Genomic DNA, 144179 nt, shown 5'->3' with positions numbered 1-144179 from the left:
ATTATATTTTGCGATAGTCAAAGTGCTATAGATTTGGATACAAATCCATCTCATCATAGAAATTCTAAACATATTGAAATAAAATACCATTTTTTAGGAAAATTTGTTGATGGAGGTGGAGTAGATCTAAAAATGTCCAAAATCAAGAAAATTGTGCAAACACATTTACAAAACTAGTGCTGATAGAGAATTTTTGGTGGTGTCTAAATTATCTTGGTTTACAAAAAAAGTGATGAAAATAATTTGACAAAGTTAAGGTAACAAGAAATTGTTTCTAATGTGTAGATTCTTAAATGTGGTAAGATTTAATTTAAATGAAATGTAAAATTGGATTCACTTAAGTAAAATTTTTGTTACGGTTACCTTAACGGTGTTGGTTTTCATAACTAAATGATAGTTACCAAAAATATTTTAATGATTCCTACTTCATTTATGAAGTTTTAGATATTTGATGTAGGTTTTGTCACCTGATCATAATTTTTTTCTGATAATATAAACCCTTTCTTTTCCTATGGATGCTTCCTTGGCAAATTGTCAGGGTTTTAACATTTAAAATATCGTGTCATTATTCTTGTTATTAAATTCTTGTACATACTCTAAAATACCAATTGGAGCTTATTTGGAGCCATTTTCATAAATGAAAGTATCATCGATGATATGTTTGTATTTAATTATCATGACTTTAGTTTTGTTGGTATTAATCAGGGAAAATTTTAGGGGCTATTATTCGCAAGTGGGCTAATTTTCCATGTTTCTTCCAAAAAAATATTTGCCAATTTCCATTTTTTCAAAAATGATTCGCCTGCATTTTATAATATAAAATTATTTTACCTTAAAAATCACCAAAATTTTATATATACTAATATAAAATCATTATAAATATAAATATGTTTACAAAAATATTGCCAAACATTTTACAATTTTCATATTAGGGACTAATAAGATTTGCCAAGGTTTCTAAACTTTAAGATAAACTTCCATCCTTAAAATTTTCCTTGGTATTAATAGTCATGCCCATCTTGGAGTACAAATCTTGGAGGATTCTGAGTTTCTTTCCAAGATCATAATGGATCCTTTCCAAAAGGAAAATCATCAACATAAAGGAGAAGAGTTATGACCATACTAGTGAGAGGGGGGCCAACACAATTTGCATCTTCCAAAGACTCATCTAGCTTATCAATGTATATTACAAAAAGGGTAGTGGATAAGGGGCACCCTTTCATGACTTCGATATTACATTTAATTTCTTCTAACCCACCATCAGCGGCACTAATCCTATAAATAATAATCTCATATAGTATTTTCATAACAAACCTTAATTCGATAGGAAGCATTATCTCTTCTATCCTCTTCCATAGCTTTGTTCTAGGAATGGTGTCAAAATATTTTCTAAAGTCAACAAAACAATACAAGATATCATTTTAATTATTTCAACATCCATCTACAATTATCCTAAGAATATAAAATATGTTTTGTTTGAATGATATCCCTTAAACCCAACTTTTCATTTGGCTCTTTTACCATGGATTTCAACCCAAAGGATAATCTTCTTTTCCAAAATAAACTCATACAGCTTGGCTAAAATATGGCTAATCATAATGATCCTATAATTAGAGGGAATTATTTATACCACTCTTAAATATAAGAATAATAATTCTATGCATCCAAGACTTAGGGAAGCCTTGCTTCACTACCAAATTAAAGAGCTTGTGTATGTGTGGGATGAGGATAGGTTCTCCCATTTTAAAAATTCATCTTTGTAGCCTTCAATGTCCTTATATTTCCCATTAGTGAGCTAATTAACTCCAAACTCAATGTCTTCCTAAGAAAATATATCATCCTCTATAAGGGCATTCAAAATGGTATCCATGGCATTACGAGATTCGTAAAGGCTTTTAAGGTAAATTTTCTAGTTCTTCAGGGGGATCAAATCATTTTCTTTAGTCTTACAAATCTGAATATCCTCCAAAACATTGTAGTTTACAACATAGAGAGGTTCAATAATTGATCTTTATTTCTACTTATATAGTATATTTTATTTCTTTTATTAAGATATTTCTACATATTTATTTTATCAAATTTTAAGCTTTCATTAGGACAAACCCTAATCTCTTTTCTAACAATTTTACAATCAGTGTCATACCAAGGTGTTGAAGCCTCGAAAATCATTGCTTACAACATTGGGGGAAAACCACCCAGTCTGGACCTTGGTTGGCAGCTCCTTTTCCATTTGGTGTAGTGGCTCCAACTGGGGGTAATGGGGCTAGTTTCCCAATATAAACTATGATAGTGCTGATGGGGTGATATATGATAGTTCAGCAGAATGTTTAAGCTAAAATTAATCTAATCTAAACTAATAATCATATGCATATATTCTAATTTAAACACTATCTAACTATGACTTACCCGGGAATAAAATTGAAACGTGCGATCTACAATAATGTCCTAAAGCAATTGGTAATAAAGATCATTCAACTACGATTGGAAGTGAAATCATTTTAACAATAATCATTTCGAATAAATAGTTAGCCGAAACTATTGTGAAAGATATATCGCATAAGAAATTATTCATATATTCAGCATAAAATTTAGGTCATCACCATACAAAAGTGCAATAATGCTAACCAAGCTTTAAACTTTCATACATAAACAATTTGAAGAAAAATTACTGCTTAATACATAAACAAAACAAAATCACGAGATAAAAGTACCATTTGTAATAAGTTCTGCTCATGTGTTTCAGCAATATCGACCTACTTCCAATCAATCTAACACCATCTAAGAGTACACAAGTGCAATTTCAATAGAAGATGCCATATAAGATAAAAATAAATCTTGTTCGACTAATTTCACCAGAAATTCCTCAAAGGGACAAAAATGCATGTTTTGAAGATTGTTTCTGATAAAATTTCTTTACCCCTCTCTAGATGCATAAGAGGGGTTTAAATACTAAACTATAAATATTGATAATAGATTATTACAAAAATAGTTGAGGAGGTTTAAATGACCTTCCTCAAATTGTGCAAAACAAAACAAAAATAGAAATTAAAACATGGTGACTAACTCCTTTGCATTTGATCTTTAAGATTGCAGATGTCCATCATGAGTTTGAGCTGTGTCAGTCGGTCGATCGTAGATTTCAACTATGCAGTGAACATGACATCGGTTAGTGATGGCACCATTTTCTATGTGGAAGAGGTTAGGCATCGCAGGGTCATCCACTAGCTGTAAGGTTTAACTAAATATTACCAGTATGCTTCCTAGTTTAACCTAGTTATTGGCCTAATTGCTTACTCTTTTTCTCCTATTGCCTGCCTCCATTGTTGTTTGAGCTGTTTGAGATTCGAAAGAAAACCTGGAACAGAATTTGCCACCAGGTTTGCGCTGTGTATATTTTCCTTGATGTTTTCAATAACACAGTTCGCTAATGCTGTTGCGACCGTCATTTCCTTTTCTTCTTGCCTAATTTGAGAATCCCAGTCTGCAAATAAAATTTCTTTGTGTGACTCCTCCAGTATAGGAAAATCGGCCTTCCTCCCATCCTCTAAATTCTGCCAGGTGATGAATTCAGAAACTCTTTTCAAGACTTCATCATATTCGAGTCTCATGTCAACAACTTGACTCATTAACTTGTCACTAGTCTCGCAATAAGGACTCAACTGCGAGACCTTCTGGCATAGAATTTATTTTTGATGCATTAGCTGGGAGTTTAGGCTGAGCGCTTCGATTATAAACTGATCAATATTTGGGTTGTCCTTATACTTATTTGTTAATGCTTGTATCTACGCTTCCTTTTCTATTAAACTGGCTTGATGTTTTATATGCATCTACTCGAATTATTGTTGGAGCTTGGCTATTCGCGATTCTGCTTGTTGGTTAGATTTTTCTTGCTCTAACTATTGTTCCAACAGTAGAATTTTATTTTCCTTTTATCTGAGCAACATTTGTACTTTAGTTTCTTTGTCAATAGTCGTTGTAGTGTAGGCTCCTGCAAACTGAGACAGTCTAGTAAGGTTGTCAAATGGGTCGATGGGTGAGTATTTCCAGACAATATCCATTGGTTCATTATCAGGAGTAGTAGCAGTTGTAGCATCCAACTTCCTCTTTTTTCTCTGCCTTTTGACAATAGATTTGTGGGTTGGGGTATAGAACACATCTAAAGGAGGAATCTCCTCAATTCTCAAAACAATTTCAGAGGTAGGAGTGGCACGAATGTGCTCTACCTCTTGAGTACTTCCAATTTTCTCTACTGTAATTTCTTGAGTTGTTTGTGTTGCAGAGTTTGTGGATCGGGTGCTTATTTCTCTGTATGGAGCTTTGTATTAAAATTCTCCCATTCTTTCTCTAAATCAATCACTGGGGGTTTTGTTGACTGGGTGGAGGTGGAATGAATTTCAGCCTGTTTTCTAGCTGAGGTTTGCTCAGCTATCTTTTCTATAGATTGGGTTGTATCCTTTTCTGACTCCTTGCTTTTGCTTCCCCCATTCTATGACTGTTGCTCTGATTTCTCTGACTCCCTAGTAGACTTCTCTTGGGACTCTGCTTGGGAATCATCTTTAGAATTTTCTCTGGAACTTCCTTCTAGGCTTACGCTGGGAGTTGGCTCCCTTATTGGTTCAATCAATAATTGGTCCAATGGGACCTTTAACAATCTCCTTTCTCTATATTGATGAAAGGCTTCAAGATCTTCTTGGTCAAAAAGTAGTGATGACATGTGCTTCACTTCTGTGAATGTTTCTTTCTGTAGGAAGATGTCATCAAATGCATCTTCCTCATGAATGAATACCTTCACTTTTACCATGGTAGTGAGGTCTTTGGCAGTGCCATTTGGTTCATACTGGCGACCCGGGAATTTAGGTAATTTTAGAGACTACATGATCTCTACTTCTTTGAATGCATGGCCTATATCATGCAGTGCAAATGCTCCACACTGTAATGGAAATGTAGGCCAAATGGCCCTTTTCACTTCCTTTAATCCTTTTCTTAGCCCACCCTCACTAATTATTTGATAGGCTATCTCTCTAGCCATCAATTTGTCTAGAACATAGTATGGGAGGACTTGAGGTGAGGTGATGCTCCCAAAAACCCTAATATATGTGAATGTTTCCTCCCCAAACCATCTGGCCACTGGGAGGATATCTACCTTGGCTTCCTTAGAAAATCTAGGGGCATCTCGGTTGTAAACCTATTTGTGGATAGGCAGCATGACCCCATGACAAATTTTGTAAAAATGCGAGTGAAACTGAGACTCCCACATGTCCTTATGATATATATGAATTGGAAGTGGATCTTTCAGAGTCCACTTCCATCCCATGATAGGAAATTTTGAACCAAAGCAAATTGCATCCATCACATAGGCACTCATAAAAAATGGAGGGTAAACCCTCGTTTAGACACTCCTCTTCCTCCTATAATCGATTATTGCCTTTGCTAAATTATCAGACAAAATTTGGGCCCAATTCATTATGGTTTTGTTTACGACTGCATCTATTAATGGCAGCCATTCTGGGGAAAATTTAGTGCTATTGGGCTTTCCAAACATCCTACATAGCATGGCTGCTGCAAAACTATGGGGAGGAGAAATAGATGCAGTAGAGTACATACCTGCTTTGTCCTTTTTGATCTTTCCCTCATTATTCGACCAGGTTTAGGTGACATCTGTTGGGTCCTCATTCTCTTTGGAAAACTTCTCAAGGAACTGTTTGTTGTAGATGGCTTGTGGCTCTGGTAGGTGGTACATAAGTCATAGGTTGTCTGGCGAAAAAGATCCCATAAACTTTTGGCTTCTATTCTTAAATTCTATGTCTGAGATATTGACCTGATCAATAATCCACTTGACCATATCTGTGTAAGGGATTATCTTTGGGCGCGCGGCTATGCGATGCAGAAATGAGCATGCCATCTCAAAAATGGTGGCATCTGAGGAAGTATGACCATTAGCTATGACCTTTGTTTCCAGAGGTCTTGGTTGCTCTTCTTCTAATAAATCATACATGTTTTCCCACGTAGATGTCCCTCCTTTTCAACTGCATGTAGTATCTATGAATAAAGGAGTCATTTCTAATTTCTCAGATGCCACTGCCTTGCCCTTCTTTGCCATCGCTCCCAAAGACTCCTTATGTGGATTTTCCCTCAAAATGGAGAAAAACAATAGCTATCGAATATACAGAGATAAAAATGAACGTAAGCTGGGATAATATAGATAACTTGAAAAGGTGATAAGAAAGGAGTTTTATTTGAACGCAAGTGAGAAGATATCATATCATCTTGGATGGCTTTTCACACATAAATGCCATTAACTTTTACTAAATTCCTACTAATGTTTCGTTATCTGTTAGCTTTAATGCTCATTAATGTCTGCATCGTAAGTCAGGAAGAAAGCTTCTAGGGTGACGAGCCTTTAAATTGCGAAAATGGCGATTTTGCGATTTGTGAGATGCAGGCCACTTACTACTATTTCTAGGACATAACCCATTTGTCAGGTTTTCTTGTGTAAAGTGCTTTTTATTGAGCAATGAACCCAAATACTTGTCTGTGACGTATCAGGGAGTGGGTACAGGTTTCAATAACATTTCGCAACCTCGACGGATGGTAAGTGTAAGGTGTCCCTTTAAATGTCTGAAATGCGATGTGGTAAGGTAAATGTTGTTATCGCAATTTCGCATCTCGCACATTTTTAAGGTAACTCATTAAGGTGTGCCTTCTAAGAACAGAGATATGCGATGTGGGCCTTAGTTTTAATAAAATGCCTGAAGACTTAATTTATATAAGAAACGTACTAGTTTCAAAGTATTAAAGCGCAGAGTCCTTATTTAATCGCTTTTCACTAGATTTGGTGGATTAACAAGGCTTTCAATCATGCTTGATCATGCGATATGCGGGAAAGGGAGACATTTAATAGTTTTTTGAAAAGTTGTTTGATTGATATCTTGTTTTATTCCAAAAATTAATAAATAAAATGCCTAAATGCTAAACTTATTTTTGGAAATATTTTTTAAAGGGTCCCCATTTATTAATGTAATATTAACTACTACTATTAACAAATGGGGGGTTGTTGAATAGCACAACAATTGGCGATTCACTTGGAAGAACCAGTTATCTCTAAGAGTTTTTTTGAAATTTCTAAAAACTTCCAAAAATAAAGATGATTTAGAAAAATAAAATTTACATGAAATATAAGATAAGTCATACTGCTCTTTAAACATTTAAACATCATCCACTTAACTGTCATCCTTTTGATCATTTTCTCGTCATAAGAAAGTTACTTTGTCTACATCAGTCATTACTTGGTTTTAAAAATAAAAACAGGGAGGCTCCTCTCATATCAGTTTTAGTTATACTCAGTTGTCATAGGTAGAGCCTTTGCTGCCAGCAGGCGTTCATAGCCTCGACAGGGTTACCTTTTAACCAACAATGATTCAGTATCCCACCAAGGTCAGAATATAAATTTTAAAGATAAGCTTAGATTGTACACTTATTTCCATTTATTTTCTGAAATGATTCTTTTTTCTTCAAAATTTCATTTTTTATCCCTTAAAGGACAATGTCTTGGTTTGGTGACCAAAATTGACAATGCCATTCACTTGATTATAACTTTAATTGAATAAGCTGGCTCTTAATGAGACCCCTTGTCTTTTGATTAATACAATCTCAAGCCATTACCCTGTTTTGATATGCAGTATTGCTAATGTCAGCTAGTTACAACCTTATGATCATGGTAAGTCGGCTCTTGATCATACCTCTTATCCTTTAAGTTTTAAGTATATTTTAGAATTACACTCTAAAAAATGTAAACTAAATTTATGGGGAGAATCATTGGCTCGCTAAGAGTTTCTAGATGACAATTGTAGAGTTTTAAAGATGCTTTTCTGTAGAGAGACTCTATTTTGTTATTGATACTTTTCTTGACTGATGTAGAGGCAAGGTTCCTTTCCAAAGTTAAGTTGTATCAAAAGATCAAATAATTTTGACAGAGAACAAGCAATTTGAGATCAACATGACTTAACCTTATGTTTTATGTGTGAAAGTTATTTTCATAATAATCTTTACTTATACAAGCGAAAAGTAAAAAATAAAAAGAGACTATTATTTGTAAAGCCAAAAGTAAATGTTCTTCAACTTGTATTATTCTTTCTAGGAAAATAAAATAAAGGCAATAATACACAGTGATAGAAGAGATTATCTTCTATGGAAAATATTTCTTTAAGATCTGCCCATTAACAGGTAGAGATTCTCTCTTGCCTAATAAATCCTGCAATAAAAAGGTTGATGGGCCTATTTGTTCCACAATCTAAAATGGGCCAAGCCACATTTGTTGGAACTTGGTATGCTTACCATTTCCCTCGCGAGCTTTATCCCACTTCAATACTAGGTCTTCGAGTTGAAATGATTTTGAACTAACAGAATTTGAATCAAAGGAATCTTTGACTAACTGTTGATGGTGTGCGTGTGAGATTCTAGCTTTTTCCCTTTCCTCTTCGAGCTTAAGGATTTGTAACCATCTAACTTGCATAAAAGAGGAAGGAGTTTCTTCAATGACATGAACTAGGGCTGAAGAGGCCATAGCTACATTTGTAGGTAAGACGGATTCTTTCCCATAGAACAAATTAAAAGGAGAAGTGCCAATGGAGACCTTCTGAGTTATTCGATCTGCCCATAGAGAAAATATTAAATACTTATGCCAGTTCTTCTGATTTTGGTCGATAATTCATTTAATAATCCTTATGAGATTTTTGTTTGTAGATTCAACTAACCCATTTCCCTGTGGATAATAGTTAGCAGAGTATTTGAGCTTGAAACCTCTTTTAAGAGCAAATTCTATCATAGCATTGCTTGAAAAATAAGATGCATTATCAAACATCATGGCAGATGGTAGACCAAATCTGGTAATGATAAATTGATCGATGAATTCAATGATGTTTTCAGAATTGGCTACCTTGAGTGGAATTGCTTCCACCCATTTTGTGAAGTAATCAGTTGCTGTAAGAATATATCTATGCTGCTTAGAAGAATGAGGAACGATCTCACCTATTATGTCCAATCCCCATTGCTCAAATGGTTGTTCAATATTGACTGGCTGTAATGGTAATGCAGGTTTTCTCTGTCTCCCAGCAGCTGTCTAACAAACTTTACATCTCCTTACATAACTATGTGCATCCTTGAATAATGTTGGCCAGTAATAGCCAGCATGCAGGATTTTATGCGCAGTGGTATCTCCTCCAAAATGTCCACTAGCTGGTCCATCGTGGAGTTCTTGCAACACCTTTTCTGCCTCAAATTTTTCAAGACATCTAAGTAAAACATAATCATAATTTATTCTAAACAACACATCATCGACGATTTGATATTGTCTAGCTTTTAGCCTCAAGGCCCTTCTCTTCTTATAATTTAAGTGCATTGGGGCATATCCATTTCTTAAGTAAAATATGATATCAACATAACTTGACTTAGTGTCGTTAAGGCTTACCTCATAGACTTGTACATCATCACCTGAGTCTTGTAGTGTTGATAAATCAGATGCTCCTGCTAACATCCTGCAAAAACCTTGACCTTTTACAATTTTTGCTGGTTTGATTTCAATGTCATATTCTTGCAGAGCTGTCACCCAATTTGCTCTCTTCTCCCCTACATCCCTTTGTATCAACATATTTCTCACTGTTGAGAATGGCACTATTACTTTGGTGTGGGTTTTGAGGAGAAAAGGTTTGAAGTGTTTTATTGATTTGAAAACAACAAAAGCTTGTTTTTCAACATTTGAATAATTCAATTCAGCCCCTTGCAAATTGGAGCTAAAGAAAGAGATTGGGGCTTCAACTTTTTCTTCATTAGCTTGTGTCAATATGGCTGCATAGGATTTCTCAAAAGCAAAAGTATATAGAATGAAATGATTTGAAAAATTCGGAGTCGCTAAAGAGGGAGCATTAATGATTATTTGTTTAATCAAATCAAAAGCTTTGTGCTCTGTGTGTCCCCATTTAAAAAGAGAATTTTTTATTATCATAGATTGAAGAGGTAAAACAATCCGTGAGAAGTCAGGGACAAATCTTTTAACAAAATTAATTTGACCTAGGAAATATTGCATTGATTTTTTCTTATGAGGTAAAGGAATTTCAGAGATTTCTCTTATTCTATCAAGGTCAATGTCCTACTTTGGATACAATGAATCCAAGGAGTTTTCCTTCACTTAATGTGAAGAAAGATTTCTTAGGATTAAGAGAAATTCCATACCTTTGACAATGCTCAAAGTTTTGTTTTAAATCTCTTAGATGCTTACTACGCTTTTTTTAATATACAGTTATATCATCCAAGTAGATTACTACTGATTTATTTACTAGACCTTTGAAGGCTATGTCCATGGCTCTTTGGAAAGTAGCACCAGCATTAATTATTCCAAATGGTACCTTCTGATAAGCATAAGTGCCCCATTTTGTCTTGAATGTAGTTTTCAGCTGATCATCTGGATGTACTAGGATCTGATTATAACCTGAGAATCCATCCAGGAAAGACATTAGTTCTGAGCCTGCAACTGATTGCAATATCTGTTCCATAGGAGGCAATGGAAAGTTATTCTTTTGACATGATTTGTTTAGATTGCGGAAGTCTATGCATATCTGAATATCGTCACTCTTCTTTTTGACTGGGACAAGATTGGAGACCCACCTAGAATGTCTGATAGGGAAAATAATCTTGGCTTTCAGCAGTTTGTTTAATTCAGATTTAATATAATTTTATAAATTAGGATGGATTTTTCTTAATTTCTGCTAAACAGGTTTCTCATCAGACATCATGGGGATAGTATGTTGAATAATAGAAGTGTCATATGTTTTAAAATCTTCATAGTTCCATGCGAATACATTTTTATATTTTTTCAACAAACGTATAAATGATGATTTCTCAGCTGACGTAAGTCCGAGGCCTAGATTAATATTTTTAGGTTTCAAGTCAGTTCCAAGATTAATCAATTCAAACTTTAGAGTTGAACTCTGCAGTTTTGAATTGATGGGTTGTTTGAATCTGTCCTTAAGGTCATATAAATCTTCCAACTTAACCACAGACTTTGGTATAGCATTATTGGCCATTTCTTACTTAAGTTGGCTATCATGTTGGTCTTTGTCAACTATATGGTCATCATAAGAGCCTTATGATGTCAAAAAGCTTATGATATCAAATCGATATTAAATACTCTCCAGTTGGTGATATTGTCGGGAATAGAAGGTCTAAAAATCAGTTCAATAGAGAAGCAGTCAGGACTATAATCGCCTCGTGGAATAAGCTTGGAAGCCACATTAGCTAAGAGATCGGCACTTGCGTTTTGGAGTCTCGGAATAGGGGAAATATTAAACGCTTTAAAGTGGGAAGTCAGGTCTTGGACTAATGACTGATAGTTTTTCAAATGTCCTGACAAACAGTGTACAGTATTTCTTACCTATTTTATCACAATTTCTGAATCTCCAAACACTTGGAGGTGTTTGATATTAAGGCCAATGGCCTTATACAAACATTTGAACTAATGCTTCATATTCTGCAGTGTTATTTGTGCAATCAAATTCAAGTCGGCATGCTAACATAGTATTTTCCCCTTCTGGGCTAACTAATATGCATAATGCTCCTACTCCATCATTGGATTTAGGTCCATCAAAAAATAATTTCCAAAATAAAGAGCTAACTACAAGTTTATCTACAAAATTTATACATTTAGAAGTATCTGTTTGGGAAAAAATTTCAACTTGAGATACTACAGAGTTTTCCAAGAAAGGTGAAGTGTAAGCATTAAAATTTCCTAGAAATGATTCTAGTGAGTAGTTTCCAATGATATTGTTGCTATACGCCACTGGTTCATTTTCTCCTTCTAGCTCTGTGACTATATACTTTTGATGTTTTTTGCAATCAACCCTTATCTGATTTGGCTTGCCATTATAGGGAAGCCACATGTGAGACCAGTCAGTCACAAAATATCCATGAAGATTTTCTGACTAGTCTCTACTAAGGATTAAGCCATAGAACTCGAGAATATCAGCTACAAGAATGTCAATGACTTGACAGACTTTGGGTTTTGACAAAAGTTTGATGGTTACTTGATTAAGTTCCCCAACAACTTCAACTTGAGACCGATCTAGTTGCACAATGCGTACAACGAATTTTTGAGGCTGAACATTCAACTTTGCACAAACTGTTCTAGGTAAAATGTTAGATGAAGCTCCTGAAGCAACTAAACAGTTGTGTAAATTATTATTAAAAATTTCAAAATTAAGGAGGAATGGAGGAGTATGAGATTTAGATCTTCCTCCAATCAGTGCAATGTCGGTTGGATCAATTTTTGCTTAAAGAGGCACTAGAGGGTTTTCCCATTTCTTGGGAAGCTTGTGAGATCATAGCAGTAGGAAGAGGTGAAGTAGGTACTGCTTTGAGCTCCTTAAGGAGTAGTTTTTGTTGATGTTTTAACTTGCTAAGCTTATGAAAGCTGATGTTTGCCCTAGTCTTTTTCATATAATCAATAATATTATATTCCATTTCTTCAGATACTATTAGGGTTTTAGTTGAAGATAAAGAGTTCAACTGAGGATGAGTAGTTTGAGTGGATTTTAATGAATATTTCTTAACTGTTGTTTTGTCCTTGGGAGGTGGCATTTAAGCCTTCTGCTTTGAATTTTTTTGTGGCAAATCAACAGGGTTTTTACTTCATGTGGCAATAGGCAGTTCTTCTTGTGTTTCTTTGTTGGGAAGTATAAAATCCCACATTCCTTGTAACTCTGCCACTTCTTCGTCGTCTATTTTCTCTTCATTTGTTGAAGCTTAATCTTCCTCTCCATCTGATTCGATATTTGATATAGCATTTGGAGGTTTAGGATCAGCAAGGGAATTCCTTTTAAATGGTTTAAAATATTTCTTAGAGGAAGTCTCTGCCACTTTTTTTAATATCAACCATTTCGTTAGACATGATTTTGAGGACTTTCTGCAAACCTTCAAGATCAAATGGATCTTTTGGTGGTTTCTTCTTGGATTCATCCCTAAAAGTCACTTTCTTGGATTTTCATTCTTCTAATGCATTTTTCTTATCTACATCTAGAATACGTTTTTCTACAGCTATTGCCTCTTTCATATTTTCTGCCAAAGTTGGTTTGGCAGCTCTATCGATGAAAATAGCTATGTTTGAAGGGAAAGCAGAAATATGCCACTCATTTTGGACCTCATCACTGGGCTTAGATGTCGTTGATATCTTATTTAGTAATTTATTGAAGCGAGAGTTGAAGTCTTTTATTTTTTTTTTTAGGTTCAACTTTCAAATTGGAGAGATCATTTATTAGGGTAGTTGTGGATCTATCATCTCCAAATTTAGTTAAGAACTTCTCTTGAAAAGCATCCCAACTATTAATAGAACCTGATGGTAATGAGAAGTACCATGATCCTGTTGCTCCTTGCAAAGTATATGGGAATAATCTTACAACTGCATCTTCTTCTACTACTTCATTCAATTTAATGAACAACATAAAATTGTTTGTGTGTTCCTCAGCCAATAGGCCACTAGTAGGATTGAACCTTAGTAACCATTTCTCTGGTTGGGTTGGCAACAGAAGTAAAGGTGCAGCCATCCTAACAGCTCATGGATTTGTCCATGGCCTTTGAGGAGGTTGAGCCATTTTGGTATTGGAGGAGAGGAAGATGTGGTAGTGATTGAAGGTGATTGGGTAGAGGAAGGTGGAGTTCCAGTACCTATGTGAATCACGATCTAGAGTGGTGAGGTGGATGATTGGTCTTGTGATGATAAGGATGGAATGAATGAAGATGATTATTGTGTTGACCAAATAACGTCGCTATGAGATTCAGATGGTGTCTTCTTAGCTTTCTTACGACTTGGTAGAGGGAATTCAAATGGTGGGATTCCAAGCTTTTCTCTCTTTTCTCTAGTTAACCATTGAGATGGGGTAAACTAAGAGGTAACACTATCTTGGGATAACTCATATTCCACTTGAGATATTGAAATCCCCTATAATTTATGAATCAAAGATTGGACTTCAAGGGCTTTGGTAGAAGAAGAATGATCTGGGTTCTTTGGAATTTCAACAGTGGGCTCTGTTGTTGTTTTTACAACTTTTCTCTTAGGATTAGGATATTTGGAATGCGGGTGAGAAGTTAGAGGTGATGGTGAGGGACTTTTACTCTCAGAATGGCTTGTTAATTTGGATTTACTTGTCATTCACAGTCAGGCCCTTCTTCTAGCGACAAAAATGTTGAAGCCTCAGAAATCATTGCTTAGAACATTGGGGGAAAACCACCCGGTTCGGACTTTGGTTGGCAACTCCTTTTCCGTTTAGTGTAGTGGCTCCAACTGGGAGTAATGTGACCAGTTTCCAAATATAAATTATGATAGTGTTAATGGGGTGATATATGATAGTTTGGCGGAATGTTTAAGATAAAAGTAATCTAATCTAAACTAATAATCACATGCATATATCCTAATTTAAACATTATCTAGCTATGACTATACCCAGGAATAGAATTGAAATATGCGATCTACAATAATGTCCTAAAGAAATTGGTAATAAAGATAATTCAACTGCGATAGGAAGTGAAATCATTTTAACAATAATTGTTATGGATAAATAGTTAGTCGAAACGATTGTGAAAGATATATCGCATAAGAAATTATTCATATATTCAACATAAAATTTAGGTCATCACCATACAAAAGCGCAATAATTCTAACCAAGCTTTAAAATTTCATACATAAACAATTTGAAGAAAAATTACTACTTAATACATAAACAAAACAAAATCACGAGATAAAAGTACCATTTGTAATAAGTTTTGCTCATGTGTTTCAGCAATATCAACCTACTTCCAATCAATCCAACACCATCTAAGAGTACAAAAGTGCAATTTCAGTAGAAGATGCCAGATAAGATAAAAATAAATCTTGTTCCATTCATTTCACTAGAACTTCCTCAAAGGGACAGAAGTGCATGTTTTGAAGATTGTTTCTGATAAAATTTCTGGACCCCTCTCTAAATGCATGAGAGGGGTTTAAATACTAAACTATAAATCCTAATAATAGATTATTACAAAAATAGTTGAGGAGGTTTAAACGACCTTCCTCAAATTGTGCAAAACAAAACAAAAATAGAAATTAAAACATGGTGACTAACTCCTTTGCATTTGATCTTTAAGATCGCAGATGTCCGTCATGAGTTTGAGCTGTGTCGGTCGACTGATTGCAGATTTCAACTGCCCAATGAACATGGCATCGGTCAGTGTTGGCACCATTTTCTGCATGGAAGAGGTTAGGCATCACAGGGTCATCCACTGGTTGTAAGGTTTAACTAAATATTGCCAGTATGCTTCCCAGTTTAACCTGGTCATTTTCCTAATTGCTTCCTCTTTTTCTCTTGTTTCCTGCCTCCACTATTGTTCAAGCTGTTTGACATTCAGAAGAAAACTTGGTACAAACTCTGCCACCAGGTTTGCACTGTGTATATTTTCGTTGATGTTTTCAATAACACAGTTCGTTGTTGCTGCTGCGACCATCGTTGCCTTTTTTGCTTGCCTAATTCAAGAATCCCAGTCTGCAAATAAAATTTCTTTGTGTGACTCCTCCAGTATAGGTAAATCAACCTTCCTCCCATCCTCTGAATTCTGCCAGTGATGAAGTCAGAAACTCGTTTCAAGACTTCATCATATTCGAGTCTCATGTCAACGACTTGACTCATTAACTTATCACTAGTCTCTCAATAATGACTCACCTACGAGACCTTCTGGCATAGAATTTATTTTTGATGCATTAGCTGGGAGTTTAGGCTGAGTAATTCGATTATAAACTGATCAATATTTGAGTTGTCCTTATACTTATATGTTAATGCTTGTATCTGCGCTTCCTTTTCAACTAAACTGGCTTGATATTTTATTTGCATCTGCTCGAATTCTTGCTGGAGCTTAGCTATTTGCAATTCCGCTTGTTGGTTAGATTTTTCTTACTCTAACTGTTGTTCCAACAACAGAATTTTATTTTCCTTTTCTCTGAGCAACATTTGTAATTCCATTGCTTTTTCAATAGTCATTGTAGCGCAAACTCCTGCAAACTAAGACAGTCTAGTAAGGTTGTTAGATGGGTCGATGGGTGAGTCTTTCAGACAATATACATTGGTTCATTATCAAGAGTAGTAGCAGCTGTAGGATCCAACTTCCTATTTTTTCTCTACCTTTTGACAACAACTTTGTGGGTTTGGCTATAGAACACATCTAAAAGAAGAATCTCCTTAATTCTCAAAAAAATTTCAGATATAGGAGTGGCACGAATGTGCTCTACCTCTTGAGTACATACAGTTTTCTCTAACGTAATTTCTTGAGTTGTTTTGTGTTGCGGAATCTATGGCTCAGGTGATTTTTTCTCTATATGGAGCTTTGTATTAAAATGCTCCCATTCTTTCTCTAAATCAATCACCGGGGGTTTTTTTGACTAGGTGGAGGTGGAATGAATTTCAGCCTGTTTTCTAGTTGAGGTTTGCTCAACTGTCTTTTCTATAGATTTGGTTGTATCCTTTTCTAACTCCTTGCCTTTTCTTCCCCCATTTTGTGACTGTTGCTCTGATTTCTCTAACTCCCTGGTAGACTTCTCTTGGGACTCTACTTGGGAATCATCTTTAGAATTTTCTCTGGAACTTCCTTCTAGGCTTACACTGGGAGTTGGCTCCCTTATTGGTTCAATCAATAATTGGTCCAATGGGACCTTTAACAATCTCCTTTCTCTATATTGATGAAAGGCTTCAAGCTCTTCTTGGTCAAAAAGTAGTGATGACATGTGCTTCACTTTTGTGAATGTTTCTTTCTATAGGAAGATGTCATCAAATGAATCTTCCTCGTGACTGAATACCTCCTCTTTTACCATGGTAGTGAAGTCTTTGGCAGTGTCATTTGGGTCATACTGGTGACATGGGAATTTAGGTAATTTTAGAGATTGCATGATCTCTACTTCTTTGAATGCATGCCCCAGATTGTGCAGTGCAAATGTTGCACGCTATAACTAAAATGTAGGCCAAATGGCCTTTTTCACTTCCTTTAATCCTTTGCTTAGCCTACCCTCACTAGCTATTTGATAGGTTATCTCTCTAGCCATCAATTTGTCTGGAACATAGTATGGGAGGACATGAGGTGAGGTGATGCTCCCAAAAACCTTGATATATGTCAATGTTTCCTCCCCAAACCATCTGGCCACTGGGAGGATATCTACCTCGGCTTCCTTAGAAAATCTAGGGGCGTCTCTGTTGTAAACCTGTTTATGGATAGGTAACATGACCCCATGAAAAATTTTGTAAAAATGCAGGTGAAATTTATACTCCCACATGTCCTTATGATATATATGAATGGGAAGTGGATCTTTCAGAGTCCACTTCCATCCCATGATAGGAAATTTTGAACCAAAAAAAATTCATCCATCACATAGGCACTCATAAAAAATGGAGGGTAAACCCTCATTGAGACACTCCTTTTGCTCCTATAATCGATTATTGCCTTTGCTAAATTATCAGACAAAATTTGGGCCCAATTCATTATGGTTGTGTTTACGACTGCATTTATTAATGACAGCCATTCTAGGGAACATTTAGTGTTATCAGGCTTTCCAAACATCCTACATAGCATGGCTGCTGCAAAACTATGGGGAGGAGAAATAGATGCAGTAGAGTACATACCCGCTTTGTCTTTTTTGATCTTGCCCTCATTATTCAACTAGGTCTGGGTGACATCTGACGAAAAAGATCCCATAACCTCTTGGCTTCTATTCTTAAATTCTCTGTCTGAGATATTGGCCTAATCAATAATCCACTTGACCATATCTTTGTAAGAGATTATCTTTGGCCACGTGTCTATGCGATGCAGAAATGAGCATGTCGTCTCAAACATGGTGGCATCTGAGGAAGTACAATCGTCAGTTGTGACCTTTGTTTCCAGAGGTCTTAGTTGTTCTTATTCTAATAAATCATACATGGTTTCCCACGTAGAGGTCCCTCCTTCTCTACTGCATGTAGTATCTGTGAATAAAGGAGTCATTTCTGATTTCTCAGACGCAATTGCCTTGCCCTTCTTTTCCATCGCTCCCAAAGACTCCTTCTATGGATTTTCCCTAAAAATGGAGAAAAACAGTAGCTATCGGATATACAGAGATAAGAATGAATGTAAGCTGGGATAATACAGATAACTTGAAAAGGTGATAAGAAAGGAGTTTTATTTGAAGGCAAGTGAGAAGATATCATATCACCTTGGATGGTGTTTCACACATAAATGTCATTAACTTTTACTAAATGCCTACTAATGGTTCGTTATCCCTTAGCTTTAATTCTCATTAATGTTCGCATCGTAAATCGGGAAGAAAGCTTCTATGGTGATGAGCCTTTAAATTGCGAAAATGGAAATTTTTCGATTTGCGAAGTAATCTCGCAGATCGCATTATCGTGTTATGTATGTATGCTTTCCTTATTGTTTCTGCGATATGCGAGATGCAGACCGCTTACTACTATTTCCAGGACATAGCCCATTTGTCAGGTTTTCTTGTGTAAAACACTTTTTATTAAGCAGCGAACCCAAATACTTATCTGTGACGTATCCGGCAGTAGGTCCAGGTTTCAATCGCATTTTGCAATCTTGACGGATGGTAAGTTTACGGTGTCCCCTTAATGTCCAAAATGCAATGAGGTAAGGGAAATGTTGTTATCGCAATTTCGCATCTCGGACATTTTTAAGGTAACTCATTAAGGTGTGACTTCTAAGAATAGTGATATGTGATGCGGGCCTTAGTTTTAATAAAATGCCTTAGGACTTAGTTTATATAAGAAATGTACTAGTTTCAAAGTATTAAAGCATGGAGTCCTATTTTGATTGCTTTTCGCTAGATTTGGTGGATTAGCAAGGCTTTCAATCACGTTTGATCGTGCGATATGCGGGAATGGGAGACATTTAATAGTTTTTTCAAAAAGTGTTTGATTGATATCTTGTTTTATTTCAAAAATTAATAAAGAAAATGCATAAATGCTAAACTTATTTTTGGAAAGATTTTTTAAAGGGTCTCCATTTATTAATGTAATATTGACTACTACCATTAACAAATGGGGGGTTGTTGAATAACAAAACACAAGGGTTGGTATTTATATTATTCTTTTTATGTGAAACCTTAATAGGTAACTTGCTAATTGTATAAGATAAGGTTTTGGTAAAATTATGGTAGAGACTTTCAATGTTATCCCTATAAGCTAAGAGGTGATGTATTATTCACCTACTAATTAAGTGAGATGGGGCCTAATGTTATTTAGTGCTAGGAGAGATCTTAACACTTATCCATCTTGACATAATTTTTTATGTATATATTTGATCATGAGAGTTTTTTGAATTCAACAATCATTAGTTGATTATGAGGCCAACATGCCACTTACATAAATTGAAACTAGGTGGGGAAAAAGAAATAATGTTTTCAGTTTTAAATTACAATGGTTAAATATATAGCTTGATATTGAAGGAGAAGAACTTTAGAGTAATTTAATTTAGCTATATGAGTTATGAAAACATCTACTCATTAATGGCAATAGACACATTTTTATAAGAACATGATTTAATAGTAATATTATACATAGATATGGATGAGAGAATAGAAATAATCCTTTTCATTTTGTTGCATCAAAGAAGATTTAAGATGAGAATGAATAAAAATATATTGAATGGAAAAAATATTGTGAATGGCATGTTGTCAATGGAGGGGATAAATGATCCAGGTGGCTCTAGACACATGCAGAAGTCCAAAAAGACTCAGAAAGGGTCAAAATTCAAAGTGGTCAGATCGTTCCCAAACCAACATCAAATCAAAGTGCTCGTCGCCTTGATTCCAACGGTGTGAACGACACTCAAATCCGAGCTCGTATGGGAGAGATAGAGCTCTTCAAAGTTTCACATGACAAGGGAAAAAGAAGGGCCCACAATGTGCCACATGGCATCCCAGTGAGCAAGTGAGACCGACATGGAAGCCCATCAGCGATTGACACATGGCACCCTTTTATTGGCCTCTTTACTCCTGCAAAAAGACAAATAATATTATTAAAATACCATAAAACACAAAATCATATTAAATATGAAAACTGGTTATAAGTCATAAAAGACAAAAATAATATTATTAAAATGCCATAAAAGACAAAATCATATGAAGAAAGGTTTTAAGTCTTAATCTATGGTATGGTGATAAATCAACGTATATGTTAAAAGTTGGTATGGTTGTTAAAAATTGGTATGGTATGGTTACACCATAACCATATGCATTATATTTAAAACACCCCCAACCAACCCATTTAATTCAAGGACACCCATTCAATACAATCCAAACATGTGCACGATTACCAACGGCAAACCACTTAACACAAAAGTTTTTACATTGTTACAAACCGCGTTCATAAAAGGTTAATGCATCACACATATTTAACTTCTAATGGTTATGTCCAACAAAGAAATAATGCGTATGTTTGGTGAGGGCAGAATTTGATCCCCCATTGTCCAAGCCTCATCTCCTCTACCTTAACCAACATGGCAAGGGTGTCGCCTTTGAAAATTCTGCCCACGAACACTACATAAGCTTGCAAATTTATTCGCACGGAGGACCGAATGGAGAACGGAACACGGAACAGAAGATCGACGGAAAGGAGGCATGGCAGCGCAGAGGGGGTCCGCCTTGGGCACGGAAAATGAGGCAGATTCCTAGAATATTCCAAGAAATATTCTCATGCAGATTTTTTAAGGAATCTTAAGATTCCTTGTGAGGTAAAAATTCTTTTTATCAGAATGTAACCAAGTTTATGGTCAATTTTCTCAGATTTTTGCAGGGAATGCCATGGCGAGGTCAAATTCACCTTTTGAACAGTAGATTTGCAGATTCCTAGTGGAGGAGAATCTTCATGAACACTTAGGGAATCTTCTAGATTCCTTGGAGGCTGAAATTCGCCAGAGTCAAAATGCAACCAACTTCATACTCATTTTTCTCAGAATTTCGCCAGGAACCTAATGGTACAAACAAAATTTTGATTTCAGTAGTATATCTTCAGATGATCCGGAGGAGGGATTCTAGGGGAATCTAAAAGATTCCTGTAGCCCCATATTTTCACTTTGTCAGAAATTTGACAGTTGATGTTACATTATTTAACACCACAAATCTGATGGTGCAATCAAAATTTATTTTTTATCATTCCAATTTTGACTACATTTCGAAGTGGAGTGTAGGTGTCAACATTCATGTGTGAGCAATCATTTCCATGAGATTTGATGCCACGAGATTGATGGTACAGCCAGATCCAGTAGTTTATCATCCTCTTCTTCAAATAACTCCTTGATGTGAGGTATATGCAGTGTGATCATGTACTTCTTTATCTCTTTGCTTGAGATGCATTGTGTTGTATAAATCCCTGTTTGATGTTTGATGTGGGATCTTGTTTTGTTCTTGATGTGAGATGTACTTATCATCATGTTTTTATTGAGATCCCTTTTTCATCGTGTTGACGAGATACACATGTGTCGTCATGTATGTTTGAATTGAGATCCCTTTGATGCCATGCTGGCGGGATGCTCATTATTAACATACGTGAAATTATGTCATACTGGTAGGAGTCCTTTTTTTGAATCACAGTTCCTGTAGCGGAACATTTCTTGGAGCCACTCCTGCGTGAGGGCATATTCCTTGTATGGTAGAGAAACACATGCATGTACATCATCACTCTTTCCAACACTTAATGCAGTGGCCTACGCTATCTTGACACTGCCACTCAGCGACGTAGTGCCTCCTGGACGAACTTCGTTATCAACGTCTTGTGTTTTAAGTCGTTGATTCTTGTCATGTTCCTTCTTCATTACAACATGCATATATGTTCCTTTATGCTATTTTAAATGCAATTCTAATCACATTACTAAAGCAAAAGATCTTGGTTAAATCTGGAGTTGAGTCAACTCGGATTAAGTTTGGTATCAAAGCGGTCTTTGCGTGGATGTGAACTGCAAATGTGAACAATGGAACATGAAATGATGGAGGATGACAAAGCAATGTACGAGACCATGCTCAAAATTTCCCAAAAGGTGGAAATAATGTATGAAGCTCTACAAAAAGAGACAGAGGAAAATAAGCGAGTGCAGCTTCAGTTGCGAGCCACGAAAGAGGCCCTGGAAGAACTGAAGCACAACAACTAGAGTCTTCAAGCAGATAACGTTGAATTGAAGATGCTTCTACAAGGAGATAAAGAGCAGAAATAGAGTTTGCTACGATAGCTGCAAGCTAAGAACGAGGCCTTGAAAAAGCTGTAGAATGACCCATGTGAGGTAAAAAGTAATTCTCCAAATTCATGTATGTTTCCTGATGATGATTTCACTGTTTTTGAAAATAATTCCACAAGAATTGGCTCCAAACTGTTGAAGAGAATGGGGTATGAAGGAAAAGGCTTGGGCATTAAGGGCCAAGGCATTGTCAACACCATCAAAGTAGAAGAATTACCCCATCAGGCAGGACTTGGTTATGTTAGGAAAGAAGTTGGGGAATTCGCCAAAACAGCGAGCGAACCACCAACAAAAGATGATGAGAAGCCCTCGTCAGTTCTTTCCAAATCAACAGTGGAGGTATAAGATGTCGATTTTCTTTCACTTTCATCTTCACATAACATGATTTCTGTTGGAAATGTGGAGATACCAATTACAAGGACAAACATGAGCCTCCTTACTAGGATATGGTACAAGGGGGAAGAAGAAATTGGTGTTAATAACCAAGGCATAACTCAACCATTGGAGGTTATGCAGAGACCTCGATTTGTAGGCTCGGGACACACCAAAGGAGAATGCTCGAAGGTGTCAGACTCTTTCGAGACATTGTTGAAATCGTCGAGGAAAGATAATGATGGGAACACGTGACCCTTATCCCATGGCAGTGCCCATTGCAAGGAAAGAGCTAAGGCAAGCTCTCATTGCCATAATGACACCAGAGGCATATAACCAGTCTCGATATTAAAATGTTCATTTCAATTATAATCATGTTGTTAATGATGGACATAAATCAAGGCATTGAAAAACATGTACCTTTTGTGGATTACATAACCATACATTTGCTAAGTGTTGGAAAAGAATAGCATCACACAAAAAGATGAGGCATGAAAGGCCTTCTCCACCATAGAAGAAGAACGTAAAGCAGATCTGGAAGAAAAAGACCTATTGCAGTCATTGCGACAAAGGTGGCCATCAAAGAGCCACGCGCTGGAGGCTCCATCTAGAGCAGCGCCTTAAAGACAAAGTGTCGGTGCATGAACCAGGTGAAACAGTTGTTCGACAAGAAAAACCACCACAGGGGGATGACCCATTCACATCGATAAGTGAAAAATGGTTTCTAGATATGTTAGCTTGTCATGGTCATGCTTTTGTAAATCATTTGTTGCATTTTAAAATGTAAAAGTGATGATGTGTTTTCCATCACTTGTTAAGCAACAATGATGTCTAATTTTATTTTGTCTGCATGTTAAACTGTGAAAGTGATGTTGTGTTTCCATCACTTGTCAATCAACAATAGTGTTTGGCCTTATTTTTTTAAATCATGTGTTGCAGTGATGATGTGTTTTCCATCACTTGTTGAAGCAACAATGATATGTTGGCCTTGTTTTCATAGCTGGGGTATTGTTTCCATTTTGATGTAAACTTGACCACTGAGTATGTGTTATAAACTCGTGGCAAGTATGGGATGCTTGGGTCATTAGTTGGTCATGTGAATTAAGCATGTAATTTGCAAAACATTGTACTACAGGTCGCAGAGGTTGCAAGGGTTGGCTCATCGCTTATGGTATCGAAGGACAAAGGTGAAGGAGAAGGAAAGGTGACATATCAGATACTTGTAAGTGCAGACAGGGTAGAAAGAAGTTGCAGATTATTTTTCATTTTTTTGGAGGACTAAAAGCTCTTCAGTGGGGAGGACTGATCTAAGTGGGTCCAGACACATGCAAAAGTCCCAAAGGACTTAGAAAGGGTCAAAATTCAAAGTGGTCAGATCGCTCCCAAACCAGCATCAGATCAAAGTGCTCGTTGCCCTGATTCCAATGGTGCAAACGACAATCAAATCTGAGTTCATATGGGGGATATAGAGCTCTTCAAAGTTTTACATGACAAGGAAAAAATAGAAGCCCACAGTGTGCCACATGACATCCCAGTGAGGAAGTAGGACCCACATGGAAACCCATCAGTGATTGACACATGGCACCCTTTTATTGACCTCTTTACTCCTCCAAAAATACAAAAATAATATTATTCAAATACCATAAAACACAAAATCATATTAAATATGGAAAATGGTTATAAGTCATAAAAGACAAAAATAATATTATTAAAATACCATAAAAGACAAAATCATATGAAAAAAGGTTATAGTTCTTAACATATGGTATGGTGATAAATCAACGTATATATTAAAAGTTGGCATGGTCGTTAAATATTCGTATGGTATGGTTATACCATAACCATATGCATTATATTTAAAACACCCCCAACCAACCGATTTAATTCAACGACACCCATTCAATGCAACCCAAACATGCGCACGGTTACCAACGGCAAACCACTTAACACAAAAGTTCTTATGTCATTACAAACCGCGTTCATAAAAGGTTAATGCATCACCGATATTTAACTTCTAACGGTTATGTCCAACAAAGAAATAACGCATGTGGTTGGCGGCGAGGGATTTGATCCTCTGACCTCCAGGGCTTGTCACCTTCACCTTAACCAACATGGTAAAAGTGTCAACTTTGACAATTTTTTCCACAAACCTATGTAATCCTACAGATTTATTCGCACGGAAGACCGAAAGAAGAACAGAACAATGAACAGGAGAGCGACGGAATGGAGGCGTGGCAACACAGAGGGGATCTGCCCTGGGCATGGAAAACAAGGCAGATTTTCAGAATATTCCAGGGAATATTCTCATGCGAATTCTTTAAGGAATCTTAAGATTCTTTGTGAGGTAATTTTTTTTTAATCAGAACGTAACCAAGTTTACAGTGAATTTTTTCAGACTTTTTCAGGGAATGCCATGGTGAGGTCAGATTCACCTTTTGAGCAGCGGATTTGCAGGTTCCCAGTGAAGGAGAATCTTCAAGAATCTTGAGGGAATCGTCCAAATTCCTTGGAGGCTGAAATTTGCCAAAGTCAGAATGTAGCCAACTTCATACTCATTTTTCTTATAATTTCACCAGGAACCTTATGGCACAGACAGAATTTTGATTTCAGAATTAGATCTTCAGATGACCTAGAGGAGGGAATATTTGAGGAATATAGGGGGAATCTAAAAGATTCTTGTAGCCCTAGATTTTCACTTTGTCAGAATTCAGAAATTTGACAGTCGAGTTTACACTATTCGATGCCACAAATTTGATGGTGCAATCATATTTTCGATTTGATCATTCCATTTTTCGGCCACTTTTCGAAGTGGAGTGCAAGTGTCAGCATTCATGTGTGAGCAGTCATTTCCATGAGATTCGATGCCACGAGATTGATGGTACAACCAGATCCAACAATTTATCATCCTCTTATTCAGATAACTCCTTGATGTGAGGTATATGCGGTGTGATCATGTACTTCCTTATCTCTTTGCTTGAGATGCATTGTGTTGTATAGATCTCTATTTGATTTTTGATGTGGCATCTTGTTTTGTTCTTGATTTGAGATGTACTTATCGTCATGTTTTTATTGAGATCCCTTTGTTGTCATGTTGACGGGATACTCATGTGTCGTGTTGTATGTTTGAATTGAGATCCCTTTGATGCCATGTTGGCGGCATGCTCATTACTAACATATGTGAAATTATGTCATATTGATAGGAGTCCTTTTTTTGAATGAGAGTTCCTTCAGCGAAACATCTCTTGGAGCCACTCTTGCGTGAGGGCATATTCCTTGTATGATAGAGAAAACACATGCAAGTACATCATCACTCTTTCTAGCACTTAATGCAGTGGCCTACACTATCTTGACACCGGGGCCCGGAGACGTAGTCCCTCCTGGACGAACTCCGTTATCAACGTCTTGTGTTTTAAGTTGCTAATTCTTGTCATGTTCCTTCTTATTTACAGCATGCATATATGTTCCTTTATGGTATTTTAAATGCAATTCTAATCACATCACGAAAGAAAAAGATCTTGGTTAAATCCGGAGTTGAGTCAACTCGGATCAATAAAGCACACTTCACTTCCCTGAAATTTTTCTATCCATGTTATTCAATAGGTTATTTGAAGATTAGATAATAACTATAAAATATAGAGTTTAATATATCATGAATTTACCTATATTTGATACAGATTGGATCATTATATTGTTTATCATCCATCTCAATGCTTTTAGAGTGGAAAAAGTGGAGGAATCATCTCTTAGGACCATTTTTACCAATGGAACCCAGTTTGGAAAATTGGGGTTTTAAACCTTCTGGGACGATTTTGCAGAATCAAACAATGTATTTTGGGGGTAAACCTTTTTCACTTTAGTGCCACACCTTTTTCCCTATTCTAAACATATATACCTTTCCAATGGTGCAAGAATCACATCAATCAGAGTCCGTATGCAAAAGTTATGCCACTCAAAAGTTGACCTTCGTGTTTTCACCATGATAATTTGAGAGGATGCCATGTAAGACCCCATTATTTACGAAAAAGGGGCTAGACCCATGATTATGATGAATAAGACTATATAAAAGTTTCTATTGTAACTTTGGTTAAGCATTGAGGTAGTCAAACCTAACCACTAGTATGCTATTGGGTTGTGTTATGATTAGACCACTAGTTGGAAAAGGGGTTCCATTCTTTCAAGTGCATTTGTTCCATAGATAAGAAAAATTAGGTGAGAGATATAGGAGATAGAGCACACTGAGAGTATTTTTGCATTGTAGGAGCTAAAAAGTCACATTCCATACTTCTTTGTACTCGCATACATTTCTATTTAGAGAAAGAGAGCGGAGCGACCTCACCTTCCAGTTGAGTTTTTCTCCTAGAACTGTTTCATAGGTCATATCTTGTATGAAATGTGTGTGTGAGCTTTTATTTCATTGTTCTATATTTTCTGCATAATTTTATTTTTCATGTATATTCTACTAATAGTAAATCTATATATCTATAAATATATAGAGAAATAGAACTGTACTAGTGTAGATTTTGGATTTTTAAGTATATGTTAAAAGATTTGTTGTGACAAACTCCCTGGTGGAATATCCATGAAATTTTCTAAATCATATTGGTATCAAAGCAATTTTGGGTATATTGTGGAGATTTGTAGGGGATCTATATTATATGGGCCAAAATTCGTGAAACCCTAATCATGGCTGATGAAGCTATGAATAACCCTCGTGATCCTGTAGATGAGAGGTTTTTGTGGCTAGAACAACATGTCTTAGATATAAATCGTAATGTAAATATCCTCATGGTAGACTTGAGAAATAAGCTTGGGACATTCAAAGATGGTGGGGGTTCTAATGCATAGGAAAAATTAGAAGGTTGACTAGGAGATTGGGAAGAAATGGAGAACCAACCAAAGAAAGGACGTAAAAAATATCAACCCAGTTTGAGTGACATGAGTCAATCACAACCCCTATTCAAAATGGAAGTGAAGGTTGATATCAAGTTATAACATAGTGAGATCGACGCTCTAAAGCTAAATAATTGGTTCCAACAACTAGAAGTGTATTTTAGTATCCATAAAATTGAGGAAGAATAGATGATTTCATTTGTGAAACTAAAATCAGAGGGTCATGCCCTAACTTGGTGGCAAAGCCACACACATAGCCTAAGGTTGGAGGGAGAAACTCCAGTGACTAAGTGGGAGGACTTTAAAACCCTCATTAAGTCACAATTTTACCCTATTGGGTATGTAGAAGACTAGTGGGGTATGTAGAAGACTAGTGGACCCAGTGGCATTACTTTAGGGAAAAGTCAGGGTAGAGCATGCAAGAGTATACCACAAAGTCAGAAAGATGGCCATAATGTCGGGTACCTACCCAAAGAAACCATACGTACTCCTCAAGTATTTTGGGGTTCTACATTGCTATCTACGAGAGAAAGTGATGTTGTTTATGCCCAAATTGGTGCATGAGGCTTATGTACAAGAAAAATACCTGGAGAAAATAAGCCTAAAGAAAGTGAAATCAAGTGGATCAAAGTAGAAGGAGCAACATAACGATTCTAATAAGGGGAAGAAGAAGCAAAAAGGGAGAAAAGATAAAAATACAAAAACTGGAACACACCAATGCAAATATCCCATCAATCACTCCAACCACTGCAACATTGACCACCATATAGAGGAGAAGTGCTGGAAGTTGCATCCAGAGATTAACCCGAAGAACAAAAAGAAAGATAATAAGAATGAGAATCCCATGGACACTAATTCGAACAACAAAGTTGAAATTAGCTTGGATGTGGATGAGAAGATTGTATGTACATGAGCGTAGAAGGAGGTTAATCTAAGTACCCTTCAGTAACAGGAATAGAAAGAAATGACCAAACTCTTCCATATAAAGATATAGGTTAAGAAGATAAAGATTGATGGTCTGTTTGACTTTGGATCGTAGTCTAATCTCGTTGTACTAGAGTTGGTAAAGCATTAGAGGAAATTTTAGCCTAAAAGTGCCCATGAAATTTACACATAATTTCCATGTCGTAATATGTAAACCAATCAAAATACTTTAAATTTAAAAAGAGGTACATATAAATATTTTCGAGGGAAAATAACAAAAACAATTTTTTTTACTTGTATTTTTAGCTTATCTCCTCATAGGTTTACCCAAATTTCAAGTGTAGACACTCGTTAGATGAAAAATTAAATTCCACATCCAACGAGCACCCATTATGAATACTTTTGAGAAGACCCACATTGATAAAAATTGAAGATACATTAAAAACGCGTGGTGAACACACTTTATTAATGTATCTTCATTTTTTTATTAATGTGGGTCGTCACAAAAGTATGCATAATGGGTACGCATTGGATGTGGAATTTAATTTCGCATCCAATGAGTGTCTACACTTTAAATTTGGGTAAATTGATAATGAGATAAGCCAAAAATACAAGTAAAAATATAGTTTTGTTCTTTTCCCTCCAAAATTCATAATTCTTATTCTATTATTTTAACTATTATTTTATTATTTTTCCTTAGGAGACCACTTTTAGGCTGAAATTTCCTCTAATTAAATTTGAATTGGAATTTTGTGACCATCTAAGCCCATATCCACTGGGATGGGTAAATAATAATGCAAAGTTGATGAAGTAGAACTAGATGTGGTTTTGCTCTATGTATGTGGAGTCGTGTTTGGGAGTCCCTACATGTACATTATAGATGTAATATTCATGTAGAGAGCAAACAATATGATCTCATCAGGAATTGAAAATATTTTTTCATCAACACGCATAAAGGCAAGTCAAAAATTTTGTTGGTAAGTTCCAACCAAGCCAAGAAATTGATCTATTCCAATAAGAAGTATGTTTTACTATTTTTAAGAGAAAACCATTCTCTATAAGAGTCAATAAGAGAAAATGCATCTATGTAGGGGTGTACTAAGAAAGAGAAAGAACAAATGGAAGAGTTGCTATAAGCATACAAGGATTTGTTCCGAGAGCCTAAAGGGTTACCACCTAAGAGGGAAGTGGAGCATGAGATCCAACTATTGCCAGCCTCCCCATTCCCAAACATTGGGTTGTACAGGCAGTTTGTTATAGAAGTAAGTGAGATGAAGACACAGTTGCAACAACTATTGGAATAGGGTGTCATTCAATTGAGTACATAACCATGTGGGTCACCCATCATCATTGTGCCAAAGAAGGATGGTATTTGGCATATGTGTATCGATTACAGGGCATTAAAAAAAATCACGCTCAAGAATAGGTACCCCCTTCCCAGGATAGATTATTTTCTACATTAGTTGTAGCAAGAAAAATACTTTAACAAGTTGGACTTAAAGTTTATATATCATCAAGTTCGAGTCAGAGAAGAAGATACATGGGAGACCGCCTTCAAAACTGATCTAGTTTTGAGTGATTAATTTTTGTTGTGCTAATATCAGTTACAGATTTCTAAACATATGCTTGCTTGTGGCATCTTGTAATGTGGTTTCCTTAGTTGTTTGTGCATGTAAAAAAGTAAATTTCCTTAAGTTTAAAATCACATTCATGAGAAAAATAGCTTCAAAAACAAATACTGAACAACAAACATTCAAGTTATAGCAAACCATCAAAGAGACACTTTAACTTAGTGTTTTGATGAAGGAGTTCACCTCTCCTGGGCTACATCTCCTTGGTCCAACTTCCATGGCTTGGGCCTCTGTATTAGCTCAATGTGGCAAAAATGTTGTTTTACAAAGCTCTATGGCTCCTGATACCTACACTAATGTGTTAAGAATGTCCAAATTAGCCATGAACACCTCTTCCTGAACTCAATTTGGTCGAAAAAATTCCTTCTCTATGACTCAGTTAGTCTTTTCCTAGAAAAGTTCTACAAAATCTGGAATGACTCCAGTTAGCACGCTAAATTTGGAGGCAGGCCCGAATTTTGGGGCACTGCCAAAACCTCCGATAGATTAAACTGAGTGTTAATTAGCGTTAAACTGAGTTTAAGTTATGGTTTAGCACTAATCACATGGATTAGGCTATCCGTAACCTTAACTATTGCCAGAACTTGACACATGCTACGATTTTGTTGGAGTTTATCGAAACCATCAGACAAACTGTCTGACATTACAACTATCGTGTTCACATGTCATGCATTAACCGTCGCAGTAACGACCTATGTCGGAGCCACCAGGTAACAAAACTATAACCGCAGTTAACATTAAACGCGTTCACTTGTGGAGCACTAACCTTCGAAGTTGGTGGGTTGGATAGCTGTCGCACTAACCATTTGATGTAACACCCAATGCATTCACATGGGGGAGGGCTGGCCCTCCCCTAACCACCTAACTCCACACCGTTTAACTTTAAATAGTAATGAAGAAGATACATGGTAAGAACCACGGTGGTAGCAGAGGAAGTTAAGGTATGTGGACAATATGCCAGAGGTCGTCGGTTCAACCCCGAAATCCACCATAATATTCTTCTCCACTGTGTCAAGACTATCAAGGCCTTTGGGAGGTGCCATGTGGCAGCCTCTGGGCTTTCCATGTGGCATTCTTCCATTGGTCCAAAAATAAAACAATAAGATCACGCCAACACACCACCTATACAACCCAATGAAATGATGTCACTTGTCCATGTGATACATTGTTGACCATATTTGACCATGCCTAGTCACTTACCATGTCAGCAGTACAGACTACTGACTGTGCAGTGACTAGGCATTGTTTTTTGCAAATTTCGCCTATTTAGCAAAGCAATCAGAATAAAATAACTTTCTCATACGAACTCGGTTTTCGACGAAACGAGTTGCATTAGGATATTTTTTCCGAGACAGGCGCGATCATTTAGGTTTCAAGCCATTCTAAGAACTTTTATTTTTGAGCTAAATCTTGAGAACCTAATCATTCCTCCCCACTAGAAGCCTTTTGGACCCCAAAACATACTATCAATTGTTCAGTAGCTGAGGGTAAAACTCCCTCACCTTCTCGGTCTGCAACCATTTGGCTTGAGAAGGCTTTTGTCTCTTGAGTCCCACTCTAAGGTATTCGACATCCCCACTCTTTGAAGTTTTGATTCTTCTGTCAAGTATGAGATCTTGCTGAAGCTCATCTAGATATTTTGGCGATAAATCATCTATTGATGGCAACCTAACATGCGCTCCTTGATCATCAATCAAAGGAGGCTCAAACAATCTCAAATTCTCAACATTAACAATAGAGTATATTAGCATATAAGGAGGCAAATCTAGCTTAAAAGCATTATTACCAATCTTTTCAAGAATTTTAAAAGGACCATAGCAGATTGGTTTAAGCTTTTTACCTTCCCCTTGAATTCTCTCTTTGCTAATATATAACAAAACTTCATCGCCAACTTGAAATTTGTGATCAACCTGGTATTTGTCATGCCTTGCTTTGTAGCAGCTTTGACTTTTCTCAAGTTGTTCCTACATTGTATGATGTATCAACTAAATTTTCACTATGAACTTCCTTGCCTTATCAATGTCATTGTGACCATCGATGGCAACATCTTTTTCAAAGATGAAGTCTAATGGCGATCTTGGCAAGTACCCATAACATGCCTCAAATGGTGATGTGTTTGTGGAAGAATGCTTTGCCCTGTTGTATGCATGCTGTATGTAATGCAACTGTTCATCCCACAACTTGGGATGTTTGCTGCAATATCCTCTAAGAAGATGAGTAACTGTTTGATTGACCACCTAGGTTTTTCCATCTTTTTGTGGATGAAAGGTTGTAATATTCTTCAACTTTGTGTCCATTTGTCCCACAAATTCGACCAAAAATTTCCAACAAATCGAGAATCTCGATCACTTACAATAGAAGTAGGAACACCAAAATGAACCCAAATGTTTTGGAAGAAAAGATGAGCTATTTTTTCAGCTGTATTTTTCTTTTTACATGGTGTTAGTATGCACATCTTGCTGAACCTATCTACAAATACATACAAGTAATCATGACCTTTACTTTACAATGGAAGACCTCCTACAAAATCCATTGAGATACTCTCCCATGGACATGAAGGTATCGGAAGTGGAATGTATAAACCAAGTTTCCTATTACTAGGTTTACTTGTAGCACATAAAGAACATCCTCTTATGAAACGAGAAACATTATCCAACATGCGTGGCCAATAACAATACCTTTGAATATTTGCTACTGCCTTTTCTACACCAAAGTGTCCAGCAATCAATGAAGTGTGTGCCTCCCTTATGATACTGTTTCTTTCTCCCCGTGGAATACAAAACTTGCCCAAGTGATACAACAAACTGTTATGTACATGATAATCCAACTCTTCAATTTGATTTCCTTGACTCAAGATTGCATATACTTCTTGAAAGTCACTATCATTTTCATATTGTTCTATGTAACTTTCATGCAAAATAGAATTATGCTTGATTATAACAGATGAATTGGCAATAGGCCTTGAAAGCTTATCAGCTACCTTATTGTATATTCCCTTTTTATACCTGATAAACAAATGAAATTGTTGTAGAAAACCCATCCATCTGAAATGTCGTCACTGCTTCAACTTTGACTGTGACTATAAATACTGGAATGGTTGATGGTCGGTATGGATGATGGTCTCCTTCCCCATCAAATAATGCTTCCATTTCTTAACACTTTGTGCCAACGCCTAAAGTTCTTTGTCATATGTGGGATAGTTAGTTACAGCTCCATTAAAGACTTCACAATGAAATGAAATGGGCTTCCCATGCTGCAATAGAACTGCTCCCATGGCATAATCACTTGCATCCGTTTGAATCTTGAATGGTTGTCTAAGATCCGAAAGTGCCAATACTGGTGTTGAACTTATATTTTTCTTCAAAGCATCAAATTCTTTCTGTTTTACATCTCCCCAATGGAATAATTTCTTGACACTTGTCAATGCATGTAATGGAGCTGCAATGGAGGAAAAATTAGAAATAAACTTTCTCCAATATTGTGATTCCCCTAAAAAGCCTCTTACCTCTGTAACCGTATTGGGCTTGGGCCAATTCAAAATGACCTCCACCTTAGAAGGGTCGATCTTCAACTCACCTCCTCCAACAATGTGTCCCAAATGCACCAAAGAAGTCTTGCCAAATTCACACTTCGACATCTTTAAAAACAACTACTCTTTTATCAAGACATCTACTACTTTCCTTACATGAATGACATGCTCATCTTTGGATTTGTTGAATATGAGTATGTCATCTAAGTACACAATGACAAAGTCATCTAGAAATGGTCTCAATACATCATTCATTACTCTCATGAAAGTAGCTGGAGCATTTGTAAGACATAAAGACATAACAAGCCACTCAAACAATCCTTGTTTAGTTTTAAATGCGGTTTTCCAAATGTCTTCTTCAGCTATCCTAATTTGATGATAACCACTTCATAAATCTAACTTAGTGAAATACTTTTCATACCTCAACTGATCAAGAAAATCATCAATTCTTGGGAGTGGATAACGATTCTTTACCGTGATTTTGTTTAGTGCACGGAAATCCACACACATGCGCCAAGTTCCATCCTTCTTTGGCACCAAGACAATGGGAAAACCACATGGCAAAGTAGATGGGTGTATGATACCTTTGTTCAGCAATTCTTGAATTTTCTTTTTGATTTCCATGCTCTCCATAGTCGACATGCAATACATGCTTATTTTTGGAAGTGGAACATCCTGTTGCAACTGAATCTCATGTTGAATTCCCCTCTTGGGAGGTAACCCCTTTGGTTCTTGAAACATCTCGGCATGCTTTCTTACCACATCAAACAAATCAGATTTCAATTTATCATCATGACCTTCAAAAGATTCATAATCAATATCATTCTTTTTCTTGATCATGAGAAGCACAAAATTTTTACTTGCATTTGCTAGTCTCTTCATCTGCCTTGCATTAACTAAAGAGATGTTCAACTTTTTGCGATGGGCTCTCACAATGTACTCCACCCCATTCGTGATCAATATGTATTCATTTTCATGGCGATAAAATACTTCTTTTCTATCATACAAATAAGGACTACCCAAAATGATTCCTGCGATGTCAAGTGGAACTACATCTAACTCAACTTCATCAATGAAATTTTCAGTAATGGCGAACTTGAATAAACACTTCCTTATAACTTGTAAGTTTTCATTGTTAACTATCCAACCCAATGGATATGGCTTATGATGAGGTACAATTTCAAGGTTTAGTTTTTTAACCAAGTATTCCTAAATCAAGTTTGATTGTGACCCACTATAAAATAATGCATCAATCTTTGTATGAGTTGAACTCATTCTTACATGAAACAAATCTATTCTTGACTCTTCATTTGGAGTGTTGTTTTGACTGTGTGATGAACTAGTGCTTGCAATAATTTCTTTTCCTCTTGTGACCATGGATGAAATCTTGGTCTCATCACTAGAGTTTGAACCAAGGTCATGTTGTGTGGTAGCAATCGTCTTTTTTTTTCCCTTATTGTTTTGTTTCTTAGGCCTTAATTCAGGATGCAATTTCCAGCAGTGGGCTTCATCATGCCCCTCTTTGGAACAATGTTTGCATGTGATTTTCTCCCCTTCTTTCTTCACACTTGCATTTTTCTTTCCCTTCAATTTTCCACCCTTCTCCTTCTTCTTTCCCTTGAATGGCTTCCTCTTACTAACCTCTTCCTAAATGTTCTTTCCTCTAGATTCAAGGTGTGTGGCTTGCACACATACCTCATCTAAATTGTTTGGATTGAACATAAGAATAGTATGTTTCAAATAGGAATGTAAACCCCCAATATATTTCAGCAGTGTATCTTGGGAATTCAAATTTACTCCTAACAACAAAGCCCTTTTCCTAAATTCCTGTGTATAATCTTGGATTGTTTGGCCTTTAGTCTGCCTAAAATTATGCAAACTCATAATGGATTTTTGCATATAGGCTAAAGGATAAAACTGTCTTTTAATTACAAAAAACAATTCAACCCAAGTAATGGATATCTTACCATGGATTCTCATTTCCTCTTGATTCTTTACTTCCCACCAAAATAATGCAGCTCCTTCTAGCCTAAGTGAAGCCAACTGGATTTTTATGTCGTCTTCTTGAAGGTTCTGAATTCTACATTATACCTCCAACTGTCGAATCCAATTGTCAAACTTTTCTTCATTCACCTCTCCATTATGCATGGGAAGTTAAAATTTTATGTCCAATTTAAGTAAGGGAGTCTTTCCTTTTGGGGTTTTTGAATGAGTATGGGCAATTTTAGTGGTGGTAGTGGAAGATGATGCTATGTGAGATGATGAAGATGATGAGGATGGTGTAGATGGAAGTGGATTTCTACTATTCCCTTTGGAATACTTCTTCTCATCTTGTTTATCCTCTGAGCTTCCTTCTCCATGTGGAGGTTTAGAACTCTCTCCAACCATTCTAGTGTTCCTCTCTTAATAAAGGACTCTAACCATCTCAGTCAAAGTATAGAAAGATTTCTTGAATTCTTCCTCTTCTGAATAAGGACCTTCAGGTTCTATTTCTCCAAACATAATGGCTATGGATTTAGGCTCAGAAATTGGTACTGCTTGTACCTCTTCAATCTCAGTTGAAGGAAAAACTTGAGGAGTTTCAAGTGTAGCCGGAATTGGAACTTTGAGTGGTGGAGATTGTGGTCTTGTGGCTCTCCTTCTTCTGGTCATTACCTCAAGAGTTTATACCAATAGTTTCCCTTCTCCTTTCTGCAACTTTAACCTTGTAAGCATCACAATTTTGCAACCATTAAAACCCTAATTGCACAAACTCAAGCAATCAAGCAATTCAACCTTTTGTCTCATACCAACTTGATCTATTTTTGAATGATTAATTTTTTTTGTTCTAATATTAGTTATAGATTTCTAGACATATGCTTTCTTATTGCTTTTTGTACTGTGGTTTCCTTAGTTGTTTTTGCATTTAAACACGTAAATTTCCTTAAGTTTAAAATGACATTCATGAGAAAAATAGCTTCAAAAACAAATACTAAACAACAGAAATTTAGAGTACAGGAAACCATCAAAGAGACACTTTAACACAATGTTTTTATGAAGTAGTTCACCCCTCCTGGGCTACATCTCCTTGGTCTAGCTTCCATGGCTTGGGCCTCTGTATTAGATCAATGTGGAAAAAATGTTGTTTTACAAAGCTCTATGTCTCCTGATACTAGCACCAATGTGTTCATAATGTCCAAATTAGCCAAGAACACCTCTTCTTGAGCTCAATTTGGTCAAAAATTGTCTTCTCTATGACTCAATCAATCTTTTTCTAGAAAATTTTTGCTAAATTTGGAATGACTCCAGTTAGTGTGCTAAATTTGGAGGCATGCCCAAATTTGGGGGCACTGCCAAAACCTCCACCAGATTAAACTGAGGGTTAGTTAGCGTTAAACTAAGTTTAAGTTATGGTTTAGCATCAATCACGCGGATTAGGCTAACTGTAACCTTAACTACCACCGAAACTGGACACATGTTGTGGTTTTGTTGTATTTTATCAAAACCGTTGGACAAATTGTTTGACGTTACAACTATCGCGTTCACATGTCATGCATAAACCATCATGGTAATGGTCTATGTCAGCACTGCCATGTAACATAACTATAACCATAGTTAACATTAAACGTGTTCACATGTGGAGCACTAACCGTCGGAGTTGGTGGGTTAGATAGCCGCAACACTAACCATTTAATGTAACACCCAATTCATTCATATGGGGGAGTGCTAGCCTGCGGGCTGGCCGTCCCCTAACCGCCCAACTCCACACTGTTTAACTTTAAATAGTAATGGAGAACATACATGGTAAGAACCACAGTGGTAGCGAAGGCGGTTAAGGTATGTAGACAATATGCAGAAGGTTGCGGGTTTGACCCCGAACTCCACCATAATATTTTTCTCCACTGTGTCGAGACTATCACAGCCTTTGCGAAGAACCACGTGGCGGCCTCTGGGCTTGCCACATGGCACTCTTCCATTAGTCCAAAAATAAACCAATAAGATTGCGCCAATACACCACCTGTACAACCCAATGAAACGATGCCACTTGTCCATCTTTGATACGTTGTTGACCATATTTGACCATGCCTAGTCACTTTCCATGTCAACAGTACGAACTGCTAACTGTGTAGTGATTGGGCATTTTTTTTTCAAATTTCCCCTATTTAGCAAAGCGATCATAACACAATAACTTTATCATATGAACTCGGTTTTTGATGAAACAAGTTGCGTTAGGATTGTTTTTATAAGATGAATGCGGTCGTTTAGGTTTTGAGCCACTATGAGAACTTTGAGTTTTGAGTTAAATACTAAGCACTTGATAAAAAACTAGGCAAGGTTCATATGAGTGGTTAGTCATGCCATTTTGCCTATGCAATGCACCAGCTACATTTATGCAATTAATGAATTATATATTATACCCTTTTATAAATTCATTTTTTATTGTTTATTTGGATGATATACTAGTATACAATGCTACTCGGTAGGAGTAGATCTCACATTTGATGTAGGTGCTAGAGACATTAAAAAAGCACCAATTGTTAGAAAATCTCATTGAGAAGTGTGAGGTTTCACAATAGTATTTGGTGTATCTAGGACATGTGATAGGTGGAGGAGAGCTGAATATAGATCCTACCATGATGGAGGCCATCATGGAATGGTCAGTGCCTACTAATGTTTTTAAGGTTAGGAATTTCATTGGGGTAGCACAGTAGCCGAGGAAATTCATAGCCTCATTTTCAATGGCAGCAGTACTGCTCCACACCATAAAAACAAGTGGAAAGAGTTTCCAGTGGGAAAAGGGTCAATAGAGGGATTTCGAGGAGATAAAGAAGAATATTAGTCAAGAACCAGTTTCAACATTACCAAACTTACAATAGTCTATTGAAGTGGATACAAATGTGAGTGGGTATACTATGGGAGTATTCTTGATATAGGGAGGAAGGTGTGTATGATACCATTCTATAGTATTTCATGGGGAAGTTCTTAACTACCCTAACTATGATAAGGAGCTCTATGCCCTGGTGCAAGTTGTGAAGAGCTGGAAGCATTATCTTAATGGAAAGGGGATAATAATTCATATAAATCACCAACCACTATAGTACATGCATGCCCATAGTAAGTTACATCAGACTAGGCATTACAAGTGGATGAGGTTTGTATAATAGTTTCATTTGGTGATCAAGTACAAGAAGGGAAACACAAACAGATTAGTTGACATGCTCTCCATGCCACCCACATTAAAGATCACAACTTTGGGGACTCTTATGCACATGGATCCATTCATCCATGATGCATACAAAAAGACATATTTAGAGGATGAGGAATTCAAGGAGTTGTTTCAACGTTTGCAGAGTTGGAGCAGAGTTGGAGTCATGTGTACGATGGAAACAAAAACGTTGACTACCATCTTCAGGATGGCTTACCATTAGAAATACTTTGGGGGGGAGGTGAATCAATATTTCATTCCCAATTTAAATTTACTTAACTTATACTTTCATCTCATAGTTACGTTAAACCATTACTTCATTAGCAGCATATTGTGTTATAAACCATGAGAAATATTAAGTTTAACAACAAGTAAACCATAAGAACACATCAACACATATGGACACATGATTTTAGGTGGAAAACCAATGTGGGAGAAAACCACCATTTTTCTTGTTCTATATTCTTATTTTATTATAAAGAAATTCTTCTTACATTTTGTACTAGCACAAATTATTGCTAGCACGTAGGCTTATACCTGTAGGAGGCTACAACTTTACCAGTTCTTACTAGAAGGAATCTTCTACTCCGTCATTGAAGGCTATGACCCTCAGCACCTCTATGGACCATGTTTCAAAATTTTCATACTAGAACCACCCATCTCAATCAACCATTAAAACATGCAAGCCACCACCCACACTAACCATATACCAATACACCAAACACTGAATCACTAAATCACTGAATACTGAATATTGAATCGTTGAATAATGAAATATGAATCAATAAATAACTAAGTACCTATAAAACACTATCAATACCAAGTCATCAAGACAACAACATATTGTATCAAGGAAATTGTCATATACCCTTTTCAAATGCCACACCAAATCAAATAATCATCAAGTCATAATACCAATAGAAAAAATATTATCATAACCAAGCAGTGCCAATCTGTGCAGAACCAAGTCAATACTCATCATCAAAACCCTTTTCTCATTAATCACTATCAATACTAAGCCATATATTTACCAAGTCATAACCATATCAAATCTCATCCAAAAAATGTCAACTACCAAGTCACAAACTGTCAACCACAATGTCCAAAACTTTTTATACAACCAAGCCAATATCAAAGCCTTATATGAATATAGGACACGATAGTTTCTAACTATATGTAATATTATTGTCAAGAATAAAGTTCATCAAACTCCTTTACTAGATCACAAAGTCTCTAGAAATATCGAAAAAGCAAAATCAACAACATGTCCCAACAAGTCATTGTAGAAAAGAAATAAGCCCTGAATGGTACAACCATAGTTCCTAGCTAGATCAGTTTTTCAATCATAATATTCTCTCTCAATATAAAATTCCATCATTCATGCTTCAATCATAAAAACCCAATCACGTCATACATTATTAAATTTTCCGCTACAATGACGACTTAAGAAAACAAGACCTTACATCAAGGAGAAATCATATAGATCTCTACTTGTCAAAGAATATTCTAATCTCTACAAACATTGTCCAGGAAACACACAAATCTCTGGAAGATATGAAGAAGATAAGAAACAACATCATAGGATGTGTCCTTGCACATATACGTTCAGAGCTTTGTTATGTAGGAATTGATGTCCCATATTTCATTCTTGGCATACATTCCTTTTTCTCCAACACTAGTCAACACAAGCATAAACCAACCAAGAGTTGATATAAAGTATATCTCACTGTCACATCACATTCACTGCATATAAATGAGCAAAATCAAACATTGACCATCTTCAAATAGTATCAGTCCATAGGGCAGGCATACAAAATCTTTGTAAATTTAGACCTCTGCAACATTTAGTCATTCAAAGCACATATACTCTCTTCCATTATCTACTATATCCTATATCCCTGTGGAAAACAATAACCTTTGCATACAAAATCAAGGAGAAACATTTATTGTCAAAAGAAAAACCCAACGTGAAGATTAAAAAGTCTCCCTATCACATAAATAATATAATTCAAGTCATAGATCTTTGCCCTAGTTTATAGATCTCTCTATTAGTTAGTAAATCAAACATTAGGGAGAAGGCAAAATATGAAAATATATATCATATTGTGTCTCTGTCATTCAAAGTACACATTTTTCTGCATACAACACAATGATCTCGGGATAGAATATAAGCTTCATTATAAAATTACTAATTAATAAGTCAATCAAATCAGATTAGATTAGATCAATTTGATCCGATCAACTTAAAAAATGAATTCACATCAGATATATTATTTACTAGTTATATAAATCTCCTCCTATGCCTTTGTGTATTCCTATTAAAAAAAATCACAAGAACACAATTCATCTAATGCACACTCAATGATCCTCCTTGCTTCTATATTTATAACATTTAATCTCATCAATACCTCGGGCAAAAACCAATGTAATTTTTTTTGGGAATTTGGACCATGTCAATTCCTCTTTCATGCATAAATTCCATGGGAAAAAACTTAGTTTAGCTAGTTTTTTGTTTTTTGTTTGTTTGTTTGTTTGTTTGTTTGTTTTTGTTTTGTTTTGTTTTGTTTTTGTTTTTTTTGTTTTTTTGTTTTTGTTTTTGTTTTGTTTTGTTTTGTTTTGTTTTGTTTTGTTTTTTTTTTTTTTTTTTATGACGTACAGGAAATGTCCACACAAAAAAAACACTATCCCAATGGCTATAGCCACACTATCAAAATGGCCTTCCCAATGGATGAAACCTTCCAGCGACACTGCTGAGCCTTCCTCCCAATGATTGTGGCTTAATGTAGCCCAAAACCTTCTCTACTTTGTCTAAAACTTGGAGACATGCCACCTCATCACATGCAACACCTGTACATGCCCTTCGAGTTTCTATATTACCTTTCATTCAATCCTCTACAACCTCTTCCTACACTCTGCACTTACTTCCTGCACTAAAAAATCCAACAATCCATGTAGTCATGTAAAACATGAATAAGGTGACACAACCATCCTACACTCTCTTCCTACACTTTGCATTAAACAATCCATCAATCTTGAGATGAGACCATGTAGATAACCAAGTAGATATACTAAGATGGGATATTCTGTCAATCTTGCACTAGAAGTTGACACATCAATCCATGGACAAGTTGACACATTAATCAATCCAAGTAGTCATACTGATACATCAAAATCCAAATCAAACATCCAGGTTGACATCAAGGCCAACACATTAGCCATAATTCCAACAATCTCCCCCTCTGGACTTGATGGCAACCTCCTACAAAATACCAAGTCTTCTCTCCCCCTTTGACATCAAGGGAAAAGGGCAAAGCTAGGATGAGAGAAGTACTTCCCTTACATGTGTAACACTATAAGTCTGAGATTCTGATGTGAAACAAAGATCTCTAATTACCATTCTCCCCTTGAGCATATAATGGATCCTCTAGTGATATGCAATAAAAGTACAGGGCTTGTTGTAGCAGATACATGGTTGTTACTTCAACATGATTTTGACATTCAATGACCATGAATGAATACTAGAACAATGATGATACATATGTAGGATCAATTCATGGTGCCCATCAAACATAGTGGTTCTTTGAAGCATCATTAGAAACCAACCAATAACATGGCATATTACTAATCCTTGGAAGCAACTGAGATCTTTATAACCATGTGGTATAGTATCAATATGTCAACATTCCAACCAATAACAACAAAGATAGCAACAACCCAATTACCAATCATCATTAATAAATGCAAGAAGACCAATAAACAAAAACATTATAGATCAACGTCAACCATGACATAGTGACAACAACATTTATCTTTAGATAGTAGGAAATGTATCTAAAAATTAGTATTAGAAGAATGATCATAGCAACAATAATCATCAACTCATCATAGATCATAAAAATATTAGATAGATAGTGACCATATTAAATAATAATGCCAAAAATGAACTATTTGGAAGCATACAAGATGCTCCCCCTAGACCTGTGGTAATTCTTCATCACCAATACATCATAGATTAACATTCCTAAACATTAGATCAACAATCTGCAATAAACCATTTTCAAAGTAATGAGTTGTTGGAGCCATAAGAGATTCTCCCACTGAACCTATGCTAACTTTTCATCACGAATCCTGATCACAAAGGCATCATTAGTAGCATAAATCATCAAAAACACATGGAAGCATAATAACACATATAAATAGCTCCCCTTGAGGTTATTCACATCTTTCAAGAAACTTATCTTGTGGACCTGATAGTCATCAAGTTATCATCTATTCTTCATGAGGCTATGTACCTCACATTAATTCTACATTCCCTACAAGAAATATGCATTGAGTTTAGCAGACTGTAGTAGGGGTTGTCTTCCCACATTTATAGTTTTTGCTCCTTCTTCCTCAAAATTTGAGTTAATTGCTTACAATTGTGACACTTATACCATCTCATGTAACCAAAAGCTTGTTTTCTTCCATTCCATGTGCTTGACCTACAATTAGTGGCCTTATGCCCAAAGGAGATACAAGTAAAATAATATCCATAAAACCAATTTTTATACCTAGGGACTGATCTTGTTTTTGATCTTGATGGTTTCCTTTCTAATGAGTGACTTGATTTAGTTTTCTTTAGAAGAGTCTTGTGCTAGTCCTTATCATTATCTTGTGGATCTGAAACCTTGTGGCTGTATCCAATGTATGTCTTAATTAAAGGAGAGTGTTGTTCATTAATAATCTTCTCTACTGATTCAGGTGCCTTTACCCATTTGATTTTCTAATCTAATTGCGATTTTTTTCTCGTAACCTTCTTTTAGAGTCATAATCTTAGAGTTTTTTTTCTTGAATTTGTTTCATTAAGACTTCCTCTCTTCTATTAGGTACTTCTAAATGAGTCTTTAACAACTTTATTTCCTTGACAACACTTCTTTCTTTAGTTTCCGGTTCTTTGCTTGCATTCCCGAGTCTATCAACTTCTCTTAATCATTTCATTAAATCATCTTCTTCAGAATTATATGATTCACTAGTCAACTGATCTTCGAGAGCCATAAGTATTTTTTAACTAGTGTTAGAATTAGAGTCTAAGTCTACCTAATCTTCAGATGTGTCTTCATTGTCTTCATTATAATAAAGGCTTTTCTTTGTAGAGAATTTATTTTTGAAATTTTTTGTGGATACATCCTTTTCTTTTTCTTTCTTACCATGATTTTATTTATATGGACATGAGCTACATAGTGACCTAGTCTTCCATAAACAAAAATTTAAAGGGAAGTTTATCTTTGAATTTACCAATTCCTACTTGAAATTTCCTTACAATGTTCACCTCTTCTTCATCTGAGATGTAACTGACATCTTTAGGTTCATCCTTTTTTTTTCTTTCCACATAGATTTGAAAGAAACTTCTCTAATCTTCGATGTATTCCCCATTATTCTCATCTTGTAAGCAGTCAAAATTCCATGTAATCTTTCCAGAGTAAGCTGACTAAGGTCCTACATTTCCTCAATAGAAGAAACTTTGGCATCGAACTTTTGGGTTAGTTATCTCCAAATATTTTCAATAATAGTAGAATCCTATATCTTGTCCCCAAGCCCTTTCATTGTGTTAGTAATTTTGTCTACTCTAAGGAAAAATTTTGCAGTGCTTTCATCATCATGCATTCTAAAAGAATCATATTGAATTCTATATGATTGAAGTTTGGCACTTTTTACCCTACTATCACCTTCATAGCTCTAGACAAGCTTATCCTATAGTGCTTTTTCGGTATTTAGTTGCATGAATTTAACGAATTCATATTCTCCTAGAACTTTCAAGGTAACGTTTACCACCTCTGCATTTTTTTCATAGCACTTCTTTCCCGCTTCATCTATGGGAATGTATGTTGGATATTGGTACCACCTTCAAAAACTACCCATATATCAACTCTTAGTGACTGCAAATACAATCTGATTCTGACCTTCTGAAACATAAAGACAGTTCCATTAAACAAGGGTGTCTTGGTGGAAAATACTCCATCTTTATTGCTCATCCTGTTATATATTCCTTTTAAGTGATAAAAATTCTTTTGAGGAATCAATATTTCATTCCCAATTTAAATTTACTTAAATTATACTTTCATTTCACACTTATCATGAACCATTACTTCATTAGCATGATATTGTTTTATAAACCATGAGCAACATTAACTGTAAAAACATGTAAACCATAAGATAACATCAACACATATGGACACATGGATTTTAGGTGGAAACCCCATGTGGAATAAAACCACCATTGTTGTTGTTTTGTCTTGTTCTTTTATTATAAACAAAGTATTCCTACCTTTTTTACTGGAACAAACTCTTGTTAGCACGCAGGTTCCTACCTGCAAGAGGCTACAACCTCCACAAGTTTTCTAGCTCCTACTAGAAGGAAGATACCACTCCTTGATCAACTTTACCAGCTCCTACCAGAAGGAAGATCCTACTCCCACATTGAATGCTACAACCCTCAACACCTCTTTGGACCACATTTCAAAATTTTCATATTGGATCCACTTGTCTCAATCAACCATCAAAACATGCAGCCCACCACCCACACTAACCATATAACAAGAACCACTAAATCACAGAATACATGAATACTGAAACATTGAATATCTGAATCCTTGAATACCAATCATTGAATAACTGAGTACCTTTGCAACATTTTCAATACCAAGTCATCAAGACACTCAATAGGACATTGTATCAAGGAAACCTGTCATAAACCCCTGACAGATTCCAAACCAACTCAAATACTCATAAAGTCATAATACTAATAGCAACAAATACTATCATAACTAATCAGTGCCAATATATCTAGAACCAAGTCAATACTCATCATCAAAACCCTTTTCTCATTAATCACTATCAATGTTGAGTCATATACTAACCAAGTCACAACCCTATCAAATATCATCCATAAACTCTAAACTACCAAATCACAAACTGTCAAGCACAATATTTAAAACTTTGCATATAACCAAGTCAATATCAAAGCCCTATCTGAATATAGGAGACTACGAGTTCTCCCAATATGTAATATTATTTTCAAGCAACAATTTCATCAAACTCCCCAACTAGATTGTAAAGTCTAGCAATATGGGAAAAGCACAATCAACAACATGTCCTAACAAGTCACTGTAGCAAAGCAATAAGCCCTGAATGTGCAACCATAGTTCCTAGCTAGATCAAATTGTCAAGAATAATCTTCTCTCTCAATATAACATTCCAACATTCATGCTTCAATTATGAAAAACCAATCACTTCATACATTATTCAAGTTTTTGCTACAATGATGACTCAAGCAAACACGGCCCTACATCAAGGAGAAATCATACAGATATCTTCTCTTCAAGGCATATTTTGATCTCTACAAACATAGTCCAGGAAACACACAAGAGTCTTTGAAACACATGAAGAAGACAAGAAGAAACATCATAGGATGTTTCCCTACACATATTCTTTCATAAATTTGTTATGTAGGCATTGATATCGTATATTTCATTCTCTACATACATTCCTTTTTCTACAACACCAGTCAACACAATCATAGACCAACCAAGAGTTGATCTAAAATTTATCTCACCATCGCATCCCATTCACTACACATAAATGAGAAAAATCAAACATTCACCATCTTCAAATAGAGTCCACAGGGAAATCATACACCATCTCTTTAAATTTTGACCTCCGCAAAATTGAATCATTTAAAGCACATATACTCTCTGTCATTATTCATTGGATCATAAATACATGCAGGAAACAATAACATTCACATACACAATCAAGGAGCAACATTTATTGTCATAAATTAAACTAAACATGAAGATAAAAAAGTATCTTTGTCACTGCAATAAATCAAGTCATAGATCGCTGCCCTAGGTTATAGATTTCTTTATCAGTCATCAAATCAAACATTAGGGAGAAGGAAACATATGAAAATATCTATCATATTGTGTCTTTGTCATTCAAAGCACACATTTTTCTGCATACAACACAATGGTCTCAGGATATAATATAATCTTCATCATAAAACATCTCTCTCATAATATCTCTATATATAATTTCTGAAAGGAAAATCATAAAGCCCACCACTGAAGATCAACATGATATGACCCTAGCACCAATCAACAAATTAGGCTTTTCCCTGTAAAATCATGGAACAATATTAATGTATGTAGACTCAGAAAACCAGTGCGTACTATGTGTAGACCTTAGTAAAGAATCACTTCTACAAAAAAAACATGGTGTAGGAGGCTATAGTAACATTACCTTCACCAAATTCACATCATATTTATGATTTACTAATTAGTTTTGTCTCACTATCAAGATGACCTTCCCAATGGATGAAACCTTCCATCAACATTGTTAATCATTCCTCATAGTGGTTGTGGCTTAATGATGTTCAAAACCTTCTCTGCTTAGTCTAAAACTTGGAGACATGCTTCCTCATAATCTACAACACTTGTACATGCCTTTGGAGTCTCTATATTACCTTTCATTTAAGCCTCTGCAACCTCTTCCTACAATCTGCACTTACTTCCTGCATAACAAAATACAAAAATGCATGTAGTCATGTAAACATGCACAAGATGACACAACTATCATGCACTCGCTTCCTGCAATATGCACTAAACATTGAATTAGAGAAATTTTTAGGTCTAAAATGGGCCTAAAAAAAAATGTACAACCAAAATCAACTTTATAAGGAACAATAGGATTCAAGATAATGATGTCAACTATGGGGGATGATTCACCATTTTGGGAGTAAAAAAGTAAAAAGATAAAAAAAATAAAAAACTACTTTTTTAACTCATATTTTCAACTTATATCCCTATGGTTTTACTCAAATTTCAAGTGGGAGAACTTGTTGGATGTGGAATTTAATTACCCATCCAAGGAGTAGCCATGTTGCATACTTTCGATGGACCTTGCTACACAAAAAATGAAAAATACATGAAAAAACCGTAATTGCAATCACATTTTTTCATGTATTTCTCTTTTTTTGTGTAGTAGGGTCCATCGAAAGTATGCAACATGGGTACTCCTTGGATGAGTAATTAAATTCCACATCCAACGAGTTCTCTAGCTCGAAATTTGAGTAAAACCATAGGGAGATGAGTTGAAAAGTAGTTTTTTTCCCCACTAAAATTTGGTGATGTAATGTAATCTTATTTTACTATTTCCACTATTATTTTATAATATTCCTTAGGAAGCTCATTTTAGACCTCAAAATTTCTCTAATGTATCAATCCTTAAATGATATTGTTTAGATAACCTAGTAGACATACTAAGATGGGAAACTCCATCTATCCCACACTAGAAGTTAACACATTAACCCATGGACAAATTGACACATTAATCAATCCAAGTAGTCATATTGAGACATCAAAATCCAAATCAAACATCTAGGTTGACATCAAGGCCAACACATTATCCATAATGCCAATAGTTACTACACACGATGGATAAGCTATGTGTTTCTAAGTTTGATAAATTGTAGTTGATTAGAGAGGCTCACACCTCCAAGGTTGTAGGGAACTTTGGTGTAGGGAAGATCATGGTCAACTTGAAGAGGTATTTGTATTGGCCTAATATGTAAGAATAGGTAGCTAGATTCATATGAGGATGCATGCTTTGTTGTACCAACAAACCTAGAAATAGGAAATAGGGTTTATATCATCCCTTAAATGTACCCACTCGTCCTTGGGAAAGCATTTCCATGGAAGTTTTGGGAGGTTTACCAACAACCAGAAAGGTACATGACTAATTGTTTGTAATAGTTGACAGGTTCAACAAGATGGGTGTTCTATTGCCCTGTAAAAAGAGCATCAGTGGGAAAGAAGCAGCAAACTTGTTCTTTGGACAAGTCTAGATGGACTTTCGGATACCAAGGAGAAATGCTTTAGATAGCGACACAAGATTTATTATTGTATTTTTTTTTATAGTGTGGGAGAATATGAACATAAATTTGAATATATCTACAACATTCCATCCATAGGAAGATGGGAAGATAGAAGTAGTCAACAAGACTTTGGTGCAACTTCTAAGGGGATACAACCAGAAGCATCAACGAAGACCTAAGATGAATATTTGGGATATATACAACATTCTTTCAATAGAGAAATATACACTTCTACAAGAAAGTCCCCATTTGAAATTTGTTTTGTATAGTTGCCATCTTCACCTTTTGACATTGCATATGGGCAACAAGGAGAACTGAGGGAAGATATTACAAAAGGCATCTTGAGGGCTGAAAATTTTATAGAGAAGATTAGGAAAATACATCTACAAGTACAAGAGACAATACAAAAATCATAGGAGAAGTATAAGGCCAATATGATCAACATATAACAGGTAAATTGTTCAAGGTGGGAGACAAAGTATGGATAGAGTTGACCAAGGAGAGGCTGCAAGGGCTTGGTAAGAAAATGAAGGCTCTATGGTATGGTTTGTTTGAGATACTAGAAAATCTAGGTGATAATTGCTATCGAATCATCCTACTGCCATATATGTGCATTTACTCAGTTGCGAATGTAAAGAATCTAAAAACTCTATGATCCCTCCATGTTAGACTAGGAAGAGGAATAGGTCCTACCTTCTATGGAGGATTTGGCACTAGATGCTCAAAAAAGGTTGAAAAATGATACAATTTTGTAGAAGAGGTCCAAAACTACAACATAGGGGAAATATGACCTTTGGAAGATTGGGTTGAAAGGACAACTTCTAGGAAAAGCTAAATGGTACACCATAGAGAAGGTGGAGGAAAATTTTCCTCACCTCATTCAGTAGAAGCTATTAGAGACAAATGCCTCCTAAAATAGGGAGATTTCATCTGAATTGGATCATTATATTTCTTTTCATCCATCTTAATGCTTTCAAACTAGAAAAGTGGAGCAATCAATTCTCAAGACCATTTTTACTAGTGAGACCCAATTTGGAAAATTGGGGTCCGAAACCTTCCGGGATCATTTTGAGGCATCAAAAGACATTTTTTGGGGTAAAACTTTGATGCTTTAGAACCACACCTTTTTACACTATTCTACACATAGAGATATTTCCAACGACATGAGAATCACATCAATCAAAGTCCGCATGTGAAAGGTATGCCACTCAGAAGTTGACCTTCCTTTCACAATCATAATATGAGAGGATGCCACGTCGGACCCAATTATTCATGGAAAAGGGGCTAGCTTATCCAAATTTACAAAGGAAAAAAATAAAATACAAATTTAAACAAAAACACAAACAACTCGTGAAAATTGTTTACATGTAGAAAAGAAACAAACTGGCTCGTGCGATGGTAGCTTATCTCTGAGAAGAGATATGATGGCTACATGCCTTCTGGATTGTGTGACAGTGAGGCTTGTAGGCCCCTTTATCATCAAGAAACAATGGAAAGCCATAAACATCCAGAAACCTAACCCTAGGAGATGAAGCACCAAAATTTATGGGCCTCATTGGGGTTAGTTGGTACATCAACTTCCTAGGGTTGTAACTTTTGCATACGAAATCCATTTGATGTGTACAATACCTTGTTAGAAATATATATCCAAGGAAAACAAATTTTGACTACAAAAACCTACCACATACTGTGGATTTTCCTGTTTTCCAAAAAAAAGTAATTTAGGGCCTCAAAATGGCTTAGGGAGTTCACGACCTGAAAAAATGCCAAAAATAGTAAACAATGCTAGAAATTAGGGAATTGAAAGGAAATAGTGTTTGGGATTCAAGTGAAATAGGATGGTGGCCACCAATATCGGCCTATATTAGTCCTCCCCCTTTGTAATAAATGGTTCCCATTGCGTTGAGTGCCTCCATGAGATGGGGAAACTTTTGTTGAACTAGATTCCTGGTGAGACACTTGCCTTGATGTAGGAGCTAGACAACTTTAAAAACCTGATACAATTGGATCATCTGGTGACAAGTGTTATTAATATATTTGTCCATGATCTGATCATTTGTGGCTTGTTCAATGCAATTTGGGTTGAGCTCTGTTGGTGGCAGATTCTCAACAATCTTTGATATGTCCAGCAATGGTGGAAAGTATGGTCGAAGGTGGTTCACATTGAAAACTGGGTACAAGCGAAGGAATTGGGGAATTTTGAGCTTGAAATCATTGTCACCCACAACCTTGGTGATGGTTTAAGGCCCATATCAGAGTGGTTGAAGCTTTCAATGGGCTCTGGTAAGGCATTCCTTCTATAGATACAACCAAATTTTGTCAACCACTTGAAACTTATGTGGCACCCAATGTTGATCATGATGTTGTTTGTACTTAGCATTAGATTTATCCAGGATTTATTGAACATGCTAGGAGATGTGCTAGATGCATTCAATAAACTTAGTGCCTTTATCAGTTGCGGACTAAACATGTGCAATTTCTATCTGTGTAGTCACAAGAGGCATGGCAACATCAATGGGAGACAATGGTTGAAATTCCATGCCCACTTGCAAGGGGTTGTTGCTAGTTGAGTTATGGAGAGATCTACTATAGTTGTGTTGCACATATGGAAGACTCTTAGCCCATGTTTATGGATTCTTGGAGTTATACATGTGTAGTATGTGCACTATTATCCTGTTGATAACCTCTATCTAGCCTTTAGTATGATGATGGAATATTGTCGACTTTATGAGCTTATTGTCCAATAACAACTAGAGTCTTGACCATAATGCACTCATGAACCTGCTATCCTAATCTGCTATAATGGTATGTGGGATGCCAAAATGTACTACACTCATTCGAAAAAGAATTCGACAGTGTATTTTGTTATGATGTTCTTCTTGCAAGCCATCAATATAGTCATATTAGAAAATTTATCAACGAAAAAAAATACACAGTAGTCACCCTACTTGATAGAAGGAAGGCTAGAAATATAGTCCATGGAGATGGATTCCAAAGGTTTTCTAAGAGTAATAAGAGGAGTGTACATGACTTAATTCTTAATAGTTGGTTTGGCAATGGCATAGGTAATGTAGAATCTCATATATTTTCCAACATGATTCTTGTTGGAGATTTGGCCAATAAAAATACTTCTGCAGTACTGTCATTGTCTTCTCTATGCCAAATTGTCTTATAACCTGACTGTAGTGCGCCTCGCAAATAATCTTGGCACGCTGGCTTGAAGGAACACAAAGTTGTCCAAAGTGGCATAACAATGTGTCATAGAGGTGGAAGTCTAGAACTTGCTTGCCATCCATCAACATCTAGTATGTGGTGGAAAATTTTGGATCATTTTTGTAAATTTATGGCCATCCAGAAGTCTTGTGCCCACAAGAGTCAAGAAAAATGGTTAGCACCATAACCGATGGCCGACTAAGGTAATCTGCAACATTATTGGTGTTTCCCTTCTTGTACTTATTAAATTGTTGCGAGTATGTGGACCATTTCTGATGTAGTCATTATGGAACTTACCTTATGTCTTTATAAACTGAATATGTCGATGATATTTGTGGATGTCCATATCCTTCTAAAGAATGTAATGCTACCAATGTAGGTATGTATGGAAGATGGAATACATATCTTTATTGTAGGTGGGGTATTTCAAAATTTTATTGGGGAGTGTCTCATTGTCTTAGGCCACCATATGCCCTTATTGGTTGAGAACTGCATCAATGGCATAGTCAGAGACATCTATCTTAATTTCAAATGGTTGTTGTAGGTCTAGAAATGTGAGTATTGGTGCAGAGAAAGGGTGATACTTTAGCGTAATAAACGCTTTTTGTTGGGACTCAGACCAGAAAAACTTCGCTTTCACTTTTCCCTTAATAACTTAACTCAAAGGTCAAGTGATATGAGAGAATCCCAACATGAAACTTCGATAGAAATTGGCAAGGCCAAAAAAATTTTGATGCTCTATTAGAATGGTCAGGGTTGGTCAATCCCAAATGACTTGGATCTTACCTGGATCCACATGCACATCTTACTTATCAATGAGGATGTCATCTAGATATACAACCATGAATGATTTGGTGAAGGGCCACAAGATATCATCCATCAACCTCATAAAATTTGCAGGGACATTTGTCAATTTGAAGGGCATGATCAACCACTCAAAAAAGCCCTCAGATTTGAAAGCTTTGTTCCATACATCTATGGGTTTTATTGGAAATTCGTGATAGCCAGACTCCAAATCAATCTTGTTGAAGTAATTTCCCCCTTTAGATGCTTAAGAAGTTTATCAATCCATGGGATTGGATACTTGTTCCTGATAGTGTTTTAATTTAGTGCCTGATAATTAATGTAGAGTCTCCAGGTCCCATCCTTCTTCTATATGAGTACAATTGAGCTCCCACAAGGTGAGGAACTTGGTTGGATCTGCCCTTTTTTGTAACAAATCCTAGCTCTGTCACTTGTTTTCTTTGCTTTTTATAAGGGATCAGTAGTATATCGACCCATTGGGTAGAGTTTCTCCAAGAGTCAAATCAATCAAATGCTTGACCTGACAGTGAAAAGGTACCCTTGCGGGTGAGGAGAATATGTACCTGTATTCTTCCATGACCCTATCCAGCTACTTCTACTGCATGGAGGAACCCCTCCCAGAGGTCATGGATGTGACCACGATCATCCCCTTACTTTGAGTGCGAATCAGAAAGAATTTTTTTTTTCCAGTTTAGGAGATGATCTTTCTACATTTCTTGGCAGAGATCAAATACATGGTGGTAGGCAAGGCGACCTCAAATATCCTGTATAGCTTATTTCCTGAAGTAATAATAATAGTGTGAGGCCTAGACTCATACACAACATGGCACTTCCACAAGTATTGCTGGCCTAATAATACATCATAAACTTCAAGGGGAGCAACATCACACAATACCTCATTCGTGAAGGGCTTGATGTTGTAGGGTAGGTGGCACTATTAGCTGACGCAAAGATCTCACCTTTGGTGGAGCCATCCGATGGTATATGGTTACAGGTGTGGTGTTTTCTGTAGGCCCAAATACTTCACAACCTCAATTGAGATGAGTTTCTTTTGAACTCCATTGTCGACAATGAACTGTGAACCTTTCACCCACATCTATGAGTGGAAGAGATGCTCACCCTCCACTGCATCTTCTAGTTCAATTTTCCTGACCTTAGTGGTGGCAATGGTGGCACTAGGTTCTGCATCAATGCTCTATTCCCCTTGTCAAGTTTCAGCATTGATTTGGAACATGCATCTAATTTAGAATCTTTTAGCTCAACCACCAATGGTTTCTTTGCGTGACACTCATTTAAGTTGTGATTGGGGATCTTATGGAACTCACACCAATTTCCCGTGTCTTTCTTTTACTTTCTGCTACTTTTATTTGATTCTATATTTGATGGGTTGTCCTAGGTTGTTCCCTCTTGGCTTAGTCCTTTTTTCTGCGGCTTGGAGGTGCTTTTTTCCTACTTCAAATTCACAGATCCAAAGTCCTGCTTCTTCTATTTAAATTTCTACTTGATCTTGATAGCATATCAATACGATGTGCCAAGCGAGGATATGTCCAGGAACTCCATTTCTACATGGTTGTATTTGTGTAGATAACCACCGTACTTGAGTACTAAATGTTGCTCAAAGTCCTTGATACGTAGCTTCTTTCATAGGGTATGAAAAATATTTGTGAAATTTGGCATGTCTTGGTCCCTTTCCTTCCGTAGTGTGGTCCATTTTATTTACTTATCTTCATAACTCCTGAAAAGGTAATATTGTTCCTTGATGACATCTCCAAAATAATTGCATGTGGGTGCAGTTGAAAATAGTGAGCCTTCCATCTCATCCCTATACTTGCAATAGGTTTCCCACTAGTCCTTAATATGGGGAGTGGTTTTGAGGAGTGAAAAAGTAATATTTTCCCTATTGGAAAAATTATAAACCAAAAAATATCCTTCTAGCAGATTTAAACATTTATCTAGGGAATTTTTGTATAATTGGCCTTCAAATATAGAAATGTCTAAGTTAACTTGTACCATAAAGGGGGTGACACCTCTGAAGTGACTGTTGGATGAAGATGCTTTGCCCACTGATACCCATCGAAGGATATGTAAAAAAATTTCTATCATCTCGTTCCTTTTTCACTTGAGGGCCTCTTCGAGCAATATCTCCTACTCCATTCTCTTTATTTTCTTCTACCATGGGAATCCGTCAGGTTTGGCGAGGATGGTCTTGCAATGGTTTAACCATTTCAAGTCCTAATTCCTTTTACCCCCACCTCATTGGAGACATGCACAGAAAAATAGAGAAAGAGAATACCGCTATGATACCATTGTTCCAGAATTACGAAGGAATGAAATAAAATAAAAATTTAAACAAAAACATAGATATACAGTGAAAAAAAACTTCAGTTAATAAATTGAAACTGCTGAAAAGTGTTTACATGTAGAAAAGAAACAAACTAGCTCAGTTGATGGTAGCTTATCTCTAAGAAGAGATGTGACAACTACATGTATTTTGAATTGTGTTACAATGAGGCTCATAGGAATTTTTATCATCAAGAAATAATGGAAAATCCTAAACATCCAAAAACCTAACCCTAGGCGATGAAGCACCAAAAGTTTGTGGGCCCTGTTGGGGTTACTTGGTACATCAACTTTGAATCCTAGGGTCATAACTTTGGCATACGATTTCCGTTTGACGCATACGATACCTCATTAGAAATATTTATCCAAGGGAAAAAAATTTCAACTACAAACCCCTAGCATAAGATATGGCTTTGTTGTTTTTCCAAAAAAAAATTGTTTAGGGCCACAAAAGGGCTCCAGAAGTTTAGGACCCAAAAAAATACCAAAAATAGTAAATTGTGCTATAAATTAGGAAACTGAAAGGAAATAATCTTGGGCGTCCAAGTGGAACATGAGGGTGGCCACCAATATCCACCTGGATCACTAGCCACGTGATTCTGATGAAGAAGAATCTAAAATATTATATATTGTAGCTTGTTTAGCCAATTTAATGTTCTTAAATTGTTAGCATAAATTATCGACCAGGGCAAGTATACTGATGAAGCACAAGTGCACTATATGTGTTAGAAGTTATTTTATGCCATTAAGATATCTATGTTATTGTTAAGGCATAAATTTAGAATTAATATGGAGATGGTTTTACTGTCTATATTACAGTATTGTCCCTAAAATATGTTAGCTGGTTATTCTAAAATTAATCAAGTTTTGTGGATGGTTGGAGAGTGATCCTAAACTCTACTTTGTTAGACTCTTTTTGTTTTTATCTTGAATTTTATGCTGCAGCCAGACTAGACTAACAATGAAAGAATGTACAAAATAGATATATTCTATCGAATTGAAAATTAATAATGCTTGAATTCAGTTGCCAAGAAAAAGACTATCACTCTTTTACTATTGCAGCCTCACTCAAACAAGAACTCAAATTGATAAGCTAAGAGACAACCAAACTATGAAATGAGGCAACTGAATTATACCAGGTAGAAAGCAAATGATATGATCAAACTATAACAGGTAGAAAGCAAGTGAAATAACAGAATTATGCTAGGTAGAAAGAAAAGGAAATTGTTTATGCAGACAATAGTTTAATCACGAATTCCATTATACTGCATTTTAAAACAAAAAAGAGAGCATCCATAATTTAACTTTAAGAAATCAAAGGAAATCTATTTGCAATCGATCAAAGACCTATACTGGACATAGGGGCCCTCCACAAGACAGTCGACAATATTTAATCAACGCAACATGGGAAATATGAACCAAAGTCTATTACTCACAAACAATTTCAACAAGATGTTCTCCAAAATTTACATACAACGACGTGCACCAAAACACAAAGCGATCATTGCTCTTATAACATTTCTCCAAATAACAGTATGAGAGTTTTAAGCCTAACATATCTTTATTACGATCCCTATTAAACCAAACTATACCGCTAAATAATTGATTTTCTATTTTGAAAAGCAAATCAATAAGATTTCGAGAAATTCGAGCTTTGTTATAGCATATAATCTTGCAGTTGACTTTGAGGTTGACCATATTACAGTGAGATCTTATTGAAGGATTGGATCAAGAGAATAGAAAAGAATCCATGAGGGGATCATTCCTCATCCATCCATATCTTCTTTTGCTGAGCTGGTGCACTCGAACCCAGTAAATAATGGAGGTAGTTGAAAAAATGCGGATTAGCTGTAAAATCAGGGCAATTTCGTAGCTGAATGCAAAATTTAATAAAACAATAAGGTATATAGACAAAATATGAAAAAGTGGACATGTAAGTGCTTACTTTAACAAAACCTTATGTCTATTGCATTTATTTAGGTGATAGGAATAGGAAAAAGGAAGAAGTATAGGCCAAAAGGGTGTTAAGGTAAAGTAGTCCTTGGACTCTACATTCCCCCACATTAGAGGTTTTGTATGTCCTCATACAATTCATCATTGTCATTCTCTTATGCCTTCTGGTTATCACATTCAGGATTCAATTTCTTCTTCTTTCTTGCAACCATTGGAATTCTTGGTTTCTTCATAAGAATTTTATATTTTAGTTTGATGATTTCTCTTTGCATTGCGTTATTTTATTTCTTCAACCTCTTGTTCTTTTTGTACCATAAACTGAAGTGAAGAATAAGGTTGTCACTCTTTGCAATTTGAATCCCATTTTGTGCTTTCAATGTCTGATTTTCATTTTTGAGATATATGTTCAATGTCTCCAGCTCAAAGATCTCTTGCTTTAAAACATTAGATGCTGAAGGTTCTTGTGGCTCATTGAACTAATTGCTTCCTTCTCCTAGACTTTGGATTGATTATTCAGTTGTTGCTTCCTTCCTTTCTAATGATTCTATGTAGTCATAAATTTCCTGTTGAACAGGATCAACACCTGGAATGTGCACTGGACTTTGTGGAGGTGAAATGAAGGGGGGTGATGACACCCTTGGTGATAGTTTTGGTGATCCTTCTGGAGAGTCTTTAGGGTCTTCAGTCAGCTCCTTCTCCTCAATATCAATATATTTTGTAGCTCCTGAGACTTCTTGTTGCATCGTGTTCAATCTGGTACTTCTCCTTAGTCCTGAGGTCAGTAATCCTTGAGCTTTCCTCTTTTTAGCTTTTGGCTTCTCTTCCTAAGGAAGGATCTTGGTTTGTGGTAAATCCTCTGTTCTTTTGCTAGCTTTCTTTCTTCTAAGATTCCCTTTTTTCATTTTCTGCAAAATATCCACTATGGGTAGTTCATCCTCTGATAATTCCTGTTGAGACTAGGGTTCTTGTTCTTTTATTGTTTCCATTGTTCTCTTCCTTCCCCCGAGGATTCTACTACTGTCGGGCTGTTCAAGGGCTCTTTCTTCAAAATGATTTCTTACCAGAAAATTTTCTCAGTTGTCACCTATACTCTGAAGGTGAAACTCAATCAATATCTTTATCAATCCATGATGGTACATGGTATTTTCTATGAATTGAATTTTCTTTTGAACATTCATGGACATTTTCTTAAGACTATGCAAGAGGAAGTAAGGAAGATTCATTTGGTGTTCCTCAAGAAAATTCATCATTATCCTAATGTGGTAGAAATACATGTATCCAAACTGACCTTCACAAGTAATAAATTTTTGAAGTACAAGGAGAAAATTCCTCCATTTACTCTTAAGGGTTGTACTAGGAATACCTTTTTTGAAGATGGTGGTGTCCATGTTTGGATTTTTCAGGAAAACTTTCCAATCTTCCCCATTGATTCCTCTGTTTTTGAACCATTTTTCTCCACTTCTGGGTAATTCAGTAGCTTCTGCGATCAAGGACTCCATTATGGTGAACTTGATGTCTCCTATTTCAACCTCCATTCCATCAAAATAATGTGAAAAAGTCTTCGTCACCTCCTTGTGGAAACGTCGAATTTTTCTATGAATTTTAACCACTGTACTTTCTGCAACAACTCCGTTGTCTGAGGATATCCTTCTAAGAACTTATTTCCTGCTGATTTGGTTCAGAAAATAACACCCATTATGGAAGATGCTTCATCTCAAGGACTGTTCACTTGACAGGAAAAATGGTGTTGGTAGGGTTTTGTTCAGTGGCGGAGAGATGGAAAGGCTATGTGACTTTGGAGAAATGGGAGAAAATAACAAGTGAATTATAATGAAGGTTGTGGGGATGAACTAACCGTTAGAGCGCATTCAAAATAATGATTCAGCGATTACTTTGATAGATTCGGAATGGGGACAAGACAGGAGTTTAAGTGGTGGATTATGATGATTTTGACAAGTGACCATCACCCACGATTTGCAATGATTTCGTTTTATTTTGGCAGTGCTATGTCCTCTTAGTTCATATATGAAATATATTAATCCTCATTGTAAAATTAAAGTATCACATACCTTTGACTAATTTGCTAACCTTATTTGTCCTTTGATATCTTCTGTAGGTACTTTTCACTGTCAATTATTCTTCAATTTGAATCACCAAGTGTTCTTGTCAAGTTGGCTACAAAAATTTTATTAGAGCTGCAAAAACTTGTTCGAGCTGTAGAAAGTTACTGATTTTGTAGATGAGGAAAAAAAAACTTTAGGAAAGGGACTTTCTTTTTGGAAAAGAGAAAATTTAAGGTGCCAACAAGAGTTGGTTTTCACTTCAAATTTTCTGTATAAGCATGCCAACAACATGTTGGTTTTCATGTTTATACATTTTTTTTTTAATATTATATATATATATATATATATATATATATATATATATATATATATATATATATATATAGATATACATATATATATACATATATATATATATATACATATATATATATACATATATATATACATATATATATATAGAAAAGTAAAATTTCTAAGGTGGAAAAGAAGAAGAATTCTTCTCAACCATCTTCAATTTTGAATTATCTTGGAAAATTTTGACAAATTCTTCTTTTGTCAATGGCTTCTGATAAAGTCTAAGTCGATGTCCATTTACTAAAAGAGGAATTTTCTCTTCATCAATAGTCCTAATTCTAACTACACCATTGTCAAAGACATTTTCAACTTCATAAGGTCCAAGCCAGTGAGTTTGGAATTTTCCTTGGAAATTCTTGAACTTTGAATTGAAGAGTAACACCCAATCTCCTGGATGAAATTTCCTTTCATTAATGTACTTATCATGGCATCTGGATCTCGATTGTTGAACTAGGCTGGTCTTATGGAGGGATTCTTGTCTTATTTCATCAAGCTCATTAAGTTGTCTCATCCTTTGCTTTTGTGCTTCTGATAAGTCAAGATCTAACTGGATTGTTGTTTTATAGGTTTGGACCTAGAACTCTATTGGAATTAAGACCTGCTTCCCATAAACAAGTTCATACGGAGTATGTCCTGTAGTACTTCTACATGTAATTCTATAAGCCCACAAAGCTTCTGGAATCTTTTCTGCCCAGTCCTTCCTATGTAAGTGTACAACCTTGATAAGAATTGCTTCAATCACCTTATTTGTAGACTCAATTTGTCCATTGGCTTGTGGATGGTATGGAGTGGACTTTCAATGTTTGATTTTGTACTGCTTCACAAGATTTTGCACTAATCTGGATGTGAACTGTGTTCCTTGACCTGTTACAATTTCTCTTGGAACACCAAAACAAGTGAAAATATCCTAAAAAAGAAATGAAACTACAACATTTTTAGTAGCAAAAGGAAGTGTTTTAGCTTCTACCCATTTAGTGACATAATCAGTACATACCAGAATATACCTTTTTTGCTTTGAAGGTGGATTGATTGGACCAACAAAATCTAGTGCCCATTTTTCAAATGGTTTAATGAGTACCTGTGGTTGTAATGCCATTTCATTTGAAGGAGTGGGTTTGCCCATCCTCTGACAACTATCACATATTTTAACATATTCCTTGGTATCCTTGAAAATGGAAGGCCAATAATATCCTAAAAGTAAGACTTTATAAGAAGTTCTTTTATCAGAAAAATGTCCTCCACATGGTTTATCATGGCAGTCTTTAAGTATTTCTGGTATTTCATCTTCTGGAACACATCTTCTGATGATGAGATCTGGTCCTCTTTTGTATAATTCTTCATTTATCCATGAATAAGATGTGCTATTGTGAATTATCCTCCTCTTTTCTCTAGGAGACAAATGAAATGGCATTTTCCCTGTAGCTAAATAGTTAGCAATATCTACATACCAAGGTGATTTAGTAGATACTGCAAAAATATATATATTAGGAAATTTATCTTCTACAAGTTGATCATTATTATCATTCTGAATTCTAGATAAAAAGTCAGCAATTGTATTCTGTTTTCTAGGTCTATCTAGAATGGTGATGTTGAATTCTTGTAACAATAAGAGCCATCTGGTTATTCTTCCATTAGTGATTGGTTTATTCATTAGGTATCTAATGGCAGAATGGTCTGTGTGAATGAAAGTTTCATAGCCAGTTATATAATGTCTGAATTTGTTAATGGCATGAACTACGACTAAAAACTCCTTCTCAGTTACAGTATAATTTAGCTCTGTAGGAGTTAAATTTTTACTAGTATAATAGATTGCATAAGGAGTAAGATCTTTTTTCCCTAACACAACTCCCAAGGTTGTATCTAAAGCATCAGTTGATATATGGAAAGGAAATTTCCAATTAGGTCCTTTTAAGATAGGTGCTTCAGAAATTCTCTTTTTCAAAGTTTCAAAGGTAGCTTGACAATCAAAATTCCAATTGAATTCACAGTCCTTGGTAAGTAGTTTAAAGAGTGGAGATGCAATTTTTGTGAAGTTTTCTATAAATCTTCTATAATATCTAGTAAAACCAAGAAAACTCCTAACATCTCATTGATAGTTTAGCACTGATAATTTAGAAATGACCTCGACTTTAGATGAGTCTACCTTAATTCCTTCTCCTGAAATATGGTGACCTAAAACAATTCCTTCGTTAAACATCATGAAACATTTCTCATGACTTAATGAGATTTGTTTCTTTACATCTTATTAAAACTTTTTATAAATTTTCAAGTGCTTCATTAAACGAATCTCCATAAACTGTGAAATCATCCATGTACACTTCCACACAATCATGAATAAGATCAGATAAAATTCAGAGGACTGCTCTTTGGAATGTTGTGAGAGCATTGCATAATCCAAAGGGAAGTACTCAGTAAGAATAAGTTCCCAAGGATAGGTGAATGTGGTTTTATTTTGATCTTCAGGTGCTACCTGAATCTGGTTATATCCACTAAAACCGTCCAAAAATGAAAAATATTTTTTCCCTGCCAAAGTGTCTAATACTTTATCTATGAAAGGTAGTGGAAAGTGGTATTTTAATGTTGCTTTATTCAATTACCTGTAATCGATGCATACTATCCATCTTCCATTTTTGATCCGGACTTAAACAGGAATGCCACAAATTACAGAGATAACCACAAACACAGATATGCAACGGAAATAACACTTCATTTCATTAATGTAAAACACTGAAATATGCTTACAAACAGTAATGGAAATAAACCAACGAGGGCGATGGTAGCTTATCTCTGAGAAGAGATGTGGTGGCTACATGCCTCTGAACTGTGTTACAATGAGGCTCGAAGGCCTATTTATTGTTGAGAAACAATGGGAAACCCTTAACATTCCAAAACCTAACCCTAGAAGATGAAACACCAAATTGTGGGCCCTGTTTGGGTAAATTGGTACATCAATTTCCTAGGGTCGTAACTTTGGCATACGGTCTCCGTTTGACGCGTACAATAGCTCGTTAGAAAGATCTATCCGAGCACTACCACTTTGGGAGGTAACATTAATCCATGTTGCCCCAGATTTCCCAAAAAATGTCGTTTAGGGCCTCAAAACGGCTCCGGAAGTTCAGGACCCGAAAAACTGCTAAAAATAGTAAACTGTGCTGCAATTTGGGAAACTGAAAAGACTGAAAGAGACAATTGTGGGGGTCCAAATGGGATAGGTGGGTGGCCACCAACATCCACCTGGATCATTCCTCCCCCCTTTGGAAGCAATGGTCGCCATTGCGTTGAGTTCCTCCTTGAGATGAGGAAGCTTCTGCTGAGCTGGGTCTCTGGTGAGTTGTTCTGCAATCTCTGATGTGTCCAGAAATGGTGGAAAGCATGGTTGACGATGGTCCACATTGAACACTCGGTGCAAGCGAAGGAATGGAGGAATGATGTGCTTCAAAGCATTGTTGCCCGTAGCCTTGGTACTGGTGTAAGGACCATGTCGAAGTGGTATGAGTTTCTGATGGGTTCTGGTAAGGCGTTCTCTCTGTCGATGCAACCAGACTTTGTTGCCCACCTGAAACTTGTGTATTACCCCTGTGGGTGAGGAGAAGTTATTCCTGTGTTTTGTCATGACTGTATTCCTTTGCTGCTGCTGCTGCGTGGAGGAATCCTTCGCAGGAGTCATGGATGTGGTGACGATCTTCCCCTTACTTTGGGAGTGAACCAGACAAAAAATAAATTTCCTAGTTTGTGAGACGAGCTTGCTGCCTTTCTTGGTAGTGATCAAAGAGGTGGCAGTAGGTGGGGCTACCTCTGGTATCCTGTATAATGAATTATTCAAAGAAATAATGACAGCACGAGGCCTTGACTCATACACAGCATGTCGCCTCAACAAGTATGGTTGGCCTAGTAATACATCACAACATCCAGACATGTAACATCACACAATACCTCGTCTGTGAAGGGCTTGATGCTGTAGGGAAGGCGGCACTGCTGGCGAAGTTTGAGATCTCCTCCTTCATGAAGCCATCCGATACTGTACGGCTGGGGGTGTGGTGTAGTCAGTAGGCCCAAACGCTTCACGACCTCTGTTGAAATAAGTTTCCTTTGGCTACCACTATTGACAATGAATTGCAGCGGCGAACCCTTCACCCACATCTGTGAGTGGAAAATACGCTCCCCTTCCTCTGGATTTTCGGGCTCATTTTTGCGGATCTTAGCAGTGGCAACAGTGGCGCTAGGATCTGCATCAATGATTTGCTTCCCCTTTCCATTCCCCCTGTCGGTTTCTAGCTCAGGGTCGGAACATGCATCTAATTCAGAAGCCTTCAACTCGGCCACCAGCGACTGCTTGGTCTGACACTCACTTGTGTTATGAGTGGGACTCTTGTGGAACTCACACCACTTTCCTGTGTCCTTCTTCGGCTTCGTGGTGTTGTTCTTTTCTTGCGGCTTTGACGGGTTGTCTTGGGTCACCCCGCCTTGGCTTTGTCCTTTGGGCTTCGGATTTGCAGATCCAAAGTCTCGCTTCTTCTGTTTGAACTTTTGCTCGATTTTGACAGCATATCGGTATGCTGTGCCGAGTGAGGAGATGTTCAAGAACTCCATCTTTTCCTAGATGTATCTGTGTAGGCAGCCGCGGTATTTGAGTACCAGATGTAGCTCAGAATCTTTGATACCCAACTGTGTGCGAAGGGTATGAAAAATGTTTGTGATATCCGGCACATCTTGGTCTCGTCCTTGCCGCAGTGTGGTCCATTTGATGTATTTGTCCTCATAGCTTTTGACAGGGTAGTACTGCTCCTTGATGGCATTCCTGAAGTCATTCCAAGTGGGTGCGGCCGAAAATAGTGAGCCTGTACTTTCATCCTTCTGCTCGCAGTAGGTTTCCCACCAGTCCTTGACGTGGGGGGCTAGTTTGAGAAGAGCGAAAACAATCTTTTCCCAACTCGAAAATTCATGAACAGAAAAATAACCCTCTAGTAGATTTAACCATTTATCTACGGCATCTGCGTCTATCTGACCCTCGAATATGGGGATTTCAAAATTAACTTGTACCTTAAAGGGTGTGGCGTTTCCAGAGTAGCTGCTGGAAGCCGATGTGTCACTTTTGGGTAGCCGCTGAAGGATCTGGGCAAAGCTGTCCATCATCGCGTTCCGTTGTCGCTCGAGGGCTTCTTCAAGCAAGATTTTGATAGGATCTCCTCCTCCCTCGTCTTTCTTCTCATCCGCCATGGGAGGCCGTCGGGATTTGCGAGGCTGGTCTTGCAAAGGTTTGACCAGTTCAAGCCCTAACTCTTTATATCCCGACCTCATTTGGGACATGCAAAGAAAAACAGAGAAAAAGCAGACCACTCTGATACCATTGATCCGGACTTAAACAGGAACGCCACAAATTACAGAGATAACCATAAACATAGATATGCAACGGAAATAACACTTCATTTCATTAATGTAAAATACTGAAATATGCTTACAAATAGTAATGGAAATAAACCAACTAGGGCGATGGTAGCTTATCTCTGAGAAGAGATGTGGTGGCTACATGCCTCTGAACTGTGTTACAATGAGGCTCAAAGGCCTATTTATTGTTTAGAAACAATGGGAAACCCTTAACATTCCAAAACCTAACCCTAGAAGATGAAACGCCAAATTGTGGGCCCCGTTTGGGTAAATTAGTACATCAATTTCCCGGGGTCGTAACTTTGGCATACGATCTCCATTTGACGTGTACAATAGCTCGTTAGAAAGATCTATCCGAGCACTACCACTTTGGGAGGAAACATTGGTCCATGTTGCCCCATATTTCCCAAAAAATGTCGTTTAGGGCCTCAAAACGGCTCCGGAAGTTCAGGACCCGAAAAACTGCTAAAAATAGTAAAATGTGTTGCAATTTAGGAAACTGAAAAGACTGAAAGAGACAGTTGTGGGGGTCCAAATGGGATAGGTGGGTGGCCACCAACATCCACCTGGATCAATTTTTATTTGGAATGATTACTAGGTGTGAGACCCACTAACTGTCTGATATTGGATAGATGAAATTTACATTTAGCAGCTTTTATAATTCCTCCTTAACAATTTATTTTAGATTTGGGTTCATTTTTCAATGTGGCTGTCTAACTGGTCTTTCTCTTTGTTTGATGTAGATATGATGTATGCAAGTTTTAGGATTAATTCCTCTCATATCAGTGTATTCCCATGCATACACAGAAGAATGTTTCTGTAAGACCTCTACCAGTTGATTCTTTTGTAATTCTTCCAAGTTTTCATTAACATTCAAAGTTTTACCTAGAAAGATTTCTATTAAAGAATTCCCAAATTTCTCCATGGAGAGCAATGATACTTGTCTAGATGAGAGATATTCATTTTGACTACTGTCATAATGTGAGGAAGATTCATTATTTTCCAATAGATTTAAAAGTTTGTCTTCCTCTCTTACTTGTTTAGTAGTGAAAACAAGTTGTATATCATCTTCATCATCTATCCATTCCTCATTCTTTGTTTCTATTATTGTTCTTGAAGGAGGTTATAATGTAAATTTCTTTGTAGAATTTCCATCTGAGATAAACATGTCATCTAATCTACAACTGATGAAAGCATTAGCTGTAGCTAACCAAGGTCTTCCTAAGATTAATGGATGTCCTCCTAAATTATTCTAGGGTGTTATGACCATGAAATCAACAGGATATTCCCAAGAATCTAAGGATACACAAACATCTTCCAAAACACCATCCGTTTTAATCACAGACCTATCTGCTAATTGTAATAGTGTTGGTGTGTATTGAAGGTTAGGAAACCTAAGTGAATCCATAACTTGTTTACTCATTATGTTTTTGGTTGCTCCTAGATCAATCAGTGTGTTTGGTATTTCAATTCCATTGATGTGATTTTTTACAATGGGGCTTCCTAGATCTAGATAATTTTGGATTGTCATTTTCCCCCTCATGATGTCTGCAATTTTCCCGACTAATTGAATTCTTTTTATATCTTTTCTTTTTCTTCCAGATCTTTTATTACTTAATTCCTTAATTGTTTTTGCAAAGATTGGTATTTATTTTATGGCTTGTAATAAAGGAATTTTGATACAGACATTTCTTAATACATCCAACATATTATAATCAGTCAATGTGATTTGTTTTTCTACTCCTTCATCAATTTTCAACCCTTTAGGGAAAGGTGATCTAATTGATACCGAGGGTTGTTCTATAATATGAGTATTTATTGGAACATTTTTTGTTTGATTATTCTCTTTTAGAGGAAGAGAGGTCTCTCTTTCTTCAAATTGATTTTTATGTTTTTGAAGATTTGTTCTTACTTCCTGAATGAAAACAGGGGGTTTTCTTTGTAACACTCTTCCAGAACTTAATTGGACATTATTTATATCTAGTGGAGTTATTACATAAGTTTGAGAATTTTTCCCTTCCATGTTGTACATAGGTTGTTGTGGCATTTTATTATTAGGATTTAGAAGTGGTTGAGCGAGTAGTTGATTTGGTTTTTGTGTGAATGGTAGGGAGAGCTGTGGATTTTGACTCTGAACTTGGACTTGAGGTAATTGATTAGCTTGAGGAATTTGATTAGATTGGGGTAGGAATTGTGGTGGAAGATAGGATGGTGAATATTGTTGATATTGAGCATAAGCCCCATAAGGGTTTTGCCATCCTTGATTCCAAGATTGTGATTGTGGCTGAGCCCAAGGCTGCCAAGATGGATTCCAATTATTTTGTGAAGATTGAGAAAATTGTTGTGGTCTGAAGCCTTGTGGTTGATTTGGTTGGGAGTTTTTCCATGGTCTCTTAGCTATAAAGTAAAGAGGGTCTACTTGTTATGGTATCCCTTCATCATTAAACACAGCTTTGAGACCTAGTAAAGAAGGACATTCCTTAGTATCATGATTATCTGCACATATGGCACAAGTTTCTATAGCTTTTGAATCCAAGGGACACTCTCTTAGGGCATGCTTCTTTCGACATCTAGGACAAAAAATAGATAATGCAGCATTTTCAGATTTTTCTTATTCTGTATTTTAAGGGTGTCTATGTGTTCACTTAGGCTCCCTAAAATATCTGTCTTGAAGGTATCAAGAAAGCTTCCTGATTCTACCATGCTGATTGTCCTGACTACAGGTTTATTAATTCTTGATAAGAGAGGGTCTCTAGGATTCTTTCCAACTCATTCTTTACCCCTTGAGATACGTACACATAGATCACAAATATATGCAAATGGAAATTGAAAAATATCTCCTTTTCCTCTTAAGTTAAGGAGATAAATCCATTCATCTTTGATAGCTTTGAGCAGGAGGGCTTTCAAAGTTTCTGTTAGTGCCAGTATTTGCATACTTCCATCAGGGATCAAATTTTCTCTTTGCATTTTCATTTTAGGAGTCCCATACTGAAATTTTTTCATCATTTCATTAGGTAATGTTAAAGTGATCCACTAATGGTTGTCTTCTCTCCAGAAAAACTAATTTCTCGCTCATAAAGTATATTTGCTGACCCATCTTCAAGTTGTCTTCAGTCATGGTTTCATGGTAAAAATGCAATCATGTTCTCATTAGGTCATAGGGCATGTTTTCATTAGGTCTTAGGGTTTCATTTCCAAGTTCAAAGGCATGATTTAAAGGTGTAAATAAAAGGCAACAAGGGTATGAGGATGATAAATAAATCAAGAATGATGGCTAGTAAGTCATAGTCAATATATAATTATCTTTTTAATTAATGTAATTTTCACCTCAAAAAACATGTTTTTGAGGTGAAAACAGAGTATTTTGAGTTAATTTATATTTCTTACGTAATTTCAAGTCACTTTATGTAATAAATGATCCCGACTGTGCCAACGCATCTCTCCTTGCTACAAGACAAAGAAACACTGCAAAAATTAGTTCAAGTTGAGAATCATCGACCTGAAAAGGAAGAAAGAAGAAAAGGCATTAAAAACAGAGATTTGAAAAAGGTCATGAAACATTAGAAAGTGGGTTTTTCTAATGAAAAATCAAAATCTACTCCTATATAAGGTGTCACATTTCATTTTCAAGTTCATCATTCTCATTTGGCAAAGGAGTCAAAAAGTGAAGAAAAGAGGAGAAGTTGAGTGAGTTTTGGGCCAAGGAGAAGCGGTGCTGCGCTTCTGGAGTTTGGCGCTGCGTGTTTCAGGCATTGGAGGTGGCACTACACATTCAGGGGGTGGCGCTGCGCGTAGGGAATTTTTGGCAGTGAAAAATAACACTACGCTGCGTGCTCAAGAGGGCGCTGCGCGCCTGTAGCAGGCGCTGCTGTTGAGAAACAAGGACCAAAAAAGCCTCCAGCTTCACAAAAAATTCCAAAATCACCCTCTCATCCCTCAAACAAGTAAGTTCCCTTACTATACCTCATCATTGATTTGCAATTGAAGTGTTTAAAGGTAATTTACATTGGAAAATGTGATACCCTAGATTCTCCCTCAATTACACCCTAGAAACCCTAATCCCCATTATTTCTCCCACCATTTATTACTAAAACCGTGAAATTCTCCCCTATATCACTCCATAACATTCTATATCCATTTGTCCTTCATCCCACAAGCTATACTTTGAAAAAGGACCCAAGCCCCTCTCCCTCATTTTCATGATTCATACCCTCCCCTTCATTTTCTAGCCCACCAAATACCTCACAAGGTCATCTCCCATTCCCTTACTCCTAAATCACTCTTGCTCACTCCCTTCATCCCTTTTCTAGGAGTGCACAGCCTCAAAATTTGCAAACATGGACAGAGAAGACAAAGACTATGAGGAGGAGGAAAACAATGGTAGTGATAGTTCGATAAATAAACCTCGGCATCAGAGAAAACCACACAAGGGAGGTAGAATTATCAGGGAAGAGCCATCAAACCTCAGAGAATTGCAGGCCTCTCAGTTGGCTGTCACTTGTTTCAGACATCTAGGGTGCTATGAGTTCTGTGAGCAGGTAGAGAGAGTTCAACACCACCCTGAGCTCACCAGGATTTTTGTAGCCAATCTTTGGGACAACAAGGTGACTCTTGTTGGGGTGACATTTACAGTTTCACCTTCCATTATTGCGGATGCAACCAGGATTCCAAATGTAGGGGAGAAGTGGTACAAGGCACAAGACCTAGATGAACACTATTATGAGCCTTATATCAAACCCAAGTACAGAAATGAGGAAAAAAGGCTTTTTCCTTTCAAATTTCTTGAAGACAAGTATGCCCCCATGATGAAAATCATCATGAAATATTTCACTTGTGAGGGCAGATTTTCCAGACTGTACACCTATCACATCAGGCTTCTCATGCATTTTACCAGGGTGAGGATGTTAAACCTCCCTTATTTCTTGTTCAAGAATATTGAGAAGATGGCCCACTTTGTGCAGAAAAAGCCATACCCTCAGTAGATGAGTAGTCTTTATCATTATTCCCTGATCAAGATGATTGTGCTTCATCATCTTAGCCTCCTCAACATCTCTTGGGAGACATTCATTGCTCATGACATCTTCAGGGGTCCTCAAATTCCTCCACCAGTGTCTCAAGAATCTGGAGGACCTTTTAGCAGTGCTCAGGTGAAGACAAATGAGAAGGCCAAAGAAACTAGAGCTACTGAGGTGCCCGGGACCTACATGACATATCAGAAGGGCATAAGGATATTGTTTGCAGTTGATAGGAAAGTGTTTGCTCCACAGGATGTGGAAGGGACCTTGCCTTCTTCATCAACTCATAGGCAAATGCTTGCTCCACAGGGTGTGGAAGGGGCTTTGCCTTCTTCATCAACACAACAGGAACAGGTGCAACATCTACACAAAGGGAAAGAAAAGATGTCGGAGGAAAGTTTTGATGATGAGGAGGAAGAGAGAGACTTTGATTTGACAAAGCATGATGAGCTGGAGTAGCATTATACTCATCATGGCATGGAAACAATTGACTTAGAGGCTCAGGATGAAGAAACAATAAAGGACATCATCATACAGGAAAAGGAGGCTCAATTCCAAGCATTGATGGACAATTTGGAGAGAGCCAAGTATGTCATCACATATCTGGAACAAGAGAACAAGCAGTTGAGTGACAAGCAGGTCCTCATGGAGCTGGAACTTCTCAAGATAAAATGACAAGGTGACAAGGAGGCACCGGTCACTTTGACTCCTATTGAGAAGGAAATTGAGGATGATAGAGAGATTTGGCTTGAAAGAGTCAATTTTCACCTAGATAAGTTGTTGCAAAAGGCCAATAGGGACAACCAGATGATCAGGCACATGGCCTACCACTACAGGACCCGAAACAAAATTTGCAACATGAGGGTCAAACAGATGAAAGCTAGGCTAAGGTGGGCTCTAAAGGGAAAAAGGGAGGAGGATAGGCTTAGGTTACCTATTGAAGCTTCCTTGGCTCATCAAGATGCTTGATGATGGTGCTGCTCACCAATTTTGGTCAGGTTTGGAGGAGATTTTATTTTTTTGCAAATTTTGGAAATTGCACACACAAAAAATTTGGCTCAATGTGCAGTGCCACTGGCGCTGCACTTTTCCTAGGGGCATCCAATGGACAAATGGCTTGAATTTCTGGATTTAGATCGATTAGTACATGCACCCTATGGATTTTCTAAGTTTTTGGGGCAGAACTGGTCCACCAAAAAGTCAAAAAACACCCTAAAAATGACCTTTCTGCCACTTTTTGGACACACAAAAGCAGTCTTGGGAGAATCAACTTTTGAGGGGTCAAATGAGATTCAAGTAAATAAATTACAGGTGTTTTGGAAAGTATACTTGAAGATATTTCCAATGAGATATCATAAGCTCAATTTGGATGTCGGGAAGGCCTCCAAATGGGACCTGAAAGTGGCGTTGCGCATAGGGAAAATTTTGCACAGGATGGCTGTTTTTCTGTGTTTTGACTGTGTTCATGGATTTTCTCTCATGGAGGATGTTTTACTATTGTAAATGATGACTTGGCTTGTAAATATGATGGATAATAGTAATAGAGGGTAGATTCATTAGATTAAAAGTTAATTTGAGCACAAATGAATAAGTTTTTTCACTTTTAGAGGCAAGTTGTTAAGATGCCTATATTCTAGTTTCTTGTTCAATGTTGGTTAGATTAGCTCCTCATCTTAGGGATTCGACCCCTAAGGATGGGAGGAGGTTGAAACAATGCCTATATCTTCTTCTTCTTTCTCATTGTAAAGGGTTGGACTCAGCTGGATGCTTATGCCTTGATTGTACATCATTTTGTAGCAGTTTGGCGGGAGATTAATAAAAATTGCAGCTATTTCTTTGGGATCCATGTGGTATGGAGTTTAGTTCAGTTTCTTCTCTTGTGATCATATGTTAATATGTTTTGTGTACTTCATTAATCATTTCATTGCTTCTAAGTGAATGTTTTCAAGTTGATAGGAAGAATTCATAACATCACTGCTCTGCTTTGGGGAAATATTCACCATTATATGTTTTCTACAGTTTAGGAAGGATCCTTGGTAATCACATGCTCTTCCTAGCTTCTCACTAGTCTTAAAATACCTCACCCATCAAACCCTAGAGTGCTAAAACTTATGCCTACCTTGCCCTATTGAACACCCTGCAATTTTTACCTAATTCCCTAGCCCTAACTATCTAGCTCCTCCTGATCCAGCAAAACCCCTTCAAAATCAAATCAAACCTTGTGCTACTATACCTAGTTTAATATCCTTTTCCTGATCTAGTCATCTTGGCTGAGATCCTTACGGAGAGATCCCTCTCCTGGCCTAGTAGGGCTAGCTACTTGGCTAAGCGTGGTTTTTGGTTACCCTGGCATTGCCTTCCTTCAACCTGAGGTTCAATCCAAGTGATAAGAGTTTCCTCATCCAAATTATCCATTTTTGCTCTTTTAACACTGTAGACAAATCTCTCTACTAAGTCTTTAAGATTCTCATCTTCATTTTGTGTCATTTTGAAGACCTCATATTTAAGGTTACTAGGCATACAATAATGTTTATATTTTCCTAAGAAAGCCTCTTTCATTTGTGCCCATGTTCTTATAAAATTCATTCCTAAACTCATGAACCATTTTAATGTTGAATCCTTTAAGGTAGTAGGGAACAATTTTAGTTTTTGAGCATCATGCAGATAGGAATACGATCTGCATAATACTTCAAATTTGAAGAGAAATGTCTCTGGGTCTTCATTTCTTTTTCCATGGAAATTAGGAAGAATAGAAGGTGAAATATTTTTCATTGTGAGGGTTGTATCTTCATCGAAAATAGGAAATCCAAAAGGGTCTTGATTTCCTCTACCTCTACCCCCTCCTCTATTCCTATCTCCACCTCCTCCTCTACCTCTACCTCCTCCAATCCTATTTTCCTCACCATTGACATTGTGTACCTCTCCTTCCCCTTCTTCAGCCATGACAGATTCCTCAGAACTAATGTAAGGTTCTTCTAATTCTTCTGGTTCCTCTATCAATGGGTGGCCAAAATAAGTTTCTTGTTCCTCTTCTTCACTAGGAATTTCTAATTCTTCTCCTAAAATTTGTTCACCAGTGGAGGATAGAAAAACTACTCTTGTAGTTGGGGATGTAGGATTTTCTTCAATTACAGCTTTGGTATATGTAGGTGAAGTTCTGGATTGGATTTATGATCTTGAGACTTCAAGAAGTCTTTGTCGACCTGCAAATGGAATTCGAGTTTGAGTAGGTGGTGTGGAATTTCGAAGTCGTGGTGAAGTGAGTGGATTTGTGGGAATTAAGCTTCTTCCTTGTCCTACAAATCTACCTCTAGAGTCTCTATCCCTATGCATATCATGTTTTGAATTGATAATTTTTCTCTCTCTTTTTTTTTAACTTCTATTTGTACTTCCCCGGCAACGGTGCCAAAATGTTTAGCCAATTTAATGTTCTTAAATTGTTAGCATAAATTATCGACCAGGGCAGGTATACTGATGAAGCACAAGTGCACTATATGTGCTAGAAGTTATTTTATGTCGTTAAGATATCTATGTTATTGTTAAGGTCTAAATTTAGAATTAATATGGAGATGGTTTCCTTGTCTATATTAGAGTATTGTCCCTAAAATCTGTTAGCTGGTAATTCTAAAATTAATCAAGTTTTGTGGATGGTTGGAGAGTGATCCTAAACTCTACTATGTTACACTTTTTTAGTTTTTATTTTGAATTTTATGTTGCATCCAGACTAGACTAACTATGAAAGCATGTACAAAAGAGATCTATTCTATCGAATTGAAAATGAATAATGCTTGAATTCAGTTGCCAAGAAAAAGACTGTCACTCTTTTACTATTGCAGCTTCACTCAAACAAGAACTAAAATTGATTAGCTAAGAAACAACCAACTATGAAATGAGGTAGCTGAATTATACTAGGTAGAAGGAAAATGAGATGATCAAACTATAATAGGTAGAAAGCAAATGAAAAAGAAAAATTATGCTAGGTAGAAAGGAAAGGAAATTGTTGATGCAGACAATAGTTTAATCGCGAATTCCATTATACTCCATTTTAAAACACAAAACAGAGCATCCATAATTGAACTTTAAGAAATCAAAGGAAATCTATTTGTAATCGATCAAAGACCCGTATTGGACGTAGGGTCCCTCCACGAGACAATCGATAATATTTAATCAACATAGCATGGGAAATATGAACCAAAGTCTATTACTCACAAACAGTTTCAACATGATGTTCTTCAAAATTTACATACAGCGGCGCGCACCAAAACACAGAGTGGCCATTGCTCTTATAACATTTCTCCAAATAACAGTATGAGAGTTTTAAGCCTACATATCTTTATTACGATCCCTATTAAACCAAACTATATCACTAAATAATCGATTTTCTATTTGGAAAAGCAAATTGATAAGATTTCGGGAAATTCAGACTCTGTTTTGGCATATAATCTTGCAGTTGACTTTGAGGTTGACCGTATTATAGTGCGATCTTCTTGAAGGATTGGCTCGAGAGAATAGGAAAGAATCCATGAGGGGATCATTCCTCATCCATCCATATCTTCTTTTTCTGAGCTGGTGCACTTGAACCCTGTCAATAATGGAGGTAGTTGCGGAAATGCGGATTAGCTGTAGAATCAAGCCAATTTCGTAGCTGAATGCAAAATTTAATAAAACAATAAGGTATATAGACAAAATATGAAAAAGAGGACATGTAAGTGCTTACCTTAACAAAACCTTATGTCTATTGCATTTATTTAGGTGATAGGAATAGGAAAAAGGAAGAAGTATAGGAAAAAAGGGTGTCAAGGTAAAGCAATCCTTGGACTCTACATAACTCTAGTTAAGAGTTTAGGTAGTCAAACCTAACTAATAGTAGGCTATCTAGTTTTTTTTATAACTGAGCCACTAGTTAAAAAAGGGGTTCCATTCTTTCAAGTTCATTTGTTCCATAGCTAAGTAAAAATAGTTGAGAGGAATAGGAGATTGAGCTCATAGAGAATATTTGTGCACTATAGTAGTCCACAGGTCACTAACCATACTTCTTTATACTCAAAGGCATTTTTTATTCAAATAAAGAGAGAAGAGTGACCTCACCTTCTAGCTGGGTTTTTGTCTCGAAAGAGTTTCCTGAATCATATCTTGTGTCAAATGTGTGTGTGAGATTTTATTTCACTATTCTCTATTTTCTGCATAATTTTAATTTGCATGTATACATATTAACAATAAATCTACATATCTATAAATATAAAGAGAAATAAAACTGTAATAATGTAGATTTTGGATTTTTAAGTATATTTTATCAGATCTATTGTGATGAAATGTCCAATGGGATATCCATGACAGTTTTTGGATCAATATCTGATCAGTTTGGTCTAGTTTCAAATATTTGTTGCAAAAATGAATCTTTAGAGACCATTTATGTTTAGAATGGTTAATGGATTAAAAGTTGTCCCCAATTCATCAAATATATTTTAATCATATAAGGTGCTTGGAAATGGTCAAAATAACAAAACAGGGGGATCACTATGATTATATCCCTCAGAAAATACTATAAAGAAGAATAAAATTTAGTCGATACTATGGATGACTAGCTACACAAAGACGATTTAATCTATTTTATTTTTATTCTATTCTTTCAACAGTTTCATAATTGGACCTTGAATCAATTTCATATGATGGGAGTTGCCAGAGTATTGGGTGTTTCTCTTCTATGTATTATTCATGGTGCTACTATGGAAAATACTTTAATTGAATATGGTGATGTTGAAAATATGTTATGTTCTTTTAACCTGACTCAAGCTAAAGATACTTATTCCATGGTTATTGTTAACCACTTTCAGTCCCATATTTTTGGGGTTGTTTTCTCCAACAAAAATTGATTACATTTATTTATGTTATTTATGTCAATCACTGGTTCATGGGTAAGTGACATTATATTAGTTTTTCTAGCTCTAAATTTACATACCTATGATTTTTCTTCCCAGAAGATCTGTGCAGTAGAAGATCCTGAATTAGCGAAATTATACACAAAATATATTATCTTGAATTAAGGTATCTACTCTTGGATGAAAACTCAAGATCGGCCTCATGAAATAATTATATTTCTTGAGTACATCCTACCCCATGGAAACAGTCTTTAATGGAACTATAGCAATAGTTGGTAATGATCATGAAACCATTGGTTTCTCTTGGTGGCCCACTAATGCCCAACTTATCAATTTGTCTAGTAAATTTCTTAGGGCTCATGTGGCTCATCTCAAATTAATTGTATTACGTGCCGAATAAATCAACCTATTAAAAGTGGCCCATTTCATACAATAAAAACTTAAGTATTAACAAGGATTGATTTTGCTGCCTAATCTAGCTACTCTAGGATTGGGGGACAGTCCTAGTGGGGAAATCATGGGAATTTTTACATATTTTGTATTTGGATACTTTACTTATCTTCATATGTGGTTTTAGGTTTTTGGTGGTATTTATCATTCCCTGATACAACTTAAAACTTTAGAAGAATCCTTTTCATTTCTTGGCTATGTATGGAAATATGGAACAAAATAAACTCAATTTTGGGTATTCACTTAATCTTGTTAAGTGTTGTTTCTTTTGTTCTAGTCCTAAAGGATTTGTATTTTGGAGGTGTTCATGGTACTTGGGCTCCTATCATTGGAGATGTAAGAAAAAGTTTGAACCCAACTTTTAACACAAGTGCTATATTTGGTTATTTATTGAAATATTCCTTTGTAAAAGAAATATGGATTATTAACATGGACAATATGTAAGATGCAATTGGAGGACATGTATGATTAGGTTCCATTTGTTTATTTGATGGTATCAAACATCTCTTAACCAAATCTTTTTCCCAGTATCATCATGCACTCATATAGTCTAGAGAAACTTATTTATCCTATAGTTTAGTGATTCTATGTGTTTTAAGATTTTATTGCCTCATGATTCATTTGGTTAAAAAATATAGCTTGTCCTAGTGAATTTTATGGGCCAACCATCCTAAAATCATCTCAATCTCTTTCCTTTTCTAGTTAGAGACCAATGTCTTGGAGCGAGTGTGGGGTATGCCCAAGGACCTACCAGTTTAGGTAAAAACCTTAAATGCATTTTATAAATTATCATTGAAGGGAAAAAAATTCATTTATGGGAACTCTACACTCCTTAGTTGGAATCCCTAATAGGCCCTAATGGTTTGGATATGAGAAAGTTGAAAAAAGACATACTTCTTAGTATGAACAACAGAAAAAAGACATACTTCTTGGTAGAATATATGACTCATTCTCTTTCAGGGTCTTCAATTTCTATGGATGGTATAGCTACCAAAATCATTACAATGAATTATGTCTCTCTCCAAGGTTGGTTAGCCACGTTCCATTTCCTTCTAGTATTTTTCTTCTGCATAGACCATTTTTGGCATGCAGGAATGACTTGTGCACTTGTGGTAGGATTTGAGAATGGAATTGATCATAATTTTGAACATATCCTTTCCATGAATCCTCTTAACTGAAATAATATATTGAACCAAATAGAAGAGAAATTAATTCAATTTCATTACATCTAACCCCCATATTTACAATATAAGAGTATTTGAAATTATTATCTCTCCATCTAATAAGAGTATACATATTACCCACTTAAAAAATAATCCTCCATGGATATACCATATTAGCCCTACACCCTATCACCTACTAAATTAAAAGAAATTAATAATTAAAATTCTTGCACCATGTGTCTCCTCCACATATTACTCCACTACCTCACATATTAATCCCAACCATATAATACTAGATACAATGAATCAAAATATTACCCCTCATTTAATGCAAAAATTAATATGTTTAGAGTATAAAATCAAATTTTAAGAAATTATATCATTAAATATTATATCATTAATTGATAACTAGTATGCATTATGTTACATATGAATAATAATTATAACATATGAATAATAATTATAAATAATCTATAGCAATAAGTTAAATATTGAATGATAAGTGGTTATTAAAAGAATATTATAATACTATGTTTAAAATAATTTGTGATGGTAATAAATAATATAGTATTCAATTATTCTAAAGTTACTTAATTACCAGATAGATATAATTTAATATACATTATTGTTAATTGAATTTGTTTTAGGGGGTTGTGAGGATTGATCGTTATCTTCTCCATATTGATTCAATTTATGCAAGTGATATGTTAATATCATAACTAGTTAATGAAGTTTGAATTCAAAAAAATATCAATATCTCATACATACATCAAACATTAGGTCCCTTCACACTTAATTAGTAGGTGAACAATACTTTTTAGACTCTAAGAAATATTTGATATAAATAGTTAGTTTTGAAAATCTATACTTCGTTGAACTATGTTAAATCCTTAGTAGTATGTTATCATTTTTCATATCATTGACCTTCATAACATGTGTAATATAAAGGAACTTGTTGTATTAATACTTAAGTTCTCCAAAAAGATGGATATTGAACCACCATTGCTAACCCTTCTCGTCCTGGGAACTCTCTTAAGATTCATAGTCTTTCATTATCTATAATTTTATTATATTGGTGTGTTTCTCTTAGATATATAGTTATTGTCATCGTGGGTTGAATACAAGGCACAAATGATCTAGAAGGATACCACCTCCACCCCTAAGTCCACCTTTGAATCCTGCCACTAAAGGAACTTTTATCCAAAAATCTTGTGAGTCATGGTAAATTAGAACGTTCTATATCTCTCTGATCTTATCAACAACCATAACATTCATGACACAACTTGGCCACCCACTCCTACCAAGTTTCAACTAGACATTTCCACATTTGAAGTAAAAGGTTGTGATAACCAATCCACCCAGGTAATTGATTTCCACTATGGCATTCCTCCAATAGTATCACAAAATACTCACGAGGATTATAATTTCCAAATGGTACATTGAATTTCTCTTAGGTGATAACATCACTTCTACGTCTATTGCAACCATCTCTTGACATTCTTCCAATTACGTGCTCATCATGGTACTAGAATCAAGTTTCTCATCACTTTCTGACAAACCAAAACCACACATATCACTAATGGAATCTACGAGTATCCTTAATGCCATAACCTTTGCAAGATTAACTTCAATGAGACACTCCTCATGGCTTAGTTCTTGAAGTCCCTTACTGTCCCTATTACATAGTAATAAGTATGTATACACTAAATAAGAAGCCATATTAAAGGATCATTAGCATGACCTTATATATGATAATCATAGTATTTGTATACCTTAATTTAAAATTCTCTTAGGAACACATCTTAAGAAACATAGACACAAATGAAATCTCTTGCTATTGACTTAATGGGTCAACTAATCACATTACCAATTAGTTTGGACATATGTTTGACAATCATGGTACTACTCTATGTAGAAACTCTTATAAAAGAACAAACACATCTTATGGAGGACCTAGTAAACCCTAAGTTGACTCAACTTGTCTTCATATAAATAGAAAGTGGGTAGTATCTCATACAACCCCCTACCCACGCCTGCTCCTCCCAAACAACCATTACTTATGGAGGGCCCCTTCCTCCTAACTGTTATTCCCCATTACCCTCAAAGTGCATAAAAAATGACTCTATCATATCACTAATACTCAAAGTTAATAACCTTTATGCACATGTCAAAATTAATTTAGTCCACCCTTTTCCATTTCCACAAAATTGGGCTTCTGACTAAGGGTTATTAGCAAAAAAAAAAAAAAAAAGGAAATACCATTTTATTCTTGAATGAACCTATGCATGACTTCATGCATCCAAAAATGTGACCATGACTTTAATTTTTGAATCCTTTGGGAAAAAGCACTATAAAATTCAAATTCACTCGAGAAACATATAACTAAGAATTGAACTTAAAATAACTCTTCATGCTATTTAAATCAAGACCATGGACTTATGAAATGTTAACATACATATTAAAAAGTGTTGTTAATAATGAGGACATATTTCATTGCTTGGATAACTCATATGTATGACATTATTCTAGCTATTGGATTAATACAGTATAAAAGTTTCATCATACTAGAAAAGCAAAATAAAGACACATTTTAATATAAAGTACACTAGAAAATGTTGAAATTAACCTAGTTATTACCATAGAAATATCCCAAAATGAGAGAGTCCATCCATCAAAGCATCAAGGATAATTCCAATGGGAAATATGATAGGGATTCACAATGTTAACTTATGGCATATGACATGTATTTATCAATTCTTAAAAGGTGACCATGATTGAGCTTATATCTTCCATATTTCAAATATTAATTCCCTTTTCAATTCATGTTTCCAAATCAAATAACTCCATTTTTTATATGTAAATTGTTTCCACGTAATTTGTCAATTAGGTGTGGTAAAAATGAACTGAAATCTATGCTATGAAGGCTAAATTTGTTTAGATTCTGAATTTGTTAATTATTGATTTGTTGCTTATGCAATAAAATGAAAAACATATAGAAAAAAATACAATCACATGCCAACCACAATGGACATAAAATATTCTCTAGGAAACTCATTCTCCCCAAATCTGATCCTTTTTAGAAATTGGACCTTCACAAGCCCTTTTCTCCCCACCTTTTTCAATTTCCTAGGATCATATTGGACTCTTTATCACTTACTCCTAGCCATACCAAAAAGAGATAAGATTAGTAAAATGCGTTAAAATGAAATACAAAGAATGACGAATGAGCTTAATGATGTAAGTGACATCATTTAAGAAATGTCATAGATATGCACATGTATTATTTTTTTAATCATGGTGTTAATTTTATTTATCACATATTGAACAAAATAATTAAATGTTAACTAATACATACCACTAAAATATGATTAACATTTTTATTCAATACCAAGAACTCCTAAAAATGGGCAAATGTTCTCCACAAAAAAGGGGAAATGCATATATAAATGAATTGTTTCTTATGTAAATCCTTTAATGTTCATTTATTTAAGAGGGTTGATTTTTCTAAAAAAATATATGTATATTCGTAATAAATATTGAAAAATAAGTTTTCATGAAGATTAAATATCTATTTTTAGCTCACATAATATTATCATTAATCTCATCATGAATTACTTACTAAATATTAACGTCACTTTTGAATCCCGATATCTAAATCTTAAGTCAACATAAAGTTCAAAAAATATTCATTCAAATTTTTACTATTTTAAAAACATAAATCCCAAAAATATATGAAAAGTATTTTATTGACCGTAAAAACTTATTACAAAACATTCTAAATCACCAATCAAAATAAAATTGGAACTCACATATTTAAAAAAGTGACCATAAATTTTCAAAGCTTAATTTTGCTTAACTAGAAATCAAAGTTTTTACCATAGATAATGTAAATCATTTGATTTCTAACTGAAAAGTAATGCATATGGAATTTCATTTTAAAGGGGTGTATGTGAAGGTTCTAAGATACAAATATGAATTTTTAACTCGCATGAAAATTACAAACATGTAAAATACCTTTTATGTTATATGTGAATCTTATTAGTCCCTGCCATTTGGCAATGGCATGGGACTATAGTAATCAAAAAGATGGACTTTAACATTTATTTAACTTGCTTACTATGACAAATGACAAGTTACTATTATGAATAACCAAACTTTTTAAGACCAATCAGTTTGATTGTCTTATTTAGCCTCTTCCCGAGGCGGGAGGCTAAAAACATAAGTTATATTCATTTTTTCCCTTGGCATTTGGAAATTTTTCTTAGCAGAGTAAACTAATGCAAGCATTAGTTTAAAACATTAAATGTTATAACAATTGAATTAAATTAAACCTAAGCTCATAAGCTTCATAGCAAGGTGAGAGACTTGGCATGTCCATCTACGAAAGCTTCTGTCTAGTGTGCCTGCCGCCTACCACCTGCCACCGCTTCAATCTAGGTGCCATTCCATAAACTATAACAGTTGTCCCTTTCACCAGATTGCATGGGAGAGTTTTCCATAAGCAGAGTCCTTGAGTCTTCTGCATCATAATGGAGTCCCTGAGTCTTCTGCATCATAATGAAGATGAGCTATGATGAGCCAAGTCTTCTACATCATAATGAAGATGAGCTATGATGAGACAGTCTACGGTGTCTTGTATGAAGATTACATAAAGTCCTTCACCTGCCTATGCAACTTGAAACTTGAAACAGTGGAGCAACAAGTAAGAAACAACTTTTCATTATTTGCTATCATTTCATGCACAATCAATTTTCATTATGAATTCACTCTTTGTCATCATTTCTTCATTTTGCATTTACTCTTTGTCATTGTTTCCAATCAATTTTCACACAGTCAATTTTCAATTATGATCTTTCACTGAACACAACTTTTTTCTAGTCAATTTTCATTTATGATCTTTCACTAAACACAACTTTTTCCAGTCAATTTTCATTTATGATCTTTCACTGAACACAACTTTTTAATTTTTTTATGAAACTCTTAAAAGCTAAGATTAGAAACAAAACAACTCACCTTTGTGCAAGCTAGCTAGATTGATGGCTTGAAGAACATGGTCCTTGCTCCTTCCACCATGAATTATCAATACTTTCACCTAAATCCTTTTCCTTTCATACCTTCGTTGGTTCACGGGCAATTGGATCAATGGGTTATGTATCACTTGCATCATCAAATGGTTCTGAATCAAGTGCTTAAATTGCTTCCATAAACTAGATCTTGCTTTGGAACCAACACTACCAATAGCAATATAAGTAGAGGTGGTAGCAAGAGCAGCAGGAAAGGTGGCTAGTTAACGAGATGCATTTGAACCTCAGTTTACTCACCAGTATTTGAGTCAACAGTTGACCCAGCATCCCTGTAATCACAACAAGAGCCAAAGCCCGAAGCCATTGATTTATAACCAGTATACCTCACAGCCTTGAGCGATATATAGGTTAGTAGGAGCACTACCAAATTATGGTAAAGGGTATGAAATTGCCTCCTTCTTAAGCTGCTAGTTGGGATTCTTCCTGTAGAAAAGCACGTAGTGAGAAAGACAACATAAGAAGGAGCATAAAAGCTAGCAAGCATACATACTAAGCCAGCTAGTCCTTGCGCTGACCAAACCCTGGACTTATCAATTTTTTGCCAACAAAAGCTGTAACTAAGAACCTAAATGGTGAATTAATGATAGCAATCCACCCTTGGGACGCTACGCTCAAAGGTGAAGGCTGTAACTAAGAACCACATGCGATTCTGTGCCTATACTTAGCGCGTGGCCTTGACTCATTTGATGGTGAACCAATGGGTTGAACCGACTTGACCATGCCATTGAATGCTTCAGAGGAGGATGCCAAATGATGGCTTTATTGTACAGCCAGGGTTCATGGGCCTGAAATGGATCCGTAAGGACGAGCTTCACTAAGGCACAGAGACAAGAAATTCAACCAACTGTTCAAATCGATCGTCTTCAGCAAGAAATTCAACTAACTGTTCAAATTGATTGTCTTCGACAAGAATAAGCTCTACCTCTTTTTGTTTCATTTACTATACAAACAACAACATCTAATTTTAAAAAGTACGCACACAGGCACATGGCTTGCATGCAATCCTAGATGCATACCCGATAATTAATGTATAACGTTATTTCAAGTTCAAACAGATGGTCAACATGCACGTCGTGTTGACACATCTCCTGGCTTTCTCAGCACGTGTAGCCACGAGTTGCAACTTCCAGCTTTGGCAAAGATGGAGTAATGTTCTGTGTGGAAAGAGGATATCAGACCAGCCTTTACAGGGTCATGTAATCTTTTATTTTAATAGGAAGGCATGCACGCTGATAGGAGTTTAATAAGCTTGAATCAATAAATTATTGCATGTCCAATGCACATATTTTTATTTACCACTTGCACGCTAATGGTTGGATTCAATTATAATCTTAGTGTTATCATTCAACGGGGACTCCATTTAGAGTTACTTCAAGATTGAATATTTCTCTTATACTTGAGATTAATTTATTATTTTACATTAATGCAAATGTATTCAACATTGAAATCGGGTAAATTTTAATTTGCTAAGGTGGGGGCCTTATAAATATCATGCACATGTGAGTAAAGTGTACAATCCACTAAGGTCAGAACCTCATAGGATTTGTAGTTTTCAACGATTTAGCACAGCCTTGTAGTTGTAGTTTTCTGGAATCGTATGGCTAGTAGTTTTCTGGAATTGTCTGGCTAGGAAAGGTTGGATTATCAGGACACCAACAAAAAAATCAGACTAGCTTGATCGATCAATTTTCGTCCCCTTCATGTTACACATGCAGCACTCCATGGAATACACATATACAATGTAACCAACACGTTTGATTACTAGCTTGATCGATCACTTTCCGTTCCCTACCTGTTAGACATGCCACTCTCCATGGAATACCCGTATACAATGTAACCAACATGTTTGTTGAAACTCCACAAAATTCTTTGGCTTGACTGTGCTTTATCGGAGCTGTGGTCTCATGGTTTTCTTCAAGCCTCAGACAGGGACTAACTGTCGTGCAGCTTCTCTTGTTAAACAAAGGCTTTACTATTTAAACAAAAAAATTGATTAAATGACATTACAACTAAAGTAATATATGAGGTCTCACACATTAATCCACCACTAAATTTTCACCCGATGTGAAGTGAGGGTCGTTCACCCAAAATCACATCAATGGTTGGGATCCATTAGGTCAAAAAAGTTTGTTAACCTTCCCATAACTCTCAACCCCATATAATATTTCAACCATCTATATAGAGCTCTAATCCCTAAGTTTTATTAAGGTCACACCTGAGGATTTTAGGGTTTTCTTCACAATAAATTCATCTCCCCGAAAATATTTATCTCAACTCGTTGAAGTTCTGGTTAAGGGTTTATTTTAAGTTATGTTCACCTACATCAATTTATCTAATTCTCAACCCAATATAATATCACAACCATCTATATATAGCATCTCTAATCCCTAAGTTTTATTAAGTTCACACCTTGGGTGAGGATTTTAGGTTTTCTTCCCAATAAATTCATCTTCCCGAAAATATTTATCTCAACTCGTTGAAGTTTTGGTTAAGGGTTTATTTTAAGTTAGGTTCACCTGCATAAATTTATCTATGTGAAATATATTTCAAAATCTAAGGCTTTTATTACAAGAATGAAGAGGATTTATGATGGTTTATTGTGAAAGCTATCAAATAGATTCACGTGAGACAAATTTTAGAATTTTGTTATATTATAAAAGATTTACTTAGAATTACTATGAAGAGTTTACTGTGAAAGCCATCAAATAGATTCGCATGAAACAAATTTTATAATTTTTTTATATTATAAAGGATTTATTCATAATTAAAATAGATTTACATATAATATATATTTTCATTATTTTCAATATTTAGGTTTTATTTAAAAAACTCATTATTTTTTTGGATATTTATTCCAAATAAAATTTTCACATATAAGGACGTTCCTTAAATTAAGGATGGAGAAGATTTTTAAGGCGACAATTTGTGAAGAATATGCGGTATGTAAATGGTTTTTCCTTTTATTTTCCCTCCATTATTCTAGAAGTGAATTTAGGAAATAATGTAATGGAAAGATGTTTTTTCATTTACAATTTGTTATTTTGTTATTTAAGAGACTAACTCCTATTTTATGTCATATAGTTTATTAATTAGGGAAGGATTATAATTTAGATTAAATTTCTTCCATGGAAGTTTATATGAGGATATTGTTACAATCATTCAATTCAAGAATGGGAAAGAACTATAGTTTTAAACCATTGCGAGAGACAAAAAAAAAACTCTTTTGGAATAATGATGTTCAAAATTATTTTTTCCTTTTATTATACTAAGAAGTTAATAGACAATTATTCAAACAGTTATCAAAATCCTTATATAAAATCCCTAATTTTTCATTACAAAGGGGGTTAGGTGGGGGGTGACCGAGAGAAAATACTCTTAGATTTTAGTAGCCCGACTGCATGTGATGCATAGGCCAGATATGATATTTTGTAACTTTTAATTCTATAGTTTGAATATGATATTCTAACAGTTTATTTTTTAAATTTCCTATGCATAGGCCAGATATGATATTTTGTAACTTTTATTTCTGTAGTTTGAATATGATATTCTTACAATTTTCTTTTTTTAATTTCCTGTGTAGTATACGCTGATTAATATTACAGTTTAAATTATTTACATTATCGATATTTGAATTGTTTTCATTATTTAATCTTACCACCTCTATGATATACATATTATCAAAGGTATATAGATTAAACTATTTACAGGTTTTGCTATTAATGAAATTTTCTAATGCATGTCATTGTTATTATGTTGCAACAATATGTGTGAATATTATTTTATCGGTTATATGCTGTGCATATTCCCTTCATTTTTTATTTTATTTTTGTTTCATATGTTTATATCTCAAATCCGTTAACCATAATTTTTTTTCATATGCTTATATCTCAAATCTATTAACTAGATAACAAGTGACTTGATCACGATTATCTAGTTGTAACCCATGTAGGATCAATTTATTGCCTAATATACATACTAATGGATGATATTCTTATTCTTAACTCTTCTTTTGCAGGGTGAATGAACAATAATGATGCATTATATTATATTGTATCACATTTGACACTATGATGAGTTACCATAAATGGGATATAAGCATAGCTAAAATTTAGTTGTTTTTCTTTTATCTTTAACCATTTCTTTTCATTTATTTTAGTTCTTGTGGAATATTATTTCCATGTTGCATAATTAAGGTTACAATTTGATATCATTAACTATATATTGTATAGATCCCTCCCACCTAGCTCTTCACACTTTACACCCATTTTCATCATATCATTAACCTGGCCATATTTATTTGTTGAATTAGAAAAATCTACTTAAATTACATCACTAGGGAATCCCCCTTGTGATGAAAGGGAGGCCATCCCTTGTCACCTAAAGTGCGAAGATCTATGATCCTTAGTGAATGTCTTCTCGAGTTTTTCTTTTAGTTACCAGAACAATCCCAAAACCAACAAAACCTTTACAAGAGAAAACTCAGATGGAAGGTGAGGCTACTCTTCTCACTTTTATTTGAAATGGAAATAATATAATTAAAAGTACATGGCACTCTCTACAAAGTTATCTAATACATGGTCAGATAAGCTACTATAGAACACTAAATCACTCTGCTACACTCTAGACTCACTTCCACTCCTTATTCCTATGCTCTACTACAACACAAGATATAATCAAATAGAATGAAACCCCTTTTCCTCTTAGCTTCCTAGTTATAATATGGCTCAATAGCCAACTAGGGTTCAAGTTTGACTCCTTCAACTCTCAATTAAAGTAAAAAAATTAACCTTTCTAAAATATTTTTTAGTATCTTCATGTGGTTAACACATTTTCCATGAGTAACAATGGCTAATGTGGCACCCACTTGTGCCACAGTGGTTAGACATGGTAGGTAAATTTCTAGGAAGCATAATTTTTGATGTGATTATTGCATTGTTAAAAATGTATTTGAGTGTAGAACAACATGACATAGCTCAATACTTAAGCATGGAAGTTTTACACCCAAAATAGGTCATTTAAGGCTTCAAAATGGCCTTAGAAGGTTTTAAATCTAAATTCTCCAAACTGGGCCTTGTTGATAAAACCGCTCATGTGAGTTGATTTCTCTAGTTTTTCCACTCTAAGAGCATTGAGATAGATGACAAACTATATAGTGATACAATTTGGATCACTTATTTTCACCAAATATTGTAATTGCCATTTTCTTGCAACAATTATTTTCCTTCAATAAGGAATATTATATAGTTGTAATTGATTTTCTAGATCCATCCCATTTAAGTTGATATTAAATCAATGTTTTGAACTTGTGACTGAGGTTCATCATCAGGAAATAGAAATATGTGGAAAAATGAGGCAACCTTGGTATGATAAATACATAAATGTATTTTAGGTTTTAAATGAAAGAATGTTTCCGAAAATGAAAATTTGATTAAGAAAGGTTTTATTAAGAATATTAAGAAAATTGAGAGATATGTTAAAATTAATAAAATGATGTGAATAATATAACATAATGTATTTGCATAATAAATATGTTTGTATATTAAATTTATTAATTGGAGAACTCATTTTTATTCATGAATTGTAAGTGTTAATATTATTAAATAAATTAAAATATTTATGAGGGATTTGGAATAAATGTGAGAGATCTATTGAGGTTGAAATTAATAAAATAATGAGAGTAAACAATTGGAGGGTTTATAATTACAATTAATAGATGCATTTAATATTAATAATTTGATGTTTAGCATCTCAAGAATACGAGTGCGGGAATCGAGCTCCGGATACAGTGGTGATAGATCGACTCCCATGGCTGCCTCTGCAACCCAACGCTTCAGCTCAAAAGATGTCGGGGAGGGCTTTCCAGGCCAGGAGAACTCAATGCACAGCACCCAGATCTGCGCCATGACCCTTTACGCTCACACATCTGCAAGTTATCATGGCTCTGGAGAACGGAAGGTCTTGAAACGCGGAATAATAAAGACTGAAGCAGCATCCAAGCTCACTGCAGAAGGGGCCAGAGCAAACCACCTCCAGCAACATATAGGAATGTCGTATTCACTGAGCAATAACAGAAGGAAGCAAAGGATTGGGGTTTTCGGCGCCAACAAGGCTGGATCTGCAAGTCCATTCACCGGATCGGCCACTGCAACCCAAGAAAGGCTGCTGTATGGAGCCGCGCTGTCCTCTCCCACCGTGGAAAGGCATAAAATCCCTGGTTCAGCCCCGGATCTAACCGATCCAGCTCACAATCAACAGATGTGCCAAGACACCGTGAAAAGGCTGAGATTGTTCAAGGCGCTCAGCATTACAGAGGGCAAGTCAGTAAACGAAGCTGGCCATCGTATGGCCATGCGCAGGGTTGACGCTGCTTTGCTCACAGATCACAGCGCCTTTCGCTCTGGACTCATAACCGACAAGGAGGTGGCAACGAGGGTCATAGCCGAGGGTTTGAAGCCTCGCAACACACCGGCTTCAAAGGTCATAACGCGGAATGTGCCTGAAGAGAAACATGCATTTCAGATCCAAATCAATCTCTCGGGCAAAACGACATTGCTATGGGTACGCGCAACAGATCTCGTGCAGGATCTTTTGCAAAATCTCGAACACCGACTGAGGATCCCCTCCTCTTACCTCAGATTGCTATATAAGGGTAAGCAACTTATGAATCCCCTTCCTCTCTCTGCTTACAACATTTTCAAGGACGCTTCTATTGTGGCTACCTTTCGTTTAAGAGGTGGCTCCTTTAGGCAATCCTCCTCAGCCCCCTCCTTCTCTTATAAAGATGCAGTCCGCAAAGACGCTGCCCATCCACAGCCCTCTGCGGAAGCAGCCCAACCTTCTGGGGCTCCAAAGCCATTTTTGGTAGACAAATTAGAGGAAATTCCTTCCATCAATCTCTCACATTCTGGGATTGACGATCGCTATCAACATTTTGCAGAATCCGCACTTATATGCAGATTTAACAGGCTCTGGCCTCGCACATCAGATCTATACCAATGGATCCACACCAACTCGACTAGAAAAAGCGAGATCTACTTATGTTCAAAAGGATTCTTCATTGTGGCTTTTGACTCAAATGAAGATTACCAGAAGGCCTTAACAGGAGGCCCCTGGTTTTGGGGCTCGACTGGGCTCTTTCTCACCCCTTGGTTTCCAGACTTCGACCCTTCTACAGCTGTCATCACCAAGATTCCCATTTGGGTCAGGCTCCCGAATCTTCTGGCGCATCTATGGCATATCTCTGTCTTCTTAGCCATTGCAGAAACTTAATGACGCTACCTGCAGGTAGATTCTACACGAAGGGAAAATGGACTCTTCACCTACGGCATAATTTGTGTAGAAATAGATATTAGCAAAGGACTGCCGGATCAGATTAATATCAAGTATGGCGATTTCCTCTGGACTCAAACCTTGGATTATGAGAACACAACCTTCTGTTGCCGCCATTGTCATCAAACGGGGCACCTCTAGAGTTCTTGTACCCAGTTCCTCGACAAAAAGAAGAATCTAAATCGCAAACCCAAATCCAAAAGCTGGAATCCATGTGTGCCTCCCCCTCCTATGGACGATACAGATTCCTCTAGTTCGGATGAGGAAGAAATCGTAGTAGATGGGCAGAATGTGGAGATTCCACTGGACGCTCCCTCGGTCGGTCCGGAAAACCCCTCCGCCCCTCAGAGCTCTCAGAAATGTTCTCATTCATCTTCGTCCTCAGACTCTGATAAGGATATTCAGCCGCCAGGGAAGAACAGTCTACAACTTGTTACAGCTCAGCCAAACTCTTCTGGATGGGTCAAAGTAAGCAAGACAAAAGGCAAAAATGTCGTGTGGCAGCAACTGCCCTCTCAAGGTAGCTTCTCTCTATGAAGTTCTAGCTTTTTGTTTTCCCATGTTCTCTATAGTCCTTTCCTTGTTTGTCACTGTGAAGCGAAGTGGTTAGCCTTTCACCTTTGGCTCCCTTGCTTTTCTGCTTCGCTTGCATGCAAGCTTGATTGTATCATACTTTTCTTCTCTTAATAGAATTAGTCTTTACTCAAAAAAAAATAAAAATTGATGTTTAGCTCATGAATAGTTAATGGATTTGAAATATAATAGGATTAATTAATGTATTAAACTAAATATAAAAGGGATTAGAGTCAAATAGAGTAGGTAAAAATAATCAGATGAAAAGAAAAATAAGTTAGGGTGTTAAAAAGTTTTGGATTGGGAAGTCAATGTAGGGATCTAATTTTTTCTTATGCTCCATCTCTCATCCATATTTATGTTTTTAGGATGTTTATTGATTTCAATGGCTTATCTGAATTTTATGTGGAAATAATGGTCAATTTTGGCAAGGATGAGGGGGTTTTCAACGCATATGTGATGTTTCGTATTGTTGGAATGTTCAACAAGAGTAAAGTTTTTTAACCTATTGTGTTTTATGTCAGCAACATGTTCAAAGATACGAGTTTTGATAGATTGGTCAGTCTCCCCAACATATGGAATACCACATGAACAAGGAATCAGATACTCCTTTTCTGCACTTAAGGCCAATGGAATCTTTCATAGAATTGAGATGACTACAGATTGTATTTATAGGTATGAAGGTGGTCATGATACTATGTTTCTATAGAACATGAGAGATTTTATTAGTGGTCCCAAGAATATATGGAAGATTTACCTTGCCACTTGAATCATCCAAGTTATTTTTATTTTTAGGATAGGTTTTTGTGTTGGCTTTATTCACAGCTTTGATGATTTGTTTTTTTATATCCATTTTTAAAAATTACATATATTAAGAGGGCTTTTCCTTTATCAAGGTGATTTTTGTTTGACATCTAATAGCTCTTGTTTCAAGAGTGTTTAGAATCCCTAATTTTTGGTTAGGATGGTGGTGAGAAGTGGCATGGAGATATGGCTCTGTATGTGTCTTTTTTCGGTAGACTTCGTGAGATATGGACCCATCAGAATTTTGGGTGATAAGGATGTGAAGGGAAAGAATGTTGTCATTAAATTCTACTTCCATGGTGAATTTGATGGATGAGGAAAGAATGGGATGGATCTGGAAAATCAATTACAACTAATGAACAGGCCCAGAAATCTTAAATCTGAAATATTATATAGTGTTATTCTACCCCAAATGTTTTGTCTCTAATATTATTATGTTCATTATTTTGGTTATCTATTGTGTGGATTTATTATTCTTGAGTTTATATATATTCTATATTATTAAATCTATTGGGCACATAACATTTGGTATTAAATTTCTTTCTTGGTCCAAAAGAGAAGATTTTTTATTTCTCAATAAAAGTTTAAGACTAATTTAAAATTAATGATTTTAGTGTTCTTCCTAATGATCACGTATGTTATAGAGATAATATTTGCTAAAAGATTTCTTAGATTGTGATTAGATCAACATCACTAGATAGAGGATTTTCATAGGTTTGATTTGGTATATTATATGTTTCGCATCAACTCAATATCTTTTGTATTATAGCCATTGGAAATCGGTGTTCTTAAGTCTTAATGGAATCGGAAAATTTCATTAATGAAGGAATCCTTTCAAGATTATTTTGTGACTATATATTGTTGGATCAATAAAGAGTATAACCAGGAAAGATATGTCTCGTATGAATTAGAAGTTTATTCTCATGATTAGTATATGGATGTTTGTAATTTTTTGGATGAAAGTATTTTTATCTTCTATTTGATGACTTACTCTACCTTATGAAGAGAAGATCTTGGAGGAAAGTCAGGTATAATTATGATTACTAGTTTCCAATATGTCTAATCTCTAGTATTAGTGTGTTGTGTGGATGGTTTTTTTTGGACATGAATAGATTTACATGTGACCAAAGTAAGCATTTGGAGCACCATTTTCAGTTGACTATTGATTTTACTTATCTTCTAAGGGGAGTCAACATGCATACTTAGACATGGGACATAGGTTTACATGGACTGCTATATTATGGTGGCTAGTACTTGTAATTTGGCTTTGTGATCAACGCTTATCCATATTGACTCGACCATGATATATTGTTGTTGTACTTTCTCACAACAAGCATTGAAGGAAACACTTATTTTAGATGGGTGGAATGTAGTTTACTTAAGGGGTAATATGGGATAGCTAGGTAAGTACCCCAAAGGAATAATAATAGATGCTCAGTTATTGCTATGCAATGAAGACCATCATCATTAAATAAGACTTATATAGTAATGTGATAATAAATATTGTAATGAGTTTATCGAATTGTCCAATGATTACGAAAGGTAATCTCTCATGCCTCCTTTATAACCTCTCAACAATAATAGCACGCCATTGGAAATTGGAACAATCAAACATTTAGGATAAGAAAGTCTCAAGTTGGGCACAATACTGCAGAGATACATTAAATCTCATGAATGCAACTGAATATCCGTCCCTCTGTACAAGCCCACTGCCATTTCATATTGAATGAGATTCTTTCTTTAGCCATCCACACCGATGGCATCTTTTGCTTTATCCAATTGCAATGGCTGTAGCCATATGTTATTGTATTACAATGCAAGTTGCAAAAGCATGCCATTTTAGTTTTTTTGTCAACTAAAGAAATGGTTTTTAGAAATGGTGTATACAGTTCTTTTTAATTAAACCATAAAACTTGTGAAAAGCCAACCTCTCCAGCTAAATATTACACCACATAATTGGAACTTATTATCTCATCCGGAAGAACAGATCTTCCGAAGTTATTATTACTGTACATATGGGACTAAGACAAAAGCTGCTGCAACCCACCACTGCGCGTCATAAAATATTCCACATCTTCCATTTTGAATATTAATGGAACTCAGCCGTAGCAGATGGAATCGATTCAAATTTTCAATGCCTGGTCTTCCACTTGGGGAGCGGAGAAACTAGTGGATTAGGAGCACAGGGCCCGCCGGGTTGTGTTGCCTAAATAGGAAAAATCAAGTCCATTAATCATTCCGATGGTGGAATAGTTTCCGGAGGAATTGTTAGCTCTGTTAAAATGGTTGGAATTTGGGAAAAAGAATTCAAATTTCTTTTACAATAGTAGTGTTTGAATCATATTTTTAATGGTGGAAATAGATTTAGCACCATTAAAAATTTTTAGAACACTCAAAAATATTAAAATTCCACAACTATAACTTAGATTTAAAAGAATTCCTACCAAATTTTATCAAAGCAAAAAACAAACAGTATGATTAGACTACGGCTTTCGTGATTGATTCGTTACTCCCCACATGATATTGTTACTATAACAATTTGGCAGTGAATCAATGGTTACTCATATCATTTGAAGATTTACGCTACAATTATAACAAATCTGTCTCTTGGGAAGTGGTGGGCACCAAAACCGTGCATCCAATCAATATAGCTGCAGGTCCACCGACAGTTAGAAAACCATTTTAAATAATACAAATCAATATTTAACCTCAATTTTTTCCGCCAGATTCTGTCACCGGAATTTCCAAAAATTTGCACTAAAGACAACTCCATTTTCTCTGCAGTTGTCTTTAAAGAGACTTTTTGGAAGCTTTTTCAGTGGGTTTTTTCGGTCAAAATCTGGCAGCAATTTATTGGAATCGAAAGTTTGATAGCTAATTTCTGCAAAATCAAAGCGTCCCAGGGGTTTTTCAGGGTGCTGAATCCAAATATGTAGTTAAAAAACCATTTTAAATAATACAAATCAAGATTTAACCTCAATTTTTTCCGCGGGATTCCGTCACCAGAATCTCCAAAAAGTCACACTAAAGACAACTCCATTTTCTCTTCACTTTTTGGTTCTTGTAATTAATTACGTAAACCGGTGACGGATCACTGAAAAAACAAAGGTATAGCTCAGGTTTTAAGAAGCAATTTTGTAATATTTAAAATATATTTTTGGTAAATAGAATTTCAACGCATTTTGATTAAATTTTGAGTAACGTTAATTAAAAAATAAAATAAAATATATATTTTTAATTAATTAAATATTATTATATTTAAAAAATATATTCGGCAGGATATGGTATACAGGTCAATTTTAATTAAAAAGTTTTAGAATATTAATAAATTGGGTAAGATGTTTATTTTAATTAAAAGTTTTATAAATTATTAATATATTAGTAAAGATGTTTAATTTTTACTTTTAATTATAAATAAAATATTCCAATGTCTATATTAACTGATATAATTTTATATTAACTTAAAGAGATAAAACAATTCAAAAATATAAAAAAACTTGTATTTTTATGAGAAAATATATATTTTTTATTTTTTAAGAAAATATTTCAATATAAGACATAAATAAATTATTTAAATATATATATATAAATTAATATATTTTAATATGCAGATAAAAAGAGAAAGGAAAAAATAATAAAAAATTTTAAAGTCTAAAAAGAAATAATTGAAAGTCAAAAAACTGAATTATTTTCCAATATGAAGGTAATGTGTAATTCATTTAATTTTTAACATAAAATTGATATGTGACATTTAAACAATATTATTATTAATAATAAATTAAATGTCAATTATTATGTGATCTGTATGTCTATTTTGGAATAAGGTTTCAGGAATTTTAATTTAATTTGTTGAAATATGGCAATAAGAATATTCCAATATAATTTGTCCTTGAATTAAATTGTGAATTAAAATTGAATTTAGTCTTAATAGCTACTTGGAAATAATTAATTAATTAATTTTAAATTAATTAGTTGGAGAAGTCATCTTTGGGAAGTCATTCAAGAGTTATCTCTTGAATTAAGGAGATAAGATTGAGTTATATTTGAGTTGTAATTAGTTAACTCAATTTACTGAGTTAATTCCAATTAAATTAGTTCCAAATTGTTTGAGGAACTAATGCGCAGTTTTGAAGAATGGTTTTCCACTTGGTAATAGGATAATCATCCACAATGAATAGTGCAAGGAAATAGGAGCTTGGAGGGCAGAGAAGAAGACTGGAGAGAAGCCAAGATTGCCTGTAAGCATCTGTGAGGATTGTATTGAGAGCTGGCTAGCTGTGAGAGCTAAGGCTTTGTATAATTCCTATGTATTTCCACCATATATGATAATACAATAGTTTGGGGTTTTTAGCTGAGGCTTTCCCCAAAGTATTTTCATGTGTATTGTGCCATTGATTTTTTTTTGTTGGTTATATTGTTCAGATTGATTGTATTGAGAGCTGGCTAGCTGTGAGAGCTAAGGCTTTGTATAATTTCTATGTATTTCCACCATATATGATAATACAATAGTTTGGGGTTTTTAGCTGAGGCTTTCCCCAAAGTATTTTCATGTGTATTGTGCCATTGATTCTTTTTTTTGGTTATATTGTTCAGATTGATCTTTAAGCTTCCGCAAATTGATAGTAGAAGTAAGTTATAGTATTCTGCTTTGATTTATATTGCATTATCCGGTTAACCTATCACAGATTTTCTACGTAATTATCAATAATTATTTGGATAATAGGGATTTAACCTCTATAGAATATTTTAGAATATTCTTAATAGTGCAGACAAACCAAAGGCTAATATTTATTTCTAACTAGAGACTGAGCTTTGTTTATTAGGTAATTATGCATTTTTTGTCCTTTTAATCAAATTCATTAATTAAAAAAAAATTGTCATATGTACAAGTGTCATATGAAATGAGTTATTTTTTTGGGTATGTGATATTGATAAACCATGGTATTGACCCATGGAGGTGAATCTTCATGCTCAAGAATCTTGTTACATGATGTTTTAAAATGTATATATGTTTAATTCATATATTAATTATTTTTATCATAATAATAACTATTATTATTTTAAATAAATTTATAATTTTGTTAATTGTTATGATTTTTAATTTTAGGAGTCATTTAATTTAGATAGTTGTGTTGCTAAACAAAATATTTCAATATATAAGGTTAAGTAATATTGATGTGTATTAAAAAATATATTAATAACATTTTTTTTAACATTTACAATGTGGTACACAAAAAAATTCCAATGTCATATACATATATGGTTTTAAAAAAACCATATATATATATATATATATATATAACATTTCAAATAATTACATTATTTTAAATTTGATTCTTATTTAGGTATATTTTTAGATCAATTTTCTTGAAATTTAGTGAAGATTTATTGGAATCGTAAGTTTAAGTTGAGTATTCTATACAACCAAAATGTTTAACGAGATTTTAAAGGTCTCATATGCATTTATACATTCAAAATGTTGAAAATTGTAGATTGTGTGTGTTTGTGTGACCACTATAAATTTATCTTAACAAGTAATGTGTGTTTGTGTGACAACTATAAATTATCTTAACAAGTAATGTAGCAAGCACCAAGATGGATCAAATCTCTTGACGTGTAAGTCATTTTTCCAGGTTTTTCACTCTAAAAAATGTTTATCTTTTATACCCTCTTGCTAGATCTAACTGATAGAATGGATTTATATTACCTATAAAAGTAAATAATTTATCAAATAAATTAAATACCAATAGAGTCATATAAATTAAATGGCTTCAAAAAACTTATCTCATGACATATCTCACATTGCAAAGATTTTTAAAAAATCATAAAAAATTAATTAAATTATAACTTTATGTTAAAAATTATTATTATTATTATTATTATTAAAAGAAAAATATATGGTAAACACTTTCATATTTAAAAAAAATGTGAAAAAATTCTTAATCATGAAGATTCAAGTTGATATTCCCATGGAGATTCTTAATACATAAATAGGCATTTTTATAGTACAACAAACCAATAATATGACTTATTAATACCACATATTTAAAAAACATTAACTCATGTTCATAGGACATATCTTAATATGATTTTTTAAAATTAATCAATTTAATTAAAAGGAAGAAATGTCATAATTACTTTAGGAAAAAATTTCAACCTTTGATATATGACTACTATTAAAAATATTTTAGAATATTCAATACGATTCACTTAATTATTATTGATAATTAAATTTAAATTCTAGAAACCCCATTCCAAAATAAACACAATATAAATATGAAAAGAAAAAATTAAATATTATAAAATAATGATTTTTTTTTCTTATTTATCTTTTAGTCCATTAAATACATGAAATAACATTAACTTTAATTAATAATTTTAATATAAAAAATTACCTTCATAATACATCCAATCACCACCTTTTTAAAACACCAAATACTATTAAGACATACCAACCTTTTAAGACCTCATAAAATATAAATACAAAAATATTATATAAATTAATTTTAAATATTTCTCTTAATTTATCACAACTTCATTTATTTATATATAACTTATTAGATATTAATGTTTGCCTTTCTATTATAAACCAAATTTAATTTTTATTTTAATTTTAGTTTATTGAAAATGATGACACGTACTATCATTCAATGTTTTAAATGGTAGAACCTCACTTTTGGCACAGTATTCTTGGAAACTTAATCCCAACCATTGTGTTTACTAAACTAAGAGAACCTATACTTGCCAAGTAGATATTTTGTAGGACATGGATTTTGGTTGTATGGTGAAGGACAAAAGTTATGAGGAGTACGAATTCCCCATTCCACAACACATGAGATGATTAAAGGAAAATGAAATTTTAATACAGAGTAATCCCAATCGTTGTGTTTATTAAACTGACAGCAACCATATTTGACAAGTAGATTTTTTGCAAGACATGGATTTTTCTTGTAAGGTGAAGGACAAAAGTTACGAGGAGTACAAATTCCCCATTCCCCAACACATGAGATGATCAAAGGTAAATGAAATTTTAATACAGAATATGGTCAAACATTTATGAAATATGTATTCCGTAACATAGAAAAATTATCGCCCATCTTGTGTCTTAATGTTTTGCTGTGTCATGTATTAATGAGTCAAAATTAAATGTTTTGATATATATGTATGTAAAAGTCTTTTGTATAGTCGATAGTATAAAGGTGAAGAGAAAATCGTAGAACAAATTTTGGTGGGCATGTAAAATAAAGTTGTGGCAGAGAGTTACTCTGCAACTCCTAGTGAAGGGTAAATTGCAGTAAGATATTTTGTTCTACTTGGTGAAGTAGAAAGAGTCTCCATATGTATGTATTTCATGCATTCGAAATATAATCCAAAGTTTAATTTTGTTTCTCCAAATTTTCACTTGTCTTTCTATGTATTAAATTTTTGTGTTTTTAAGCTCCGGTCTAGTTTTGATTTGATCCCCCCAACTGAAGATTTGATTTCCGCAAGTGATTTGTTGCGGGAAACACTCTTCTCCTCTGCCCATAAATTCCTTCATGTGGTATCAGAGCAGGTTAAAATGCTATTAGTTTAAAAACAAGTGTTTTCACTGGAAATTAAAAGGTAGCAACATCAAGAACAAGCTTGACTAATCCTCAAATACCTTAGTTTAATGGAAAAAAGTATGACTAGTAGGCTATAACAATGAAGGCTCTATTTTCTTCTCAAGATATTTGAGATTTTGTGGAGAATGGTTTTCAAGAACCAGCAGATGCAACAACATACAATGCTTTGTCACAAGCAGAAAGGGATTTGTTGAGGGACAACAAGAACAAGGATTCAAAAGCCCTCTTCTACATTTTTCAAGAAGGTCATGAAAGTATTTTCCCAAGGATTGCAGTAGTAACAATGTCCAAGCAACCATGGAATACCCTCCAAACAACCTACCAAGGCATGGAAAAAGTGAAGACAAAAAATTACAAATGTTGAGGAGAGACTTTGAGACAATTTGCATGAAAGAGACTAAGAATGTAGACTCATTCTTTACACATGTAATTGGAATGGTTAATCAAATCAGGTCTCATAGTGAGACAATTGAGGAAAGGAGAATAGTTGAGAAAAATTTGAGAAGCCCGCTAGTAAGATTTGATGCCATTGTTGTGGTCATAGAAGAGACAAATGATCTCTCATAGTTTTCAGTGGATGAGCTTCATGCATCACTGATTTCTCATAAACATATAATGAATAGAGCAACAAACTCCTCATTGGAGCATGCCTTCAAGACACAAGTTTCATTTGGTCAAGGTAGAGGCAGAGGAAGATCAAATGCTAGAGGAAGAGGAAGAAGTCCATACAAAGGTGGAAGACGCAGTCCTTCAAACTCAATTAGAAGGGGCAACAATAAAATTCAAGTCAAGGCCCAAGCTAGAATCAAGCACAAGGTCAAAGGTATGATAAATCTCAAGTTCAATGTCATTATTGTAAGAAGTATGGTCATTATGAAAATGAATGTAGAAAGAAGCAACATGATATAAGTAAAAAACCAAGTGTAAATTTCACAAAGGAAAATCAGAACCAAGATAGCATGTTTTTAGCTTGTAATGTAGCACAAGAAAAACAAAGTGATGTATGGTTTCTAGATTCAAGGTGCAACAACCACATGACAGAGAACATATAAATGTTTTCCAATTTAGATGAAAGTGTGAAATCTGAAGTGACATTAGGGACTGATAGCAAAGTCTTTGTCATGGGCAAAGGATGAGTATATTCTAATAACGAAGGGGGGGAAGAAGTACAATTCTAATGATTATTTTTCCCCTGGTTTGAAGCACAACCTCATAAGCATTGGATAGCTCATGCAAAAGGGCTACAATGTCTTTTTCAAAAATGATGAGTGCACAATTTTGGATAAGTCTCCAAGAAGACAACTGATTGCAAAAGTTTAGATGACAAGCAATAGAATGTTTCCCCTAAAGATAAAATTAGATTTGAAGGAAGAAGGTGCCCAAGCACAATTGTTAATGAACTCAGAAGAGGATGAAAGAAATGTAGCATTTGTCACGCAAGTAAACTTTCAAGCAGAGGTTAAAGATGGAAATTGGTTATGGCATTTGAGATTTGGTCATCTCAACTTTGGAGGTTTAAATTTGTTGTATAGGAAAGGCATGGTGAAGGGATTGCCACTCATAGAAAAATTGGCCATCCTATGTGAAGGATGAATTTCACGAAAAAAACATAGAGAGATGTTTCGAGCATGAAAGTCAATAAGGTCAAAGGAACCTTTGGAGATTGTAGATTCATATTTGTGTGGACCAATGCACACACCATCAATTGGTGGCAGCTACTATTTCTTAACCTTCATAGATGATTACACAAGGAAGACATGGGTCTACTTCCTAAAACATAAAAGTGAAGTGTTTGAATGCTTTCGTCAATACAAATCTCTTGTTGAAAAGCAAAGTGGAAACTACATCAAAATCTTGAGGAATGATAGAGGTGGTGAATACATCTCAAATGATTTCCTACGTTTTTGCAGGGAAGATGGAATTCACAAGAAATTTAAAACAAGGTATACACCTCAGCAAAATGGTGTTGTGGAAAGGAAAAATAGGACTATTATGGAAATGGCAAGGAGTATGTTGAAGGAAAATCATTTGCCAAATGATTATTGGGCTGAAGTTGTCGCTTGTATATGATATATCATTAATAGGTGTCCAACAAAAAGTGTCAAGAATGTGGTTCCTGAAGAGGCATGGAGTGGAAGAAAGCATGGTGTCATTTGCATGAGAGTGTTTGGATGTGTGGCATATGCACATGTCCCAGATGAGTTGAGGAAGAAGTTGGATAACAAGGGGGAGAAATGCATATTTTTTGGATATAGTGATGAATCCAAGGCATACAATCTCTACAATCCATTAACCAAGAAGGCCATAATTAACATAGGTGTGCAGTTCATAGAAGAGGAAGCATGTGATGAAATTTTAGAGAAGACAATCAATGTGAAAACATGTATACCACATGAAGGCAAAGAGGAATTAACAACAGCGAGCAATTCCTCAACAATGACTCCTCCTACTCCTATTCAAGCATAAAAATGCAGTCAACAAGTAACATCGTTAACAAATAATAGGAAAGTGTCGCACAATCAAAAAAGTGCTTCTCCAAGAACATTGCAAAGACCCACAACATCATCTACTTCAAGTGCAACATCAAGTGATATGTCAAGCCCATCTTTTGCAAGCATAAGAAGACAAAAATTCAGAAATTTAAATGAAATTTATTAGCAAATTGAAGTTGATAGTAGCATTGGTCTAAATTCCTTATTTTCATTGTTTTGTCATATAGATGACCCAATCCATTTTGAGGATGCAATCAAAGAAGAAAAATGGGTTGCGACAATGGATGAAGAAATAGAAGCAATAGAAAAGAAGAACACGTGGGAGTTAGTGGACCTTCCACAAGGAAAAGAAGTCAGTGGAGTGAAGTGGGTCTTTAAGACCAAGAGAAACGTTGAGGGGAAGATTAAAAAGCATAAAGAAAGGCTAGTTGTCAAAGGATACAAGCAGCATCATGGAATAGATTATGTGGAGACATTTGCACCAGTTGCAAGGATGGAGACAATGTGTACAGTGACGTCGATTTCCACGCAACATAAATGGAAACTGTATCAAATGGATGTAAAATCAACATTCTTGAATGGAGTGCTGAAAGAGGAAGTATATGTTGCGCAACCACCTGGCAATGAGGTAGGAGGCCAAGAAAACAAGGTGTATAGGTTGAGGAAAACTCTCTATGGAGTGAAGCAAGAACCATGTGCATGGTATAGCAGGATAGTTTCTTACTTAATGGACAATGGCTTCAACAAATGTGATGGTGATCCTACTCTCTACATCAAAGAGAGTGGCGATAAGTTTCTTATTGTTGTCTTATATGTAGATGATTTAATTTTTACAGGAAATGATGATTTCCTCGTTGTTGATTTCAAAGAAGTCATGAAAAGTGAATTTGAAATGACTGGCCTGGGGTTGTTAAGGTATTTTTTGGGCATATAAGTGAAGCAATCATAAAATTGTATTTTTATTTATCAGGCAAAGTGTGTAGGAAACATTTTGGAGAGGTTTAATATGTAGAAGAACAAGCCCGCACCAACCCCAACTGTCATGGGGTTGAAGTTGAGCAAAGAAGATTGCAACAACAATCTTAATCCGACATTATACAAAATTATGGTCGGTAGCTTGATGTATTTGACCGCAACTAGGCCAGATATAATGTATGCAGTAAGTCTGGTGTCAAGGTTCATGGAGACACTCAAGGAGACACATTGGCAAACAGCCAAAATGATTCTAAGGTATGTCAATGGGACAAAAGAGTATGGTATTATATACACCGCTAAAATGATTTTAGGCTGATTGGTTACACTGACAGTGGCTGGGGAGGAAGTGTCAATGATAGAAAGAGCACATCAGGATATGTTTTTAATTTGGGTTCTAGAGCCATTTCACGGGCCTCCAAGAAGCAGCGAATAGTTTTATTGTCAACAACAGAAGCTGAATATGTCCCCGCAACAATAACAATGTGTCAATAAGTTTGGATGAGATGAATGTTGGGGGTTCTATGCCACGACCAAGAGGGAACAACCACTATTTTTGTTGACAACAATTCTCCCATTGCACTGTCAAAGAATTTTGTTTTTCACAAGAGCACCAAGCACATTGATGCTAAATATAATTTCATTAGAGAATTGATTAACAATGCTGAAATTGTGTTGCAGCACTACAGGTCACAGGAACAATTTGCTGATATTTTCACAAAACCATTGGCACATGAAAATTTTGTTTATCTTATATTTTCACAAAACCATTGGCACTTGAAAATTTTGTTTATCTCAGAAACTGTTTGGGACCACAGTTGTGATTAAGGGGGAGTGTTGGAAAATTAATCCCAACCACCCCATTTACTAAAATGGGACTTGTCAATGACGACATTTGTGATTAAGGGGGAGTGTTGGAAAAATAGAAAAACTAAGCGCCCTACTAGTAAACTGATATATATTCCCAACTTATATTTTTTCTTATCCATCACATATATATTTTTAATTCATGTTTCTCTATTTTTAATTCATATTTCTCTTTCCACGTTATTATATTTTCTAATTCTATATTTTTTGTTTACATTATTATTTAAATTCTTGCACTTTTAATGATAGCTAACATGTCCACCTAAAACATCATACCTTTCTCCACATTCACACAGTTAATATCGATTCCAAAATTAATATTCAACGTCATGTACAGCTATAAAAGTTCACATACGATAAACTATTAAATTTTTGAAAAAATTACATGATTACAATTTTTAAAAACTTATATCCTGCAAAGGATTAAAATTTTATCGTTGATTTGAGCAAAGCTTTGAAGTCATTTTGTCTTCATTTTGACATTATTGTTTACCCCTATCACCATAATAACCGACAATTAATCTGTGAGGCAAGATACTCATAATATTCATGCTCGATTACTGCAAGCGGTCATCCCCTTTATATGGGCAATTAAGGCCTGTTGAGGTTGATCATTTCTATATATAAAGTCATTAGAGCGTGGGACCAGGAGAAATCTCAGAATCATGTGATATGCAGGTAACATGTAACAGACCAGCGCAATCCGAGTAAAGTACTTTGCAGTCATGCACAATATGAGATAAACGAAGCATATCCAAGGATATATACACTATCATATATATTTGGTAATTTACATTACTGCCAAACGGATACGCTTTGCCAATTCTAATCAGCTATTGAAAAAGTACAAGACTCCTTTATTTTGACACTGTCATTAATATTTGGCTATTGACATCACTGCAAAGTGCATAAGCTTTGTCAATTTTAATCAGCTATTGAAAAATCCTAGGACGCTTCAGTTTGAACTGTGAATGAAAAAGCACTTATATATAAGTGTAACTTTGCAGAATCCATGTAGCCTGACAATGGCCACTAAGAAGTGGCTATAATTTCTCTCTGTCATAAAATCTTTTCTTTCTCCGTCATAAAATCTTTTCTGCAATAAAATTAGCATATATAACTGAACAATTTACATTTATATAATACCATGCAATAAAATTAGCATATGCAATTGAACAATTTATATCTATACAACACCCTGCAATAAAATTATCATATGCAACGGAACAATTTACATCTATACAACACCATGCAATAAAATTAGCATATGCAACTGAACAATTTACATCTAGTCCCTGGATCTGTTGAGAGGGCAGCTCATATGAGGATGAGTATTAAACTAAGCACCCAAAGTATTATAGTTAAGGGCTAGAACAAACACTAAATGCACATATCTATTAGGCCCCGTCACCTAGGCTATGTTATAGCTAGGGCTAAGACCAAACGCTAATGCACATATCCATTAAGCCCCATCACCTCGGCTGTGAAAAGAGGGTCGTTGTAAGACCTTTGCCTACCATGCACTTAATCATTCCTTTCACATGTTTACCTTTTCATAGACTGGAGTTAAGCACTTATGCCCCATGATTATTTTAGTGGTTAGTGACGGGTGTTAACTTACATTTTGGATGAATGATGTTTTAGAAAAATCTTCAGAGATGCCTTGGTTGATTGGAAAAGTGTACATCGGAGAATTTCCTTGAACTATGTGCAATGCGTATATTGGATAGATGTATTAGGCCATCGGTAAGGAGTATCTCGGACAGTCGTCTTGGCCTATTGGCATGACACATGTTGTATAGAGGCCTTGGTGTGTTAGCAAGCCACATTTGAGATGGTTGGATTTCTTAGTTGGTTGGAAAAAAAATTCACAAAGGAAATTGGGTGCACCTTTGAACAAGCAGGCAACAGCCTATTGGTCTGACCCATGTTGTATAGATGCCTTGGTGTGTTAGCAAGCCACATTTGAGATGGTTGGATTTCTTGGTTTGGTGGAAAAAAATTTCACAAAGGAAATTGGGTGCACCTATGAACAAGCAGGCAACACAAACTTTTGTAGTTTGCACTAAGTTGAACAAGGATTTGGCTAGATGTGGTGTGCAATTGCTAAATTTAAGTAAATTAGGTAAACATGAATTGAGTAAAGATGGGATTATTGTGCTAACTTAGATGAGTGGATAGAGTTTCTTTCACGTGATTTGATATAAATCAAATATGTGCATATCAAATAGGTTGGCCCACTTAAACATAGTTGATTGCAGTTATGCTTAGTCATATGAAACAATAAAAAAGATGGAATGACCTTGATAAATTTGAGATACCATGAATGAATGGGACAACTTAGGTAGATTGAATAGCCTAAAAAAATAAGCAACCTCAATAAACTCAACGCAACTTAAAACAACATAACAAAATAATAAATGAACAAGTGAGCAAAGAAGAACAAATAGGTTCCATGAAACTTGGTTCAATCAATATAAAGAGTTGATAATAACACAATGAGATAATGTGATATCATGGATAAACCAATGATCGACCTCACAATAATGTCCTTCATGACGTCATCGACCATGTGGTGTTCATATAATCAACCAAAGAAAATAGTGATAATAAAGAGAAGAGTATATCTAAGGTGGTTCACCACTTGTAGGTCCTTTACTCTCAACGACAATGTTCTGCACCACAAACTAAGTTATAATCATGACTTAGATATACACTTCCCATCCAAAAAAAATTTCATATATAAATTATAACATAAGTAAGATATGCATTATAAACATTTTAATGACTTATAAATTAACCCATCATTGTTTACCATTTTTTTTATATTTAAAATTTAAACAATTTATTATTTGAGATATTCAATCTTACACTTAATACCCATAAGCTCCTGTGCCAATACATTTATATACCTAAATAAGTATGTAGAAAAAAAATGGAAAAAATGTCACGAAGAAACTATTAATATTTTTTATTTTATAGAAAGAAGAGAAGGGTTTATAGAACATTTTATAGTAAGAAAATGATTGATAGAACAATTTATAATAAGAAAATGATTAATAGATAAACATATAAATAAATTTTTAAGTTATAAAATTTTTTGCATTTCTTTTATAGCCCAATATGAGAAAGATGTGTAATTCTTTCCGTGCTCAATCTCAGGTTGACATGCATTTTTTTAAAATTAAAATTAAACAGTTTCTTTAAAAAACATTATTAATTATAATAAAATAAACATACACATAAACACAAACAATTATATATATATATATATATATATATCTATATATATATATATATATATATATATATATATATATATATATATATAGATATATATATATATGGTTAATTTTAATTAAATACATTATAAAACATTAACAATCTTATTCTCAATACGATTTCTTAATTCATTGTTAATAATAAAGATGTGCCATTACACTAAAAACACACTTTATGATAAAACCACATTACATCAAGTTAAAATTAACTTAGATTTTAGTGTTGAAATACCTTAAAAAAGAGAAAGTCATGTATGGAAGCATGGAGGATAATGAGATTTTCTAGAATGTAAGATTATGACATAGCACACACATCCATAGGTTATTTGAAAATATCCCTAGTTTTATTTTTCAAATAATAATATTCCTCTCAATGCATGCTTATCAACAAAACAACCTCTTTTTTCCACACTTATTGTAAAAACAACTTTTCACCAACATTTTTTTAGACCCTATTATTTTTCCCATTTTAACTTGGTCTTTATCTTGGTCTTAATGTTTTATGTATGTATCTAACAGATATTTAGAAAACTTTGTTTAATATATATGAATCAGCATTATTCTAAAAAAAATATTTTTTAGAATAAAGAAATCATTTTATCTTTAAATACTATTAATTCTAAATTCGTGCTCATTTTCATTGATAATTCAATTTTATTATTGTCAAAAATTTCTATAAAATGTAACTGATTGATGTACATCACATTACTCTTTCATAAAAGGTTTCACTTCATAAACACATTAACCAATATAAATCTATTCACATTACTAATTCTCATGTGACTCCGACAACCCTCCCACAACTCTTTTATTGTTCGCTAAAAAAACCAATATACATAAACATAGTATACTTTTAAAAAACCTCACCCCTTTACCACCATCTAATATATTGAATTATATTTTAACTAATTTCAAATCTCAAGTAAAAACGTCTGTTGTAATCTTGGTTTGTAGGTAAATTATTTGTGTAAGAGGTCACTATTAAGTTCAAATTAGAACAAGGCACAAGAGTTACGTGTTGGAGGCAAGCGAAAAGAATCAAGTTTTTGGTCATGATAATGAGTTCAAATGATTTATGGAAATGATTTCGAATGTCTAATGTAACAAATAGAATGGTTCATGGTGTGGAGTTGAAGGAAGAAAAGAATAAGTTGAAAAAATGCTTTTAGGGAAACGTCAAATGCTATAGTGATATAAGAAAAGTGCATGGATCATGATGACAGTGCAATAAAGGTTAGCTAACGAAACAAGGCTCACTTTCGCCCTTACATCTATCCCGGGAGTGGGAACTCACATAAAAAATTTTAACCCGGGGAGCTATCAAGGCTCACAATGTCGCTCCACAAATAAGAGCACCGACAAGAATGAAGGTCTGGACAAACTCATCCTATGGCTCGTTTGACCAGGCGAAGTGACAAAAAAAAATATTATGTGGTAGATGACCAATGACATGCCACATGGACCTTGAAGGATTGATTATTTATTCAGTAATAAAACGTGCATGAAGTAACCATGTGAAAGGAGTCGAGCATCAAGGAACCATGTGAAAGGAGTCATGGAAGAGTTCTGGGAAAATCATCCCACATATCCATTGATTTGAAGTTTGGTAAAGGGTAGAAATTGGGTACCAACCAACCCCAAGATCCATCATCTAATGGGAGAGTGGCATGGACACCAGGAAAGGGGGACAAATCCTACATCAAATGGATGATGCTCAATGGAAAGATTGATATCAAATGAAAATATGAGAAGGAAATTTATACAGAGAATGGGAAGACCATCAAAATTGAAAGAGGAAGCTGTGTCAAGAAATACATCTTCTAATGTGAAGTTTTGATATTTGCTTGGATAATAATCTTTTTAATCTAAAGCTTGATATTTGAATGGATAAGAATCTATTTATTCAAAAGGACAAATTAATCTATCTTTTAATTATAATCTCTTTCAAAATTAATATATTGGTGTACTTTTTTAATATACTCTACATCAATACATATATTTAATTCCTAATTAATTTTGTTTACTAATTAATTTTTATTAAATATGATTATAAGAATTATTGAGATGGCTTGAAAAATAATATCAGATGGTTTTATGTCTTTCACATAGAAGAGTTGTAACTTGTACATGATTTTTGTGTCATTTTTTACACTTTAAAATCACTAAAATGTTGAAGTGGAGTGTTACATCAAAAAATAATAAAGAAAACATGATGTTTACAAAATTAAAAAAATAATAATAATAATAAGAAAAAGTAATAAAAATAATAATTTTGCTCAATTTAATTTGTTATATTGATTTTTGTGTCATTTTCTACATCTTAAAATCACTAAAATGTTGGAGTGGAGTGTTACATCAAAAAATAATAAAGAAAACACAATGTCTACTCAATAAAAAAAAATGCAAAAAGTAATAAAAATAACAATTTTGCTCAATTTAATTTGTTATATTGAGATTTATTTTTTATTGATAAAATTACAAACAATTTTTTCTTAAAAAAAATCATAATACGTATATCGCATTTAAAGAAATTAAACAATAATGATCCATACTAATGACCATGATATTTCAAAACTTAATGTTAAATTTATTTGATAATCATATAAAGATTTAATACCTACAATAAAATCTTTTTCTAAGTTTTATTTCTTATATTTTAAGGAATATTTTTACATTCCTTGCAAGGAATACATTTATTTTGATCCTAACTCCAAAGAAATAAAAAAATTCAAGGCATTGCAACAAAACCCCTCTCTCTCTCTCTCTCTCTCTCTCTCTCTCTCTCTCTCTCTCTCTATATATAATCCATGTTTTTTTTTTATCGTTAAAGGCTACGCTACTTCTATTATTTACATTAAAAACTGAGAACGATTACATTCAGGTTTACACATAATCCATGTTATAAATATCATTCATATATATATATATATATATATATATATAACACAGATTATATATATATATATATATATATATATATATATATATATATATATATATATATATATAACACGGATTATATATATATACGGATTATAACACGGATTATATATATATATATATATATATATATATATAATCCGTGTTATAAATATCACATTTGAAAACTAAAATAAAAAGTTTATAGGTTCAAAAAAATTTGAAAATTAAAATATTTGTTTATATTAAAGGATATATAACCATAATATTTTATAATTTCTCTCCATTGAGTCGAGACAGAGAGAGATAAAATGAAGGCATTGTGAGTAAATTCCACCTCCCTATCCATGTGATGCACAATAAAGATGAGGGGGCGTGGCTCGCTCCCAACACGCATCTGCATGTGAGAACACAACTAGTTATATTAATGTGGAGGGTGATGGTGAGAGCCTTATTTTCAGTGGTCTGCATGGTTAGTTGGGGCAGGAGTGAGGTCGAGGAGCTGATCTCCCTGTTGGTGATGCTTGTGCATGGTTCTTTCTTTGGGAAATTTCCATTGGTATTTTGTGCTTGGCTCTTGGGCTGAGAGGTTTTCACTTCCTCTAGATTTGGTTAAGTGAACGATTACGAAGAAATTTTATTATGGTGAAGTTAATTCACAGTTGGGGTTGATGACTAGTAGAGGTACTAGGCCATTGCTCTCTATTGGCAACTCAAGCTCAATCGCTCAGGTTTTGTCCTTCCAAGTTTTTATTTGTTTGCTTATTGATATTTTTGGTAATGCATGTTCCATTTAAATGAGTTAGTCAACCAATTCTGACACTCTCAACTTTGGGGCTGATTTAATGAATCTTAGTCTCTAGTCTCTTGTTCTTCAACTTGAGGTTATAGCATTGTTATATGCTTGGTGGGTGCTTATGAGCCTTGGTATTGCAATAAGAATGATGCAACTCCCAAGGCTACCAACTTTAATTATCAACCCAGGGTTCATACAAACTTAAGAGGTATCAGCACTATATGTGCAGCATACAATGTGTCCTTCCTTTGATGTCATGATGTAATGGAGCGAATGTAATAAAATCAGATCCCAACTAATTGCAGAAAATGAAATGCTCGAAATGGAAACCTTAATCTATTGCAAGAAATAAAATACAAGGAAAGAAACCTATTCTAATTTCATAAAGTAAATATCATGAGGTAAATGTCAATCATTACATTTCAAAGATATTAGGTCCATTAACAGAGTTTATTGGATGTGGAAATCATCATTGTATTATCTATTTCATAAATCTGTTCATTAGCCCAAATTGCTGAAATTTTTTCATGGCTAAAGAGACAAGTCCTAAGTGGTCTTTAGTCTTCCCTAATCATTTATTTAGAACCTAGGGGTCTTGATTCAACCCTAAGGGAAAAAAAAAAGCTTCTTGAGAAAATTTGGGCAAGCATATACATGTTGGAAAGCTGCTACAGGAGATCATGTAGTTACTATAGGAAACTACAATGCACTGAATGACCAAGCAAATCAAATCAAAATTAGATGTGACAATTTTTTTTTATTTAATAGGATGTCTTATGTCTCCATTCCAAGTGGAATCACTCAAAAATACCTCTGTTAACCCATGCTAAAAAATAGCAGAAAATTACTAGTCTAAAATCTAGAAATTCAAGAACTAGTGAGCTAGTAAATCTATCTAATGCCTATCCTAACCAAGTGAAAATGAAATGAGGTAACTGTTTTTATTAACTATAATGTTTTTTTGATCTAATGCAAATGGAATCAACTCAATTAAAGCTCGTTGGCATGCTAAAAAAAATAGCGTAAATTTACTGTTATTTGCCACAAAGGACTTCCAGAAATCTAGATTTGGGAATAAGAAAACTAATCCAAGTAACTCAATGATTACTATTACCTTACAAAGTTGTTCCAATTATTAAATGATGTTTATGATCCTAAAAAAGAACTTAATCCAACCATTTAACCTAATCCTACAAGAAGAAATCATCAAACTAAATGTAGAAATAGAAAAAAACAAGAACAAGAGTTGCATGTGAATAAGAAGTGAAAGGAAGAAAACTAAATGATACAAAAGGGCTCTGAGGCTCCTGGGATGGCCAATCCCAAGGAAAATCAGAGTCCTATGGAAGATACCAAGATTTAGAAGCTGAACATGACACTAATCTTCATTATTTTCATCAATACAATTACATCCCTGGAAGAAATGGCAATGGAGCTAGAAAAATGAGAGTTCTCTCTAGAATAAGACTAACAAAAGCCCCCCTGAATGAAAATTTGACTTGGTACTTATAAAAAATAATTACGAAGCATTCCCCGTGAAAGAAGGAAACTTTTCCCACCAAAATCCCTCAAATAGTGGATCTGGTTCCCAATGCCAGGAATCTACGTTAAACGACAGGGAACACATTCCTAGATTTTCTCAATAATTGGAGCTCTAGAATCTGTGCAATAATTTTAGAATATCTTCTTGATTTATTATTTAATATTGATCCTCTTGTAGTAGGGAGAAAGTCCATAAATTATCTCCTCCAAATCTTCATAATCTGCCCAATATTCTCACAATATTCCACAAAAATAAATAATATTACGCACAAATATACAATTATCCATAAACGTTCCTAATGAACATATTAAAGTTAAAAATACATTATCTAATGCAAAATGAGAGGTTTAATGTGCTTAAGGATGCTCAGATGGGCCTTAATTTATGTCTAATTTAGAGGCCCGACATACCCCCTATTGAAAGTTTTGCTCATCATCTCAGCAACTTAGTGACCTCGTTGTGCCTCATTCATGGCCCTGGTGGTCTCACTCTTGTGAATTCCTCGGTCCTTTCTCTTAAGAATCTTGGTTGTAAGTTCTACAAGGACAAGCACAAAAATGTACTTTTTCTTTTCATGATTGTTTAACAGTCTTTCAAGAAAAAAAAAACATAACTTTCCTCTTTGTAAGTGAACTCTGTTGGCTTGTAGATCCATTTCATTCATATCCTCTCCCTTAAAAACTTCATTCCATTTTCAATCATTTTTACAAAACTATTTGTGCATAGAAAAATCACAGTGTTTCTTGAGACCATCAGCCTACCTTCTTCCCCTTATTCAAGATGACTTCTTGAATATGTTTTAGTTTAACAAGGTCTTCCATGTCCTTTTCCAATCTCCTGCTACCTTTTTCAACCATTTAGACACCTATGGAACCTTCAAAATTCCTTTAGATGAGAACTAGGAAATCCTGTAGTAATTCATGTAGTAACTACAGGAAACCATGTAGTAATTCCTGTAGTAACTACATGAAACCCTGTAGCAGCCTGTTTAAACCTGTTTTGACCAGAAATGATAGTCTGAGCCTAGGGTAGGCCCTCAACTTGACTTCCATGTCTTTCTCCCATTTCTATAACATCTGTTAGGCCTTGGAAAAAAGCTAAAAAAATATTAGAGACTTCTTGGAAAGTCTCTTTTAATCACTGCAGTTTGAGTTCTATTTTTATGGTGAATGCCTTTTATCTTTTTGTTGCCTTCTTCTTCTCTTTTGTGGACTAAATTATTTCATAGTGGCTTTGGAGTTCTCTGTTTGATTAAATCCCTCTTAGGCACTACCATTTTGAGTTTTAGCACAATTTGTTCCTTTCTTCCTTCTTGTAGCAGCATTATGCCTTCCTGTAGTAGTCATTCATTCTATTTAAGGGTCTTCTAATTGTATGGGAGTGATTAGAAATGATGTAGAGGGTTTGGAGGATGATGCTAGGGCTCAGAGGGAGTAGTGTAGGTTTGTGAAAATGGAGAGGATGTGCTCTGTGTATTTTTTTCAAGAAATTTTCACGATGAGACAAAGTTTAGGGTTTGTTCTTAAAAATATTATTTTTTTCCTATGAAATGGAATGGATGAATGATGGATAGGTAGTGGATATGAAGTGTATGGAGCGCATGGAGTGATGTAGTGAATTGACCTTTGCACAAATTTCCTCTTTTAACTATTGTCCCCATTCCTCGAAATCATCATCGTTCCTAATTTAGTTTTTCCACATTGCATGAGTGAAGGAAATAGTTGTATTAACTAGTTGAAGGTGGCCGAGACTGTTGACCCATCCTCAACTTATAAAACCTCATGCATTGACAAAAAATTTATAACTATAATATGCTCAAGAGAAGAGGTCAAGAATATAGCATACATGTACCTACATAATGGTTGTTGGAGAGGCATGCATGCTTGTGCTGAGTTGATGATCATTCCATGGTCCTCTAGAGGTGATAATTTCCTTTGTTTTCTTCTGCACAAGTCTTCATAGCTTGGTGATTCTAAACCTATGTCTTCCAGTTATTGTGAGTAAGCTATCTTAGTCAAATTCAGCCTTCTTGGAGTGTTGGGTTGGGCCATGGGTGATGTTCAACTTCCCTACACTTTTTACAACTTTCTTACCCCTTACCATCATCTCATCTCACCTTTCCTACCTTCCTATAGCCTTCATCTAGTTTCCTATGGAAAACCAGAACATCATGTAGTAACTACAAGAAACCATGTAGCAACATGTTTAAACACATATATCTCAAATGGTATACTGGATTAACTTGAAATTTTTTGAGCATGTTTCCATCATCCTTATGCACCTCCCCATAAAAAAAATTAGCCAACGGATGCATGAATATCGAGAAAAATAAAAAATGGTTGTGGGTGATGGAGGTCAATTTATCGAAAACTGTGCACTGGAATTTGCTAAAATTTCTCTTCATGTTACCATCATCAATATGAATCACCCCAAGAAATAGATTTGCAAATGGATGCATGAATATCGAGAAAATTAAAAAATGGTTGTAGGTGATGGAGGTTGATTTATCGAAAAATGTGCACTGGAATTTTCTGAAATTTCTTAGGCATGTTACTCTCATCTGTATGCATCTCCCCCTGAAACAGCTTGAAAAATGGATGCATGGTTTTCAAGACATGACAAAAATAAATTTCTGCTCTATTTATTTTTGTTTCCTGTAATAGCTACATGATCTTCTAGTAGTATTTCAGGACAATAAGGAAAATGAGTGGTAAAAGCTTGGGAATTATGAGTGGATGGTGGAAATAGATGAGGGTGATGGATTGGCATGGCCTTGGTCTTGTGAAGCATTTGAGCAAAGAAGGAGAAAGTCAAAATTTGACTTCTTTTCACTAGGCTTGTGATCAACTTTTCTTTTGGTGGCTAACTTGGTTTTGTTGATTCAAGAAGTTGGAGAGCACCTATATTCATTAGAGAGAGATACATGGAGCAAAGATTTTTATTTTTTCTTCTCTTTTTCTTTTCTAGGCCTACTAGTCGCCTCAATGAGGTTTTCAACTAGTAGGTCTGCCTAGGTGCCTCAAAGGAGGTTTTCACCTAGGAGATTTTCTTTTTCTCTTTTTTCTTTTACCAACCCATTGACCACCTTATGGAGATTTTCAATCAATGAGCCAATCTCAGGCGCCGCAAAGGAGGTTTTCACTTAAGATTTCATTTTTTTTCTAGCCTACTCTACTTGAAAAAAAAACTCTCTTTCAAGTATAAGAATACTTTCAATGGATCCAATTGCATAACTAGATGACAGATAAAATCATGTGTAGGCTTGAAACATATTTTTTGACATGTACCTGAATGTAAGAGGCCAAATGTTTTGACTTTGATGATATCAAGCATAGTTGAAGAAGAAAGTATTGTTGCATCTTAGCTACTATCTAGAATCATATTTCGATATAGTTGTGATGCCCTTGGTCCACTTATTGATTTGGATCATCTTGGATGTCTTCTTCTTCCATGAAATTCAGACCTTTTTCTTTTTTCTGATTATACTCTTGAACACATAGAGGATCTGATGGTAAACATGAGGGCACTTTCCCAATATTTGATTCTGATGTCTTATCTTCATCAAGTGCAGCCCATGATCCTTTAGACTTCTCATTTGAATCTTTTTTTTTACATGTTGTCCTTCAATGATATCACGAGAATCTCATTTTTGTGATACTGTTTTCGAGCTAAGATGAATACCATTTATATCAAGAGGAGATGTTTGGAAGTGTTGTACCTCAACATTGAAAGTGGGTTGAGCTACTTCATTGTGCCAGTTCAGAAATGGTGGTATAGGTAGTTGAGTGGGAGTGGATATTTGAAATGGATGTGGTTGGGGTTGTGGTTTTGGTGGAGTTGAATGCTACAGATAACATGGAGTTGGGTATGCATGATACTGAGGAAAATATCAAGGATATTGTGGAAGGCTCCCATAAGTTCCTTTCCAACTTTGTTTCTAAGATTGGTTTTGGGGTTGAGATGGAAAAGGTTTCCAAGGAAAGGGTGTGTTCCAATTACTTTGAGATGGAGGTGCATAATCTTGAAATTTTGAATTAGGCTCTTGCATCATATCAAGTTGAATAGGCTGCCATGGTACTCTTGGAGCTACATAACATAGTTGCATTGACAATTGACTTGCTCCATTGTCCTCTTGGTAAACATCCTTCAAACTTGGTAATGATGGAAAATATTTAACATCATGTGATTCAGCATGGACAACACAAATATCAGCATATTATTTTTCCTCATCTTGCATTCTTAACATTTCTACTTGTTTGGTTAGATTGCTATGAATTTTTGTTTTAAAGTCATCAAACAAATTTCCAAGTTTAGCTTGGCTTACTAATCTTGATGTTGATTTACTTACTCTTGACCTTCCTCTTGATATGTGTTTTCATGTTTCACAAATTTATTCAAATGATAATTAGTATACATCTCCTTTACTCATGAGATCAAGGAGATCAATCCACTCATCCCTAATTGTTCTAATTAAGATGGTTTTTAGTGTGTTGGATCCTAAATGATGTAGCTTTTCCCTCTTAACGTTATACATGAACCTCTCTATTATATCCTCAAGGCTCTCATCTTCTTTTTTATTCACTCTAAATATTTATTATTTAAGATCATGATCTTTATATTTTTCTAGAAATATCTTTTTCATATCATTCCATGATCTTATTGAATTAGTCTCTAAACTCATGAACCATTTAAGAGCTCTATCCTTCAATGTTGTCAGAAATAATCTCAGTTTTGGAGTGTTTAATAAGTAACCATAAGATCTACAAAGGATTTCAAATTCAAAGATAAAGGTTTCCAGATCCTCTGACCTTATATCATGGAAGTTTGTAAGGAAATATGGAGGGATGTTCTTCATATGCATATTAACATTAGTATCTTGAATGGGAAATACAAGAGGATCTTCCTCATCGTCATCATTTCCATCCATTTATTCTTCCTTATTTGCCATCTCTTCTTCTTCTACCTACAAAAATGAATGGTGATGTGGCTCTTACTGCACCACATTACAAATCGGGAGGGTTGGTGTTGGAGAAGTTTTTTTAATTTTAATTTTATTTTTGAATAAGAATGCTAATGCAATGCAATTTTCTGTTTTTGAAATGAAATATGCCTAATGCAAATTTTTTTGTTTATGCAGAAAGAAAAAGAAATGAATCAACTAGGGAAGAAAACAATGCATACTTTGACACCTCCCTAGCAATGACACCAAAAAGTGATGAGCCTTGGTATTGTAACAAGAATGTTGCAACTCCCAAGGCTACCAACTTTAATTATCAAACTGAGGTTTGTACAAACTTAAGTGGTATCAGTATTATATATGCAGCATACAATGTGTCCTTCCTTTGATGTCGTGATGTAATGGAGTGAATGTAATAAAATCAGATCCTAAACTAATTATAGAAAATGAAATGCTCGAAATAGAAACCTTAACCTATTGCAAGAAAGAAAATACAAGGGAAGAAACCTATTCTAATTACATAAAGTAAATCTCATGAAGTAAATTTCAATATTACATTTCAAAGAGTTTAGGTCCATTAAAAGAGTTCATTGAATGTGGCAATCATCATTGTATTATCCATTTCATAAATTTGTCCATTAACCCAAATCACTGAAATGTTTTGCATGGGTAAAGAGACAAGTCCTAAGTAGAATTTAGTCTTCCCTAATCATTTATTTAGAGCCTAGGGTCTTGATTCAACCCTAAGGGACAATAACCAAGCTTTTTTAGTGAATCTGGGCAAGTATATTCATGTTGGAAGGTTGCTTGGAGATCGTGTAGTTACTAAAGGAAATTGCAGATTTACTACAGGAAACTATAATTCACTGAATGACCAAGAAAATCAAATCCAAATTGGATGCTAAAAGTTTTTTTTATTGACTATGATGACTTAGGTATCCATTCCAAGTGGAATCACTCAAAAAGACCTCTGTTAACCCATGCTAAAAAATTGCAGAAAATTACAAGTCTAAAATCTAGAAATTCGAGAACTAGTGAGCTAGTAAATCTATCAAATGCCTAACCTAATAAAGAGAAAATGAAATGGAGTAATTTTTTTATTAACCGGAATGTTTTTGTGATCTAATTCAAGTGGAATCAACTCGATTGAGGCTCGTTAGCATGCTAAAAATAATAGCAGAAAACTAGTATTATTTTCCACAAAGGACTTCCAAAAATCTAGATTTGGGAATAAGAAAACTAATCCAAATAACTCAATGATTAATATGACTTTAAAAAGCTATTCCAAGTATGAAATGATGCTTGTGATTCTGAAAAAGAACTTACTCCAACCATTTAACCCAATCCTATAACAAGCAATCATCAATACTAAATGCATAAATAGAAAAGAACAAGAACAAGAGGTGCATGTCAATAACAATTGAAAGAAAGAAAAGTAAATGATACAAAAGGGCTCTGAGGATCCTTGGATGGCCAAGCCCAAGGAAGCTCAGAGCCCTATGGAGGAGACCAAGATTTAGAAGCTGAACATGGCACCAATATTCATTATTTCCATCAATACAATTACATCCCTGCAAGAAATGACAATGGAGCTGCAAACATACAAGTTCTCTCCACAAGAAGACTAAGAAAAGTCCCCCCCCGAGGCAAATTTGACTTGGTACTTATACAAGATGATTAGGGAGAATTCCCCCTGAAAGGGGGAATCTTTCCCTACCAAAATCCCTCAAATAGTGGATCTGGTTCCCAGTACTAGGAATTTGCATTAAATGACAGGGAACACATTGCTAGATTTTATCAATCATTGGAGCTCTAGAATTTGTGCAATAATTTCTTAATATGTTCTTGATTTATTATTTAATATTGATCCTCATGTAATAGGGAGCAAGTCCCTAAATTATCTCCTCCAAATCTTCATAATCTGCCCAATATTCCACAAAAGTAAATAATATCAAGCACAAATAAGAAATTATCTGTAAACCTTGCTAATGAACATATTAAAGATAAAAATACATTATCTAATGAAAAAAAAGAAGTTTAATGTGTTAACGGATCATCAAATGGCACTTAATTTATGTCTAATTTAGAGACCCATAATATCATACTTGGTATATCTAAGTTTGTTTATGTAGCTCTGACATCTTGGTTCAATTTAGAAAGATTTGACTATGCAATGTCTAGTTTGTTGCTTTGTCTATGGCTTTGTCTAAATTCTCATGTTTTAGTGGGTTTTAAGGATGGAGGATATTTTTCCCTTGGGCGACTTGTAGTCATGGTTCATATCTTGATTTAATTGGGAATCGATTTTGTGGGTTTGATACTAGTTATACTCTTAGTGTGTTTCCTGTATGTTTTTTTCTAACAGGAGGGCACTCTTGCTAGTTTTTTGGACACGAGCATTTCTGCGGTGAACAGAAATTTGAACCCCCCTGCTTATTATGCCTTTCAGAAAATGTATTCGATGTGGGATGAGAAATGGTGGTATCAATTTGCAAGGACAACAAGAGGCTCAACTATTCACTTGAGACTCCAATGTGACATATTTTAATGCAATGCCTCCCGAGACCTAACGGGAAACTAGAAAATTGGAGACCAAGGTGGGTGTCGAGAGGGAACACTACTCTGATTCTGAGATATTAGTGGAGGTCCCTTGTTGGGTTCCCAACTCTAGTCACACTAAAGGACAAAAAAAAATAATACCTCAACTTAGTTGCAATACACTAGGAGATGAAGACTCTGCTTGGCATGGTATTCAAGGATAAACAAGTGGAGAGGTACAATGTGTTTTATTTTCTCGAATATATTAAAAGGATGCCGAGGAACGAAGGATTTTCCATGAATAGATTCGATACAAGGTTGGCCCATGTAGAAGGTCATCTTCATTGTGACTTTGAAATTGTTGCACCCATTAGTCTGAGTGCAAGGGATCTTGCTCCCATTTCTTCTTTTGACTTATGATGGCTATTATATATGCTAGTATATATATGATTCTATCCATGTTTGTAATGTTTATTCAACATATCTCGTTTCGGTTTTTCGGTTTATATGAAAAGAATAGTGGGTGGATTCCATGTTTTCTCTTGTTTTCCCCAAAGGCTATGTGAATCCCCATATATGATTATATGTAATAGCTTTCTTCTTTGCCTCTGAATGCATTTTGATGATATATATATATATATATATATATATATATATATATATATATATATATATATATATATATATATATATATTCGAAGCTTTATATATAGAGATGTATAATATATTCTATGCATATCAGATTACAAAACAAGTGTGAGATGGTAGCTCAGTCTCTATCAAGCACTTAGAAAAATATTTAGAAAAAATATAATGAATAGTCGAACTTCTTACACTTAGGCACACGTTGTTAAAATATAATTATTTACTCATAATTAAAGCAAAAGGGAATTTACATGACAAGTTCATATGAATACTTATTAATGGTAAATTAGGTATTAACACCATTATAATAATTAGATTTATCCATACTATCTCAAATATATTACTGTTATTATTGTACAATTAAAAAGAAGTAATATATATATATATATATATATTTGCATTGATGTATATAATGTTCTTCACAAAATCATTAGTTTTAAGGGGAAATTAAAAAAAAAAAAAAACATTTTCCAATTTTTTTTAAGCTTCATTTCCTTTCAATTTTGTCCCTTTTTTAGGTTTCCTTTGTGTTTTTATTCTCATTGCTAATTTAATAGATGTCATTAATATTAACATATATTATTAAAATATTCATCAATTACAATTATCTTGGGTGGTGGTATCTCTCTCAAGTAGTTTCAATTCCTTCTGAATGGTAGGATCATGAGAAATATTTTTCTTATAGTTGTGTGTCTATGAATATTGTTATATTGACCCTTTCTCACCCACAGTAAAAAAAAAAGTATTTGCAATAAAATAAATGGTTTATTTCTTTTTACTTTTTCATATTTTTGTAATGTTTTTTTTTTTAACATTAATTAATTAACAAAAAATAGGAGTTTTTTTTTTTTTTTTAATCCACTTTTATAAAGTCATAAAGTCAGAGAAGATAGATTCACTAAAAATTGAGCAAATAATAAAATCTATCTACCAATAACATGGTAGATAAATCAAATTCAATAATTTATAAAATAAACAATATATCTTATTTAAAAATTTGCACATGAGTGCATGATCTGTTGGTTGGGGCGGTTGGCTTTCGCACCCCCCAACCAAGTTCGATTCCTGCGGGAGCTGCGGCTGCAGCACATCTGTTTCGTTGTTGTCCCTACTCGCTATGACGAATGGCTATGATGTAATCTGCTCGCTTCGGCGAAGGCTATGATGTAATCTGCTAATCTGCTCGCTTCGGCGAAAGCTATGATGTAATCTGCTCGCTTCGGCGTTATATGATATATGATGATTCTTCAGGAGATGCCTTCTCTCCCCCACTGAAAGAAAGAAAAAAAAAAAAAAAAATTCTTATTTAAAAATTTATAATAAAATATTTAAGTAATAAAAAATCAATCACAAAAAGATTTTAATAAAATTAAAAATAACAACATTGTGAAATTTATATAATTATAAATAAAATTATGCAAGTATAAAATCTAAATTTATTAATTATAATTAAAAATTAATTCTCAATTCTCTCCCTTAGATTTCTGGACAGATCTAAAATTAAAATTTTAAATTTATATTTGAGAAATCTAAAATTAAAATTAATCTAAACTAATAAAGTTAAATTACCATTGTGTTTAAAATATATTTGTTTAAAATTTATGAAAGGATGGATAAACTCTGCCCATTTGAATTTTTAAATATGAAAGAGATTATTTCCATGTAACTAATTAAGTGTGTTTATGTCGCAGACCATATTACTAACTTATAATTCACCGCATGAGAAGACACGTTGTTTTCTGTAGTCTCTTAGCTATAGCAGATGGATTCATTGCAAATTTTGGATGCCCAGTCTTCCACATGGGAGCAGAGGAAGCAGTGAACAGGAAGAAGAGGGTCCAACAGTAACAACAAACTCCAGAGAATGGGAGATGTGATGCTGCCTTGGGAATAACAAAAGTTACGTCATCATTTGCAGACCATTAATCATTTTGGTGTTTCGTTGTTGGTCCGTGACTCCTCCCTCCATCGACATGTTACTTTTCCTCCATGTTACTTTTCCTCTATAAACGACCAGTAACTTTTCTGTATAACAAAAATGATTCGTGGGACTGGCCAGCATCAATAACTTCGCAGCGAATCAATTGTTACTTTGTAAACCACCATTGACTGCTGTCTATAACAAATCCGATTCATGGGAAGTGGCGGCCACCAAAAACTTGGCAGCCAATAAATATAGATGCAGGACCACCTGATTTACCAGCCGCTTTTGGTTGTCGTAAATAACTACGTGAGCAGCTAAGCCACAGTTAGCGAAACGAAGGTACGAGCTATATAAGAAGATTTCATATGGAGAAGCCTCCCTCTTTTGATGTAATTTTGTTTCAAATAATTTTGGGTTCTTCTCATCCAGTAAGGGATTGTGGTGAAGACAGTAGAAACGATGTTATCTTGATTGGGAATAACTCCTGGATTTTTAAAATGTTGAATGTAGTTGTAATATTCAATATATGAGTAGTAATAATGAGTTAAATTAAATAAGGTGTTAGATTGAGTTAAACATTTAGTTTTATATATATTTTTTTATGTAATTAGTTTTTGGTGTGGTATGTGAAAACTGTATTTTTTTTTTTTTTTTTTCACAAGATCGGTTACTCATATATTAAAAAGCTGTGTAAACTAGAACTGTTACATAGGATTCAAGGAGAACAGTCTCAAATGAAGTGCAAAATCGGGACGCAGCCCGTGACTTCTGTGAGATTAATTTGAAGAGAAATTGCTGAAAAAGATTCCTACTATACTGCCTTACAAACAAACCGTCTATGAGCTTTATTTTACTATTCATATAACTAACACCAGAATTGGTTTACTGTTTCCTCTCTCTGTTCATCTCTTTCATCTTTTTGGCTTGCCTTGGTGGATGCCTCCGCAGGCATGCTGTCTGTGAGTTGCTTGATATGGTTGATAGCTTCCTCCAAATGCTGACACTTCACCTTGAATCCCTCAATTTCCTTTCTCTGCTTGACCAGCTTCTTTCTTTTGGAGCGGCTGTCATGTCTTGTGCTATACCTGAGAACGGCTGAGGAGGGATACTGTGCGCCGAGTCTCTGAGTGATGGCTTGCTTTGATCTGAGGATGCGAAGTAGACTCAAAATTCTGAGAGCACACTGATGAATGTCACTCCCGTGAACAACTTCACTGCCTTCCAAGCTTTGAAATTTTGGCTGAGGCAGGGGCTGTAATGCCTGTGTGAGGAGAACGCTCGGAGGAGCAGGAATAAAAAGGAGGAGAGGGACTTCCAGGCTTCGAGATTTTTGCTGAGACAGGGACTGAAGTGCTTGAATGTGAGGAGTGGGAAGAGCGTCCTCAGAAAATCTAATAGGATGATAACTGATCTGACAATATTCAGAGGGACACTTCGGATGGGCTGATTGACTACTTGGATGGTTATGGGATATCTTTGACATAGATTTTCTCATTTTCGCTTACCTGACCCTGCTATCGATTTACCGCCTTGTTGGCAAGGGAGTCAGCTTCTTCGTTGTGCTCCCTCAGTACATGCCTGAAGGTGACATCCCCCATATTCCGTGTGTTCTCTATGATCCTCTTTCTTATGTTGTTGAGGCTTTCTCTGTTAAATTCTTTATCATTGGTCATTGCTGAGATTATGATAGCCGAGTCCCCAATTATGATTGGGTTCTTAAGTCCAAAGTTGGAAAAAATTGTGGTGCCGAGGAGGAGACTGTAAGCTTCAGCTGCGTTGTTCGATGTCTTTCCTAATCCCCATTCATAACTGCAAATGTGTTTACCTTCTTGATCTTTAATTACTCCTCCTGCTCCCGCTGCTCCGGGGTTGTTCTTCGATGCACCGTCAAAGAACAGAAGTGGGCGGTCTTGCTTGCTTATCCATTGCCTTACTTCGTCTTTAGATCCCCTGAGTTTCCAATTGGCCTGTTTCTGGTTGGCTTTATTCTGTGTAGGAGGATTCTGGGCGTGGTTCACGTTGAAATTACTGTACCAATCCTTTTCCTCTTGTGCCCAATTCTTCTGATCTGGGGGTGCTATAAGATTTGCACTTACCACCTCCGAGATGTTTGCTATAATTTTTGCTATTACACTGTCCATGTTAGGCCTTTTGTTTTTGAAAACATAGTGATTCCTTGCGAGCCAAAGGTTCCAACATAAAGTAGCGGGGATGCATTTCCAGAGTCTGATAATATTGTTCTTGCCCTTCTTAGAGTATGGATAGACTCGTTTCCAATTCTTCTGGATGTTATGCATCTGATCAGGGAATCCTCTAATGTCCAAGGGTCTTGTTATCCTGTTCCAACAACTTTGAGCAAACGAGCAGAGAAGGAAGGAGTGCTTAATTGACTCTTCTTCTGCCCAACAGAAGCTGCAAATCGAAGGTCCTTGTATCCCTTTCTTCCTCAGGTTCTCTGCTGTAAGGATTCTTCCTTTTAGAAGAGTCCAGTTGAAGTGCTTTACCTTTGGGAGGCATTCTGTCTTCCAGGCAGCTGGATAAAGGTTCCAATTGGCGGTGGGGGTTGAGTTTTGGAGAGATTTATATCCTTCTTTAATTGTGAAGGATCCTCCCCCCGTATCCCAGATGTGTCTGTCCTCTTTGTCCTTGCTTGTTGGAGCTAAACCAGATAATGAGAGCTTCAGATTGTGCCACAGAATTTTTAAGTCCAGAGGTAGGTCCAGGTCTTTCCAAGCCTGCCATCGATTTTGATTCCATAAGGATATATCATGCATGGTGTTTATTTGTCTCTCCTTCATCCAATCTTGCAAAGGTCTGAATTCTTGAGAAAGGGTTCTTGGATTGGAGTTCAATATTCTGTCAGTCCATATATTCATACTTTGACCATTACCTGGGAGCTTAGAGACATTTTCCTTGAAGTGTGGTAGAACTTTCTTCACTAGACGCCACATCGGAGTGCAAGGCCTGTCTACTATTGGGTCAATGAGGATGTTGGAATTTGGGCCTCTAAGATACTTTCTTTTTATTGCCTCAACCTACCACGAGCCGGTTCCTGTGAGAATCCTCCAGATCAGCTTTAGTCCCAGCGCCTGATTGGAGAGGCTTGGCATTTTTATAGATAGGCCTCCTTTCTCATAAGGAAGGGTTACTTGATCCCAGCTAACAAGACTGAATTTTTTTGTGTCTTGTTTGCCTCCTTGCCAGAGGAAACTTCTCATTATGAGCTCCATGTGTTTATGGATACTAGCAGGGGCCATAATGATTGCGTATTGGTAGATTGGGAGTCCAGAGAGGACAACCTTTATGAGGATAGTTCTGCCAGCTAGATTGAGCCAAGAGACTCCCCAGTTTTGGAGATGACCCCTCATTTTTTCAATGTGACTAGTCCATACTTCTGTTTTAATGTAATCCTTTGCCAGGGGCAGGCCCAGATAAGGGAAAGAGCTCCAATTTTTTTGAAGGGGAATCTCCAGAATTTGGGAGATTCTTTGCTGTATCTGTTCAGGCACATTCCAAGTGTAGAGCTTGCACTTTCTGTTATTCAGTTTACCTCCTGAGACTTGGAGAAAAGCATCCAGAACCTTTTTGAACCTCCTGGCCATTAGACTAGAAGCACCCCCAATTAGAAGAGTGTCGTCTGCAAACAATGAGTGGTTTATTTCCTTGGTCCCTCTCTCAATTCGGATGCCTGTAATTTCTCTCTTGCTGCGCAGATTTTCAAGGTGGATGCTGAGAGTCTCCGCCATAACAATGAAAAGGGAGGGAGAGAGGGGGCAGCCTTGCCTCAGGCCTCTGGAACTTCTGAAAGAAGTGCAGGGCCTGCCATTGATCAGCGGGGCGGTCCAGGAGTCGAAGATACAAGCTTTGATCAGGCTGATAAATTTGGGAGAGAAGCCGAATTTCTTTAGGACCGCACAAAGGAAGGAGTGATCTACTCGATCGAAAGCGTTGGCCATGTCCAGTTTGATGATCATTCCACGTTCTCCTCTGTTGTAACTGCTGTGTATTGCTTCCTGGACTAGTATAACATTGTCTATGATCTGCCTCTTTGGAACAAAACCTCCCTGGTTCTCTGAGATGATGAGAGGTAGGAGATTCTTTAACCTGTTTGCTACTAATTTTGTTATGATTTTATAAGAGACGTTGCAAAGCGAGATAGGCCGGAATCTATCAAAGGATTTAGGATTGGCTTCCTTGGGTATCAAGGCTATATGTGAAGACTTTGTGTTGTCCCCCAATTTGTGTTTTCTAAATGCATTTTTTACCATTCTTACAAAGTCCTTCTTTATAATGTCCCAATGTTGCTTATAAAATGCAGTTGTGAATCCGTCCGGCCCTGGGGCCTTGTCCTGCTGCATGCCGAAGATAGCCTCTTGGATTTCTTCTACTGTAGGTTCTTGCTCCAGCTTGTTGTTGTGTTCCTCTGTTATCTTGCTCTTGATTATACTTAGGAAGTCATCGCTGTCATGGTGCTGGTTCGCCGAAAGGAGGGCTTTGAAGTGCGCATGAGCTGCATTTTTTATGGCTTCTTGATCCCTCAGTTCTCTCCCATCAACTTCTATTCGGTCTATCTGATTGATTGCTCTTCTAATCTTGACATTATTGTGGAAGAAAGATGTGTTTTTATCCCCAGCTTTTAACCAAAGACAGCGGGATTTAATTCTCTGCTCTTCTTCCTCCAGGCGGTTCTGCCGGTAAAGCTCTTTGTACAACTGTTTTTCCTTGTCTAGGTCCTCGGCTGTGTATTGCACCTGCTCTTTTTCTTGATGCCATCTCTCCATTTCTAGTTGCAGCTCCGTTTTCTTTTTCTTTTCAGCAGTTGCATTTTCCTTGGCCCATTGCTTTATGGCTGTCCTGAGATGCTTTAGCTTTGACTCCCAAACGAAATGGGGAGAGCCAATAACTTCAATCGACCACTGGTCCTTTACAAGGGAGCGAAAATCCTCATGGGAGTCCCAGGCTCTGTTATATTTAAAAGGAAGAGGGCCCAAACTTACTCCTCTGTCCATGGAGAGAACCACGGCCTTGTGATTCGATGCTGTGCCATGGATTATGCGACTCCTGATTGCTTGGTAATTTTCTGCTACACCTTCCTGTACTAAGAATCTGTCTAACCTCTCTTTTATGTTGTGTATCCCTGCTCTTCTGTTTGTCCATGTGTATTTGCCATTTGTGAGTGGAGGGTCGATTAGTTTGAAGTGTTGGATGATTGATTCTATCTTATCTCTGTTCTGATCTGCATGGAAATTTCCCCCATATTTTTCCTCTATCTGCCTTATTAGGTTCAGGTCTCCTCCAAGGATTACCCCACTGCTGTGCGTGTTGTTGAGGTCCACTTCTAGAGTGTTCCAGCAGCTTGCTTTATCTCTGTAATGGTTAGGAGCATAAATGTTGTAGATGTGATAGGATTCCCGGGTGCTTTTGTTCTTTAGTTCTGTTCGTATCCACCAATTGCAAAGCTGGGAGCTGATGATTTCCCACTTGTTTATATTCCATAAGGTTCCTATGCCTCCTGAAGCTCTTGATGAGCCTATTGAGATGCCAAGGTAGTTTCTGAATCTTTGGGTTTGAAGGAGGAAGTCTTGCTCAGTGGTTTTGGTCTCCTGGATTAGGAGGATATCAGGCTTTTCCTGGTTTATGAGATCCTTGATTGCTTTCAGCTTTACGGGTGAGCCGAGCCCCCTACAATTCCAAGAGACCAATTTCATTATTTACCAATGTTGAGGTGGGGTCCTAATTTCTCCTTGGCCTTCTCGCCACTTCCTTTTAACTTACCTAAGAAGGAGTCCATTGGTTGTTGGGTGCCAGTTGCCATTTCCTTTGCTACTGTCTCATCTCTTAACTCTCTATTTGTCTTTCGGCCGACTTTTCTTGGGGGGTCAGATGGCTGGTGAGCCTCCTTGGCTTTGTTCCTTGTAAGGATTCTTTCAATGGTGGGGGGGGGGAGGGGGGAGGGTTAGAGTGGGGAGAGGCAGGGCGAGGGGAGGGGGGAGGGGAGGCCGGGACTTCTTCTGTTAGGGTCTCAAAGGGGTTGGAGGAAGAGGGGAAGGTTGGGGAAAGAGGGGGAGGCGGGGGGGGGTTGTTTTGATGCTGGAGGGGCTGTGGTATTGGCACCCGGGTTCGAAGAGGGCTTTTTCCGTTTGACTTGTTCCCAAGGTCCTTCAGTGTTATCCTCATTTTGTGTGGCCTCGTTTTCTTTCAGTTTACTGCATCTATTAGCGAAATGACCGTATTCATGACATACGTTGCATTTGAAGGGCAGTTGTTCGTAATCCAGCTGTTGGATATGCATCCATTGGTCCACTCTTAGCTTCACGGCTTCCGGCAGTCCTTTTCCAAGATCGACTTCAACGCAGATCCTAGCGCATGCGTGCATGTTCTCCCTTGGTTCCGATCTGTCTATGTATTTTCCAACTGCGTTGCCGATCGCTTTGACCGACTCATCCCCCCAGCAGTGCAAGGGCAGATGAGGGAGGCGCACCCAAACAGGGACTGCGCTGGGGATATCCATTTCTGGATCAAAGTCCGGGGTCCAACGATTTAGATATAGTCCTCTTGTGTCCATAAAATACGGCCCGTTGCGAAAGATGAGATGCCTGTCTTCCTTTGTTTCGAATAAGAAGGTGAAGTAACCATGCCCGCAGAACCGAATGGCTATCTTCCCTTGAATCACTGTGCTCCAGTTACGCTCCACCCATTTTTGGACCGTTCTTGGGGAAGGCCATAGGCCTGTGAACTGTCCAACCAGACCTCTTTCTGATAGAGCTATTGCCGATTTCCTGGGCAGAGATGGGGGTAGATTTACATCAGGAATTTCATCTAACTTCTTAATGAACTTTGTTTGGGAGGGTCGGGATCTTGCTTCAGAATGGTTTGAAAGGAGGGTTGCGAAAGATTCCTCAGGAGTTTCAGTGATCGGAGGGGGGGAAGCGGATCCTGCCATTTGCAGGCACGCTGCGCACAGCAGAGGAACAGGGCGGTCAAACAAACGGGAACCCCGAATGCGGGGTCTGCGCAAAGGGTAGAAGAGCAGAGGAGGCCCTGCCAGGCAGAGCCTGGAGGCTAGGGCACGAGAACGGGGATCAGAGGGGCAGGGCTGTCGCGGCGCAGAGCAAGTCAATGGTGCTAAATCTTTTTAGATTCTATTATATATTAGAGATGGATGAGTGTATGTGAAAACTGTATTTTAATATGAGAAGAATTATGAAGTTCCATTGGATTTTAATTTGGGTAAGTATATGCTTTACCGTGTTTGTTTATTTTTCCTCTTAAATTTTGACATGGTATCAAAGTGGGATCTCCATCCATCACGGGTAAGACAGTTTTTAGAAAAGGAGGTGGCCTTGAAGATATTTTCTTGTATTGGATTTTTTATGTTGTTCTTGATCCCATGATGCCCAGCACACAGTTAAGGCATGGTAGCTTTTATTGATTTCTTTTGCAAGGGATTTGTGCTATAGTCATTGACAAAGCAATGTCAAGAGAGGAGCAACTTTCAAGTTTTACAAATGAGAAGCATGAGAGGGGCTGCCAAAGTCATAAGCGCCTCTCATTGAGTTTCATAAGGAAGAACTCTTGTGTTGGTATTGCTCCTGCGTTGTGTTAAGAGACCTAAGAGAGTTGTAGCTTGATGGCGCCATCAAGAGAGAGTTATAGCTCAATCAGATTGTTTAAGAGAAAGAGAGGACACTTTATAAAGTAGCAAAAAAACAAAAAAAAATCACCCTATATGCAAACCTACAAAGCTTGCATCATTTTTCTTTATAGAGGAGTGATCATAGATCCCATTCAAAGTCTTATAGGGAGAAACCCATTCCCATTCAAAGTCTTATAGGGAGAAACCCTAACCACTCCAACGTTTCTTCGTAGTTCTCAAAGCCCCTATTGTAAGCCAAATCTGCTTGCACCAAGGTTCTAAGACTTTTATTAGGGTTTTAGTGAATTGAAAATTGAGGACAAACCCCACACTCCACAATAAGGGTGAATTATTACACATGAATATCATGGCTTCTACCAACAATCAGAATCTCATACTAAATTATACAAATTATGCAATGTGGGAAATTATGATGAAGAATTTTTTTTAAGAATTTGGATTGTTGGGAAGCAATACTAACAAAATATGAGGAACTTGAAGTTGAAAACTTAGAATAATGATAAAGTCCCAAATAAATGTTTTAGTAGAGAGCAAAAAGAATGATTAAAGAGCACTATGGAATCTACACAGTGGGGTTGAAGACTCCATGTTCCTTAAGGTTACAACAATAACCAATGCTCATCAAGCATGGGAAATTTTCAAAAAAATATACCAAGGTGCAATCAAGGTCAAGAATCTAAAGCTTCACATGCTCAAGGAGAAGTTTGAAAATTTGAAAATGAGAGATACTAAAACATAGATGATTTTATGACTCAAGTCATGGAGGTAGTAAATTAGCTTAGGACTCAAGGAGAAGATGTCATCAATCAAAAAGTGATTGAGAAAATTCTCATAAGTCTCCAACCTTTATTTGACATGCTTGTGACAACCATAGAAGAAAAGAAATATATAGTTAAGTTTTTAATTGAACAAATGATAGGATCAATATTATATCATGAGTCAAGAATTAAAGGTAGAAACGACTCATGAAAAATGCCTTTCAAATTCAAGCCATAGATGAGGAAAAGGATAATATATCAATAGAAAAAATGCATCAAATCAACCTTAACATCCATAGGACAAGCCTTAAAATCAAAGAGGAAGGGGCAGAAACAATAGAGGAAGAGGAAGGATTGAAAAGTCAAATATACAGTGTTGTTACTATAAGAAGTATGCCTATTTGATGCCAGCCTAAGCTGCATATACACCAATGATGCAGCCTAAGCCGCATATACCCATAGTATGCAAATTCTATTGCATGTCACCCTATGTGTGTCCCAGGAATTTCAAATATTCCATACTTGGGGAAAATTCTCTTTAATTAAGGTTCAAGGCTTCTTAAAAAAACTCTATGCGGAAACGTTTGAATTAATTATCCAAAGTCTAAACCTTTGAAAAACCTTTAAGCGGAACCTTACACAACCCTTCATAAACTTTGGTTAATTCTTATTACCTATGCATATTGACCATACCCCTTTTACTCTGGTTTCAATTTAACCCAAACTTAAACCATAATCCATTCGATTCTGCTTATTTCTATTATAATTCCCGTATAATAGAGATATCTCATAAACACACTTAAACCTTACCTTTCCACCATTCTTCAACCTTTTGCGAATATTTCGATGCTCTCCTTAGCACGTTAAATCTTTGTCGTCGATCACATTCCTCGATCCAATGGTTATTGCGTCACTCGATCATCAACTAAATTGGACAATCTCTACCATTGATCTGCTTCGCTCAATCCAACGATTGTCACGACATCCGATCGCCAACCAGCTTGGCTGATATCCACTGTTGATCAATTCCACTTGATCCAACAGCTATTGCCCAATCTCGCATAGATATTTGCATGACCGATATCAGATTGGAAGCATGTGAGAAATGTGGTTTTCTCCCTTCATCATTTGCTATGTGTTAGCCGCTAAAGGTAATCGCATGAAACTCTGAAAGACTACTTACCACCTTTAGGGCACGCGAGAAACTACTTCTCGTCTTTGGAAACTACCCGCGTGCTTAATACGAAACTTAATGAAACTCACTTAATAAAGGGTTAGCGCTTAATCTCTGTCGTTCATCTTCTTCACTTTACTTTGCATGACTTAATCTTAGTTGTCTATCACACAAAACCTCGTCCATTGATCTGATTGATCCAACAGTTCCTGTACACTATTACTTTCTTTTGTTTCATAACGTGTAATAGCCCATTCAACTTTCTGCTTGTGTATTTGTCTTCACCTCTCGATCTTCACTTGTTCTGATCTCGATCTACACTTGTGCCTTTATGCTTCCTTCACCTTCACTGTAACATTAAAGGCTTCCTCCAACACTATCTATGTGTAAAACCATAACACTCCTCTCTGCACTTCTTCTCTGACTCTACACACCTGCAACCTACGTTACAAAGAATTACTCTAGTCACACACACAATCTATAATTTAATTACACAGTACACATCATACAAACTCAGAATTGAGTAATCTATATTAACAAACAAACATTTACACAAGAATTTCTTCCATGGCCTGATCTTCTATATCAGTGGCCTTTCCTTTCCTGCCCGTAGGCCTAAATCACTGACTCTCTGACTGTTGACTGACTGACTTACTCTCTCTACCCCTCTACTATTCCTTTTAGGCTTACATTTATACAAAAGGTTTTGTTTAACCAATTCTGGCTCAGATCCTTAATCTGCTAAACTAAATCCTAAATATCCTCTAAGTCCACTTTTAACTCCAGTAATCCCTAAGAATCCTCTCTAGTTCCACGAATCATGACACCACTTCCTAGTCTAAGACTTATAATTGATTTCCAACTCTCTCATCATCACTCATCATCACTCATGTTCTTCTACATTCAAGAGAATTTACAAATATCCTCACAATATCTAAATAATTCCTATTCTAATCACTCAAAACGTTAATAATTACATACATAGGAATCCAACTTCCTTGAAAACACAAGAACCCCTAAGTTAACTAGGACATAATGAAATTGTTGAGTTGTATGTTCCTGCATCAAACTCCCAAGGTTTAAACAATCATGATCTCCCAATCATGTGCTTCTGACCTTTGTCTTCCTGGATCCCATACTTTGTTCTGTAATTTGTCTTTGGTTGTTTTTGTTGTTTGTTGATGTTCTCCAGGTTTCCACACTTTATGTTGCTTTTCCCCACTAGCTATGCTTTCACAGTCTGTTGTTGTCCTTCTCTTTCTGCTGCTCCTTGGCCTTCTTACTGTTGTTTTCTTCTTAGGTACCTTCATCATCAATCTTATTATTCTTTCAATCTCTATGTCCAATTTATCTTTTGACTGATAATTACTTTACCATTTCTTGTTTTACTCTGTCCACTCATCTTCGAACTGTTGTTTGTTGTCTTCTCTTTGAAGTTGTTGGATTCTTACTACCGCCCTTTCATCCTTACGCTCTTGTTTCTTTCCAAACAACCTTTGTTCAATATCTATAAATTTACTTTCAAAAAGTAAATTGTCTTCCAATTCCCCTTGTACTTGATTCCTCTCAAATACATTACTATGTTGTTCATCAATTCCAGCATATTTTCCTTCCTCTTCCATCTTTACTTGGTTGCTCATATGTGCCAAATTTTCTCTAGCATCTGCAACAAAACCTGCACTCACAAAAAAATTATTAAAATGAAAAACATAAGGCCTCAGTGCCTCTTCTTCCTTTGGCAACATTTCAGTATGCTGCTATGACTTTTCGTTCTCTATCAACACATCAGTATGCTGATCCAACCTCTCTAAATAATTCTCTATAGGTCTCTCAAGACTGTCAGCAAGTCTCTCTTCCACATCATCTACTTTGATGATGTCTTTCTGTTCTTGTCCACTGTAGTGAATTCCTTCTTCTATAATCACATTGTTATACTCTGAGTTTTCTAGCAAATATTCCAGCAATTCAATTTCTCTTTGACACTTCATAAGTACTTCATCATCACTTATAATTCTTGCATTTATACACAAATTATTAATTTGAAAATTACAAGGTTCAACAGTCTCAACTGTTGCTTCACATATTAGCTCTTCAGACTGATTCTCATCTCCTTCTTTCACAAGAAATATTGTAACAAATTCAAACATCAATGTATTTCTAAATTCTTTTTGGTGCAATAATTCACTAGTTTTTCCATTTAAGGGACATTCTCCATCCTTCTTTACTTCAGAGTATTCTTCTTCTGAAGGATACTCTTCCATACTTTTGACAGCTTCAAAAGGCTGCTCATCCTCTGCAAAACCTTCTTTTGTTAGTGACCAATCGTCAGATTTCCTTTCTCCCTTTTCTAAATCTTTTGCATAGACTTCTTCTTTCTTAACATTTTTTAGTATATGTCCTTCTTCTTCAATACATTTTGCCTTGCTATCTCTCTGTAAACCTTCTTCAAGAGCTATCCTTGCCCCATCATCTACATTAGTATTCTCCTGCATTTGTTCTTCATCAATAACATTAATCAAATTCATTAGATTACCTCTCTGAGACAATATTCCTTCATTCTTCATCAGAATAATATTCTAATCTTCCATCTCTATGACATCTTTAAATGACTGTCTTCTTTCATTAAGTAACTCATCCATAGACTCTTTCTGCTATAACCAGTCAAATTCTTCCTCTTCTGAGAAATTTTCTTTGTCACCTTTTACTTCAAGATCTTCATCCATCCTGAAGACATCTTCACAAAGTTGCTTTTCTCCTACAATACCTGCAATCATACACAAATGATTAGTTTTAAAAACATAAGGCCTTGTGTTCTCATTTGATGCTTCAGTCATCATATCTCCTTGCTGTCTTGAATTCTCACAATAATTCATAAGGTCTTCCACAGATCTCCAGTCTTCATCTTTACCCAGAACTTCACCCTGTTCTTCTTCACAAATGGAAACTTCCATTTCCAACTCAACTTCTCTGAGTTCTTCTACCAACCACTTTACTTGCCTTTGTTGTAGCCTTCTCTGTAACTCAGACCACTTCACTGCATTTTTCCTCAAGACCCAACCTTGTCTTTGGTTTTCTTCTAGTATCATCCTTAGTACATTGAGTTGTTCTTTTAACTCTGTAAACTCCTTGTCATGCTCCCGTTGACTCATTCTCTTGCCATTTGCCTTGGAATCCTCCTTCTTCACTTTTCTTCTGTTGTGGTCTTCCTCAGAACCTTTGTTACCTCTATTATGACTATTAGTATTCATCTCCTTCTTTATCTTCATGAGTTCCTCACTCACTTACTATGAGCTGCACTAAAGCCTCTGCAACAGCAAGTCCTCCCTTCTGCCACTTACATCACCAAGCTTTCTGTTGTACTTGGTCTTTTAGCAAGCACTTGTTTCTCTATTCTCTGGAGCCTCTTTGATCACTTCTCTCTGCTCCTTCTAGGCTTCAATTGATCTGCACCTTTTAAGAACACAATTGTCCTCTTGTATTTCAATCACAAATGAAATACTAGGTTCTGACCACCTTCTACTTTCATTCATAAATTCTTACCAACTTTCTTCATCCCTTAGCAATTCTACCCACATCCTCTATGGAATTTCCTTTATGATCTTTCCATGAATTGCAACAATACCTCTACAGTAACAAGTCTTCTTCTTGCTACACATGCCTCATTAAGTTTCTCTCCTCTGAGCTTAGTCTTTTAGCAACTCTCTAGTTCTTACTTTTGGAACCAATTGAGCACTCCTTGCTCTAGGTTGCTGCAATCTTCTCACCTGCTATCTTCAAGACCTCTGCATGATCTTGTTCTACCATTCACTTGCACTTTGAATGGATTGTTCTTTGTTTCCTTTGCATCTGCAATTCTGCTACACCTTATCTCTGAGTGCCTACTATTTTTCGGATTTAAAATCTGATCTCCTCTTGCCTGCATACACACCTTCAAAACATAACTCTGTTCTAAGTTTTGTCAAAGAATTCTTACACGTAGAATTTCCTTGTTCTACTCTAATACCAAATGGTGCCAGCCTAAGATGCATTTACACCAATGATGCATCCTAAGCTGCATATACCCACAGTATGCAAATTCTATTGCATGTCACACTATGTGTGTCCCAGGAATTCCAAATATTCCATACTTAGGGAAAATTATCTTTAATTAAGGTTCAAGGCTTCTTAAATAAACTCTATGCTGAAACATTTGACTTAACTATCCAAAGTCTAAACCTTTGACAAACCTTTAAGCGAAACCTTACACAACCCTTCATAAAGTTTGGTTAATTCTTATTACCCGCGCATATTGACCATACCCCTTTTACTCTGGCTTCAGTTTAACCCAAACTTAAACCATAATCCATTTGATTCCGCTTATTTATATTATAATTGACGTATAATACAAATATCTCATAAACACACATAAACCTTACCTTTCCACCATTCTTCAACCTTTTGCACATATTTCAATGCTCTCCTTAGCGCGTTAAATCTCCTCCGTTGATCACATTCCTTGATCACATTCATCAACTAAACCGGACGATCTCTACTATTGATCTGCTCCACTCAATCCAACAGCTGTCATGTCACCCGATCGCCAACCAGATTGGCTAATCTCCACCGTTGATCAATTCCGCTTGATCCAACAGCTGTCACACAATTTCGCACAGATATTTGCATGACCGATATCAAATTGGAAGCATGCGGGAAAACTGGTTTTCTCTCTCCATCATTCGCTACATGTCAACCTCTAAAGGTAATTGCGTGAAATTTTGAAAGACCGCTTACCACCTTTAAGGCATGCGAGAAACTACTTCCCGTCTTTGGAAACTGCCCACGTGCTTAATACGAAACTTAAAGAAACTCGCTTAATAAAGGGTTAGTGCTTAATCTCTACCGTTCATCTTCTTCACTTTAATTTGCATGACTTAATCTTAGTCCTCTATCGCACAAAACCTCGTCCATTGATCTGACTGATCCAACGGTTCCTATACATTGTTACGTTCTTTTGTTTCGTAACATGTAATAGCCCATTCAGCTTTCTGCCTGTGTATTTTTCTTCACCTCTCGATCTTCGCTTGTTCTAATATTGATCTCTGCTCATGCCTTTATGCTTCCTTCACATTCGCTATAACATTAAAGGCTTCCTCCAATACTGTCTGTGTGTAAAACCATAACACTCCTCTCTACACTTCTTCTCTGATTCTACACACCTACAACCTACGTTACGCATAATTACTTTAGTCACACACACAATCTATAATTCAATTACACAGTACACATCATACAAACTTAGAATCGAGTAATCTGTATTAACAAACAAACATTTAAATAGGAATTTCTTCCTCAGCCTGATCTTCTCTATCAATGGCCTTTCCTTTCCTACCTGTAGGCCTAAATGACTAACTCTCTGACTCCTCACTGACTGACTTTCTCTCTCTACCTGTCTACTATGCCTTTTAGGCTTACATTTATACAAAAGGTTTTGTTTAACCAATTTTGGTTCAAATCCTCAATTTGTTGAACTAAATCCTGAATATCCTCTAAGTCCACTTTTAACTTGAGTAATCCCTAAGAATCCTCTCTAGTTCCACGAATCATGACACCACTTCCTAGTCTAAGACTTATAATTGATTTCCAACTCTCTCATCATCACTCATCATCACTCATCATCACTCATCATCACTCATGTTCTCCTACTTTTGAGAGAATTAACAAATATCCTCACAATATCTAATTAATTCCTATTCTAATCACTAAAACATTAATAATTATATACATAGGAATCCAACTTCCTTGGAAACATAATACCCCCTAAGTTAACTAGGACATAATGAAATTGCAGAGTTGTATGCTCCTGCATCACTATTTTGAAAGTGAATGAAAGAAGAAACTATTATATTTATAAAAGGTAACACAAATGTTTCAAGCACTTATGAAGGTACATCAACTTCCATATTTATTTCTTATTCGACAATAGAAGAAAACAATAGTGAACCACTATAACAAAACCCTCTGATTAGCATCCCTTTTTTCTTCCTTTTTTGCATCTAGAGCCCAGTTTTGGTGTTCTTTGTGTCCATTTATCAAATAAGGTGCAAATCTTGATGCAAAATTTCCACTGAGTTTTGCACCAAATCTTGCACCGAATTTAGCATCACGTGTTGCAACACATTTTGTGCCATGTTTTGCGCTAATTTTTGCACCAGATTTGTGCCAATATTTTCATCAAGTTTGGCACCTAATTTTGTTTCACCTACTTTTGCATCCTCTATAACATCCACTTTTTGTGCCTACACTTTTTGCATCCCATTTTGGATCCCCCTTTTTTCCAAGTTTTGTACTGAGGTTTGTGTCTAGTTTTGTAACTAATTTTGTTGCATCCACATTTGCATCCTCTTTTGTATCCATTATTGTGTCCACTAGTGCATCCACTTTTGTTGTGCCACAATTTTCCCCTAGTTTGGTATCCACTTTTGCATAAACTTCTATGGCATCCATTTTTGCGTCTTCTTTTGCATCAAATTTGTCTTCCTTTTTTTGCATCTATCATCGCAACCACTTTCGTTGCAACACAATTTGTGCCATGTTTTGTACCCACTATTTCACCCACATTTGCTTCCATTTTTTCATCCCTGTTGGCATCCAAATTTGCATCAAATATTGCATCTCTTTTTTGCATCCACTTTTGTGTCAGGTTTATGCATCAATTTTTGTGTCTTGTTTTCTATCTACTTTTCCATATACCTTTTTTGCAGCCAATTTTGTGTCCACTATTGCACCCATGATAGACCCACTTTGCATCCATTTTTTCATCTTGTTTTGCATCCATGTTTCCATATTTTTTTGTGTATGTTGTTGCATCTAATTTTGTTGTGCCATCATTTATGGCATGTTTTGAACCTACCATTACACCCACATTCACCTCCACTTTTGCATCCACATTTGTATCATCTTTTATGTCTAGGTTTGCATCAAATATTGTATATTTTTTTGCATCCACTTTTGCATCCATTTTTATGTCAGGTTTTGCATCTCATTTTGCATCTACTTATGTTACATTGAATTTTGTGTTCATCATTACGTTGATGCTTACATCCACATTTATGTACATTCTTTTTTGCATCTAAGTTTTCCTCCTTTTTTCATCCAATTTTGTCTCCTTTTCTACGTCCATTGTGGAATCCACTTTTGTTTCAACACATTTTATGCCAAGTTTTACACCTACTATTGCGCCCATTTTTTCTTCTACTTTTGCATCTAGATATTTATGTTATTTTTTATCGATGTTTGCATTAACTATTGCATCCATTTTTGCTTATCTTTTTGCATCCACGTTTGCGTCAAATTTTGTGTCTTGTTTTTCATCTACTTCTGTCGCATCCAATTTTATGTCCATTATTGCACCCATTTTTGCACACACTTTTGCATCCCTTTTCCAACACTCAACATATTTTTTGCACATTGATGATATTTCTTATGACATTGACAATTATGAACAATTGAAGACAATGTTAATAATCATGATGATGGCAATAATGAAGATGATGATGATGATAGGAATGGTTATTATGATCATAATGAAAATGATGATAAAGAAGATCATGGTTACAATGACAATGACAATGATGATAAAGAAGATCGTGGTTACAATGACAATGACAATGATGATGATGATGACCTTGTCCAATCTTGCCAATTTTTAAATTTCATCATTATCATAATCATAATCATAATCTTTGGTGTCATCATCCAAGTCATCATTATATATTCATAATTATCATCATTGTCATCTAGGTCATCATCAACAACAATAATGGCATGAATGATGATGACAATGCCAATAATGACGTTGTCCATGATGATGACAACAACAATGATAATAAAAATTGCATTAATGATGATGATGCAGATTATGACAATGATAATGATGATGATAATGGTGTTTATGATCATCATCATCATATCTCAAAAATGGATACGTTATTTCTCATGCATATATCATATGTTTCCTAAACGACCCTTTTCTAGCACTCATCACATTTTTTGGGTTGATGATATATCTTACAATGCAAATAATTATGAACAATTGACGACAATATTGATAATCATGATGATGGTGATGATGATGATGATGATGATGACATGAATGGTGATTATGATTATAATGAAAATGATGAAAATGATGGTGGTGATGATGATGACAGTGAAGATGATGAAAATGGTTCTGATGATGCCAATGACCTTACAATCTTATGGATTCATGAACTTACTAGTTTGAATACCATCTTCTGCATATGTATTACTATCATACTTTTTACATTTTCTATCTCTCTTGGGATATCTTACTATAATGGTGGTGTTAGCACTAGATGTTGGAAAAAATGTTAATACTTTGGTTGGGGGGGGGGAGGGCGGCGCGGAAGTGAATCAATATTAAGACTAATTTTTACTTTTAAGCCAATTTGTTTTTCCTCATTCAAAATTGGCATCCATTATATGAGAGCAACCATTAACAACCATAACATCATCCATATCACAACACAAACATATACATCATGAGAAACAAACACATGAACACGGAGGTTTTACATGGAAACCCTTTCAGAAAAAAATTACCAAATCCTATTGTTTTTATTGATGTAAAATAAGAGCACGTACTCTATTACATCAATATGTTTTGTGAGCCACCACTCACAGGATGCACAAAATCCCTTTGATTGTTTGATTGCACCAAATCCCTCCATTTGTGGACACCTTTTTAGCTTACTAGAAGCACCATGTGAAGCACCAACTTCACGGACTTGTTGCAAGAGCCAACTTGCAGGAGGCACCAATCACCAAGCCTTCTCAAGCACCTCCTAGAGATGGAAGCACCAACTTCATGTATGCAAGAACCAACCCACACTCAAATAGTAACTCAATGTTCACTGTAATTGGTAGCTACTCTGCTTGACATCAACTTTCTTCTCTACTCACTCTGCTCAATCTACAACAACTCATTGATCTGCTCAACAACAATCACGCATCACATCCCACGCAACACTTTGTTCTTTGTTCTTCATCAGCATACACTCAGCCATTGGACTTCTACTCTCATTTCATACATTTGGTTCTTGGCCTTCTGCTTTAAACATCATTCCTTCAGCTCTTGACCCCTTCTATCCATAGGATATCTCATCCTCTTACATTGTAGTAGAGGCACTCTCAACCTTCTCCCTCTGCATGAGCACCTTTGGCCTTTCTCACAGAAAGTCTGACTCTTGGGGTCTCTTTTCTCTCCATAGGCACCTTGGGCTTTTTGCACAACAACAAAAGCTCTTTCTCGGGGTCTCTTTATTCTGTTTAGGCACCCTCAGCCTTTCACAATAGAATAGGCTCACTTAGCCTCACACGCAGCAGCGAACACTAAGCCCAAAGCTCTCTGCATAGCTCTTCTCTACATAATCCTGCTTCCCCCATGTTACACTAAAATTTGTCACCATGACTATTTGCAGTTAGTATGGCTCTATCAACTGTCATACTATCCTCCTTGGCAAGTCTCATACCTCTGCTCTTCATGTCAAACTCCAAGAAAAAGAGAAAGTCTTTAAAAATCTATATATCTCTGGGTACGCAGTTTCTCTTAGCCTTACCTGGATGTACGCACCTCAAGTTCACATTACCTGCGTACTTGTACGCTCTGTCTGTAAAGGGTTGGGTGCGTACTCCTGTAAAGGTCAAAAGGCGCAAGTTTCACTCCAAAAAAGTTACTTGTGGTCATTTCTAGAGCATTCTAGAAGCTTGTTTGACGTGTATTGAGCGCCTCCAGATGGTTCATGTATCCCTATGAAAGAGGAACTTATCCCATCAAGAGGGGAGTTATCCCATTCAAAGAGGGGCTTATTCCATTGATGGTAGACCTGATTAACTTCCTCTAGAGCACTATAAATACAGGCATTGGGCCAGAAGGAGGGGAGGTTGAAAGCTGAACATTCCTAAGGGTAGATGCTGCTGGAATTAGGACTCCCTTATAGAGCTTGAGAGGAGAGATTCTCATCCTTTCCTAGCCTTATTTGGAAGTGGGTGAGCTGATCAAAGTAAAGGAAAACTCTTGCTGGACCCTAGGAGGGACCTGCACAACACCAAGGCTCAGGTTGTAATGGTTTCTTTTGTTTCCACTTAATACAAATGAACTCATTTTTCTCAACAAATTGTTATTCATGATTTGTTTCATATACTCCTTGGTCTGTATCATGGATATGTGTTATTTTATAAGTTTATCAGGTGCTATTTGATCTTTTGGCTTGTTAGTGAATGCAGGTTTCGAAGAGAATGAGGAGCTCATCCGAATCAGCAAGGCTAGACTACTACAAAGCGTTGGACTAAAGTTATGTTATAATCACCTGATTACTTGTATTCTAAATGCATGTTTAGAGAAAGGTAGTGTTTATTTGTCTTGTTTGTCACTAGAAAGCCTTAGCTTCTAGGGAGGTCGGTTTTTTCCGCAAAATCGACTCTTTCCGCATGACACCCCACATTTCTCATTTGTGCTCCTTTGTTTTGTTCCTCTGCTACAAACTGGTCAATGTGCTTTGATTTATATTGCATCTTCTGCATATGTATTACTATCATACTTTTTACATTTTCTATCTCTCTTGGTGATGATGATGACATGAATGGTGATTATGATTATAATGAAAATGATGAAAATGATGGTGGTGATGATGATGACAGTGAAGATGATGAAAATGGTTCTGATGATGCCAATGACCTTACAATCTTATGGATTCATGAACTTACTAGTTTGAATACCATCTTCTGCATATGTATTACTATCATACTTTTTACATTTTCTATCTCTCTTGGGATATCTTACTATAATGGTGGTGTTAGCACTAGATGTTGGAAACAATGTTAATACTTTGGTTGGGGGGGGGGAGGGCGCGGAAGTGAATCAATATTAAGACTAATTTTTACTTTTAAGCCAATTTGTTTTTCCTCATTCAAACTTGGCATCCATTATATGAGAGCAACCATTAACAGCCATAACATCATCCATATCACAACACAAACATATACATCATGAGCGAAAAACACATGAACACAGAGGTTTTAAATGGAAACCCTTTCGGAAAAAAACCACCAAATCCTGTTGTTTTTATTGATGTAAAATAAGAGCACGTACTCTATTACATCAATATGTTTTGTGAGCCACCACTCACAGGATGCACAAAATCCCTTTGATTGTTTGATTGTACCAAATCCCTCAATTTGTGGACACCTTTTCAGCTTACTAGAAGCACCACGTGAAGCACCAACTTCACGGATTTGTTGCAAGAGCCAAATTGCAGGAGGCACCAATCACCAAGCCTTCTCAAGCACCTCCTAGAGATGGAAGCACCAACTTCATGTATGCAAGAACCAACCCACACTCAAATAGTAACTCAATGTTCACTGTAATTGGTAGCTACTCTGCCTGACATCAACTTTGTTCTCTACTCACTCTACTCAATCTACAACAACTCATTGATCTGCTCAACAACAATCACGCATCACATCCCACGCAACACTTTGTTCTTTGTTCTTCATCAACACACACTCAACCATTGGACTTCTACTCTCATTTCATACATTCGGTTCTTGGCCTTCTGCTTTAAACATCATTCCTTCAGCTCTTGACCCCTTCTATCCATAGGATATCTCAGCCTCTTACATTGTAGTAGAGGCACTCTCAACCTTCTCCCTCTACATAAGTTCCTTTGGCCTTTCTCACAGCAAGTCTGACTCTTGGGGTCTCTTTTCTCTCCATAGGCACCTTGGACTTTTTGCACAACAACAAAAGATCTTTCTCGGGGTCCATTTATTCTGTTTAGGCACCCTCAGCCTTTCACAATAGAATAGGCTCACTTAGCCTCACACGCAGCAGCGAACACTAAGCCCAAATCTCTCTGCATAGCTCTTCTCTACATAATCCTGCTTCCCCCACATTTCTCATTTGTGCTCCTTTTTTTTGTTCCTCTGCTACAAACTGGTCAATGTGCTTTGATTTATATTGCATTATCTGGTTAACCTATCACAAATTTTCTACATAATTATCAATAATTATTTGGATAATAGGGGTTTAACCTCTATAGAATATTTTGGAATATTCTTAGTAGTGTAGACAAACCAAAGGCTAATATTTATTTGTATCTAGAGACTGAGCTTTTTTTATTAGGTAATTATGCCTTTTTTGTCCTTTTAATCAAATTCATTAATTAAAAAAAAATTGTCATATGTACAAGTGTCATATGAAATGAGTTATTTTTTTGGGTATGTGATATTGATAAGCCATGGTATTGACCCATGGAGGTGAATCTTCATGCTCAAGAATCTTGTTACATTATGTTTTAAAATGTATATATGTTTAATTCATATATTAATTATTTTTATCATAATAATAATTTTTATTATTTTAAATAAATTTATAATTTTGTTAATTGTTATGATTTTTAATTTTAGGAGTCATTTAATTTAGATAGTTGTGTTGCTAAACAAAATATTTCAATATATAAGGTTAAGTAATATTGATGTGTATTAAAAAATATATTAATAACATTTTTTTTAACATTTACAATGTGGTACACAAGAAAATTCCAATGTCATATACATATATGGCTTTAAAAAAACCACATATATCTATATATATATATATATATATATATATATATATATATATATATATATATATATATATATATATATATATATATATTCAAATAATTACACTATTTTACATTTTATTCTTATTTAGGTATATTTTTAGATCAATTTTCTTGAAATTTAGTGAAGATTTGTTGGAATCGTAAGTTTAAGTTGAGTATTCTATACAACCAAAATGTTTAATGAGATTTTAAAGGTCTCACATCACTTATACATTCAAAATGCTGAAAATTGTAGATTGTGTGTGTT

Source organism: Pinus tabuliformis, chromosome 9 (genome assembly GCF_031772625.1).
Source record: "Pinus tabuliformis cultivar Carrire ecotype Pingquan chromosome 9, CPIR1, whole genome shotgun sequence".
NCBI classification, from domain to species: Eukaryota; Viridiplantae; Streptophyta; class Pinopsida; order Pinales; family Pinaceae; genus Pinus; species Pinus tabuliformis.
This window is presented reverse-complemented; position numbering follows the sequence as displayed.